The 137,499-nt window shown below is 41.1% G+C and overlaps 3 protein-coding genes and 1 long non-coding RNA gene across 13 annotated transcripts; 2 read left to right on the forward strand and 2 right to left on the reverse strand.

Moving 5' to 3' along the window:
- Positions 1 to 13,103: 13,103 nt before the first annotated feature.
- spast (spastin) lies at positions 13,104 to 61,149 on the reverse strand. 8 transcript variants are annotated; one of them, XM_062974655.1, is made up of 17 exons: positions 60,493 to 61,146; positions 54,568 to 54,651; positions 51,891 to 51,974; positions 36,794 to 36,889; positions 32,247 to 32,434; positions 30,774 to 30,907; positions 30,274 to 30,367; positions 28,459 to 28,533; positions 27,637 to 27,708; positions 21,371 to 21,446; positions 20,880 to 20,971; positions 20,376 to 20,455; positions 19,616 to 19,658; positions 17,871 to 17,950; positions 17,412 to 17,482; positions 16,214 to 16,254; positions 13,104 to 14,984 (listed from the first exon to the last, which is right to left on the reverse strand). In XM_062974655.1, exons 1-17 carry the CDS (start codon positions 60,941 to 60,943, stop codon positions 14,862 to 14,864), a joined length of 1,884 nt encoding a protein of 627 aa, XP_062830725.1. In that variant the 5' UTR covers positions 60,944 to 61,146; the 3' UTR covers positions 13,104 to 14,861. The 8 variants fall into 8 exon arrangements, with proteins under 8 accessions (XP_062830725.1, XP_062830721.1, XP_008123936.2 ...); XM_062974651.1 differs by having other exon boundaries at positions 54,568 to 54,654; XM_008125729.3 differs by lacking the exon at positions 16,214 to 16,254 and having other exon boundaries at positions 54,568 to 54,654; positions 60,493 to 61,149.
- A 2,134-nt stretch (positions 61,150 to 63,283) lies between these two features.
- Positions 63,284 to 69,001, forward strand: dpy30 (dpy-30 histone methyltransferase complex regulatory subunit). Its single transcript, XM_003215937.4, has 5 exons — positions 63,284 to 63,455; positions 65,283 to 65,349; positions 65,435 to 65,482; positions 66,971 to 67,113; positions 68,771 to 69,001. The coding sequence occupies exons 2-5, from the start codon at positions 65,314 to 65,316 to the stop codon at positions 68,841 to 68,843; spliced, it is 300 nt and encodes a 99-aa protein (XP_003215985.1). The 5' UTR covers positions 63,284 to 63,455; positions 65,283 to 65,313; the 3' UTR covers positions 68,844 to 69,001.
- Positions 67,014 to 68,774, reverse strand: LOC134297375 (uncharacterized). The gene is made up of 2 exons (XR_010004097.1): positions 68,555 to 68,774; positions 67,014 to 67,783 (listed from the first exon to the last, which is right to left on the reverse strand). It is a non-coding gene; the product is annotated as an uncharacterized LOC134297375 (long non-coding RNA).
- Positions 69,002 to 80,260: 11,259 nt separating the features above from the next.
- On the forward strand, positions 80,261 to 97,596 carry memo1 (mediator of cell motility 1). 3 transcript variants are annotated; one of them, XR_010004095.1, is made up of 10 exons: positions 80,261 to 80,393; positions 85,537 to 85,618; positions 86,645 to 86,713; positions 87,423 to 87,535; positions 88,709 to 88,820; positions 89,717 to 89,859; positions 91,349 to 91,425; positions 94,322 to 94,426; positions 96,949 to 97,164; positions 97,261 to 97,596. XR_010004095.1 is itself a non-coding variant. In XM_003215938.4 (9 exons), the coding sequence occupies exons 1-9, from the start codon at positions 80,333 to 80,335 to the stop codon at positions 97,078 to 97,080; spliced, it is 894 nt and encodes a 297-aa protein (XP_003215986.1). In that variant the 5' UTR covers positions 80,261 to 80,332; the 3' UTR covers positions 97,081 to 97,596. The 3 variants fall into 3 exon arrangements, 2 of the variants coding, with proteins under 2 accessions (XP_003215986.1, XP_062830764.1); XM_003215938.4 differs by having other exon boundaries at positions 96,949 to 97,596; XM_062974694.1 differs by lacking the exons at positions 80,261 to 80,393; positions 85,537 to 85,618; positions 89,717 to 89,859 and having other exon boundaries at positions 86,647 to 86,713; positions 96,949 to 97,596.
- Positions 97,597 to 137,499: the final 39,903 nt, after the last annotated feature.

A 137,499-nucleotide genomic window follows, 5' to 3' on the forward strand; every position in this document is an offset into this window, starting at 1 on the left:
TAGCCTATTATGACAGAGTGCTTCTGTCTCACCAAAATACAACTTGCATTAAGTTGATAATTTGAAGCCATATATATATATATATACTAGCTGTGCCCGGCCACGCGTTGCTGTGGCTTAGTCTGGTGGTGTTGGTCAGTCTACATTAGGTTGTATTTATGCTGTGACCTCCACCCTTCTTTATACTCACATTAGTAGTAGTATTTGAAGTCTGTTACCTTCTTCAATTTTTGTGTTGATTGATAATTGCTTGAGATCCCTGTTGTCTTTGGTTTGTTGTTAATCGTGATGTCTGATTCTGGTGAGTGCGGTTTACATCTTATTGTGGTACAATAGTCTTTTTTTTGTTTTGCCTGTGTAGGTGTTTATTATTGTTGTTGTTGTAGTGGTCATGAAGGCTGGATAAGTTAGATGCTACTGTATTGTTTTTTGGAGGCCCAGTGTAGCATTGACTGGCCTGTCAGCCTCAGTGCCTGGCTGCTTCTTGCCTGTGATGGTGTAGATTCTTGTTGTTGTTGTTGTCATTGTTATTATTGTAATTGTTTTTTTGGAGGCCAAGTGTGAATGTAGGGATTGGGGAGGTGGATGAGCACTGAATGGCCTTGTAGACTCAGTGCATGGCTGATTCTTGCCTGTGTAGATGTTTCTTATTAGTGATTGAGTGGATGGATAGATGAGTGGATGGATAGATAGAGTGGGTGCTCTCCTTGTTTCCTTTATTCCTGTGCTGTTCCCTTTCTCTTCTCCGATCCTGAGCTCGCTGATAAGAACACACTTGTCAGAAAAGAGGGTAAATCTAACCGGATCAATGGTCTTTCTCTCCCTTTTGCTCTTGGCCTTCCGGACAGAGAGGGAGGGCTCTTGTACTTGGCGTTCCTTCGCTTCCCTTCCCTCCCTCCTTCCTTCGTTCTATCCGTCTCAGCCTTTCCTGCCTGCGGAGCCATGGAACTGCGTCAATGGGTTGGATGGCGGGGAAAGAAAGAAGGAAGAGGCCTCTAATTGAAATGCATGGACTCCATGCCATGGGGTGCTGGAATTTGTAGTTTGCATCCAGTCCAACCCCTTTCTTTCTTTTTGTCATGGAGGAAGAACCCACCCAAACCTCTCAGACAGATGGCCATCCGGATTAGTTGTGTTATTATAGTCACAATGTGTTGTGAGTTTTTTGGGTCCGGATTGTGGTTTTGTGGTGTGGTTGTGTTCTTACAACTGGGAGGCAAGGCTTTTGCGTTGTGTTGTCAAATTTTGTATTTCTGGGGCGTTTAGTTGTGTTATTATAGTCATGATGCTTTGTTGTGAGTTTTGTGCATCCAGATTGTGGTTTTGTGGTGTGGTTGTGTTGTTACAACCAGGAGGCAAGGCTTTTGCATTGTGTTGTCAAGTTTTGTATTTCTGGGGCATTTAGTTGTGTGCCAAGTTTCATATTTCTGGGGCCTTTAGTTGTGTTGTTATAGTCACGATGCATTGTTGTGAGTTTTATGGGTCCGGATTGTGGTTTTGTGGTGTGGTTGTGTTGTTACAACCAGGAGGGAAGGCTTTTGCGTTGTGTCACCTAGTTTTGTATTTCTGGGGTGTTTAGTTGTGTTGTTATAGTCACAATGCTTTGTTGTGAGTTTTTTGGGTCCAGATTGTGGTTTTGTGGTGTGGTTGTGTTGTTGCAACCAGGAGGGAAGGCTTTTGTGTTGTGTTGCCAAGTTTCGTATTTCTGGGCCGTTTAGTTGTGTTGTTATAGTCACGATGCGTTGTTGTGAGTTTTTTGGGTCCGGATTGTGGTTTTGTGGTGTGGTTGTGTTCTTACAACTGGGAGGCAAGGCTTTTGCGTTGTGTTGTCAAATTTTGTATTTCTGGGGCGTTTAGTTGTATTGTTATAGTCATGATGCATTGTTGTGAGTTTTGTGGGTCCAGATTGTGGTTTTGTGGTTTGGTTGTGTTGTTACAACCGGGAGAAAAGGCTTTTGCGTTGTGTTGTCAAGTTTTGTATTTCTGGGGCATTTAGTTGTGTGCCAAGTTTCGTATTTCTGGGGTGTTTAGTTGTGGTGTTATAGTCACGATGCATTGTTGTGAGTTTTGTGGGTCCGGATTGTGTTTTGTGGTGTGATTGTGTTGTTACAACCGGGAGGAAAGGCTTTTGCGTTGTGTTGTCAAGTTTTGTATTTCTGGGGCATTTAGTTGTGTGCCAAGTTTCGTATTTCTGGGGTGATTAGTTGTGTTGTTATAGTCATGATGCTTTGTTGTGAGTTTTGTGCATCCGGATTGTGGTTTTGTGGTGTGGTTGTGTTGTTACAACCAGGAGGCAAGGCTTTTGCATTGTGTTGTCAAGTTTTGTATTTCTGGGGCATTTAGTTGTGTGCCAAGTTTCATATTTCTTAGGCCTTTAGTTGTGTTGTTATAGTCACGATGCATTGTTGTGAGTTTTATGGGTCCGGATTGTGGTTTTGTGGTGTGGTTGTGTTGTTACAACCGGGAGGGAAGGCTTTTGCATTGTGTCGCCAAGTTTCGTATTTCTGGGGTGTTTAGTTGTGTTGTTATAGTCACGATGCTTTGTTGTGAGTTTTGTGGGTCCAGTGTGGTTTTGTGGTGTGATTGTGTTGTTACAACCGGGAGGCAAGGCTTTTGCGTTGTGTTGCCAAGTTTTGTATTTCTAGGGCATTTAGTTGTGTTGTTATAGTCATGATGTGTTGTTGTGAGTTTTGTGGGTCGGGGTTGTGGTTTTGTGGTGTGGTTGTGTTGTTGTAACCGGGAGGCAAGGCTTTTGCATTGTGTTGCCAAGTTTCGTATTTCTGGGATGTTTAGTTTTGTTGTTATAGTCACTGCGCCCGCAACTTTATCCTTTTATATATATAGATATAGATATATATATATATACACACACATAGTTAAGTACAGAAAAAATGAGCTTTTAACTTATGTATGTGCTCGCCTAAACATTAGGAAGAACTTCCTAATGGTAAGAGCTGCTTGGCAATGAAATAATGCTGACTTGCAGGGTAAAAATAGTAAGATTTTATTTGTACCCCTGGCCTATCTCCCCGAGGGGACTCAGGGCGGTTTCCAACAAAAAGGCAAACATTTGATGCCGGAAACAGACAATGATAAACCAAAATAGTGGATGATAAAACAATCTCAAAACGCGCTCTCTCTCTCTCTCTCTCTCTCTGTATATATATATATAATTGAACTTAAATATGCATAATATAATTACTGTAAATAGTATATTTTGCTAAGCTCATTCATCACTGGTAAACATGAGCCAGCGAGAAAATTAAAAGAGAAGTCTCGACAAAAAAATAATAAAATCTTTTTTTTAAAAAAGTTTGGGGATTTTTTTGTGTTGCAGTTGAGAAATTGCAAGTAGCTTCTGGTGTGAGAGAATTGACTGTCTATATGGATATTGCCCAGGGGACGCCTGGATGTTTGATGTTTTACCATCCTTGTGGGAGGTTTTTCTCATGTCCCTGCATGGGGAGCTGGAGCTGACAGAGGGAGCTCACTCACTCCCCGGATTTGAACCGCTGACCTGTCGGTCAGCAATCCTGCTGGCACAAGGGTTTAACCCATTGCATAACCAGGGGCTCCAGAAAACAAAACAAAAACAAAAGTCCCCACTAAAGCCCAGGAGGAACAGAGTCGAAAGTTGAGTGTTGGCAGAGAAATCAGCGGCCCCAAGCCAAGCCCGGTTTCAGTACTAAGTTGATGGTCAAAGGGGAGCTGGTTGGTCAAATTCCCCAGTAATGTCGTCCTATAAGGTATCAGTGACTAGAAGTAACTTTGGGCTATGCAGTGAGGTCACGGCACAGTAGTAGTAAATGGTGGCAATGGTAGAGCGGCTCTGCTGCATCAACCTCTCCAGGTCAAAACTGGGCAGTGGGAAGGAAGGCCAAGTGGAGCACATCTCAAGGAAGCTGCCAATCGAATCACAACACTCATTTTTCTCACCAATGGTCGGGTCTATGTGAGACCATAGGTGTCCCGATGAAATCAGGCCCTCCGTCAGCTGGGTAGCCGATGGAAAAAGTCACCCCAGAGCCATTAAAGATGGCAGGAGGAGAGTGTCTGGTTGGTAGGCTGGCTCCCTCCCACTCAATGGCCAGTGGAATGGCAGTTAAAGATGGTGGGAGGATCTTTCAGCAGCTGTTGGAGAGTACCTTGCTAGTAGGCTGGCTCCCTCCCACTCAGCGGCTGGTGGAATGGCAGTTAAAGATGGCGAGAGGGCCTCTCAGTGGCTGGTGGAGAGTGTCTGGTAGGGTAGTGGAGTCTCTTCTGGAAGTTCTTAAGCAGAGGCTGGATGGCCACCTGTCGAGAGTGCTTTGAACATGCTTTTCTGCATGGCAGAATGTGGGTTGGACTGGGATAGCCCTTATGGCCTCTTCCAATTTGATTCTATATGTATTTAGCAGTCACTCGCATTATTTTCACTTTTTTATTTAGAATCTAACAATATTGATGTAATAAAAATTTTAAAAGCTTGTTTCAGCACATTGTATTTCAATCAGAACTTACATTAGAATGAAGATTTTTAGTCTCATTTCAGAGAAACCAAACTGAAATATTGTACAAAAACATCTTTCCATGATTTTATATCACATGAAAAAATGTTAAACAGCAAAAGAAAATAGGTAACAGATCTTGATGATGTGAGTCTGAACAAAGTAAGGAACACAAATCATACAGCCAGACATAAACACAAATTTCAACATTTTATGAAGGATCTAATCCTATGAAAACATTCTTCATGCTTTTATACATTTTATTTTCCCAGTATTTTTTATACTGAATAGCAATATCTAATTTTTTAAAAATCTGTAGAAGAACATTTCAGGATTTCCAGAAATAAAAAAGCAAAGTAATAAATCCATAGCTGAAATGGTGGACAATATGAAGACATTTTGTTGTGGCAGCACCTTTGTTTTACAATTTAAAAGTCATTAACATTGTGAGAACCTTCTTGAAGGATTGTAACTTCAGAAAAAAACATTTTGAAGACAGAAAAGCTGTTGTTTTTTAAGAAATAACTCTGCATAGTGCTTCTCTGCTTGTTACTCAGCATAGTTTGTTATAGTTTCTTTGCAACAGGGTAAACTGGAATGCACTAATGAATGATCTTATGTGCGGTCACACAGACATATTGCAATATGTAACTGCTCAATCCATGAATAAAGCTCATTTTTATCATGTACTAAAGGAAGCACTAATACAAGATTTTCAGTAATGCCTATATGTCAGTCTCAGTAACAACCACACATATTTTCCATCGAAGAAATATCATACAATTGATATTAAGAGATTAATTACAACTTCAGTATCCCTTATCTAAACTAGTTGGGACCAGAATTTTTTTTTTCTTGGATTTTGGAATACTGCATCTTGGGAGATGGGACCCAGGTCCAAACATGAACTAAATTTACGTTCCATATACACTTTATACACAATAGTTATAATAATGTGCATGAAACAAAGTTTGTGTATGTGATGAACCATGGGCCTTGTAGTCCTGCTCAGGACATTGTAATTCCTGATGAAGATGAAAACTTGGGTTTTTTACCTTCCCAGTCTGAACTGGATTCCTCTCAGCCAGATCTTTCCCAGGCAGATCTGGGAACCTTGCACCTGCAAGAAAGTTGTGCCCCAGAAGTATGTCAAACAACCCCAGAGCCTACTTCTCCCGTGTTCTTGCGCCGGGAGTTTTGTAAACAACAGAGAAGTTTGGATTCAGCTTCGCGCAGGAGTGCGAGGATAGCAGCTAAGAATGTTGCCAATTAACACTGGTTCTAGTGAGAATCTTTAAGGAGTTTAACATCTGGTCTCAGAGTTTAGCTTTCGTTTCTGATTTCCAGAGAACCGCTTTGGTGAGAAAGTTGGACTCTATATAGGTGTTTTGCCCGCGTAGCAACTTCGCGGAGTCAATTCGTCAGCCTACGGAGCGAGTTGTGTCTGGACAGCGCGCTCCGGTTCAAGCCTCGCTCCTGCTCAAGCCTTGCCTTGCTATCCAGCCTTCGCCTTGCTTTCCAGCCTTGTTTATCTACGGACTTTGCCTAGTTTCCCAGGATCAATCCTTGCCTTGTTCCACGGATTTATCAAGTTATTCCACGGACCTTGTTCTTGTTCTTGTTCTTAGTTACCTTGTTCCACGTTCAAGATCAAGTTATTTCCTAGCCACGCTCAAGTTTTATGGACTAAAGGACCTTGTCATCTCCCCTCACTTTGCTTGGCAAAGTGAGTGTTTCGGTTATTGGATTACAACTTTGGACCTTAATATTTCATATTGGACATTATTTCTTTGGACTAATTTTGACCTTTCTTGAAAGGTCTGCTTCTGGACTATCTTTTACATTTGCTTTTACTAACTTTATATATTTCCTTAATAAAGATATTAGATAGATTCTGGCTTCTGCGTATGGTTATTGGTGCTCTGTAGCCTGGGTCGTGACAGTTTGACTCCGCCACCCTAAGCACCAATTAACCTTGGCCAGAATGTCTACCGGAACCGTACCCGGTGGGCAGCCACTGAGCTACACCATCAGCAAGGACGAAGTGGATCGCATCCGCGACAGACTCAACGCCCAGGATGGAGAAATAAAGGGCTTGCGGGAGCGCGGAATCCGCCTCCCGGCCATGGCGTTGCCTACCAAGTTTACTGGAGAAGCTTCCAAGGTTCATGTTTTCCGTCGCCAATGTCAAGCTTATCTAGAGGCCCGTGATGCCGAGTTTCCCCAAGAAGACATCAAAGTGGCATGGGTTTACAGTCTTCTAGACGGGCCAGCGGCCAACTGGGCGACGGCACTGTTCGACCAAGCCTCTCCACACCTAAGATCCGCGCAACATTTCTTGGACCACCTCAAGGAGACTTGGGGAATCGAGGACAATTTGGAGGCAGCCGGCCACAAACTCCGTCGCCTTTTCCAAGGAGACAGACCTATGTCTCAGTATATAGCCGAGTTCCGAGTGCTGGCCCACAACACCGGCTGGAACGATGTAGCCCTCAGAGGACAATTCCGGGAGGGTCTCAACATTGAAATGCTGGAAGAAATCTCCAAGGTGGATCCTCCCCAGACCCTCGAGGCACTCATTGATCAATGTTTACGGGCTGAAGTCATGATTGCCAACAGGAAACAGTGGGTTCGAGGCCAGGGCAGTAGAGCCGGGGCAAAACCCCCCGCTCCCGCCAGCGTTCAGCCACGTCCAGTGTGGAGACCCCCACCGCCAACCCCATACCCCAGAGGAGGCGAGGAGGTGCCGATGCAGTTGGGCAATGTGCGTCCCAGACTAGATGCCGCCGAGAAGGCCCGTCGTCAACGCTTAAACCTCTGTTGGTACTGCGGGAACGGGGGCCACTTCGCCAGAGAGTGCCCAGCCAAGGGGAAGCCTGCCGCCCGGCTTGCGGCGGCGTCCTCCACGGAGACGAAGACGTCTGAGCCGACTGGCACACAGCCGGCGGGGGAAGCCAACGACCGGGTGTAGAGAGGCTCGCCAACCCGGTCAAAAAATCCATTCAAGAGCCGCCAACCGGGGTCCTGTTCCTTCTCGTGGTCACATTATGGTCAGCAAAAAGGGGACCCGTCATGATCCACGCCATGATAGACTCTGGAGCTACCAACAACTTCATTGATAGAGAGTATGCCGACTCTCTGGGATTACAATATCATGATTTCAAGAATGCCCGTGTGGTGCAAGCCATTGACGGCCGCCCCCTCAAGACGGGCCCCGTAAGTCAATGGTCGGAACCCACCAGGATGTGGATAAGAGAACATATGGAAGAGATTTCCTTCTTTGTTACCGAGGTTCCCCATTTCCCTGTGATTTTGGGAATTCCATGGCTGACTCTCCACGACCCTAACATCTCCTGGTCCAACAGAGAACTGCAGTTTGCTTCACCGTACTGCCAAAACCATTGCCTCGTAGCCAAGGTATGCCATGCCACAGACACCGAGCCCATCATCACCTTGCCAAAGAAGTACTCCGAGTATTGGGATGTATTCAATGAGAAAGAAGCCGAGAAATTACCCCCACATAGACCTTATGACTGTGCCATTGACTTGGTGGAGGGGGCCCCGATCCCGCGAGGGCATCTCTACTCCCTGACTGAACCAGAGCAAGAAGCTCTCAGGGAATTCCTAGAGACAAACCTTCGCAAGGGATTCATCAGACCCTCTCAATCCCCAGCCGCCTCTCCAGTGATGTTTGTGAAGAAGAAGTCAGGGGAACTACGATTGGTGGTGGACTACAGAGCATTGAACAATATCACCAAGCGGAACAGCTATCCCCTGCCCTTAATCTCGGATCTACTGGATCGGCTTCGAGGAGCCAAGGTTTACACCAAGCTGGATCTTCGGGGGGCTTACAACTTAGTTCGCATCAGGGAAGGGGACGAGTGGAAGACCGCCTTCCAGACCAAATTCGGATTATTCGAGTCCCGAGTTATGAATTTCGGTTTATGCGGAGCCCCCGCAACGTTCCAGCATTTTGTCAATGACATTTTTCAGGACTATCTGGACAGGTTCTTGATAATCTACCTGGACGATTTTTTGGTGTTTTCTAGATCACAATCAGAACATGAGAACCACGTCAAAATGGTGTTACAACGATTGCGGGATCATGGACTTTATGCCAAACTGGAAAAATGCGCCTTTGATCTACAAGAGGTAGATTTCCTTGGTTACCGCATCTCGCCTTTAGGGCTCTCCATGGATCCAGCCAAGGTTTCAGCAGTATTGGAATGGCGGGCGCCAACTAACAAGAAAGAGGTGCAGCGTTTCTTGGGGTTCGCGAATTATTACCGCAAGTTCATTCCAGATTTTGCCCACTGGTCTGACCCAATCACTAGCTGCATCCGTGGAAAACAGCCCTTCCGCTGGACTGATCAAGCAGAGAAAGGTTTCCAGCAACTAAAGAAATTATTCACGTCCCAGCCAATTCTACAGCACCCAGATCCTGGAACCCCTTTTGTTGTGCAAGCGGACGCCTCGGATGTGGCAATTGGGGCTGTACTCTTACAACCGGTGGGAGACCACCTTCATCCCTGTGCCTTTTACTCCCGTCAACTAACCACACCAGAGAAAAATTATACCATTTGGGAAAAAGAACTACTGGCCATAAAGGCAGCTTTTGAAACTTGGAGACATTGGCTAGAAGGGGCCAAATTTCCCATTGAAGTCCACACTGATCATCGTAATCTAGAACACCTAAGAACTGCCCGCAAACTAAACCAGAGGCAGCAACGTTGGGCTTTATTCTTTGAACGTTTCAACTTCCAGATCCATTATGTGACCCCAGCCCAAACCAAGCAAGCAGACGCCCTGTCACGTAAACCGGAATACGCTGCAGGACGCAAGGAGACCTTTGAATCCCAACTGCTACAACCCGAGAACTTTGCCACGCTCACGGTGGGGAACACCAAATCCATTCCCATTGGTTCAACTTCCCCTACTCCAGGACCCATCTGTGCTCAAGAAATCAGGGCTAGTCAGCAAGCAGATGCCTGGGCGCAGGACCAACTTCGCCAAGGTCTGCATTTTCCCTTTTCACTTAAAGATGGGCTGCTCTGCTATAGAAATCATGTTTATATCCCACCCGGACCGGGCAGGGAAAAAGCGCTTCGCCTGTGTCATGACTGCAAACCAGCAGGACACTTCGGACTATTTAAAACTATGCATTTGATCCTAAGGGATTTTTGGTGGCCCAAGATCCGCAAGGATGTAGAAAAATATGTCAACACCTGCCCAGTATGCCAGCGCTCCAAGATACGAAGGGAAAAGCCCTCAGGGCTTTTACACCCCCTTCCTACACCATCTCGCCCATGGGAAATAATTTCCGCGGATTTCATCACTGACCTACCATCTTCCTGTGGATTCACCACGATCTTAGTGGTGGTGGACCTTTTCACCAAGTTAGCCCATTTCATTCCCTGCGAAGGCCTCCCCACGGCCAAAGAAACTGCGGATCTATTTCTTCAGCATGTTTTCAGACTACATGGATTGCCCAAGAGTTTAGTCACAGACCGTGGATCTCAATTCACCTCCCGTTTTTGGAAGGCACTACAAAAACTACTGGGCATAGACTCTCGCTTATCTTCAGCTCATCATCCCCAAACAGATGGGCAAACGGAGCGCACCAATGCCACTTTGGAGCAGTATCTTCGCTGTTATGTAAACTACCAACAGGACAATTGGGCTTCTCTGTTACCACTGTCTGAGTTTGCCTACAATAATGGAGTTCAAGCTTCTACAAAAGAAACGCCGTTCTTTGCAAACTACGGCTTCCATCCACGTTTCTTTCCCCCTGTCATTGAAACTTCAGAAGTTCCCGCAGCAGAGGATTGGTTGCAGGAACTCACAGCGGTGCAACAACTTTTGCTCCAGCAACTGGACCAAGCCAAAGAGGACTATAAACGCCACGCTGACAAACACCGCCAGCCGGGCCCTGAAATCAAGGTAGGAGATCGGGTTTTTCTGTCCACTCGCTTTCTGCCCTCCCACCGCCCTTGCCGGAAGTTAGATGCCCGTTTCATCGGCCCCTATCCAGTGGTGGCGCAATTAAACCCCGTGACTTTCAAACTCCAACTTCCGCGTTCAATGCGCATCCACCCAGTGTTTCACCGTTCCCTGCTCCTTCCGGCGGATGGTGTGCGTCCTGATACAGACCAACCGGCCCCCCCTCCTGTTTTGATGAATGGGGAGGAGGAGTTCGAGGTTGAGGACATTTTGGATTCTCGCTTTCATCGCCGCCGCCTACAATATCTCATTGACTGGGTGGGTTTTGGGCCTGAGGAACGCTCTTGGGAAGACGCCTCCACAGTCCATGCTCCTGATCTAACCCGTCGCTTTCATCTGACCTATCCCACCAAACCGCGACCTCGCGCCTCGGGGAGAGGATCCCAGTTTGGGAGGGGCCCTGAGGAGGGGGATAGTGTGATGAACCATGGGCCTTGTAGTCCTGCTCAGGACATTGTAATTCCTGATGAAGATGAAAACTTGGGTTTTTTACCTTCCCAGTCTGAACTGGATTCCTCTCAGCCAGATCTTTCCCAGGCAGATCTGGGAACCTTGCACCTGCAAGAAAGTTGTGCCCCAGAAGTATGTCAAACAACCCCAGAGCCTACTTCTCCCGTGTTCTTGCGCCGGGAGTTTTGTAAACAACAGAGAAGTTTGGATTCAGCTTCGCGCAGGAGTGCGAGGATAGCAGCTAAGAATGTTGCCAATTAACACTGGTTCTAGTGAGAATCTTTAAGGAGTTTAACATCTGGTCTCAGAGTTTAGCTTTCGTTTCTGATTTCCAGAGAACCGCTTTGGTGAGAAAGTTGGACTCTATATAGGTGTTTTGCCCGCGTAGCAACTTCGCGGAGTCAATTCGTCAGCCTACGGAGCGAGTTGTGTCTGGACAGCGCGCTCCGGTTCAAGCCTCGCTCCTGCTCAAGCCTTGCCTTGCTATCCAGCCTTCGCCTTGCTTTCCAGCCTTGTTTATCTACGGACTTTGCCTAGTTTCCCAGGATCAATCCTTGCCTTGTTCCACGGATTTATCAAGTTATTCCACGGACCTTGTTCTTGTTCTTGTTCTTAGTTACCTTGTTCCACGTTCAAGATCAAGTTATTTCCTAGCCACGCTCAAGTTTTATGGACTAAAGGACCTTGTCATCTCCCCTCACTTTGCTTGGCAAAGTGAGTGTTTCGGTTATTGGATTACAACTTTGGACCTTAATATTTCATATTGGACATTATTTCTTTGGACTAATTTTGACCTTTCTTGAAAGGTCTGCTTCTGGACTATCTTTTACATTTGCTTTTACTAACTTTATATATTTCCTTAATAAAGATATTAGATAGATTCTGGCTTCTGCGTATGGTTATTGGTGCTCTGTAGCCTGGGTCGTGACAGTGTATACTGAATCATCAGAAAGCTGCAGTGTCACTATTCTCAGCTACTCATGTTTTGGATTTCAGAGCATTTCGGATTTTGAAATTCCAGATAAAGGATGTTCAATCTATATATTAAACTGATATAAGAAGACCATATACTTACCTAGCAACTACTTTTACTAAGGACACTTGGAACAAGGACTTGAATTTGAATAAACTGCATTAACCATGTCTCTGTTTACCTTAAAATAAAGCAACACTACGATTACAAAATCTGGCAACATTTTAGCAATTAATTGTCCCTTGCAGTTGTATTCTATCCCCAAATCCAAAATTTATCATTTATACAACTGAGTTTCTTTTTTAAAAAAGCTTGTTGAAAAAGACACTGTCCTTCTGTAAAGATAATATACATGAAATCCAAAGTAAATAGCTACAAATACCCATGAAACAATAAAAAGGCAGAGGACAGTTACAGATGTAACAGAGTACAAAAGGACATGAGAAAAAGTTGTATTCTGCTCAAATAAGTATCTGGAGTGTTTTCTGTACATATCTACAAAACCATTTACCCAGGTAGCCTAACGTTCTCATATAATGTTTAGCATACCTAGATGTCAAGTTCAAACCACATGGAAATGATTAGAAGCAAAATTAAGTCCCTTTGCTCTATAATACTGTGTGATTCAGTTTCAGCCAAGCATCTGAGTCCAAACAAGAGTAGATCTTCTCGAAGTAAGTTTAAAGCAAATAATCAACAAAACAGCAGGTAGCATAATCATACAGAGTTTTAAAATTTGAACTGCTTCAGTTTCTATATCAGAATTTCTACTAATTCCTCTTACTGAGTTTTCTTTCTACAACAAGATTTAGCTTCATCAGGCAAGCCATTCAAAATAGAAAAACACTAATGTTCTTGGATTAAGTAAACCTAATTTGAGAATTTAAGATAGAATGATATGGCAGGTTTTAATTAAAAAACTCTTTTGCCAAGAGTTAAAAAGAATTAGCATATGATACTCAATTTTAAGAAGCTGCAATAAGTACAACTATATCATTATTAAATAGATAATGCAATAATCACAGCTATTGCTAACATTACAATCTCTTGTAACCACACCATTTTACACGCAGTGAAAATATGTATGACTTACGTTTCTTCACTATCAGAACGGTTTCTATTAACATTCTCATAGGATATGCCTTCATAAAGGGGCATCCTTATCACTAACATATAATGAGATGGTGCAGATGTAGGAACGTGGTATTGACTTTATTTCAAACCATGACAAGTTATGAATCCAAGAATTAACAGTCCAGAGCTTAAACATACAAATTTTAGCCCGAATTGGGAGCATCTGTTGCCTTTTCATGCAAATAGAATTAGATTTTCACAAATCAGTAGAGAAACGTGGAAGGCATCCATTGTGAATACCAAGTTTTTCCAAATTTCCAGAGGAAGTGGATCACAATTCATTTACCACAAAGCTTTAGACACTATGGTAGGGAAGAGGCATGTTAACAAAACACGTTAAATCCATTTGCAAAAGCTTAGCAAATTTTGTTAAATCACAGTAGATTTTACAATATAGTTTTTCATGGTGCTGTTAGCAAGGTTTTCCCCTTCTAATGTCAACACTGATATCTAGGAACACATTAAAGGGGTTCAAGGTTCAAGATCAATCATTTTCTGCTTCACCTGCCAAAAAGATGGCTATCACATTTCAGTTCAGTAATTGGAATTAGAAGGCATAATTGTAAAAATTGAGAAAAATGTACGTTAATTTTCTTTTAGCAGATCTTCCCATATTTATTTTAAAAAGATTCCCCACAATTCTTAAATTATTTTCAAAACATTCTTATAAATTAAAAAACACCCATTTTGTAAATCAAAAACAAATCACATATCTTAAAGGGCAACTAAGTTCATCCTTCTAATATTAAATGCTATGGAATCATAAGCAGACTTCAAAGGCTATTTTGCTGTTCTCCAAATGAATACACTGGGAAGGGGAACACACATTACTCTTGCCCCCACTTTGCAGATTTCTGTCATCATCTGTGCAAAGAGGCTGACTCTATAAAGAGGAAAGCCTCTTCTATCTCAGGAGTATGTTTGTCTCCTTAATTGTCTAAGAATCTAATTTTAGAACCCTGAAGGGTTTAAATAACAATTTACAAAAATTGTATTTACTTTCAAAAAGTCAAGTGTAAACTGAAGGACACAAAAGATACTAAAGGCAATGCAATGACGTCATCACAGCCATACTAATCTGCACAGATCATATTAATATCATATTGAAGCATCTTTCAGTCACCAGAAATATGAAACTAATGGGAACACTGCATGATTTTCCTATCATAGAAATTTTATAAGTTCCTTAGAGAAACACTGCAGAAAATATATGTAAAAGCACTTGGTGCTTCAGATGGTTACGCCTGTCGTGATTTTTTTTGGTGACAGATAACTTTTTAGACTGTTCTATTAACTGATGAGTTTCATTTTAACAGAAAACAAAAGACCACCTATGCTATGTAGTAGACTTTTCAAATACCCCAATGTATACACAGGATTTTCTTTTGGCACTTTGTCAACACACAGGTAAACTAAATGAGAAACAGACTCTTACACTTAGCGATTAAGAGAAACAAAGCAAAAACAAATGTCATGAGCAAATTAAAAAACAGTATTTGCAACTGATAAAATTGTTGGAATATTTCACTCAGCAACAATATATACAAATTACATTTCCTATCATCACTGAGTTGCTAGAATTCTTCCGCTATGTCTTAATATGCTTTCTTGAAGGGTTCTTGGTGGAAATCCGGATGTTAACATTTATGATATTCTCATCCTTTTATTTTTATTTTTTCCCCTTAAATCAATCTGGTTTTTTTTATTGCAGATAGAGATCTGAGAAGTTTTGTAAACTCTGACTATAGGACATCAGTAGTATCTGTTAACTGTCTCTTCCTTGTAACCTTCTCCTTTATCTTCAGCAATACTGGGTATCAAACTGTAGTGTCTCCAAAGTCTTTGTTCCAGCGAATGTAAGCTTCCAGGGTTTGAGGACTAAGACTGCGCTTAATTTTTTTCAAAGATTCAGTAAAGTCCGACAATCTGATGTTCCTCATCTAGAAGCAATAAGATATTTTTAAAAAATTAACTTTCAAACGTGCCTGCTTCAATCTAAACTCTGAATTAAGAAATTATATTGAATTTCTAAAGGGATCATAGACACGTCAAACATTTAAAAATAAAGAAGGCAAAAAGCTACACAAAAAAGCAAAACAAAATACAATTCAATTAGTATTAACATTGTTACCTTCACTCCACTAGGTGGTGCCAATATATATCTACTGTATCTAGCAAAAATGCCAGGCAACTCCCAATTACTTCTCTGTAAAGATTTGGCTTACTAAAACCAAGGAACGGATCCAACATTAACTGGAAAACAAACAACACAATCCATCTTTCCCACCCCTGCATATTCTTGCACACCTTCTTAACATAACACAAGAGGGTCTGGGGACCTAAAAGAACACTGAGAACATGTCTTATGGGGCAGCAGTGGGGAGCGATTTGAATAAGGTGAAGTATTCTTATTCTTTAGCTAGGAGCCTCCGGTGGCCTAGGGGATAAAAGCCTTGTGACTTGAAGGTTGGGTTGCTGACCTGAAGGCTGCCAGGTTCGAATCCCACCCGGTGAGAGCGTGGATGAGCTCCCTCTATCAGCTCCAGCTCCATGCGGGAACATGAGAGAAGCCTCCCACAAGGATGGTAAAAACATCAAAACATCCGGGCATCCCCTGGGCAACATCCTTGCAGACGGCCAATTCTCTCACTCCAGAAGCAACTCAGGTTGCTCCTGACACAAAAAAAAATCTTTAGCTGCAGTGTTAAATACCAATGTCTAGGTGATTATAAATCTAAAACAATACATGAAACAGTTTTTTATTGTAATAGAAAGGATTTAGTGATTGTATTTGTGTTCTAGGTTTTAAATTAATTTAAGCCAGGATTCCATAACACAGCATTTTATCTGACTAAAATATTTTCAAGATTTTTTTTTGCTGCTATTTGATTTGGTCTGTTCTTTGTATTACATATACAAACCAAACAACTCAAGATGAGATACGCAACCCAAGGTTCTAAATACTAGAGTGCTCTCAGTAATGTTTCCCGAACTTCTAGTAAGCAGAGTGTTCCTCTATTCTATGCAGCATCCTCTTTTGCCCTAGTTTTTCATCTAAGATTTGAAAACAAACAACTATATTCTACTTCAGAAATTATGAAGGAAAAAAGACAAATGTTAACATAGAACTTTGTTTTCTGTTTGGCATATCAAGACTTAAATACGATACCTCACTAGCAGACATGTTCTTCACTTGCTCTGGTTTAAGTTCTGCAAGTTAAGGAAATCACAGTGAGCTTCTATATATATATATATATATATATATATATATATATATATATATATATATATCAGAAGTTTCAAGTATCACTATGTAAGTAAAAATCAAATTATTTAACAGATAGTCAAAACAGGCTAAGGAAATATTAGCAACAATGGATTTCATTCTTTTTCAGTTAAATTGCACTGTATTTAGTATCTTCAATTTTGATACTAGATACTACAGTAGGCCCTCTACTTTTGTAGAGGTTAGAGGTGCAGGATTCCCCAAAATGTGTGTGCCTGCCTTTGCTAGAACAGCTCCCTTCTATGTTCTTTCTGGGACTGGTGGAGACACTGAGCCATGGCGCCCTCCCCTGCCTCCCCACCTGCTCACCAGACCATAGAGGCTGCCCATGTCTGGCCATCACTACACCCCTCACCCAGGTCCTTCCCCGCCCCCAATTCTCTGTCTGGTTTTCTCTCTCCTACTGCATATAAATGACAGCCATGAAGGCTGTGGTAGAAGACCAGGGTTCCACCATTATCCTCTCATCCCGCAGCCACACTACTGGGTCTGCCACTTCAGCCTCATGTGCCCCAGCCATTGGCACTGAGAAGGAAAAGGCCCTGCTCATAACCACCACCTCATCTGCCCTGCCAATCCCGTCTGCTCAGGTAAAACAGAGAAACAAAGAGAGACTCATGCACCCTTGCTGATGTTTTTCTCTCTGTTTCACCTGGGCGGCAGCAGGAGAAAGAAGACCGGACCCCACACCCTAGCCAGCGTTTGTTACTATGTTTCGCCTGGGAAGGCTCAGGTCTGGCAAGGCAGCTGAAGCAGTGATGTACGAGGCCTGCTCTTCCTTTTCTTCCTTTTCCAGATGAAACAGAGAAACAAATGCCAACTGAGTTTCTGCAAAGCTCTCTTGACATTTTGCTTCTGTTTCTCCAGGCAAATGACAGCAGCATGACACCCTCCATGCCTTAGTTTCAAACTTCCTCTTTGCCTCTGTTTTGCCTGTCAATAGCTAGATGGCTTCATCATGGAGAAGATGTCTGACCAGCAACGATGTTTGCTACTGTGCATCACCTCCATGCAATAAACCCCTTAAAAACAATGGAGTTGTTTTACAATTTCATTTTTCTCAATAGCTAAGTATGCTTACCTCGTATAGGGCCCAATGCCGCATCTTTTGCTAACGCTGTTAAGTCACTCCCTGAGTATCCGTCTGTCATTCTTAATAAAAATGAAAAGGTGATCTTAGCATCTGAGATCTCAAGTGTACAATTGTCTAAGACGAAAACCAGCAAGTTGACAATATTTTGTTCTCTTAGCAGTGTAGTTTTGTTTAATGTAGGCTACTAATCTTACTGCAAAAGCAGCTTATAAACATTTACAAAAATATTTACAATTAAAAAATTTAACACTATTATTTTGCCTCAGTATCTATCTCTTGTTTCCTCAGCAAGTGATATCGTGATGTGGCAAGATTGAGAGAAAGCCTTCCCTCATATATCTTAGTGTTCTGGAAGGTTTATATAGGGTGATACAATATTTTAGACCTAAGTCACTCTGCTGATGAACAGTACCAGGTACATTTAGCAATGAGGCAGAAGTTACTCACCTAGCTAGCTGTGCCAATTCTTTCTGGGTTAATGGATTTCCTTGCTTGCTCAAGAGATTTTTTAATAAAAGCAGCCGTGTCTGTAAAACACAACATCCACCATTCGTGAGTATGCAAAAAGAAAAAAAACATGCAAAAGTTACGAAAGCTACCTCTGGAAGTTTTCTAAACTTTTCAGAACACTTTTTAAGGTTCAGTAAGAGATCACTTTTTTCCACTGGATTCCACTGTTATGCAAGCAGAAGTCTTGGGGTGATCTTGTCCACAAAACAATAGGTTTGCTAAATATATATATATAGAATAACTTTCATCTTATAAAAGGTGTTCACTCATCTGCTTGTATGTGTTTTATTTTTCTCACAGTGCTTCTGCACTTTTTGCAAAACAACTGTCAGAGAACTGCAAGAGGAAAGTATTCATAGATTTGAAAGCAGAAATTAGGAGTACTGTTCTGGAACCTATTAGGGCACTCTACAAACTATATGGTCAGCCATTTGTATCCTTGGATGCTTCATCCACAGGTTCTTCCCTCCACAAGTTGAAAATATTTTTCAAAATTCAAAAAGTGAAGTTTGATTTTGCCATTTTATATAAAGCAGTTTTACAATGTCACTGTACATCAGTGGTTCCCAATCTGTGGTCCGTGGACCACCAGTGGTCGCCAAGAACTAAAATATGGTCTGTTATTACATGTTGCAACAAGAGCGACTGTCTCGCAAAACCCTCTTATAGTGCCAAGGCAATGGGGATGTCGGGAGGGGAGAGGCTGACTACCCACAAAAGGCCGTGACAACAAGCCTTCTGATGCTAGTTCTCCTCCTCCTCCCTCTTCCTGAGTGAAGCCGTTCCAAATGGCACCTGGAAGCAAGGGCACCTTGATGTCTTCATTTTTAGACCTATTCCTGGGGTTATTTGAGGTGCTGATTCAGAAAATTGCATTGAATAGACTACATCAGCTCTGGATGACTAAATATGGTTTTCTGTGGGCGAGAAGATGGTGACTACTGGATGGCATATGTTCAGAAACTAGAGCTGATATGGTCTATCCAATGCCATTTTCCAAATCAGCACCCCAAATAACCAAACCAAATCTACCATTGACCAAAAACTGATTTGTAACCCTTTTGGTACTAATGTTGGAGAGTGGTCCCAGGTCAAGTGGTCCCTAGTCAAAAAAGGTTGAGAACCACTGTTGTACATAATGGGACTTGAGCATCCTTGGATTTTGGAACCCAAGGGTGATTTTGAAATCAAACCTTATCAGATGCAAAACCCAACATACTGACATGTTTGCAAGAGGTTGAGGCAAGAGAAGATGGAAAGTTGAAACAAGCTGTACTTCTGGTGGAAAAAGGCACAAAATTTAAAATGTCTTCTGTCTGAGAACAACTAAATCAATGAATATATGAATAAACTAGAATTTCTACCTCATCTATGATAACATGTGCCATTCCTAAAAAGATTTTTTTTCTTTTTGTCATTATATTCAGCAACAAATTAGTGAGATTATTAGATCTGCTTAGCATTTTTTTCTCTATATGAAAGGATATGTAGGTTTTTAAGTCACAGAAGTGGGTTTATGAAATACAAAATATTCTATACCACGTAGTATATTTTTAAATGATACATATTGAGAGCTGATCTGTATGGCAACTATTTGAAAGCATATAACCTATCTAATTTGCAATTGCTAGGAATTAGAGAGGTTCTATCTGATATTTAAAATGCAATAACAATGTACACACCTCTTCATTTGGTAAAGATACATATACTCGTTTGGTGAATCGCCTGAAAAACAAAGATATTGATACAGAAGCTGTAGTTAGGAAGGGAAGTCATGCTAAAGGGGACCTTTCTCATACCATGTCAGAATTTCAAAGAAACCACAACACATTGCTGGGTTAGAAGAACACTAAATATCAGCAGAGGGCATTAAATACTGCAAAATTTCATTCAAATGTTTTAAGAACACTTTTTTTTGCAAAAATATAGGTGGTAAAGAAACAATTTAAAAGCTTCTAGCTAAAAGTGATGTAAGTGAAAATTCAAATTTGTATTCAATAAACCCAATTTTATATTTTCGATATTGAACTTGTCTTCAATAACAAATTGAACAAACATAGTTGTATTCCTATTTGAAACATTTCAAGCAATTATGAAATATTTTCAACAATTCTCAAGTCTAATACATATTTACAGTATAGAGCATTTCTCCATTCTTCATCAAAATCCATAATGCTTTGCCCAAGTACATATAAATTATTCTCTAAAACACTGGTAAAACAGACTACTCTCCTTCTGATGCTTTAAAGAATTCCCATCTGCCCAAGGCAGCATACCAAAGACTGAGAAATTATGGAAGCCATAGTCCAAAGTATCTGGAAGATGCAAGGTTACCTGTTCCTCTCCTATGTAGCCTTTCCTATCACAATATTTAGGAAAAACAACTAAATTATATGCAGACACTCATGTATGGCATGGTAATAAATGTATTGTTTAAAGTACCTTAGAACAGCATCATCAAGTTCTTGTGGCCTATTAGTTGCTCCCATTACAAGGATTCGATCTTCCCCTGAAGACTGTACCTATTTTCATAAAATAAATGTTTGGATATTTAAAGACAAATTGCAGAATGCTATGATGAGGTATATATCCTCTAAAATCATAATATATAAAAAGCATAATTTCCTTAATACCAACTCAACAATTTAATATATGTATATAAACAAATACTACATTGCAAACATATTCTAAAAATATGAATCTTTTTATTGGTGTGGTGTAACTTCACAGTATGCTATCAACTTCACATTCCAAGTAGACTTCAGTGGGGAATACCTGGAATTTAGCAAGATAAGAAAAGACAAGTAGCAATTCATCTTTTTCTGTAATGTATTACCTGTTTCTTGTCTCTTTCCTATTGTTTATTCTAATGGTAACACAGTATGTTCAGTTTTAAAATGCCACGTAACTGACACAGACATGTATCATTGTAAGATTAATACTTACACCATCAAACTCAATCAAGAATTCTGTTTTCAAACGTCTACTAGCATCATGTTCACCTTCTCTTCTTTCACATAATAGGCTGTCCACTTCATCTAATAAACAACAGTGACAATGTTTAAACCCTTGCTAAAATAAAGGACATTGTTAAAATCATATCCTGAACAACATCTGTTACTTCAGAACTGCCATTTAAGTTACAAGCATTTGCACGGTAAACATACATGACTGAAGTTCAACAGCTGATCTAATGATCCAAGCAAGCACTTTATCTATCTGTTGGTTATTTAATACATTATTTATGCAATTTAATGCCTCTTTAAAGCATTAAAGCAATTTACAAAAAAACCCAAAATTAAAATTATAAAGAATAATATATAATTAATTGAATAAAACAGACAATATTCTTAGATTCAGTTTAATTCCATCATATTACAACTTTCAAAGTTCATGCTGCTTTATTTATCTTTTACTAAACAAATATTCATGTTTACCTATAAAAATTATAGAAGGCTGAAGTTCTCTGGCTACTGCAAAAAGAGCACGCACTAGTTTCTCTCCTTCACCAACCTGGGAGGAAAAAAAGCAAGAGAATGCTGAAATGCCCACTATAGAATTTCCCTTGACTCACAAGTAATTTCCTTATATTACAACAAGGCTAATCTAATTAAATTCCATTGCAGTTTTTAAATATGAACTCTGTCCTGGCACTCGTAACATATGATCTGCCTTCTTATACAAAACCTTGTATTACTGGTAATGTCTGAGAAAATAAGTTAAAACATCTAAATAAGGTTTATGGAAACAAAGCTTCCCATTCCTGTTTTCCCTTGCACATATACTGCCATAAAAGTCTCTCCAGAGAACTGACAGGAGCTCTTGAGAAATATGGGATAGACTATGGGGAATTTGTTGAGCAATTGAAGCCAATTACTTAATTTATTTCATAAATAAAGCCTGTATTTTGTTTTAGAAACATTTGGGATAGTTTAATAACTGAAAAAAATCAATTTGATTCAAATTTCACAGAATGGGTCAATAAAGGGGGGGGCTACAAATGCACAATAAAGAGGGGGACAATAAAACCAGCGGTAGTATTAGAAAAAGATCAACCTCAATAAGCAAGCAAAAAAAAATCCACCAGCCTACTTGTAACGGAAAGCCTTATTTTATTTGTGATTTTTATCTACGTTATTTAATGTTGATTCAGTGATAAAAGTGGGTAGGAGTTAGCTACTGCTTATTGGATGTATGTCACCATGGTAACGGAGCTGCTTCTGTAGAAATTTAACCATTTCGAAGCTAGCACGAAAGGGGCGGAGCTAGCTGGATGAAAAAGGGGGGAATGTTTTAAAAAGAGTTCAGTTATGTTCATGTTTCTAGTGAAGGAAACTAGAGGAAAGACTTGTGTGTGTCTGGGGTTCAGTTATTAAAGTTCTCTAGCCGGTGAGCTAGAAAGAAGTCTGAAAGTCAGTTATTGTAGTTCTCTAGCCGGTGAGCTAGATAGAAGATGTCTGAAGTAAGTTAAGTTTAGGTTTCCAGTGAGATAGAGCTGAGGAAAAGGAATACTGTTGAGACAAAGTTTCAGTCAAGTTGTAGATGTTAAAGAATGAAAGATATTGTCTATATTGTGTACAAATGAAACTGAAGAAGTAAAACTTTGCAACAAGTTAAGCTTTTTGGACTAAAGAAACCATAAATAAATAATTCTGTGTTTTTAATAAAGACAGGGTTTTTGAGTGTTAAATTACTCTACTTAGAGTCAGCGGAAGATTCGTCCCACATACTTTCCCTCAGTGTCACATCATCTCATACATGCACACACACAGACTCAAGTTTTATAGCTGGTAGTGGCTGGGATCCTGAAAGGAGGATTGCCCCCTGTCATAGAGGGATTTGAGAGATCCCATATTAAAAAGGCGTGGCAAAGGTGTGGGATATTATGAAAAAGATTCTCTTAGCCTAAATGTAAAAGGGGCTTTGGGCAGGGTGTCCCACATTTAATGGTGGCAGTGGTTGGGATCTTGAAAGAGAGATTTCCCCCTGTCTGTTTGAGAAGCCACACTTGTGCCTTTTTTAATGAAGTGAACCCTACAGCTTCGCAGGGGAAAAAATCTTGCATTCAGTCAATTAACAAAAAACACAATTGCCCACATGAGCCTCATAGGCACATTTTCTGGGGATGTGAGAAGGTTTTTCAGCAGCTGTTCCCACCCACAGAAATCCCTTCAAGGAAAGACTAGGCGGCTTCTCCCTTTGCTGTCTGTCCACTATCAGGCAAGAATCTTCTATTGAAAAAGAATTTTAGGTTGGGCTGCTGTGGGGGAGGTTTTCAATCAGGCATGTGCTGTTCCTCTATTTATGTGCTTTCAGTGCGGGGACATGAGAGAAGCCTCCCACAAGAATGGTAAAAACATCAAAAAACATCCGGGCGTCCTCTGGGCAACATCCTTGCAAACAGCCAATTCTCTCACACCAGAAGCGACTTGCAGTTTCTCAAGTCACTCCTGACACAAAAAAGCTCTGCTATTATAATCTGTTTTATGTTTTAATTGTATTTATCTTATTTGAATTAATCAATGGTAGTCAACTTAAGTGCCATCCCCTGTGACAAATACAGAGTATAAATCCAATAATATTTTGTTTGGGGGGGGGGTGTTATTTAAAAAAAAATTCTTTTAAAATGAAAGGCAGCAACAACAGCAGTAGCAACAGTTCAGCAGATCAGAAGCTTCTAGTCCCAAAAGGAGAGCGATTGAGCTTATGCAATTCTGGAGCAGAGTCAAGCTTTAAAAGTTATAAAACAGTTTGCTACCGTTCCATTATCCAGTACCAACATTTTATTCAAAGAACTACATATCTAGATAAGAAAGTTAACAGGGCTTAACTATCTAACTCACATCAGACATTTTATCTCTGTCCATATTCACAGGAGAAAAACAAAATAAGAACAAAATAAGAACTCAGGGGCTTGCCATGTGTCCTTGAGAAGTGTAACTCTAACAAGCAAGGTGATAGGAGGCAAGACAGGAAGACAGGCAGGCAAAGAGCCCAATGGGAAAGGGCTCTTCCCGGCCAACTAACTCACTTGCCTATCCAATTCTTTGATGAGGACTACAATCTTGTGCACGATGTGGTTGAGTTCCAGCATAATCACGCCTTCATATCCATGGAATCAACCAGCCATGGCTTGAAAATATTTCAAAAAACTTAATTCTAAAAAGCATGTTCGTATTTTATATAAGGAACACAATTTTACTACTCCATTGTATATAATGGGACTTAAGCACCCACAGATTTTGGTATTCACAGGGTATTCTGGAACACCAGTGATAACTCCACAGCAAATAATAAATAAATCAAAGCCACGTTTAATAAGGCATACTTCCTTGGACAGAGCTTTTGATTTCTTTGGTTTCCTGTTTCATTTACATCAGGAATGGAAAAAACACAGTTCTTCAGATGTTTTTAGGCCTACAAACCAAAAAAGCCCTAATCAGCATAATTAATAGTGAGGTATGAGGCCAAACAGAATCTGGAGGACCAAACTGCATTCACCTCTGATTTACAATGGAAGTGTTTAGATGGCAAAAGAACAATGGGAGGAAATGAATAAAGAAGGATTTCTAAGAAAAAACATTGCTGAGTAAAAAAAACTGGAGGAGAAAAACTACTGCAGAGTATTAAATGTGCTTTGAAGGGGATAATTACCTTGCTTAATTTTAGTAACTGGCAACTTTCTGCCCACAGACAATCCACCTCCTTGAAGGGATCATCTACAAGGTTCAAGAAGGGAAAATGTCTTGCTTCGAATACTACTTAATTATTAGATTAAGCCAGATGCTAATTCACTAGTAGAAAAAAGCCCACACAGTAAACAGTAAGAACAATTGATGGCAACAAAACCAGAATTCTGTAGCCATGGCTTGCAACTCATCATATGTGTTTTTGTTCATTCAGTCTCTTCCGACTCTTCGTGATCTCATGGACCAGCCCACGTGATCCTTCGCCTCCCCCAGCTCCTTCAAGATCAAGTCAGTCACTTTAAGGATAACATCCATCCATCTTGACCTTGGTCGGCCCCTTTTCCTTTTTACTTCCATTTTCCCCAAGATAATTCTCTTCTCCAAGCTTTCCTGTCTTCTCATTATGTGGCCAAAGTACTTTATCTTTGCCTCTAATATCCTTCCTTCCAGTGAATAATCTGGCTTTATTTCCTGGAGTATGGACTGGTTTGATCTTCTTGCAGTCCAAGGTACTCTCCGAACTTTCCTCCAACACCACAGTTCAAAAATGTCTATCTTCCTTTGCTCAGCCTTCCTTATGGTCCAGCTCTCACATCCATAAGTTACTATGGGGAATACCACTGCTTTAACTATGCAGACCTTCATTGCCAGTGTGATGTCTCTACTCTTAATTATTTTAGCAAGATTGGTCATTGCTCTCCTCCCAAGAAGTAAAGATCTTCTGATTTCCTGGCTACAATATTTGAGCCTAGAAATACAAAGTCTGTCACTGCTTCCATGTTGCCTCCCTCTATTTGCCATAATCTTGGGGCTTTTTTATGTTTAACTGCAACCCAGCTTTTGCACTTTCTTCTTTCACCTTAGTTATAAGGCTTCTCAGCTCCTCCTCGCTTTAAACCATCAAAGTGACATCATCTGCATATCTAAGATTGTTATTGTTTCTTCCAGCAATTTTATCTCCAGCCTTGGATTCTTCAAGCCATGCACGTCGCATGATGTGTTCTGCATACAAGTTGAATAGGTAGGGTGAGAGTATACAACCCTGCCGTACTCCTTTCCCAATCTTGAACCAGTCTGTTGTTCTATAGTATGTTCTTACTGTTGCTACTTGCCCATTATATAGAGTCCTCAGGAAACAAACGAAGTGACTTGGTATCTCCATACCAGCAAGTATTTGCCAAAATTTATTATCATTCACATAGTCAAAGGCTTTAGAATAGTCAATAAAACAGAAATAGATGTTTTTCTGAAACTCCCTGGCTTCCTCCATTATCCAGTGGATATTGGTAATATGGTCTCTCCTTCCTCTGCCTTTTCTAAATCCAGCTTGTACATCTGGCAACTCTCGCTCCATGTATTGCTGGAGTCTTCCTTGTAGGATCTTGAGCATTACCTTATTGGCATGTGAAATAAGTGCCACTGTATGGACATTTGAGTATTCTTTAGCATTTCCCTTTTTTGGTATGGGGATATAAGTTGATTTTTTTCCAATCTGATGGCAATTCTTGTGTTTTCCATATTTGCTGGCATATGGCATGCATCACCTTGATAGCATCATCTTTCAAGATTTTGAACAGTTCAGCTGGGATCTCGTCATCCCCTGCTGCCTTGTTATTAGGAACGCTTCTTAAGGCCCATTCAACCTCATTTCTCAGGATGTCTGGCTCTAATTCACTCACCCACCGTCAAAGCTATTCTCAATATTATTATCCTTCCTATAGAGAATATACAGAATATACTTCTGTATATTCTCGCCACCTTCTCTTGAGCTCTTCTGCTTCAGTTAGGTCCTTGCCATCTTTGTTTTTGATTATGGCCATTTTTGCCTGAAATGTACCTCCAATGTTTCTGATTTTCTGGAAGAGGTCTCTTGTTTCCCCTTCTATTGTCTTCTTCCACTTCCATGCATTGCTTGTTTTAAAATAATTCCTTATCTCTTCTGGATAACCTCTGGAATTGCGCATTTCATTGGACATATGTCCCCCTATCACTGGTTTTCTTCTTTCTTGGGCTACTCAACATACAACCATCTTACCTTCTTGGTTTTCTTTGGGATATAGTTTGTTGCCGCCTCCTCCTGAACAATGTTGCAAACTTCTCTCCAAAGTTCTTCTCGGACTCTATTAAATCTAGTCCCTTAAATCTATTCTTCACCTCCACTGCATATTCATTAGGAATATTAGTGAGATCATAGCTAACTGGTCTGTGTGTCTTCCCTATTTTCTTTAGTCTTTATTATTAATTACGAAGGCTACTCCATTTCTTTGGTGGTCCTCTTGTCCACAGTAGATCTAGTGGTCATCTGTTGTGAAGTGGCCCATTCCAGTCCATTTCAGTTCACTGACCCCCAGAATGTCTATCTTTAATCTTGACATCACACCAATAACCACGTACAATTTGCTCTGGTTCACGATCCTTTGCAGGAGCAACTCATCATACCAATAAAAAAGAGAAATTAAAGGTTCATAGTTGTTGGGTTTTTTAGCTGTTTGGGTGTGAAACACAAGTAATGGCTTGTTCCCAATAAGCCAGAGTTCAACAGAATCCAGATTTATTATTGCATTTAAATAATAGTTTCTTGTGTAAATTTTCAGTTGCAAAGAAACTGATGATTACCAACAAAACAAAGATAAACAGTATTCTAGTAAAGTTGCAAAGATCCAAGCCATATTTTTCTGTTTGCAAACTAAATATGTCCTTTCCCCCTGTATTAGCCTTGTATCTCAAGCAAATTATAGGCACTTTTATCTAAAATATTTCACTTTGGCTTAAAAATTTGTATTTCCAGGCCAAACACCTCAAATCCTCTTCACGTTCTATCCAGTCAGTTCCAACTCAGAGTTGCAGCCAGAAAGGGGCTGCAACTTTGAAGGCAAGAATAGCAAAAGTAAAGCTAACAGTAGCAATTGTTGAAGAAAAAACTGCTGTACAGAAAATGTAAAAGGGATCAGTAATGCTTCCTGATCAGAATTATGAACTCTAAGGATTCCTTAAGTACTCAAGCTGTTACTTACATATTTTGACGTTAGACTTGCAGCACTTATGTTAAAAAAGGTTGAATTCGATTCTGCAGCCACAGCTTTGGCCTAAAATGTGGGGGGAAAGGTAAAGTTAATGCAAACAATGCAGTACAGTTGCATTTACTGAAATATGTTAGACAAAAAAGTGTAACTAACACACACACAAATACTGAATTAAATGTCCATTAATACACAGCATTGCTTCACATATCTGCTACTGTAAACTGAAGCTAAAATCTTATAAAACTATCATTTAGTTTTCTTCCTTCCAAAGTACTGACCATCTAACACTAAAATGTTTTTTATTTTTAAGATACTAGGTTAAATTTTATTCCAAACATATCTAGCAAATGAAGAAAGTTAGCAAGAATTGTGTCTTTGTTAATAACATAAAATATCATCTTTCTCAAATGTTGACCCTCCAGCTGTTCTAAACTTCTGTACCCACAAGAACAAGCTAGCATGCCAAATTGTCAAAAATTCGATTAATTGAAGCCCAAAATATAAGCATGATCAACAATTGAGAACTCCTATGCAAGAAAGTCATGGCATACATCTAGGAAATAAATAATAAACAGACACTCTGGAGAATTGTGTTTACTCCCCATTTGTAAAGAACTGATATGGGTTTTTACTTCTAAGATTGTAATCCCTGCTTCTCTCAATTTTTCCTCATCAACATCTTAACTGAGAGTAACAGAAACAGTATTGTGACAAAATATAAGCCTGTGACACTGCCATTTCATCATCTCCAATATGATGTTTAACCAATATGATATAGACAAATTCACATATCTCCCAAAGCAGATTTCTTACCAGCATTGTCTTCCCATTTCCTGGTGGACCAAACAATAACAATCCACGTGCAGGAGCCCGAAGTCCTGTAAACAACTAAAAGAATAGCTGAGTGGCACAATGTTCATGATAATAAGAAACACCCATGTAGATAAAAACTAACAGCTGTGCAGCATATATTTCTGCACAGGACTAAATCCAACATTGCACTACCTTTCAACTGACATAGAATATGCATGTTTTCCCTTCTCCTGCCCTCTTCACTGTACATTCTAGAGCTAATTTTGAAAATCCCAGGGAGGCTACAAGTGGTAAAGGGAATCCCTATCTCCTTTTGGATTCTGATTTTTTAAAAGTACAAAGATTCCAACATTAAAACCAAAAATTTGACCCTCTCAACTCAGTTTTTCTCATCATATATTATCTGTAATCTGTAATATAGTAGAGTCTCACTTATCCAAGCTTCACTTATCCAATATTCTGTATTATCCAAGGCAGTCCTCCTTTTAATAGTCATTGTTTTTGTAGTAAATGTTGCAATGTTTTGGTGCTAAATTCGTAAATACAGTAATTACTACATAACATTACTGTGTATTGAACTGCTTTTTCTGTCAATTTCTTGTAAAACATGATGTTTTAGTGCTTAATTTGTAAAATCATAATGTAATCTTATGTTTAATAGGCTTTTTTCTTAATCCCTCCTTATTATCCAAGATTTTTGCTTATCCAATGTTTATCTTGGATAAGTGAGACTCTACTATATATAGATATGGAAGAAGTGGCAAAGAAACTCCATGTGGAAAAAAATTATTGGGTGTCTACCAATAATATATTTATTTCTTTTAAATGCTATGCTACAGCAGCTGCTTGTATGCTACCCACAGTTATGAACTACCCATGAAGGGAGGGTAAGCTCCCATCTACACAGCCATGCAATGCAGTTTGAAACTGCATTTTATCGTCAATATAGACTCATATAATGCTGTTTAACTGCACTGAACTGATTACTACATGATTCTACACTGATCATATAATACAGTTCCAAACTGCATTATATGGCAGTGAAAATGGGGTCTAGGTTAGCTACCTCTCCATTGTTCTTCCTCCAAGAAGTTTCTATTTAGGCAGGGCTTTGAGGTGTCTATTATTGAAGGGATTTAAACTAGTTCAGGATGCTCTTTTCACGTGATTTTTACTGTGTTTTAACTGAGTTGGTCTAATTAGTTCCATTAAGTACCACATTTTGCAGAAAGCAGGACAATAAGGATATACATTTAATTCATACATATCTGGCCTATGGTTGAACTAATTTAATGAAACATAAATAAATTTAATCACTTTCAATTTTGAAATCACCAGTTCCACACAGCGCTCAACCATTTTCCTCAGAGAGCATTCATTTCCAAACCAATTGTCACATATGGCAATTGGTTTCCATTATATTTTAGAAATAATGGGAGGGGTCATCATTTTACATTATTTTATGCATTTTTTTTAGCTTTATATATTTTAAATCTTTTAAGGTACTTTCAGTGAAATATAGATAAATAAAGCAAGCAAACCTGGTAATTCATTTCAGCTTTAATGAATACCATATGATATAGAAATGAGACAGTTTAAACAATTATTTTATGATCATAAAAGCTGTATGACACTACTCAATGAATAATCATAATTAACAAAATCATTATTTTCATTAGCAGTTTTAAGCATAGCTGTGAATATAGCAAAGCATTATAAAACAAGTCCAAAATGGTGAATGAAAAAAATATATAATATAGTAGACAAAAGCCTCAAAGGTACTACATTAGACTTGTAAGAAAACAGATTGCTCACCTCAGGTCTAAGAGAAGGAAGGATAACAATTTCTTGCAATGCCTGCTTAGCCAGCTCCTGACCAGCAATATCATCAAATTTGACAGATGGCCCACTAGTAGAGATAGAATAGCAATTAGTGAAACAATAGGCATTTCAATCTTCTGAAATGCAGCTGGCTGGATTCTCATCCATCATCTCAGCCAGCTTTAAGGAAGCATTACATGTAAGAAATTGTTCATTTATATTTGATTATATCAATTTATTGAATTAAGTCTGACCATTTCAAAAAATTGTAAAAAAATAAATACAACGATAAATATTACAATGCAGCTACAATTACGAAGTACATGTCTTTATGTTTCAACTACGCCTGGACTACTATCTAAATTTTGTTTTAGCCTGATAAACAAAACATTGTCCGCATTATTTACACTGTAAGAAAAATGCTGGACTCTTCTGAAATGACAAATCCATAAAGTAAATATAAAGTAAAGAATAAATTCTTCATTAAAGCTTACCTGTCTACAATTTCGTTGAGAATAAGATTAGCAAGATTACTATCCACATTTCTAAAAATCTTTGTATCCTTTTTTCTACGAACTGCAGTTGTAGGAGTGGAAGGCTTGTTGGCTCTATTATTTTTTGGAGTAACCTGAAGACACAATTGTTTCAAATATTTCAATATTATTTGAAAATGCAACTAGCTCCCAGTATACCTGTTAGTCAATGAAAGTGATGGATTCAACTTCCTTCTACCACACACCTTAATAAAAGGGGCAAAATTATACTTTTGATAATCTGAGGTGCTATTTTCTGCAGTTCTTTTTTACACTATCTCTTAAAACAGTTTAACCAGCAATGTGAATAATATTCCAATCTGAACCATAATTATGAAGACATAATTATATTGGCTGATTGTTTTTAGTCATTTTCTTTTACCATTCTTTCTAGAATAACTGTATTTTCACAATTGCTAAAAAGATAAATATTTTCATTGATGGTGATGTTTTACTCATTATCCAACACAATAAACACGACATCTTTCCCAGTTATTTACTTTCAACTGATATCCATTAGTATATATTTGTTTTTGCACTTATCAACCTTCAAGTTAACTCTGACTTACAGTGGCCCTATGTAAGGTTTTCTTGGCAAGATTTCTTCACACGTTTGCTATTGCCTTCCTCTGAGGCTCAGAGCAACTTGACCATGGTCACTCAGTAAATGGCTGAGTAGGGATGCAACCATTGTCTTCCAGGGCCCTAGCTGAACACTCAAGCCACTGCAAATGTTGGCTCCCTACAAAGAGGATTTTAACCTGAAAATGTAGCATACTGAATAGCCCTGACCTTATGAGGACACTCTATTTTGAGCCAGTTCTAGGAACATAAGCTAAGCAGATGAGACAAAAAACTTGATTATCAGCAAGCATAATATTTTAAGGGTATGGTGATGATAGTATTGTTAATTACATTGCTGACAAAAGTATTATTGTACTTTGCTCCTGCCGAAACAAACTCTAAAGCTGTTTGCATACTTCAAACTCATGAGGGAAAAACCTGCATGCAATCCCACCACCTGGAAAGGTATTTGAATTACAGTAGAGTCTCACTTATCCAAGCTAAACGGGCTGGCAGAAGCTTGGATAAGCGAATATCTTGGATAATAAGGAGGGATTAAGGAAACGCCTATTAAACATCAAATTATGTTATGATTTTACAAATTAAGTACCAAAACATCATGTTATACAACAAATCTGACAGAAAAAGTAGTTCAATACACAGTAATGTTATGTTGTAATTACTGTATTTACGAATTTAGCACCAAAATATCACGATATATTGAAAACATTGACTACAAAAATGGCTTGGATTATCCAGAGGCTTGGATAAGCGAGGCTTGGATAAGTGAGACTCTACTGTATAACATTTTGTTAAACGCAAGCTTGTATAGTATGTTTGACATACTATGTATGGAGTTATCCAGCTTACCTTTTGACCTGAAGTTGCAGGAGCAGGTACCTGTCTTGGTGCAGAAAAGTTGGATATCCCACTATAACTCGGCATCCTTTGATGACTTGGGAGTCCTACAGATCCAGATTTTGTAACAGATTTTGACCGAGGAAGGGAGTTACTAGCAAGAGTCAGTGGATCCTTCTTTTTTGGAACAGCTCCACTTTCTAAAAAAAAAATGGATAGATATTCAAAAAGCAACTCTGTAGGTTCAATTTAAAATTATGAATTTCATCTTGACTATAGCTACTTGCCTTCACAGCATTGCAAATGGCCTAGCCATATTGTTTATATTCTTGTTATAAGCAATGTAATTTATATTCTTATGATAAACAATGTAATTTCTCCCTACATCAAAAAATTTCCCTAGTACAAAAATCTCCTATAAGACTACAAAAATTATCACTACCAATTCCATCAGCTGTGTTAGTTTTTCCATCAACAGTTGATAAGAAAAAACACCACTGATCATCCATCTGTTGTAAAATCGTGTAAATATATTAACTCCATGGCATACAGAAACATTTAGTACTCAAGCTGCTTTATCATAATACCACTAGAGCATTCCTAATGCCCTGAAGGTGTTTTGGCCTTCAACTTTAATTATCCCTGGGAGGTTCCATGTTTGGAAAGGCTGAACCACTTCATAACAAAATAATGGAATTATCTTGTAATGTGATAAGAAATTTTGCTACTATTGGTCACATTGCAGGAGTGGCTGAGGCTGACAGAAGCTTCTAGTGAACCTAATAAACTTAATAGCCAAGGTTATATCTGAACAAGGTAGTGCCTAATTTAACGTTAAGTCTCTTGAAAACTGCACTGTTCCAGATTGAGACACAGCATGTAAAATTATCTCTATAGCATCCAAACAGTATATGTTTTTAGACTAAGAAAAAGAAACAAAGCTAAAGGTGGATACTGCAAACTCAACATGGACCTGATTATATCCTTTTAGGAAGCATTATCACGAGCAACAACCTGTACCACCTCACATGACAAAAAGTAACAATATTTATTAGACCAGAATAAAATAGATATATGGTGTGGTTTATTTTATGCTAACCTAGTCATAGTTTAATAACTTCAGATTTCAGTCTTTAAACTATCACAGAATCATAGAGTTAGTGGACTCTAAGGACCATCTAGTTTTAACTCCCAATCAGTAGAAGAATATGCCATTAAAGTACACCTGAGATGTGGGCACCTGACATCTGTTTAAAAGGTTTAATAAAGTTCTGCCCATCACCTTTCAAGAGTATAAATCTTTAAATGAAAAGATCAAAGCTGGTATTACAAAGTATTAAAGAGAAAATTACACATTTAAAAAAACAACATCAGGGCTAACCTACTTAAAAGTTTGCGTCACATTTCAGTTTTAAAAATATCAAGATGGTTGTTGAAGCCACTTAATAAAAGTAATAACTGTGTGGCCAATGCAGGCATGGACAAACTCCCCCCCCCCCCCCAAAGTGTTTTGAACTTCAACCCCCACAATTCCTAACACCCGGTAGGCTGTTAAGAATTGTGGGAATTGAAGTCCAAAACACCTGGAGGGCCGTAGTTTGCCCATGCCTGCAGTATAGCAACCAAACCTAAAATGTAAAAGACACTGTAATTTCAAAACCTTGGAAAACCAAATGTCTTTGCTAAAAGACTGCAGTGTACAAACCATGTGAACATTACTGGATTTAAGACACTGGGTGTGACAACAAAAAAGTTACCACCAGTTCTATTTTCTTCTTTATTCTAAAAAAGCACAGGCAGAATGATGTAGGACAATATAGCCTAATAAAGTCACAAGATTCTAAACAATTTTGCACTTGGAACAGCACTTTGTAAGAGCTAATGAGACTCTTTAAGCACTTGAAAGATACATTCCTAAAAACTATTCCTAGTAAGCAGCTATACTTAAAATTCTGTTTTCTGGACAATATTCAAGAAACAGCCCCATTAGAAGAGGATGAATACACATGAACATTCAGGAAAGAGTGCAAAAGGCATACAAGTCTCATTTGGTAAACGACACTCCATGTTACAGAACTGGATAACTAAATGCCCATATACCCTATCCACTTAACAATTTTCAAATCTGTGACTCCTGCATTAGCCACACCAGTCAGCATTTTGGCTAAAGATTTTGGCTTAAATTAAATTAAAATAATTAAATTAATCTTTTGGCTTAAAAATGCAATAAGCAGGGGGTTTTTTTTGGGGGGGGGGTGATATTATCTGAATAGGCAAGGATATATTTTTGTCTGAATACAGAGTAAAATGAAAAATTGTCCAAGATTTTAGGGTCTTAGAGAACCACCAGGACGGCTGTGGACCTCAAAACTGAACTGCAGGGGCTGCATGTGACTCACTGGACCAGACTTATCTCACACCTGCATTAAGGTGATCGCAAAGCCATCCAGAAAAGATTGATTACCAACAAATCATCTTCCAAGAGGATTCCAAAATTAGAAAAATTACACGTCATTTTATGCACCCTCTCACTGTCCATTATTGATTCTTAAACTGAATGTATAAGATGCAGAGTTGACTATTATCGGCATAATGGTAACCTCCAAAATTCTAGTTGATTTCACTCTAACAGTGCCACATGGATGTTCAAGAGAGAAGTGGACAAGAACCAGCCCTACAAAATTACATAAACAAGTCTCAGCATAAATACAATCTGTCTAAGCTCCAATTCATCAATATCACCTTCTGAAATCAGCTTTCTAGCTAGTTAGAACCACCATAATACTATGCTCCTAACTCTTCACTCCAGAGAAACAATGCCGTAAGATATCGTATTACTGAAGGCTGCTGAAAGATCCAGAGGAATTTAGAATATGTTTAGAGACAAATTGTACATATATATGGCTTTAACTTGTTTGTTTTTAAAGACATTGGAATGGTTTCTTTGTTTAATAAGATTATATCTTATTTCAATTGGTTATAGTTGTAAGCTAGAAGTGTTTTAACTATTGCATATTTTAACATGCAGGGAGGCATGATTTATTTATTTATTTATTTATTTACAGCATTTATATTCCGCCCTTCTCACCCCGAAGGGGACTCAGGGCGGATCACATTACACATATAGGCAAACATTCAATGCCTTTTAACATAGAACAAAGACAAACAAACATAGGCTCCGAGTGGGGCTCGAACTCATGACCTCCTGGTCAGAGTGATTCATTGCAGTTAATTGCACTGGCTTGCTCTCCCGCCTGTGCCACAGCCCGGGCCCTGTTGTCTCTCACAACATTATTAATTACAGAACTATTCTCAAGAGGTGCCTGTGTTTCCTTATTTTATAATATTTTATAATACTGTATCAATGTAGATTATTCCTTCTATGCAATTAACTGTGTAGCCTAGAACTAGAGAAATTGGTTGCTATTTGAAGATACAAAAGAAACAGGCTAATCTTTTGCAGTGAGAATCTTTGGTTCACAATTCCATGTATTCAATCTTCAAGCTCAAAACCTATAAACAAGCTGAGCATCACTATTCCTAAATGGGTAAAGTCACACACTGTATGCCATTCTCAAACATTTTGAGATACTGAGCTAAGGCTAAAAATAGAGTATTTCTGGACAAAATCTACTAAGCACACACTTAAAAAAAACTTTATTTCCATCTGTGTAAGAGCAGCAAAACAACAACAAAACCCCTAATACACCGGATTTCAAAACTAAAAATGTTTTGAAGCTAAGCTCACATTTTACCTACCAGTAAATCTGCACACTTGACAGTACATTTGCAATTAATCCAAAACATCTATTAAAAGATTATATATGTGGCTAAATAACATCTCTCTACTGGTCTAAAATAAAGAAGAGATGAAAACACCGAGGATACAGTATCTATGTAGTAATCAAGTTTAGTTAAAATAGTTAGGATATGCCTCTATCAGAGTCCTTTGTACTTTGTCATCTCAGTTATTTTCATTTTTGGTTGAACAGGTGCTAGTTAAAATTAATTCTCAAGCATACACATTGATATATCCTAAGCATACCTAGCAACAGCATCAACAACAACAAAAAATAATCACCCACTTTCTCTAATAGAAGTTATATAAAATGCTTTGCTGTTTTTATTTAGATTGGATTATCCTGAGTTTTATATCCTATCATTTAATGCCCTACACTTCACAACCATTTTTGAAATATAGTATATTGGTTCATATTTCATGATACTGCATTTTAAAAGGCTATATACACTGTTTTATTTTCAGTTCAGGAAATTATCTTTTAAAAGCATTAGAAATTTTAGAATGCATTAATGGCATGCCTTCACAAATAATTAATTTAGGGTGGAGAAAAATTTAATGTACAACAAAAGAAGTTTAGCAAAAATAGTGAGACAAATTTGAGGATCAAATGCACTTACTTATACATAAACCTTAAAAGGAAAACATTTAAAAATGGATTATCAGCACACAATTTAGCACTGCATATTTTATTTGTTTTTTTATTAGACACTGGTAGATATCCCCCTACTTATTTAGGTGCTGGTAAAACCAAACCCACCTGACTGGAGATGTCCATTGCGGCACACCAGGTTAGTACTGTCACTATACACTTCCATTTGCGGCTTGGGGATTTGCTTAACTGCCTGCATCTTCTCTATGCAACAAAACAAAGGGGAAGGACAAATAAAAAACAAAAAATGAACCAATGAGAGTTATGTACACTAATCACACCAAAATGACTTTGCCTTCAATTGACTCGACATGGATTAAAATTACAAAGCGTATGTCTAATATGTAATGAAATAACAAGTACATCTAATTAAGAAATACTGTTTCTATAAAAAAGTCATGACCTGCAGTCAATAACTGAATTAGTCAAAAGTAACAATGAATGAAGTGGTGGGGAATTTTTAAATGCAGTATATTTACAATCACCAGTCTCCATGTCAAAAAAAATCTGTACATAAATGTCTGTAACTGTTTGAGCCAGGTGATCTTTGTATTAGGCTTTTCTGGGAAATATTTCCATTAAATGACATTTGGTTTAATTAAGATTCATCATTAACCCCCGTTGACAGTTAGACACCTTCAGCTTAAGAAACTTCAGGAAACTTCAGTATATATTTGAACTTTTGAGTATTGTAATACTCAGAACTACACAATTACACAATTATTACATATGAAAGAGTAATAAAGTCTTTCTGCAATTTCACAGGTCTAGTGTGATTATGAGATTATAATCTGCAATTTCTAATTCCTCCATGCTTTGTGTTGGTTATTATTCATTATTCATCTGAAAAAGATGAATATATTTTACTAAATATTCTCTTGCACTTGACAAGTTATAACAGTCTTCACATTTAATTAATATCTTCTAGCACAATTATTTCAGAAGTGAAGCCAACATCCATTTTTTTGGACTCTTAAAATATAAACACATCTATGGTGAAAAAGCGATAGCTATTCATTGCGTATCTGTTTCATGAATTATATTCCATAATTACCGCTTTTTCACCACCCTAAACTAACAGGTCTTAAATGAAGAAGTTTACAGTATTTGTAATATGAGTTAAAACACAGATTCGTACTTAAGCCTTTCCTAAAAATTCAAAAATGCCCAAAATTTCTATTTAAATAAGTTGATGGTATTTCATTGTACTTATGCTATTTCCTAATTCTCTTTAGTGAAATGGGTGTTCCTCAAAATACCATTACATCTAAAAGAGATATACTTGCATGAAATAATAAGGATTACAATGAAGCATGTGAAAACATTTGTACTTCCATTCCTTATAATTTTCACTCTCTATCCTCCTTTAATGTAACTACATATCTATCTCCAGGCTATAAACTAACTAGAATCATTATCACTGGGGTATTAATTAGAACCAGGAAACCGGAACAGATCTGATATATGCTTTAAAAGCCCAGAAAACAAGACAAATTGCTGGTTATTCTCTTTGAAGCCATGCACAGTTTACAACCTCAACATGTATGGAAGTGTAATCTCACTCAAAAATTTCCCACATGTGCCAAAAATGTTCTTCAAAGGAACTGGGATGGATGACTATGGAATAGGTTTAGCTGTTATGCCTCACTTTATAAATCTCTCTGTCAATGAAATGTTGCCTGGTACGAACAGCAATATCATTTAGACACCAAGCAAAGACCTTTTCTTCCCACCCAAGCTTTTACTTCGAGGTGTTTTTTTTCCTGCTTTGATCATTTTAATGGCATATGTACTGTTTTTACTATGTTTTACTAGATATTGTGAACTAACATAGAAAGGCAAATGGAAATGTTTCAGTTAAATTGCTATACCTTGGTTCTCAAAAGTTTTGTATTGGTTTTGCAATATTTAATCAGGAGTGATTCCAAGAAAGCAATATATTACCATATTTCACCAAATCTAAAGTTCCACCAAATGTAAGACAGATTCCATTTTTGAAGCTCCAATTTAGGGGTGGGTGGGGGTGGGGAATAATTTTTTAGAATTTCTTTTGCACGCATTATGCCTTGTTTTTTTTCAACACCACATTGTAATGTAATCTTTCCTGTAGGGTGAAGAGGGAATGTGAAGAAACTTGGAAGTCATCATGTCTGCATCAATCTATTTTATTAACTCTATGGGCCAGTTGTGGAGGTAGCGAAGGAAGGAAGCCACACCTAGCTCAGCCAGATCTAAGCAGCCATTTGGGCTGAAGCCCCTCCTCCTCCTCGTCTCTTGGGGTGGGGGTAAGACAATTAAAAAAAAACTGGATCCATTTGGAACTGGGATCTTTTCTTTCCTGCCTCACTTGGAAGTGAGCTAGTTTAAAAAACTAAGCCATCATCAATTGTAAGGCACATTTTTGGACCTCCTTAAACAGAAAAAGATATGCCTTAGATTGAGTGAAATGTGGTATTTTGCTTGGACAGTTTTAGCAGATTTGGAGTATTCTTTTAAAAAAAAAGGAGAGAGAAAAGGAAAAATCTATTTGTATCATAGCCAATGACAATAAACCTGACCTTATCCTGCTCACTCAAATTAAAATCATATATGAATTGTTCCGTCTCAGCAGTAGAATCAGGTGTTAAAACTAAATCAGGGTTAGAAGGATGGAGTGGCCATGGGGAGCCCTCTCAGCCCAGTAGTAGCAAATTTCTATATGGAATACTTTGAAAAACAGGCCCTAGAAACAGCACCAAAAAAGCCAACTGTTTGGTTCAGATACGTAGATGACACCTTCACAATTTGGAGCCATGGAGAGGAAGAACTCAGCAAGTTCCTGGACCATCTTAACAGCATCCACCCAAACATCCAATTCACCATGGAAAAAGAAAAGGAAGGAAAACTGCCATTTCTAGATGTTCTGGTCATCCGCAAACCCAATCAACAATTGGGCCACACAGTTTACAGAAAACCTACACACACAGATAGATACCTTCATAAAAACTCCAACCATCACCCAAGTCAAAAAAGGAGCACAATCAAAGCCCTGACAGACCGTGCACAAAGAATCTGCGAACCTCACCTCCTCCAAGGTGAACTCAACCACCTAAACTGGGCTCTACAGGCCAATGGATACTCCACCACAGACATCAGAAGAGCTGCAAGGCCAAGAACAAGCCATGAGAGTCAAGACAAAGATCCACCCAGAGGAAAGGTGTTCTTACCATACATCAAGGGAACTACTGACCGCATAGGCAAATTGATGAAGAAGCACAACCTACAAACTATCTACAGACCCACAAAGAAAATCCAACAAATGCTACGGTCAGCGAAGGACAAGAGGGATCCTCTCTCCTCTGCAGGAGTCTACCGGATACCATGCAGCTGTGGACAAGTATACATAGGGACCACCAAACGCAGCGCCCAAACAAGAGTCAAAGAACATGAAAGGCACTGCAGACTTATTCAACCAGAGAAATCAGCCATAGCAGAGCATTTGATGAACCAGCCTGGACACAGGATACTATTTGAGAACACAAAAATGCTGGACCATTCTAACAACTATCATGTCAGACTACACAGAGAAGCCATTGAAATCCACAAGCATGTGGACAACTTCAACAGAAAGGAAGAAACCATGAAAATGAACAAAATATGGCTACCAGTATTACAAAACTCCAAAATCAAAACAGTAGATGGGAACCAACACAATGAGGACTTGACTGAACAAAGGATGCCCCCAGGCAAGGGACAAAACATTTCCAATGCCAATTAGGGTGATTAACTGAAACACTAATGCTGGCTCCCAGTGACAAAGAACTCTTGCCACACCTTGGACTATACACAGATATATATTCTTTCCTTTCCTTACTTAGTTTATCCATACCTCACAACCTCTGAGGATGCCTGCCATAGATGTGGGCGAAACGTCAGGAGAGAATACTTCTGGAACATGGCCACACAGCCCGAAAGACATACAACAACCCTAAATCAGGGTTACTAATGAAAGTATATCACCAACTCCAGTATTTCAGATGGTTAACTTTTAGATATTTAACAAATCACTTTAAAGCCATATTAGCAAACTCCCCAAATTATTATTATTTATAGCCCAATTTTTCTCTTCACAAAGAGACTCAAAGCAGTGTTTTACAGTTTACCAAACCATAAGGCACAACCTGTACTTTCCATGTTCTTCTTTAAAAAGCTATACACTGGCTATTACCAGCATATGATATACTACATTTGATAACTATTGTACTTCCACAGTGCTATCTTAACTACTTACAAGGTGAACTAGCTGCGCAGGGAACAGATCGGAGACAATATAGTTGAGTCAAACAAGAATTTATTAACTGACAAGAATTTTAGACTTTCTCTCCTCCTGAGTCTCACCACAAAGTCTTTATGAGGAGAGGTAAAGTTTTTGAGAGATAAGCATAGTTCTGGCTGAACAGATGCTCTTGAATCTTTATTTCTTCTTATTGTCTCCTTCTTGTATTCAACTGTATCTAAGATGGTCTCAATATTTAACTCTGACTGGACTTGAATACAGCTCCGACTGGACGTGCTATTTTGTAGACCTTCTGGCTTTCCTCTCTCTTCACCTTCCAGTCACAAAAGGCTAACTCTTCCAAGAACCAGAAGTACCTTGCCTGAGGCTCTGCTCTTGAGGGAATTCTTTAAGGGGTTGGGTGATGGAGGCTTCAAATGCAAAGGGTCTGTTTAGACTAACCCTCCAGAAACTGTACATAAAATATTAATCTCTCTAACTAAAAAGGGCTTAACTCATTCATTATTTCATTCATTCATTAGGCGATCCCTCGACGTTCGAGGACGATGGTCTTCCAACCTTGGTATCTTGGGCGTGTGTTCTTAGGTGACTGAAGAGACCGATTCTTGACCCGCATATTCTCCCGCAGTGAGGACATCGGTTTCCAGGTGGAAGGCGGTCCCGGTCGGGGTTAGCTTGACGCTCCTTCCTCTTGGCACGTTTCTCCCTTAAGCCCTCCGTTCGTGCCTCTTCAAACTCCGCAGCACTGCTGGTCACAGCTGACCTCCAATTAGAGCGCTCAAGGGCCAGGGCTTCCCAGTTCTCAGTGTCTATGCCACAGTTTTTAAGGTTGGCTTTGAGCCCATCTTTAAATCTCTTTTCCTGCCCTCCAACATTCCGTTTCCCATTCTTGAGTTCAGAGTAGAGGAGCTGCTTTGGGAGACGGTGATCGGGCATTCGGACAACGTGGCCAGTCCAACGGAGTTGATGGCGTAAGAGCATCGCTTCAATGCTGGTGGTCTTTGCTTCCTCAAGCACGCTGACATTTGTCCGCCTGTCTTCCCAAGAGATTTGCAGGATTTTCCTGAGACAACGCTGATGGAAACGCTCCAGGAGTTTGGTGTGACGTCTGTACACAGTCCACGTTTCGCAGGCATAGAGCAGGGTTGGGAGGACAATGGCTTTATAAACAAGCACCTTGGTCTCTCTACGGATGTCCCGGTCATCGAACACTCTCTGCTTCATACGGAAAAATGCTGCACTCGCAGAGCTCAGGCGGTGTTGTATTTCAGTGTCGATGTTGACTTTTGTGGAGAGGTGGCTACCAAGGTAGCGGAAATGGTCAACATTTTCTAATGTTGCACCGTTAAGCTGTATTCCTGGCTTTGCAGAGGGATTAGCTGGTGCCTGTTGGAAGAGCACTTTGGTTTTCTCGATGTTCAGTGAGAGGCCGAGCTTCTCGTATGCTTCTGCGAAGGTGTTTAGAGTGGCTTGTAGGTCTTCTTCTGAACGCGCACAGACTACGTTGTCATCAGCATATTGGAGTTCTATAACAGATGTTGTGGTGACCTTGGTTTTGGCTCTCAGTCTGCTGAGGTTAAATAGCTTGCCATCTGTCCGATAGATGATTTCCACTCCGGTGGGAAGCTTCCCATCAACAAGGTGAAGTATCATAGCGATGAAGATGGAAAATAAGGTGGGGGCAATAACACATCCCTGCTTGACACCTGATTCAACCTTAAATGGGTCACTTTGGGAGCCGTTGCTGTCCAAGACTGTTGCCATCATGTCATCATGGAGGAGCCGCAGGATGTTCACAAATTTGTCAGGGCACCCGATTTTTTGGAGGATGGTCCAGAGAGCGCTGCGATTCACTGTGTCGAATGCCTTTGCAAGGTCAATGAATGCCATGTACAGAGGTTGGTTTTGTTCCCTGCATTTTTCTTGGAGCTGTCGAGCAGTGAAGATCATGTCCACTGTTCCTCTGGAGGGGCGGAAGCCATTCTGGGATTCTGGGAGGGTGTCTTCTGAGACAGGGAGAAGGCGGTTTGCAAGGATTCTTGCGAGGATTTTCCCGGCGGAGGTTAGAAGGGAGATACCACGATAGTTCCCGCAGTCTGTTCTGTCCCCTTTCTTGAAAAGGGTGATGATGGTGGCATCCTTGAAGTCTGCTGGGATTTTCTCGGTCATCCACACCTTTTCAATAAGCTGGTGGAGTTGTTGCATCAGCTCAGGTCCACCCTCTTTGAAGATTTCAGCGGGAATCCCATCAGGTCCGCTAGCTTTGTTGTTTTTTTGTTGGCTGATGGCATTGCTGACTTCTTCCAAACTAGGCAGTGCTGCAAGCTCATCCCTGGTTTGTTGTTGCGGGATTTGTGAGAGGGTCTCTTCGGCCACATTGGAGCTGCGATTCAGCAGGTTCTGGTAGTGCTCTTTCCAACGTAGTGCAATTGATGTTTTGTCCTTCAGAATTTTGGTTCCATCTGATGAGCGTAGGGGCTGTATGCCATGGTTTCTTGGTCCATAAATGATCTTTGTGGCTTTGAAAAATCCCTGAGCGTCATGGGTATCTGCAAGGTGTTGGATTTCTTCAGCCTTCTTTGTCCACCAGATGTTCTTGAGTTCTCTGGTCCTTCTTTGGACCTCGGCTTTTGCACTGGCATAGATCTTTTTCTTGGCAGCACAGTTGGTGTCTCTCTGCCATGTTTGGAAGGCTTTCCTTTTGTTATCAATCAGCTGTTGGATCTCTTTGTCGTTATCATCAAACCAGTCTTGATGTTTCTTAGTTAGGTATCCAATGCTTTCTTCGCAGGCTGTGATGATGGAGGTCTTCAGTTTGTTCCAATGTTCCTCAACATTTTCGGGGTGTTCTGTGGGTAGATGATCTTTGAGTGTTGTTTGGAGAAGGGCTCGTTTGGAGGGCACCTGAAGGGCTTGGGTGTTCATTTTTCGCCTTGTTTTCCTTCCTTGGAGTCTGCGTTTGGGGACGATCTTGATAGCCATCGTGGATCGGATTAGCCTGTGGTCTGTCCAGCAGTCATCAGTACCTGTCATGGCTCTTGTGAGAAGCACATCGCGGCGGTCTCTGGCACGTGTGATAACATAGTCCAGGAGGTGCCAATGCTTTGACCGAGGGTGCTTCCATGATGTCTTGAGCTTGTTTTTCTGGCGGAAGAGCGTGTTGGTGATGACAAGGTTGTGCTCTCCGCATTTGGTGAGAAGCAAGATGCCATTCGAGTTGCTGTTTCCGACCCCGTCTTTTCCTATGATCCCTGGCCACAGGTCAGAGTCCCTTCCGACTCTTGCGTTAAAGTCCCCCAGGAGGATGATTTTGTCCTCCTTAGGTATCTCCGATAGGATGGTATCCAGCTGACAGTAAAATTTTTCCTTGATGTCTTCGTCAGCATCTAGAGTTGGTGCATAGGCGCATATGATGGTTGCCTGTTGGTTTTTGGCAAGGTTAATTCGGAGGGTTGAAAGTCGTTCGTTGATGCCAGTGGGTGCTTCAGTCAGGTGCTTCACCAGGTCGTTTCTGATAGCAAAGCCAACTCCGTGTATTCTTCTTCGCTCTTCTTCAGGTAGTCCCTTCCAGAAGAAGGTGTAGCCTCCCTTTTCTTCCTTCAGCTGCCCCTCTCCTGCTCTCCGGGTCTCCTGAAGGGCTGCTATGTCGATCTTGAAGCGTCCCAGCTCTCTTGCAATGAGAGCAGTCCTGCGTTCGGGGCGCTCGCTGTCAGTGTTATCTAACAATGTCCGTACGTTCCATGTTCCAAAGTTCATTTTTCTTTTTTGGCCGCAGAGTGGTGACCCCTCTGGACGCGGCAGTCCAGTCAGGGTAGGAGAGGCAGACTATGTTTAGGGCACCTTTTCTAGCCCCTTCCCCGTGTGGGGTGAGCAGAGCGGATCCTAAAAAGGGCTGCTCAGTCATGGATACAGCTGCCGGACTACTCAACTGCCTCGGTCCTTGAGGTAGAACGACTGAGTCCATATCCACCGCCCATGTGCCAGTCTGTGACTAGGGGCTTCCAGATTTCACAGTCCTGCCCCCGTCGCCACTCGCTGATCGCCATGGGACTTTTGTAGGTTTGTTTTTATTTTTGTTGGAAGACGCCTGTGCGTGATTTTTTTTAATGTGTGGAGGTCGGTGCACGGCCGGTCAACACACAGTCTTCACAGAGTGAGGTTCCAGCAGTGGTGTGGTTAACACAACGACAGTGGCTTCTCAGTCTGTTGCAGCCTTCTTCCGCCTTCACAGCCGTTGTAACATGTACCATGTTATCCTCCGCCTGCTCCGCCGTTGAGGTCTTTGGGTCTTCGGATTGTGCTTGGTCTGGAACCTCCCCTGCGGCCACTCCTGGGAGTGCATCACTCCAGTGCCCACAGGTTCATCGGAACACGCAAGCCCCCTCACCACGGCAAGGTGACAATCCATCGAGGGGGAAAGGGGGGGGGGGGCTTAACTAGGAGTAAACAGTAAGGGTCTTCATGGGGCAAGACAACTATGCTGAACTTCTATAAAAATAAAGCTGCATGGATTTTTTTTCAAAAACCAAAACAATTAATTCCAAATGCTTGCTGTAACTAAATATGGATCCAATATTTGAATACAATCCTCAATTTTAGGCCATAGACATATGTACCAATCAACTTGATACTTATTAGTTTAGAAGATTTTACTCTGAGTAGAGATGCATCATCTGTCACCATCTGCATTTCTATCTATGAACCATTGCAACAAATTTTTCCAAGACTCCACTGGATTCCTGTGGTACCTTAGACTTACTACTGCACTCTGCCATAACCAGGGCCTAAGACAACCCAAAACCCACATCTCAAGAAGGAGCCAGAATGATTAGACACCTTCATGAAAACAGCATATCTAGCAAATCTGAATCTATACTCTGAACAGGAAGAACAGCTCCCACATGTAAGTGGAGGTGCTAGCTGGCTGAAGGAGGAGACTGCCATTCAAACAGAATGCATACTACATGAAATAGTGTCTTAGGTTAGCATATATGTTTAAGTTTTCATTCTTGCCATTACCTTCTTTTAAAAAAGGTACCACATTAAATAGCTATGAAATACAAACTTACACAAAATGTAACAGAAATTCAAATACCACTTCTACTCATTACCTTCCACTTAGTTTAGCAATACTATGTAAATATTGATCTAAGCTATCTTCAACATGCAAAACAGTTGAGCACATATCTTAAAACATGGCTTTGGAAAACTGTAGATATAAGTAGGAAATCCAATTAACACTTTCCCACACCTATAGCCAAACACACACAGGACAAGATAGTGGAAAGGAATAAAATCCAACTCCTTATCATGTCAATTTTGACCCTGATTTTTCCTCAGGTGAGAACTGAAAGCTTAAGAAAACAGAGGGAACAGAAAGTAAAACCACAGACCAGATGACAGTCTATGTGCAGTTTTATCCTTGCACACACACTGTTCTCTTTGCACTTATCTGAATGTGTTTCAATTGGGATTAATCTGGGGCTTCACACAATAATAAATTATGAAAGCAAAAAGATGGAAGAGGGAAATAGCATTACTTTTTTCCCTATTCCCTCATGCATGAAGACTCCATCTCCATCAAAGCTATAGTCCACCTTTTTTACTCCCAGCTGTGAGGCCAGAGTGAGGCTTTCAAAATGTTTCTGCACTGTAATTCCCAGCACTCCTCATCATTGGATACTTTGACTAAGGCTGTGGGAAGTAACTTCCCAAGAATACCTAGAAGACTGCATTTTTTTCACACAAAATTTTGGCCTACATTTTTACAGGGAAAACAGTAAAAATCCATGGAAATACTACATAAGCTCTCACATGAAGTAATTTTACTTTCTGTAATGGGTGAAATGGTTTTTATGACAAGGTTTTACTAATTCAAGGCCCACTGCATGCCCAGTTATTGTGCTTCAAGCAAACTGACCGTGGAAGGGAAGAGGGGAGTTCCTAACGCTCTTGGCAGTTCTATCTTTTCATTTACTATTCCTTCCCTTCTTTTAGGCACTTCAAAACCAGATGAGGCTGGGCTAGAAACACACTAGTCAGCCCATCACATTTGGGAGCCTCCCTTTTTATTCGCTCCCTCCTGAACAGTACCGAGACTGACTGGCTTTAAGGGAAAACATTGCTGTGGAAACTAGACATTTCTTCAAATTTCTTCAATTGAGAAAATAAAAGTTCTTTTACAAATGGGAGAGTGCACTTCCAAAGAAAGCTCACTTCTATACACACATATGCTCCTTCCACTATTGATGTGATATAATTCAACATGTCTTTAGGCAGAATACAAAAATTCAAACTTGGGAAAAATGTATGCATTATAGCTTTATGTTTTATATAGTACCTTTACCCTCAACAGAAATTTGAAAATACTAAGTAGTGCGATGGATTGGAAATGACTAAGTCTTAATTACAGCCAGGGCCGGTCCAACAATGGAGGCCGTTTAAGCGGCCGCTTCGGGCGCACGTCAAGGGGGGCGCTGTTGAGGCTCCCTCTCTCACTCCTCGGCCCACTCGCACATCTCTCGCACTCGGCCCACTCGCGGCCCTCTCGCACTCGGCTCAATCGCGCCCCTCTCGCACTCGGCCCACTCACGCCTCTCTCACACTCGGCCCACTCACGCATCTCTCTCACTCGGCCCACTCGCGCCCCTCTCGCACTCGGCCCACTCACGCATCTCTCTCACTCGGCCCACTCATGCCCCTCTCGCACTCGGCCCACTCACGCCTCTCTCTCACTCGGCCCACTCACTCCCCTCTCGCACTTGGCCCACTCACGCATCTCTCTCACTCGGCCCACTCACGCCTCTCTCGCACTCGGCCCACTCACGCCCCTCTCGCACTCGGCCCACTCACGCATCTCTCTCACTCGGCCCACTCACGCCCCTCTCGCACTCGGCCCACTTGCGCCTCTCTCTCACTCGGCCTACTCGCGCCTCTCTCTCACTCGGCCCACTCACTCCCCTCTCGCACTCGGCCCACTCACGCATCTCTCTCACTCGGCCCACTCGCGCCCCTCTCGCACTCGGCCCACTCACGCCTCTCTCGCACTCGGCCCACTCACGCCCCTCTCGCACCCGGCCCACTCGCGCCTCTCTCGCACTCGGCCCTCTCGCCCTTGCAGCCCTCTTGCCCCTGAACAAGACCTGAGGCCAGGCCTCTGGGCCTGCTGCTCCACCTGCACCCTTCCTGGATTCCTCCCGCAACGCCCGGCAGCCCTCCGTGGCTGGAAGGAGCTCTGGCAGGTCGAGCAGGCCTGTGCCCCTGCCATGCACCTCCTTGGGGACCCTCTCAGCCATGAAGACGGGGCAGGTAGGAACCCGTCCCTGTTCCCAGCATTTCGCCAGGCATGTCTCCAGGGCAGGCCTGGGCCAACTTGGCAACTGAGGGGGGAAATGGAGAGGCCTGAGGCTGGGTTGCTGCAGGTTTTTCAGCTGCCTGGCCATGTTCCAGAAGCTGGAACATGTGGGCCTACTCCTAGGATTTATAGTTTCCTAAGGCCCCTTCTTCACAGCCATAGAAGACAGATTATCAAGGCAGATAATCCACATTTTCTGCTTTGAACCAGATTATATGCATCCACACAGCCATATAATCCAGTTCAGAGCAGATAGTCTGGATTTTATATGGCAGGGTATGGGTTCTTCTACATAACCATATAATTGAGATTATGAAGGCAGATAATCCAGGTCATATGCACTGAACCGGATTATATGCATCTACACAGCCATATAATCCAGTTCAGAGCAGATAGTCTGGATCTTATATGGCAGGGTATGGGTTCTTCTACATAACCATATAATTCAGATTATCAACGCAGATAATCCACATTATCTGCCTTGAACTGGGTTATCTGAGTCTACACTGCCATATAATCCAGTTCAAAGCAGATAACCTGCATTTTATATGGCAATACAGAAAGGGCCGAAGGGTATATTTTAGTGTATATTGTAGTGGTGTACTTCAGAGGGATGCATATATCTCACCAAAGGGCAGCTGCACTTTGGAATTAATGCAGTTTGACTCCAATTTCATTGCCATGGCTCAATGCTATGAAACCCTGGGAATTGTAGTTTTATAAGGTCTTTAAACCTTCTCTGCCAAATAGTTTAGATGCCTCACCGAACTATAACTCCCAGGATTCCATAGCATTGAGCCGTGGCAGTGAAAGTGGAGTCAAACTATGTTAATTCCACGGTGCCTCACTTCTTCCAATGGAGAAATAAAGATACAAGTGCCAGTTAAGTCCAGTGGATTTCTTTATTCATACCAGGGGTCCCCAAACTTTTTAAACAGGGGGCCAGTTCACGATCCTTCGGACCGTTGGAGGGCCAGACTATAGTTGGCCACCGAGCAATAATAAATAAATATATAAATAAATAATAATAACAATAACAATAAAAAAGAGGGTTGGAAGACACCCTTTGGGCCATTGAGTCCAATCCCCTTCTGCTTTGTGCATCGAAAGCACAAGCAAAGCACCCCTGACAGATGACCACCCAGCGTCAATGTGAAGAAGAAGAAGAAGAAGAAGAAGAAGAAAGAGGTTTGGAAGAGACCCCTTGGGCCATTTAGTCCAACCCCCTTCTGCCTGTGTGCACCAAAAGCACAAGCAAAGCATCCCTGATAGATGGCCACCCAGCCTCAATAATAATAATAATAATAATAATAATAATAATAATAATAATAATAATAATAATAATAATAGGATTGGAAGAGACCCCTTGGGCCATTTAGTTCAACCCCCTTCTGCCTGTGTGCACCAAAAGCACAAGCAAAGCATCCCTGATAGATGGCCACCCAGCCTCAATAATAACAATAATAATAATAATAATAATAATAATAATAATAATAATAATAATAATAGGATTGGAAGAGACCCCTTGGGCCATTTAGTCCAACTACCTTCTGCCTCTGTGCACCAAAAGCACAAGCAAAGCATCCCTGATAGATGGCCACCCAGCCTCAATATTAATAATAATAATAATAATAATAATAATAATAATAATAATAATGGTTGTAAGAGAAGAAGAGACCCCTTGGGTTACTTAGCCCAACCCCCTTCTGCCCTTGTGCCGTGGGGCTGGATAAATGGCTTCGATGGGCCGCATCCGGCCCCCGGGCCTTAGTTTGGGGACCCCTGATTCATACCATATGGAGAGGGGCAGATTTCTCGCCCTTTTCATGATATTGTTTAAACTTCCACTCTATGTCTAATTTTTGTTTTGTGTAAGGTAAAGGTAAAGGTTTCCCCTGACGTTAAGTCCAGTCATGTCTGACTCTGGGGGTTGGTGCTCATCTCCATTTCTAAGCCAAAGAGCCAGTGTTGTCCGTAGACACCTCCAAGGTCATGTGGCCAGCATGACTGCATGGAGCACTGTTACCTTCCCGCCGGAAGTGGTACCTATTGATCTACTCACATTGGCATGTTTTCGAACTACTAGGTTGGCAAAAGCTGGAGCTAACAGCGGGCGCTCATTTCGCTCCCGGGATTTGAACCTGGGACCTTTCGGTCTGCAAGTTCAGCAGCTCAGTGCTTTAACACACTTCGCTACCGGGGCTCCTTTTTGTTTTGTGTACTTTATGGAAATATGTTTCCATATGTATATTTTACGGAGTGTTTTTAAATTATTATGTGTTCTAGCAATGTTGTCAACCGTCTTGAGCGGGTAAGAAATAAAATTATCATTATCATTATTGAGTTGCTGTGCATTTTCTGGGCTGTCTGGCCATGCTCCAGAAGCATTCTCTCCTGACATTTCACCCACATCTATGGCAGGCATCCTCAGAGGTTGTGAGGTTGAGGCAAGTGTGAATGTTGCAGTTGGCCACCTTGATTAGCATTGAATGTCCCTCACATATTCATAGCTGGCTGCTTCCTGCCTGAGGGAATCTTTGTTGGGTGGTGTTAGCTGGCCCTGATTGTTTCATGTCTGGAATTCCCCTGTTTTTGAGTGTTCTTTTTTTACTGTCCTGATTTTATTTATTTATTTATTTATTTCCCATACTTGTGTCCCGCCCTTCTCACCCTGAAGAGGACTCAGGGTAGCCTCACAACTGCCAACAATTCGATATCCGATTGTTTTGGGGGGGGGGGGCGCCAAAATTCTGTTCGCTTACACTTGAAAATTACCTTGGGCCGGCCCTGATTACAGCCTATCACTAGCACCTCACACTACTGGAATAAATAATGTGGACTCAGAAAGAAAAGGCTTTATTATGCCTTTTCTCCATTCTCACAAATGCAAAATGATCTTCCAAAGTTTATGCTGTGTAAACTTTGTTATTCAAGCAAAAGAGGGAAGAAATATGACCCAATAGCATCAAAGAATCATGTGGGTTTAATATTAAACTCAAGTTAGCTTATCTGTTACAATACCACCTAGTTTTGGTTTGCAAGTTAATTTGGGTTGCAACTTGTGGTCTCTTTGTTTTAACACTTCTAAATTTGATGCTAGTATTCAAACCTTGCTCATCCATGAGGTCACTATGTATTTTAGAAACACATATAGTTTTAAATGAAATCCTAAGCAGATCCCAAGACAGATAAACACTCTGTTCCGTAATTTCTTACTTTTCATCAACATGCCTAATTTGTAAGTAGATTTTTAAAAAGTTTTTTAAAACTATAAAAAGCCAATTGCTTTTCTTATGCTTTCCACTACTGAATTATAACCCTTACACCATTCTCCACTAATTGTATTCCCACCTGGCAAATCTTTGAGCTGAAATTTTCACAATTTATTCTTACAGCTCTCAGTAGATACATTGTGCAGGTAAAATTAATTCTAATATGATCTTTTATAAAAGTATGTTTTTAATCTTTCAAAGTATCTAGTTCCTCTCTAATATAAATAAAAGATTCTGAAAAACAGCAAATGCATTGTGTAACTGTAAATTCTAGTCTTCTAAAACAACAATATTAAGTAGTACCTAACAGTTGCAAACGGTCCTTGGCCATTGCCAAATTTGTCATCATTTTAGACTGGAGACGGCGAGCTCGTTCATAATGATCTCCTTAAAAAGAAAGTTAAATATTCAGGTATAGTTACAACAGAAATATTGGTTCTACAACCTACTATGGGAATGTGAACAAAGTATGCAAATTACATTATGAAATGCAAACATATGTAGAAGTTACTGACACAACAAAAAGTTTCCATGATGTTTATAGGCTTACCTAACATTACAAGTCTATACATGCTTTTCTCTTTAAATACAGTTACGCACACTAAAAAAGATGCAAATGAACACAGTAACAGCACATAGAGTGTTGTTACTAAACCAATAATTGGTCAGCTCTTTATTTATATTTTGCATATTACATTTAAAGCATTAATAACAAAATTATTACTCTTTTTGAAAAATGATAATAAATCTTTAATTCAAACTAATGGTAAAATCCTAAATATGTTTTAAAGTCCAATTTATCTCAATGAAAAGAGTGAAGGCTCTACTTATCAGAAAACAATAGTATTTCAAAGTGACTATATTTGACTGGATAAAGTAATTAATTTTTAAAATCTAGTAAAATCCATAAAGAAATTATTTTTTAAAATCTAGTAAGATAACAAACATTAATTTATCAGTAATCTTTTATGAAATTTTAATGGCTTTGTTCATTGATCATGCCTTTGGTGCCTTTTGGCAACATAATTCCATATATGTTTAAAAACTTGAGCAAAAGAACTCACTGTATCTTACCCACTCACACTAATCAAAAAGAACATATATCTTCATCAGATAAAACTAATAAGATATATATGAAACATACAGACTTATTATCCACTCAAGTTAAAAATTTAAATTACTGGTCATTACATCAAACTAGAAAGCATCACGGACACATACGTCTAATACCAAGGATAATATTTTGTATTTCCTGAACACTTGTATTTTGTTCTTTTGAAGAGAGAAAAGACAACACACACAATGAAGCCTCAGTGCAATTAGTGAAAAAATACCTGTACACTGCATAGCATATCTCGCACGCTTCATTTCTTATGCCTGAGCTTCAACGTGAAGCCCTACATATACACAGCATGCAGACTATTAACAAGCAAGTTCTCTTACACATAGGCTGTTTTATGGTTGCTAGACCTAAAATATGTTATACAGGAGAATGCAATAACATTGCAATATTTCAAGCAGCTCCTATCATGATAATAAAAAACAAAAATGGAAATCCTGCGGCTTTTCAGATATTTTTAGAATTTGGGTTCCATGAAGCTTGAATATTGCTCAGGCTAATTGATGCTGATAGGAACTGTAGTTACATGTACAATGCCATATATTTCCCAAATGTTATGTAAATCATGGTTTATGGCATGCTGGAAAATATGAAGCACTTCAGATGTTTTCAGGCTACACTTCTCATCAGCCCTCTATAGCAGTGTTTCTCAAACTCTGCTCCTCCAGGTGTTTTGGACTTCAGCTCACATAAATCATAGCCAGCTTACCAGCTGTTAGGAATTGTGGGAGCTGAAGTTCAAAACATCTAGAGGAGCAGGGTTGAGAAATTCTGCTCAATAGCATGGTCAAATGAGAGGGTACTAAGAATTTAACATTTGTGAAACTGCAAAATGTTCACCTGTGCTCTAGAATCTGGATGCTGTTCAAAATTATGGTCACCTAGTCAATCAGTGAAATATTTATGTGACTCACTTCACAAATCAACTTCATTCAAAAGACAGAAACAGAATCTGTTTTGGATCCAGTGTGCCAATCAAATATCCAATATTTTAATAGGATGAAAGAGAAGCAATTCAATATAATTTAAATGATAGCTCAATCTTCACTGAAAGATGAACAAATACTTCTAGGCTTACTCTCCCTTGTCAGGGGAAAAGTAGGATTTTAAATGAACAAATAAATGAATAAATGCATAAATAAAAAGCTTCTCAGACTCTTAAATTAGCAGTGTGTTTCCACAGCAATCTATAAGTAGGCAACAGGAGACAAGAAAGCTTCACATCGTAATTTCAACACATCAAACTTCTGGTATACAGGAAGAAAAACATGCTAGGCCTACTTTTTGCATACTACTTCAAAGGAACTTGAAGTGCACATCGAAGTACAGTAGAGTCTCACTTATCCAACATAAACGGGCCGGCAGAATGTTGGATAAGCGAATATGTTGGATAATAAGGAGGCATTAAGAAAAAGCGTATTAAACATCAAATTAGGTTATGATTTTACAAATGAAGCACCAAAACATCATGTTAGACAACAAATTTGGCAGAAAAAGTAGTTCAATATGCAGTACTGCTATGTAGTAATTACTGTATTTATGAATTTAGCACCAAAATATCACGATATATTGAAAACATTGACTACAAAAATGCGTTGAATAATCCAGAACGTTGGATAAGCGAGTGTTGGATAAGTGAGACTCTACTGTAGTTTCAAATAATATTTACTTGACCCATGGCAAAATATAACAATGGGACAGATAAGAAAGTTATATTTAATACATTATTTGATTTAATTATAAAAGAAAATTTAATTTTAATACTACTGCAGTTAGATAGTTGTACTCAATTATTCTATTTTCCTATCTAGCTATTTATCAATGCGTGTTTGTTAAATTCCACTCACAAAGTCAGCTTACCTTGACCTGTAACTAGTATTGCAATTCCTTTCTCCAGTTCTTCAATCCCCTTTTTGTACCATACAACAGCTTGTTCCTTCTGTCCTACTGGAAAAAAAGTTTGTCTTATTATTTTGGTTATAGGGAAACAAAGCATTCAAGCTCCATACATACATAGTTCAATACCCATGCAAGTGTAATGCAGGATACAAACTCTGAAAGTCATTAGTCAGAGTCCTTCTAGGTACCCACACAACAAAAAGGGCTTGTGGAAGCACAGTATCTCTATAGTACTTTATTATTTTAAGTTAGGATTTTTTTCTCTTAATATCACAAGGTATTTGCAGGAAACCAAGCTACAAAGATATGCAGCCCATACAGGAGCAGAATACCAGATCTTCTACCCAGATGTTCATAGGTCAACCTCAACTTGGGTCATGCACTTGGTAAGATATATCAAATAAAACACATAGAGGAAATAGCTCCAGATAGATCATTACAACTAGCAGCTAAAGGCACCTGCATCAAAGAAAAAATGTAATTAAGCAGGGCAATCACATATACATACTTTCCCAAGTAATGAGTCAGATTCTCAACTGAGCAAGTCATAATACTTGATCTTCATATGAGACATGTAACTATATGCTACGAGAGGTGCGGGTGGGATTGATCAAGTCAAAAGCTGAGAGATCCTGTCCACAAACTTCCCAACATATGTATACTAGGAGTGTGCAATCAAGAAAAAAATGTTTCAATACTCATTACTAAATTAGGGGGGAGGGGAATAGTTTCTAAAGTGTTTCTAAAATTTTGTAAGAGTCCGTATTGTAACTATTATGACGTAAAATAATTTGTGTTACTTTTTCGTTATGTAATTGTACAAGTGGGGAAACTTTCAGGCTCCTTTCTTCCTCAACTTTAGAGCTATCGATGTTGTGGTTTGTGAAGAATCTGATGCTTCAGAGGATGAAGAAGGGGATTTTGTGGGGTCTCAGGAGGGGGTTTGGGGAGATGGACGGTGGCATGGAGAGATGTGTTAGTGAATCTCCTGGTAGTTCTTAGGATGTTAGAGAAAGCGAAATCTGTTCCCATGAAAATCTGCCAGAGTTTACTCCTGAGAGGAATCTGGAGGAGTGTGAGTTTTTCCCTAGGTCAGAGTGGCTGCAGTTACCTCAGAGTCATTTTATTATTATATTATTATTATTATTATTATTATTATTATTATTATCATCATCATGATCATTAGGTTGCTATGAACCATGAAAATGAACAAAACCAGGTTCCCAGCATTACAAAACTTTATAACCAAGACAGTAAATAAAGAAGAACACTCTGAAAACGGGGGAATACCAGATAGGAAATAACTAGAGCCAGCTAACACCTCCCAACAAAGGATACCCCCAGGGAGGAAACAACCATGCTTTGAAGCTGAAAGCCCATTCAATGCTAATCAAGGTGACTAATTACAACATTCATACAAAAACCCACTTGGAACCACACCACAGCAATGCGTGGCCGGGCATAGCTAGTTTTATTTATACCCCGCTTTATCTCTCCCAAAGGGGACTCAAAGTGGCTTGACATAAAATCATTAGTATACAATTTAAAATATACAAATATGCCAACAGTAAAACAGAATTAAACACACAGCACTAAAAATGCAATTAAAATCAATAAAAAACATTCAAAGTTTAAAACCACAGCATTTACTTTATGATTAGCAAATAACAAGCTCTTTTGTAGAAAGGTAATCTGTTCTGATCCAGTCCAACCTATTAATTCAAAATCTACAATGCGGCAATAATTTTATTCAGACCAACTATAATGTCTCAAAAGCTAGCAAAATTGCAGTTCCTAATCAACAAAAAAGCCTAAAAGTTAAGCCAAATCTTGTCAAATGCCTGCAGTTTAAACTCAGCATCAAAAGGGAGAATGTAGATTCAGCCAATTAGTTACAGTAGAGACTCACTTATCCAACGTTCTGGATTATCCAACGCATTTTTGTAGTCAATCTTTTCAAAACATAGTGATATTTTGGTGCTAAATTCGTAAACACAGTAATTACTACATAGCATTACTGCGTATTGAACTACTTTTTCTGTCAAATTTGTTGTATAACATGATGTTTTGGTGCTTAATTTGTAAAATCATAACCTAATTTGATGTTTAATAGGCTTTTCCTTAATGCCTCCTTATTATCTAACATATTCGCTTATCCAACATTCTGCCGGCCCATTTATGTTGGATGAGACTCTACTGTACTTCCATCTGTTAACTGCTATCATAACAAATGCCTTAAGAACACTGGTAAGTTCCCAGCAATTACCGTAACCTTGCTGAAATAGATATGCCATTAAAAACATATGCAATCTTTGTTCCAAAACCATAACATCCAGAAGGCTGAAATTATTCACTAGACATTGCAACTAACAAGATGCAACTTGTCCTTCTAAGTATGCTTTCATGTTCTCACAAAAGACTAGCAAGTCCTGCTTGAGTAAGTACCAAAACTGCGATCCTGGATAGTTGTGCCTCCATCATTTTACAAGTATCCAATATTCTAGGTATTGCAAGCAAAAGAAATAATTCAATATCTCAGAAAATCAAGTATAGCATGCAGCACAGACAAGATAAGAAAGCAAGGGAAGTCTGTGAGATGAAATCTCAATCCCAAAAGTACAAGCTGACAGCTGAGAACAAAGGATAGCATACAAAGTCTCTTTCAGCTTCACAGTGAAGGCAGTGAAGCAATCCTTAAAGGGACCCCGCCCACAAGGTCTTCATGTCACAAGCCCTACCACAAATAACGGATACTTGGTATTTCTGTGACAGCAGGAATACACCACCAATCCTTTCATTCTGGGAGATATTTAAATTATCCAAACCTCCATTCATTCTAGCCATCTGTAACAATAACTACAATAGTGGTACAGGATGAGCTTCTTGCTGAAATCTTGGATTTTTTATTATTTTGGAATACCTGCATTTGCATATATGTACACAAGATATCCTGGAGACAGGACATAAATCTAAACATAAAATTCATTTTTGTTTCATGTCTAATGTCAGATAAGGCCTCAAGGCTCATATAGCCACAGTTATGTTGCTCTGAATTGTTTAGTCTATGTTTTAATGTTAGGATAACCTCAGTGGCCAGAGGTGTAAAGTTTTTAAATTGACAATGATGCATATGTTTTTATGCTTATTTATATTATTGTAATTTGGGTTTATACAATGTGTGTTTTATTGTTCATATGCTGGGTTGTGGGATGAGGGGTTTTGTATTATGTATCTGTTGCGATTTTATGTACCCCACTTTGAGTCCCATTTGTGGAGAAAAGCGGGAGCAATTTTAGGCCATTTCTGAATAATTTTGTGCATGAAACAACGAACTATCAAAAAGCAAAGTTGTCACTAAATCAGCCACGCACATGAACAATTTTGGATTTCTGGATAAGGGATGATCAGCCTGTTTGTACACTGGATGACCCACAAGCATCTGCACTATAGAATCAATGCAGTTTGATACCACGTTAACTGTTGGGGCTCAATGCTATGGAAGCATGTGACTTGTAGTTTTACAAAGTCTTTAGCCTTCTTTGCCAAAGAGTGTTGGTGCCTGATCAAACTACAACTCCTACAAACACATAGCATTGAGCCATGTGGTGTCAGACTACATTAATTCTGCAGTGTAGATCAGGCCTGGGTAAACTTCGGCCCTCAGTTTAAATGGCTAAGGAGGAAAGGAAAGGGCCTGAAGCTGTTAGGAATTGTGGGAATTGAAGTCCAAAACGCCTGGAAGGTGTTGAAGATAGCAACCTTCTCAAGCCTCCTCTAGTTAATGTTTTGTCTGTTTATAATGTGTCAGTTTAGTTCCTGAATGTCTTCTTCGGTTTGCAGCTTTCTTTGCTCTATGTACTTGAGGCAGTGGTAGGTTTTGCAGACCATGTGACTGGTTCAGTGACTATTTAAAATGCAGTTTAAAAGGATGACAGTTGAGGCTTGAATCTGTTTGAGTACAGAAGCCAGTGTTAGAAGTTAGTTGAGGCTTGAGTTCTTTGAAAGTAGACTGTTATAAAGGAAAGCTGTACAGAGCAATATAGTTTTGAAGAGACTGTTAAAGACTATAAGTTAAAGATACAAGCTTAAATGTTTTAATGTTTAACCTGACAAGAAATGTACCTCTATATTTAAATCCACGAAGTTGTGAGTAAAAAAAACATGTTATTAAAGTAGTCTACTTGAATCTTTGTCTGCTGAGAGCATCGAATATAAACAAGATATTTACATGCCCAGTGATCTTCCATTACCCAATAAACCAGTGGTTCTCAACCTGTGGGTCCCCAGATATTTTGGCCTTCAACTCCCAGAAATACTAACAGCTGGTAACCTGGCTGGAATTTCTGGGAGTTGCAATAAACTAAAGGAACACTCCTGAAACTCTACTACCCAATAGGTTGTGATCCTAACAGGTCATAATCCAATAGTCCAGTGGTTCTCAACCTGGGGTCCCTAGATATTTTTGGCCTACAACTCCCAGAAATCCCTGCCAGTTTACCAGCTGTTAGGATTTCTGGGAGTTGAAGGCTAAAAACATCTGGGGACCCGAGGTTGAGAACCACTGCAATAGTGCAATGAAGTTTGTCTATGCCTAGTATAGATGCATTCTTACAAAGGGGAGGTGAATGGAGAACGCCATTGAAAGCCCAAAATACAGCTCGTGTGATTCTCACAGCATGATCTCACTGCATTCATTCTACGGTGTCGATGCAGTTTGTGTTGGATAAACTAACAATCTTGTCATGCATGTTAGAATGGTTAAACCCCCTTGCATGTTGCCTGTCTAGAATCACTAGAGTGCTTGTCAGGTTTATGGCCCCCATAAACCTTTGCATGTGGGTTGTGGGTTAAATGCCTTTTTAAAGAGAAATTACCTAAGTCAAATGGCTTGATCCTGCTTCAGCTAAGTGGCTGAGGTCTCCCATATATTAACATTTGCATAATAATTTTAACAGTTTGAGGCTCTGCTGGCTGCCAATCAGTTTCCAGTCCCAATTCAAGGTGCAGGTGATCCCCTATAAAGTCCTAAATGGCTCAGGAACTGCTTATCTTCATGAACGCATCTTCCCCTATGAACCCACATGGGCTCGAAGATCTGCTGGAGAGGCCCTCCTCTCGATCCCACCTCCATCTCAAGCGCGGTTGTTGGGGACGAGAGAGAAGGCCTTCTCGATGGGGGCCCCCAGGCTATGGAACTCCCTCCCAAAGGAGATTAGATTAGCTCCCACCCTGGATTCCTTCCAGAAGAATCTGAAAACGTGTTCACAGGTGCCTCCTCATCACTGATAATTAATTGTCCATGTGCTTTACCTAGACCTTGGCCATTCCATGCATTTTATTACATTTAGTCGCTCCCATCCCTAGCCACTGAAGAATATACACTTTCAGGTTTCCTTTCCCCTTAAAATGGCCCATGTCCTATGGTGCTTGACTACAGATTGGGATTACTGTTTATGTTTTAAATTACTTTAATTTTTATAAGATGTGTTATTATATTGTGATTTTATTGTGTTATTATTTTTATCCATGTACTGTAATGCGGTTTTGGGCTTGTCTCAGTGTATGCCACCCTGAGTCCTTCGGGAGATGGAGCAGGGTATAAATAAAGTTTTATTATTATTATTATTAAAGACTAAACAAAACAGGGGCTGGGACTCAAGCGAAGCTGCATCCCATTCATGCTGTGGAAGCACCTGCCAGGAAAAACACCTGTCAAGATAACAGGGACCGATAACAGAAAAGCCTTTTCCCCGCAGAGGCGGCAGACAGGAGGGGTTGCGTCTACATCGTACAAGGGATGCAGCTGGACAGCGCTGTAAACCTTGTAGACCTGTCCTTCCTCCCCGGGGCCTACCCCACGCCGCCTCCTCCTCACCCCTAACTTACCGGCCTCGTCTTCGTCGATGCGCAGCGCCGTGGAGATGCACTCGAAGGCGCGCTTGTGGCAGGCCCGGACCGCCTCGGGCGCGTCTCCCGCGGGCGTCCTGCCGGCGGCGGGGCTGCCTTTGGCGGCGGCCATGAGGGCTCCGCCGCGGGAGAAGCGCTCGCAGAGCCAGGCGAAGAGCAGCCCCAGCTGGAAGGCCAGGAAGCGGAGCAGCGCGAAGGCGGCGAAGAGCGGGTAGGAGAAGTAGAAGAGGTTCCGCTTGTGAGGCGAAGGCGAGAGGGGCGGAGGCGAGGGAGAGGGAGCCACCGCCGCTGCCTGTGCCTGCCGAGGGAGCCGCGGGGAGGGAGCCGGCCCGGCCGCGGGAGAAGGCGGGCGGGAGGAGACCCCGGCGCGAGTCGGGGAGCGGGAGGCGGCCAAGCCTGTCTTCTTCCCTCTCCCGCCCGGAGAATTCATTCACCACCGCCGTGGCCGCCATAACCCTCTGCCGGGGACTGACCACCACCAGCGGCGCGGGCCCGCCATCGGCCTAGGCTACGCCCCTTGCGTTCAGCCCCCCTTCAACCCGAGGCGTGCGCGCGCACAACCTCGCTTCCTGAATAAGAAAGCGCCGTAACGGTTGTTCGCCTTTAGAGCCGGCACGAGCGCTATTGTTCCTCTGCGCCTGCGCAAACCGGCCGAGGCGACAATAGGGGGCGGGGTCGACACACAACAAAAAGAGAGATAGAGAGGGCGAGAGGAGGGAGCCGACCAATCCCGTCAAGGAATTCGAGAAACAGCTGTTAGTCCGTGAAAGAGGCAGCTGTAGAATGCATAAGGGAGGGCCCACTCCTCTTTGTGTGCGCGGAAGCGACGCACTCTGGGTAATGTAGTCATTCAGTAAGAGAACGAACCCGCTGCGAAAGGGAACATATCTCCCTCTAAGATCCACCTCGGAGACCAAGATCATCGGGGAGGCTGTGTTCTCGGTCCCACGCCCTCCTCGCAAGCGCGACTGGTGGGGACGAGGGACAGGGCCTTCTCAACCTAAAAACTTGGCTCTTTAGCCAAACTATCCAATAGATATAGAGCCCAAAAGGTTCAAATTGGAGACCCATTGGTTTTCTCACTGAAAGCACTTTATATGACTGGTTGTTGTTCATTTTATGTCTATAATTACCATAACATTTTATTGATGTGTATTTTAGGGTTTATTAATTTGTTATGTATTGATGATGTGAATTATGTTTTCTTTTGATGTTGATGTATCTGTATTTATTGCACCGTATGTATTTTTTCATTATGAGTGCTTTGTAAGCTCCCCTTTAGGGAGATGGTGGCGTGGTAGAAAATAAAATTTATTATTATTATTATTAGTGGTGCCCCCTCACCTGTGGAACTCCCTCCCTAATGAAATCAGGTCACCCCCCTCCCTCCTGACCTTCAGGTAAAAACTTAAGACGTAACTGTGGGACCAAGCTTTCGAGCAATAATTGAAGCAGTGCAATAATGAGAATGAATTAATCTGATTGACAAACAGGCAGGCCTTAGACTATGACTTGAATTTGTGTGATTTTAATTGATGTTTAATAATGTTTTGATTGCTTGAATTGTAATTGTAATTGTTTATTTTTGGAGCTATATGTTGTTGGCATCAAATTGTTGCCTGTTGTAAGGCCACCCCGAGCCCCCTTCGGGGTGAGAAGGGCAGGGTACAAATGTGGGAAATAAAATAAATACATATTATCTGCAGTATTCAGTGTGATCAATTAATTCATCATGGAGGCTATAGATTCTGACTTCGTAAAAAAAGAAGTAAAATCTACTTTTGTATAGAAAAAATATACACAGGTAAGTAAGGAATTTTTCAAGGTTTGTTTCAGAAGGCAACTTGAAGACATTTAAATCCATTTACATTCAATTAAAGGATGCAGATTCCCTCTTGCTGAATACCCTTGGTGAATACCCTCTTGTGCAGGCATGAGCAAACTTCGGCCCTCCAGGTGTTTTGGACTTCAACTCCCACAGTTCCTAATGGCCTCAGGCCCCTTCCTTTTCCCCTGTAGGGGAGGGGGGAGGAAGGGGCCTGAGGCTGTTAGGAATTATGGGAGTTGAAGTCCAAAACACCTGGAGGGCGAAAGTTTGTCTATGCCTGCTCTTGCAGAATACCCTTTGTTTTACAGCTTGGCTTACTGGTCTGGAGCCCTCGGTGGTGCAGCGGATTAAACCGCTGAGCTGCTGAACTTGCTGACCGAAAGGTCAGGGGTTCGAATGTGAGGAGCAGAATGAGCTCCCGCTGTTAGCCCCAGCTTCTGCCAACCTAGCCATGCTTGCCACATGACCTTGGAGGTGTCTACGTACAATGCCAGCTCTTCGGCTTAGAAATGGAGATGAGCACCAACCCCCAGAGTAGGACACGAATGGACTTAATGGCAGGGGGAAATATTTCACTGGTTTTATTGTATGCAGAAACTTATCTCCACCTGCCTATATTTTGGATATAGAAAGAGACCATTCACGGCAGAATTGCAGCAGTCTGGCACCACTTTAACTGTCCTGGTTCCATCCTATGGAGTCCTGGGATTTGTAGTTTGTATAGGAAGGAACAGAAAGGAAGGGGGAAAGAAGGAAAGACTAAATACTTCACAAAACTCCAAGACTCAGATTCTCATAGCACTGATCCATGGGCGATAGTTTGGTGTCAAGATTCTAAAACTTTGCAGCGTGTTTACAGAAAATCCCAATGCCCTCCCTCTCCCTTTCCGGAAAAAAACAAGCCAGCACTCATTATCGCGCAGGCGCAGCAAGATCTCCGTCACTCCGGACGTTGAATTACGACAGTCTCTCTCTTTTACGGCACAAGGCTTCACGGCAACCGAGGCTGCTATCTGGCAGGGCGTTTGTTTCGCTTGTTGCTCCGCGACGGTCGCTTGCTCGTTGTGTTTGACTCCGGGGAGTTGAGGGACTCGAGAGCGGGTCTAGAGGAAAGGTAGGCCGCTGGGCGCCGGTTCTGGGGGCGGGGTGGGTGAGGCCCATCGGCCCATTCCTTCCCAGCTTGAATGCGACCGCCCCACTTTCATGAGGTTTAAGGTGTAAAACTGTACAGTATAAAATGAATGCCGTTCGACACCACGTTAACCATTCAATACAATGCAACCCTGAGGGCTGTGGTTTTACAAGGCCCTCTCTGGCCAAAGATGCTGGAGCCTCACCAAATTACCACTCCCAGAATTCCGTAGCATTGAGCTATGGCAGTTAAAGCGTTGTCCAACTGCACTAATTTTACACTGTAGATGCACCCTTAGAAAGGGAGATGAATGAAAAAGGGAGACGAATTGAAAGCTGAGCAGGGAAATAGTTTACCTTTTTGGGCTTTGGAGCAAGGGAAGCCTTGCCTCTGCTTATGTACTTGTCTGTCTTTGTCAATTGTACAAAGACATTGAATGTTCATCATATATGTACCTGTAATCCTCTGAGTCCCCTTGGGGAGATAGAACAGAATATAAATAAAGTGTTATATTATTATCTCTTCATTGCAGTGTAATAATGAATGGAACTTTTCTTAGGATACATAGACAAGGCTGCAGCCCACTTCCTTGGGAGTAAGACCTGTTGAAATAAAAGCTTCCCTAAAATAAGTTTGAAAGAGTTTCTAACAAGAACTTTACAACATTGTGTCTCCATGAATGTCTCTGCTGTTTTGCAAGATAATATCTTTTATATATATACAGTAGAGAGTCTCACTTATCCAAGCTAAACGGGCTGGCAGAAGCTTGGATAAGCGAATATCTTGGATAATAAGGAGGGATTAAGGAAAAGCCCATTAAACATCAAATTAGGTTATGATTTTACAAATTAAGCACCAAAACATCATGTTATACAACAAATTTGACAGAAAAAGTAGTTCAGTACGCAGTAATGTTATGTTGTAATTACTGTATTTACGAATTTAGCACCAAAATATCACGATATATTGAAAACATTGACTACAAAAATGGCTTGGATAATCCAGAAGCTTGGATAAGCGAAGCTTGGATAAGTGAGACTCTACTGTGTATATAACAGTTGATGACCAGCACCAAAAAATGTACCAGTGTCAGAACACAAGCATATACATTTAGGTATTAAGAAACACTGTCCAAAGTTAAAACCCAGTTTTGAATATGATAGTTAAAAAGGTATTAAACATTTATGTGCTAAGATGACAATGGTAAATACTGAAATAAATATTAAAACCTTCTAAGACTGTGCATCTTGCACCAACAAGCTATTGCTGCAGCACAAAAGCTAGGGTGTTGGTCAGCCAATAGATAATCAACATAGAACCTTACGTTTCTCCCTGGTAAATTTTATAAAATTGGATTTATAAAATGTTTCCAAAGGTCTCTGTAAAAAGAGCCGTGCAGCAAAACGTGCTCCACAATTTCCACTGCCTCAGCCTCATCTATAATATACAGTACAGCTTCTCAGAAATGATTTCTCAGGGGGATAGGGTGGGATTGAAGTAAAAAAATTTTTGGCAGGAATTCCTTGAGATCTGAAAAATTATTTCAAAGGTTCCTTCCAGGTAAAAAGGTTAGTTTAAAGGATGAGTGTGAATTGTTAAACAATTTTGTCATCTTCCTAAGGAAAACTGAATTCTAGTTTTTTCTTTGAAATTATGTAATTGTCAAGAATTCATTTAATAAGAACATTTGAAGTCATTTTATTTCCACAGTTCATAACATTTGGGATATTAGATATATTTTACATGTCAGCCTTCTAAACCACATTGCAGTATAATTGGCAATATGTTTTGATTGTTTTTCCTTCCAAGACTACTTTACCTTTGCTGAAGTCTACACATCATGGACACCGAACAGCCTATGGAGGCCCAGCCACAGGTAATGCTATATATTATATATATGCTCCTAGTTTTATTGTTTTCAATATTTGGGTTTCACTTTAAAATCCTCTGTTGTTTAATAGGTTCCTGAAAACCCTCATGCAGAGTATGGTCTAACAGAGAATGTAGAGGTAAGAATTAGTTCTTAAAATTATTTTGGCACTGCCCTGCATAATTTCCCTCAGTATCTCATGCTGCTTAGTACTTGGATGGAAGGCCACCAATGGATCCCAGGTGCTGTGGACTATATTTGGCAGGAGGAAACTAGCAAAACCACCTCTTGAGTATTCTTTGCCTTAAAAACCCTATGAAATTCATGGGGTTGCCATATGTTGAAAGGGAAAATGAAAGTATGTGTACACACACATAATGGAAATATGTGTAGTGTGAGGGGAAGTATATTGATTTATGATAGGCTGCTATTCTGTCCATGTTTTCTAGCATTTGTTGTGGGAAAAAGTATGAAATAGTGTTAAATAAGCTGGGATCCTGTGTTGAGAAGGCAGAACATAATGTACCGCATGCACAGTTCCATGTCCTGCCCACTGGTGGATTTAAGACTGCAAGGGGACCCTACTGTGACTGCTCACTGATGGTGCAGTGGAGGGAGAGGTAATAGAGGAAGCATTTCAGATCATGAATAAGCAGCTGTGTCATATCAAAAGATGGAAAGAAGCATGGATTCAGTGCATCTTCCTTTTCCTTGCTATGGGAACTTAGAACAGCCTCATCCTCATCATCTGAATTGCCTCCCTCTCTTCTTCACCAGTAAGCAACAACAGTAGTGCTCCTGGGGTTAGGCTGCTGTTGGGAGAAGGTTCTGGCTGAAACACAAAGGCTTAACCATCTCCTTGTGCTCCATCCAAAAGTGCACATGTGTCATTAAGAGTAAACCACCTAATGAATGTTAGAGTTTTGTTTCAGCTGTTCTTAAAAATAAAAGTGCGATTATGCAGACATGAGCTTACAGTGTTATATCATATACAAAAATATAGATACATGGGCTTACAGTGCTGTACAAAATTATAGAAATTTAGACAAGTTATTTATGGAGATTATTTGAAATTTTTGGGCTTTTGGATGCAAAACAACTTTGAATTCACTATTCAAAGAACTAAATATTCCACATAAAAATCCATGGTATGAATCTGTAAAGGAGAGCCATGCAGTGACACACTCTAAATATTTTATTTAGTGTTCATTTGCACTGTGGAATTAATGCACTCTTTCACCACTTTAACTGCCATGGTGCCATACTCTGGAATATGGGAGTTGTAGTTTGGTGAGGCATCAATATTGTTTGACAGAGGAGGCTATAAGCCTTGTAAAACTATAGACTCCACAACTCTATAGCATTGAGCAGCACCCATTAAAATGGTGTCAACCTCATGAATTCTACAATAAATATAAATCCACAGTGGTAAATCTTCAAGGAATGAGTAAACTTTAATTCTTGGTGCTTTGTCTGGCTTGTTACAGAACGTATACTTACTTCACTGAACTAATCACATGGATTTTTGTTCACTTTGTGGCCAGTTTAGTTCAAAAATACAGGACTTGATGTTTTTGACTATGATACTTAGGTTATTTTCATGAAGCGTATGTTTTATATTTTTAAGCGAATAGTGGAAAATGAGAAGGCAAATGCAGAGAAAACATCAAAGCAGAAAGTGGATCTTCAGGCATTGCCTACACGTGCCTACCTGGATCAGACAGTAGTGCCTATCTTACTACAAGGACTTGCGGTGCTTGCAAAGGACAGGTATGCCGGTTCTTTATAGCATTTCATTTGTAATAATCAATATGACTTATGCTTGGATAGGTTATAGAGACCTATCTCTTAAAAATTATATATGGTGGCAAATTTATCTTTGGATATATTGTTCCTAATTATACATAAAAATTCTCCTTTATATAAAACACTAACTTTCCTTGATATGCTATTTGAAGGATTTGTGGAAAGCGGAGTGAAAGAAGGTTCCTTCATATGAGCTCCTCCCCACAGTTTAAAATAATGTAGTGCATATCCAACTTTATTATTCCATTTGATTTTTCAATGATAGATGAAATTTAAAAATTAGAATTTTCCAGAGGCTTAATTCTATCTACCTGAGAGCATTTAGAATTAAACTTGTCATCAGCTTTAATTAATTAAGCACTATAACTGACTTATTAAATAGAAAAGTGAAGTCTGATTTGAAAAAACCTGAAAAACAACATTCTTTATCCTTACTTTGGTTGCATACTGTTGCTATATCACAATTTCTTCTCCTCCCTTTACTGAGAGAGTGCTGTAGGGGGGAAAGGATGGTGGTCTAATATGAAAGCTCTTAGAGCCAAGTATTCTCAGTTCACACCTTTCCTTCCTTTTGAAGTATATCCAGAAAAAGGCTAAGCAGTTTTCTCTACATTCTTCCTCCCACCTTGAGTCCCTGTGTTGGGAGAAAGGTGGGATAAAAACAAATCAAGTAAATGAATAAAAGCAGGAAAGGACTGAAATAGAAAAACTCTGTGAAAATTGAAACGCTGCTGACTGCACAACTTTGCCTAAAGGAAGTAATATCTCCTTAGAAATTCACTTTCTCCTAGTTAAAAATAATCAGATCAAATACCTTAAACAGACCAGCCATTCTTCACAATATTAAAATTTAGCCTATATAAGGATGGAAAACTATTAGCCCAGGGAAATGTGGCCGTTAGTGCCTTTCTGTCTTAGCTGCTAGCTTCCTTCTTCCAACATCCCCATTTTATATGTTTAGCAGAAAAACACGGGCTGTCAGAGGAGTAACAAATTGCTCTGTCCCTTTGTTTCTGAGTTGGCTAAACCAGGAGGAATCACAAGGAGGTTCTTCTTTTCCTTTGCAGCTGGCATGGAGGCAGAATGAGCTGCCAGCAGAGGGTCAGAGTAGCTTGTCTTTCCTCCGACAACTCCTGTGTTTCCATTCTGGCCATTGAGGAAGGGAAGCTTTTTCCTCCTTGGGCAGCAAAGAAATCAAGCAAGCTAGCAGCAGAGGGCATGGAGCATTAAAGACACAGGGTGCTATTAATGCAGAGAAAATACAGCATGCATTAATGGGGACCAGGGAGCATAAAGGATTTCAAAGAACGGCTATGGTGAGAAGTCATGGGATGCAAAGATAGAACTTGACACCACATAATGAAAGATATTAGTATTCAGGATGGTAAAAAATCAGGGCTCCCACCTGTTGCCAGCTCTGGCTTCATACAACGCCACCACTGATATAAATTCTGTCAGAAATGAGGTTCCCCTTTCTGTGAAAAAAGAGAAAGAAATATATATAAACATTATCTTTTAAAATGTAAATGCTGTCAAATAATCATATCTTGAAATAAAACACATATTGAAATAAAAACTAGTTTGTGTAAGAAATTACATCTGGTTTCTTTTTTCTTTTCAGACCACCAAATCCTATTGAATATCTGGCAGCATTTCTGCTAAAAAATAAGGCACAGTTTGAGGACCGAAATTGATTTCATCCAAAGACGACAATTTGCTTGTTCAGCATATATGCTAAATAAACATGAATCATTGATCGGTGTATAAATCCTACAGAACCAAAATTCTCATTTGCTTGTCATTCCTTGAGCCTTTTCTTGTATTATTTAATAAAGTATCTTACATTTTATAATCTTCTTTGTTTTAAGCTAGCATTCACACAGAAAATCATCCAAAGTAAAGTCAATGGAAATTCACTTAGGTAAATAGTTTATATCATTCCATGCTCACAGTCCTGTACACAGTTGCTTGAGTGTAGGTCCTTGTTTAATTTATTGTTTGATTGCCCACAACCTTCAGTTAGGCCAGTGGTTCTCAACCTGTGGGTCCCCAGGTGTTTTGGCCCACAACTCCCAGAAAAAACAGCCAGTTTACCAGCTGTTAGGATTTCTGGGAATTGAAGGCCAAAACATCTGGGAACCCACAGGTTGAGAACCACTGAGTTAGGCCTATAGGTAGGGTTGTTATGCATTATGATAGTCATCAAAACATGTCACATTAACCTTCAGCAATTTTAGCTTGTTTTAGAGAAAAATAAACAGAAGAACCTTGATTCAGGCAGTGTCAACCCAAAGAAACAAAAAAGAAAAAATCCTGTTGAATCTAATGTCAAGAGTTAGACTCAAAAGAGAGTTTGAACTTCCTATTACAGTGAAGCAATTGAGTATCTCAAAATGAGTCATGGAGCTGGAGAAGAGATATTATTTTCATCATTTCTATCCCACCCTTCTCACCCGAAGAGACTCAGGGCGGCTTACAAAACTGGCAGAATTCGATGCCAATACATAACAATACAAAAGAATAAAACATAAGCAGTTAAATACAAATTTAAAATAATACAAAATACTTGAGCCATTCATCCACAAAACCAAGCAACTCTCCGCCTGTAACTGAAGACATTTAACCAGAGCTTTCACAACTCTACCCTGGATACAGCTGCAGGCTAGTTATCCAAGAAAAGGTCTTACTCCTAAATAAGCCCTTTCTCATGAAGAGTTATTTATGTTTAGAGGTGCTTTTTAATACGGGAGCCAACCAATCATCTTTAGATACTATGACTAGATAGTAGCATAGTTTCTACCATTAAATCAAAAATGGAAATCTGGATCTTGAGATAATTGGGATGCTGTCTGTTCTGAGGCCCAGGAGCAATCTAATCTGTCTCCCAGTCTGGAAACATTTTTCAAATTGCTCAAATTGTGGTGCTTTACATCTTCTAAAGAGAATTCCTCAGAGAATAGAGGAATCCTCATCTGAACCTGGTATTTGTTGGCAGTGTCCTATACAGTCTCCTATACAGAGCTGACCTGGTTAGCTTCCAGTGTAGGATGGGATTTGATGCCTTTACTTCCTAAATTGATAACATTTTTTCAGCTGGTTAAGGCATACAAAGGACCAATTCTGAAACTGCTCTGCTGATGTAAATCTCATTAAATGTTTGTGTTTTTTTTGTTTTTTTTACCAAACATAACCTATCAGTTGAGATATGGGTATCCTTAAAGGAAATTTACTTACTTAAATGTGCTTTTGAAGCTGGAGTACCTCAAAGTATATTGACTGATCAGCTACAATAATAGATTTATTCTTTGCTTGTAAGTACAGAGACTGCCACATCCCAGCAAATAAGTAGAAAGGCTTCCATGTCATGTTTCTCGGTGGGCTTGCATTGCTGTGGCTTTTACCAGGAGCAATTAGCCCAAGATACCATATTAATCATCCTTTGGTTCCAGAACATAATGCAGCACAACTGAGAAATCTTCAGGCAGGATATAGCCTTTGAAGCCATCCCTTTGAAGTCCTCAATCTTGCCTCCAGCACCACCTTCTCCCTGCATGACAATTAGACCTTTAAAAAATCTGGTGGTCAGTCACAGGACTAGATTCTTCAGGGAATAAGTAAGATTCTTTGTTATATGAAAAAGATTCTGCAGTAGATGATGATGATGATTTATCTGAAGCAATCCACAGCAAAGTTTCCAAACTATTTCAGGGATTCTGAAATTTTAACGCATTTCAGAGAGCAAAAATCTAAATGTGCCTGCCACTCCTGAATTCAGCTGCCCTATTATCCCCAAAAGTAATCTGCCTTTTTTATCCGTGTTGCTTAGACTATGATGTGTCACCTGATACTCAGAAAAGACAGAATGAAAGGAAAACTAATTCACCCGTTATAATGTGCAAAAGGCCTTGCAAGGAACACATGTCTTCAAAGAGGGCCACGAAGCAAAAAAAGCAACATTTCTGACTAATGGAAATAAAAAGGCCAGTTCAAAAAGGGGTATGCTTTTCCAATATATGTGATGAATATTGTGCAGCTGCAATTCTACTGTGGTTTCCAATGTGAAGGGGAAATAAAGACATTGCAATACCTGATCGGAATAAGGTACAATATAATAATAATAATAATAACAACAACAACCTTGGCCTGCACTTAAACACAATTGGCGCTGACAAAATTACCATCTGCCAGCTGCAGAAGGCCACCTTACTGGGATCTGCGCACATTATTCACCGATAGATCACACAGTCCTAGACACTTGGGAAGTGTCTGACGTATGATCCAATACAACAGCCAGCAGAGTGTCTGCTGTGGACTCATCTTGTGTTTCAAATAATAATAATATTTCTACCCCGCCACCATCTCCCCGAATGAACTTGGGGTAGCCAACAAAATACAGCAAGGTGCCGCATATAGATAATACATAAATCTGAAATGATAAAAACCACAGTTACAACCACACATACATAATTACAATGTAAAACATTAAAATTCGTAAAATGCAGTTATAGCTGCAGATAAAAACAAGTCATTTCAATTAACGTAGCCCAGTGCCAACATGATGCCCACATTAAGTCCTCAGACTAACCCTTAAAAACCTATGTGATACATTAAATGCATCCAGATTTTTAGTAATGAGTAAAAGGGATTTTGCTAGGGTTCATGCAATCAACGAAGCACTTTATCCTGAAGATGTTTGAGAATGCAGTAATATCTTCTGAGTTCTGCAGACATACTTTTGCCTGAAGTGAAGCCTAAATGGTGCCTTATTTCATCAGGAATAGATTGTACAATAATACAACTGGAAGGCACCCCAAAGACCATCCAATCCTCCTGAAGTTTGCTACTCAGGACTACACAGTATCCAGTCCACTCACATTGTGGTCCAACCAACACAGAATAGAGTGAGATTATATCCCAGAATCCAATCCCAGGTTTTCTGTTTATCCTGATTATCTGGCAATGCGGACTCATATAATCCAGTTTAAAGCAGAAAACCTGGGATTAGATCCTGGGATATAGGGCCTTGTCTGGAAGGGCTCAGAGTCTTACCTCAATCTTGATGCTATACTATTTATGCAGCCTAGAATTGCATTGGCTTTTTTAACAACTGCATCACACTTTTTACTCATGTTCAACTTGTAGTCTACTAAAACTCCTAAATCCCTTTCACATGTAATTTGTCAGATATCATCCATCCTATTAATCTTATTCACAGAATACTCTCTTCTCATCCCGCCTGTTCTGCTATTTACTTCCTATGTATTTTCCTCTTCTTCCTCTTGATTCTATGCTATATTCTTGGTTTTGGTAGACCATATGTTTTGATTAGAAGTGAAAAGGAAGAAAGGATGCACCAATTAAGTTTTGTTGTGAAGCTAAAATATGCTGCACATACTTGGGAGTCATTAAAATCAGATTCAACCATCTTCATCCCAATTCACCATATAATCTTTGTACGATCCACTAACAGTGGCAGAAGATCAGTGCCTTCTACCTTAAATAAATCACTCCTTATTAACTTTTAACCAACAAGACATTGAGGAGCAAGTGAAGATTACAGTTGGTGGTGTGGAAAGAAAAGAGAGATTCAGATGAGTTATTAACTGGACATACGATGAGATCCCATGGCAGTCATGGGATACAGCCACTCCCATCTGAGCGAGATGTGTTACACTCCCAAACATTCCCAGATAAAAATCCTGTTATAGATTTTGCTGTTTATAGCCCCATCTGCACTGCATGATATGAGCCTACACTGCATGATATGAGTCTACACTGACCAGTTTCAAACTGCATTATATGGCAGTGTAGATGGGCCCTATGAGGGGGAGAATTCGAGGCAATTTTAAAAGACCAACTCAACCCCTTTGAATGAGCTGATAACAAAATATGCTTCCTTAAGGACAACAGTGACACCCCTCTATTCCACAGCATGCCCTAAATGTAGCCTATTAAATGGCAAAGGAATTTGCGATAACAAGAATGACACAATAGGTTAATGTTTATATTAGCACATTAATTTTCTATTTTCCAGTGTTTAGCATTATCAAGCTAATTTTGAAACCTAACATTCCAAGCACTGGTGTTTTTCCCTCACTACTTCTGTCTTTTGCATACATATACTCACAAAAGACAAGACGTGGAGAAGAGCATACCACGTGCTCGGCAAAGCATATTAAAACAGTTTGTTCTTTTTGGAAAAGCAGAGTACAGAGCTATCAGTGCAGGCACATCACAGCCAGGATAAGATGTGGTTAGCCCTGCCACCAACAGGCCACCTAAGGGAAAACCAGCCAGAAAGTGGAGGGGTCAGGCAAGAGCAGGGAGACAACTGTGGACAGAACTGCATCCTCTCCAGCTCCCCTAAGTTTGGCAAGGATGGCCATTAATCCTCTACTATCACACTTTCTCATCTGCTTTTAAGCTGCCAAAGAGTGCATCCAGAAGGGAATATGTTTTCTGTAACTATTGAGATTTTCCCGTTCTTTTTGTTCTGATTTTATGGGAATTGTCATGGTTTTGCATCCATTCTTCCTCTTGAAGTATTCCTGGGATGTATATACCTTGTCAAATTAATGTAGTTTGACACTACTTCAACTGCCATGACTCAGTGGAATCAGGAAAGTTATAGTTTTACAAAGATTGCTGGAGTCTTGCCAAAATACGAGTCCCATGATTCTGTACCATTGGGCAGTTAAAAATGGTGTCAAACTGAATTAATCAGATAGGGTGGATGCAAGCCTAGTTTCTCTTGTTGGAAATGGGGCAACACTAAGCACTGAACAATGCCTCACATTGGGCAGTAGTAATAGGGTAAGATCATTTCAGTGACCCAAAGTGTCCTCCTCCTATGGGTGCATCTACACTACAGAATTAATGCACTTCGACACCACTTTTAACGGCCAAATTTTAATGCTGTAGAATCCTGGGGGTTGCAATTTTACAAGAAATATAGCCTTCTTTGCCAAATAGTGCTGTTGCCTCACTAAACTGCAAGTACAAGACTCCATAGAACTAAACCTTGGCATTTAAGGTGGGGTCAATCTGCATTAATTCTAAACATAGATGCACCCTATAAGTCTACATATTCTGACCCATCTGTGATGTAAACTGATACTCTGAGGCATGTTTCTGCACTTTTTGTTCATGCAAGTCCTCTCTTAACTTTCCAAGACATAGCTAGGTCAAATCAGCATGGAGTTCCTATAATAAGGCTTAGTGTCTTTCTTCAGGCCATTGATGTGTTTGCTCCTTTAATCAAAATCTCTAACTGCTGCATTTACTCTTAACATCCCTCTCACCCTTGCTAGTGTTCTTCCTACTCTTTCCTTTCATGGATCACATGTCACATACAACTAATTACAGACACCAATTTTCAGCATTTTGACTGAAAGCTTTAAAATGTTAATTATTAATAAATAATGATTTAATTATTATAGTGATTTAACTATGTTATTCTGGTTAAGCATCAGGGTTATTTTTTTAATGCTAGCATTCCTTCCTCCCAAAACTGACTTCTGTTAAATCTGGGCCCTGGAAACAAGCACTGTGTTTCCTGGCAGTGGTCACTTCAGCCAGGCACATTGTGGTACATTTGATTTAGGAAAATCCTATGTTGATTTAAACTGACTGGGGGAATGGGAATGAAAAGTCCTTGGTAGTGTCAGTTCACAGGGAATAATTCAGAGTGGGGAAAACATCATGCAGATTTTCAAAATACAACCACTTTGTACAGGAATACGACAAAGGACTTTCAGAGATTCTCCCCCCCCCCCCCCCCCCCCAGTCTGGAGTGGCTCCTGGTTTCTCTCTCCTTCTACTTTCCTTCTTTGCCCTCAGCTTACTTTAGCTTCTTTGGACTGATTTCAAAGTGTCACGTAGTTTGCATTTAACGCGGCAGGAGGGAGAAGGCAGGCAGGATCTTGCCATACCAATTTTCTGTGCAAGGTCGAAGGGTGGCAAGATGAAATGATAAATACAGTTTAATGGATTTTGGTCATTTTACTTGCAATAGCATTTCTTGTTTCAGGATCTACAGTGCAATCCTATACATATTGACACATAAGTTACTCAAATTGCATTCAAAGGTATTTGTTCCCCTGGAAATGTACAGAGAACTATAGCTTGCAAGTATATTTATTTTACCTGCAGCTTCACTGTGTCTTTGCAGACTCCCTTTTTAAGTAGATCTAAATGGGCATTTAGCAACCTCCTCAGTTCAGATCCTTATTTAATTTTGGAACTAAGTGGGCATGGTATGATAATACTAGACAGCTTTTGAGGCTGTGGAACTGTAATCTTTATAGTTTCCTTTTTCCACTAAGTACAACCGAGAGCTATTGTGTGGTGAGGAATCAGATACTTTGGCAGAGAAGGCTATAGAACTACAACTCCCATGATTGCATAGCACTGAGCCACAGCAGTTAAAGCAGTGTTGAACTGCATTAAGTCTACAGTGCAGATGCACCTTTAAACACATGTATTACTTCTTTTGTTGAAATGGCAAGCTGTTCAACAGCCATACTCACAGTCATTAGGCATTTGTGGGCCTAGCACAATGACTACCCACAGGAGGTACAGGTAATTATGACTCAGAGCAATCAGAAAGAGAGTTTGGGTGACTAGTTGCTGCTGGCAGTCTTCTTCTTTTTCTTTCTTTTACACTGTAATGTAATAAACCTATATGAATATTGGGGGGGGGGGGGAGTGAAAAAGATGTGGTTACATGGAATATCTATTGTGCATTCCAGACACGCAATCCTTACTGTCCACACACATACTTAACACCACTTACTGTATATATTTATGGATAAGCTGACCTCATGTGCAAGTTGTGGGAAGATTTGGTGGCCAAATTTATGGATTTTGATATGATGTGTTGATAATTTTGATGTGACCCAAGCACCCCTGGCTACTGCTTCTATTTCACCACCAGCCATCTGGTACTCCCATTAGGTTGTCCTGGGACAGACTCTTGCCTTTCAATGCTCTGTATAGAAAAGGAAATTTTTTTGGATAAGAGTTAAGATACAGTACATTGACCTGTGGATAAGTCAGCTATTTTGGGAGTTGAATCTTTGGCTAAAATTTTTAGTTATACATGAGTACACAGGCTTACTTTCATCAATTAACTGAGGTGACTATAATCCAGACCAGGCATGGGCCAACTTGGGCCCTGCCTCCAGGTGTTTTGAACTCCCAAGAATTCCTAACAGCCTCAGGCCCCTTCCTTTTCCGCCTCAGCTGCTTAAGTTCAAAACACCTGAGGGCCCAAGTTTGCCCATGCCTGATTGAATGTGTACATGTGTACCAATCTCAGCATTGAACTATATATAAGATAGAATTATGAGAAACAATGATTCAAGCCGTACAAATTCACTGAGTGACCTTGGGCAGGTCACATCTTCTCCGTCTTCATGGAAAGGCGATGGCAAGCCTCCTCTGAATAAATCTTACCAACAGAACCCTATGACAATATCTCCATGAGTCAGAATTGACTTGAAGGCACATAAGAAGAAGCATGTCTTAAAATGAACACTCCAGAGCCGGTCCTTTTGCGATGTTCCTGCTTGTTGCTGAGCCTTAGGGGAAAACCACAAAGGCTTCTCTGCCTGAGCAGGTTTTTCAGTTTTATTTTCTAAGTATCCTATGCCTAACATTTAATTACTTTGTGTTGAAGCAGATTTGGAAGGTTTTCATTTTACAGAGGTCGTTATAACATTGTGCTGCAGTTTTTGTTTTTCATTCGTTGAGTCGCTTCTGACTCTTTGTGCCCTCATGGACCAGCCCATGCCAGAGCTCCCTGTCAGCCGTTGCCACCGCCAGCTCGTTCAAGGACAAGCCAGTCACTTCAAGGATACCATCCATCCATCTTGCTCTTGGTCGGCCCCTCTTCCCCTTTCCTTCCATTTTCCCCAGCATCATGATCTTTTCCAAACTTTCCTGTCTTCTCATTATGTGGACAAAGTACTTCATCTTTGCCTCTAATATCCTTCCCTCCAGTGAGCAGCCAGGTATTATTTCCTGGAATATAGACTGGCTGGATCTTCTTCCGGTACAAGGCACTCTCAGAATTTTCCTCCAACACCACAATTCAAAAACGTCTTTCTTTCTTTGCTCAGTCTTCCTTATGATCCAGCTCTTGCATCCATAGGTTACTATAGGGAATACTATTGCTTTAACTATGCGGACCTTCGTTGCCAGTGTTATGTCTCTACTCTTCATTATTTTATCGAGATAGGTCATTGCTCTCCTCCCAAAAGGTAAACGTCTTCTAATTTCCTGGTGCAGTCTGTGTCTGCAGTAATTTTCCCACCTAGAAACACAAGGTCTGGCACTCCCTCCGTTTTCTCCCTCTATTTGCCAGTTATCAGTCAGTCTGGTTGCCATAATCTTGGTTTTCTTGATGTTTAACTGAAACCTAGCTTTTGTACTTTCTTCTTTCACCTTGGTTATAAGGCTCTTCCTTGCTTTCAGCCATCAAATTAGTATCATCTGCATATCTAAATTTGTTAATGTTTCTTCCAGCAATTGTACCTCCAGCCTTGGATTTGTCAAGCCCCGCACATCGCATGTGTTCTGCATACAAGTTGAATAGGTAGGGTGAAAGTATACAGCCATGCCGTACTCCTTTCCCAATCTTGAACCAATCTGTCAAGAGTCAGACGCCAGTTACAAAACAGAGTTTATTCCGAAGATAAGCCAAAAAATAACATAAACACAGGAAATATCCTTGAAACACTTCACTTATCAGTGTTTCGAGAGTAGATTGGACAATAGTAACTCAAAAACGAGCCACGCTAATTTCTCATGCTGGCATTCAATAAAAAACTAAATAACGCTTCAATTCAGCTTTGGAAAACAAATAGAGTTAATTGCTGGAAAATAAACAAACTAGAAAAGCAGTAAAACTGCTTCCACAGTGCAGCTAAGCCGAGAGCCTCAAAGGGATGATGAATAGCCGTCGTCAGAAGAATCCAAGGTCAGGTCAGGAGGCAGCAGAAATTCCGAAAGACAAACCAGTAGTCAGAAGCCGGGAAAAGTAGTCAGTCAGAGGGCGAAGACAGAAGCCAGGTCAAATACCAATCCAGAGTCCGAAGAGGGTGCAGTCATCCAAACCAGGTCCACGAAAAGGCACAAAGATGGTATCAGCAGATCCGAATCACAGTCCAAGTCCAGTCTTCACGAAAGCACAGAGATCCCAATGGCGCCTCAGCAACACCTTGCCACACGCAAAGTGCAGTGGCCAAACATTCCCATTTTATTCCCCTTCCTCCTGGGTGACCAAACACTCACACCCAAACACCAGGTGTCCCAAATCTACTCAGAGTCTGAACTCCACACAGCTAGAGCTCGTGGATCTGGAGTACCTAGCAATTCGTCGGAGTCCCAATCATCCTGCCCACACTTAGCCCCATGAACACTTAAAGAACCATCCTCCCTTCTCCAAGCATCCCAATTGGGATCAGCTCCTGCAGAAACCCCAGGTTCAGAAGTATCCATAGACCCCAAATCCCCAATCTCCGGTGGCTGTGCCCATTCAGTGCCCGCTTCCCCAGCCACCACCTGTTCTTCAGCATCCATCTCCCCATCTGAATCTTCCTCAGAAGATCCCCCATATAATAATAATAATAATAATAATAATAATAATAATAATAATAAAACTTTATTTATACCCCGCCACCATCTCCCCAATGGGGACTCGGGGCGGCTTACATGGGGCCATGCCCAAGACAATACAATAAACCATAACATAATACAATTAAATAATACATTACATAAAATAAACAGTACAACATAAGATCAAAACAGCAATATAACAAGAGCGGGCCGCATGAACACTACATTTAAAAACTAGATTAAAAATTAAAACTCTGGGTGAGAAAGGGATCAGAATAAAACCTCGAGGGACGGGACATCAGATAGTGAGCCAGTCTAGAGGATAAATAGCTCTCTAAGTCGCTTCCTGCGCAACTCCTCCAGTGAACCCTCATCACGAGGGTTTTTTCTTCCTCTTCGAATTCCATCACCATCAACCATAATCCCCGAAGGTGCAGTCACAACACAATCTGTTGTTCCATGGTCTGTTCTTACTGTTGCCACTTGGTCGTTATACAGACCATAACATTAGGTAAAGGTAATGGTTTTCCCCTGACCGTAAGTCTAGTTGTGTCCGACTCTGGGAGTTGGTGCTCATCTCCATTTCTAAGCTGATGAGCCAGTGTTGTCCGTAGACACCTCCAAGGTCATGTGGCCGGCATGACTGCATGGAGCGTTACTCACATTTGCATGTTTTCAAACTGCTAGGTTTGCAGAAGCTGGGGCTAACAGCGGGAGCTCACTATACTCCACAGATTCGAACCACAGACTTTTTGGTCAGCGGGACTCCAACCATAACATTATTGTGCCACAAAACGAACCCCATATCCATGAGATTTGTAATTTAATGAGGCACTGGCATTCTGTGGCAAAAAAGGCTCAATGCCTTGAGCCATGACAGTTAAAGTGGTGTCAACCAGCAATAATTGTGAAATGTAAGTGCACCTAGAGGCGGACAACTGCCATGACACCAACTGCGGAAGCAGAGTTCCTTATTTGCTTGTTGAGGAGCACAGATTCCTATCATGAAAAGGATGCGCCGCCTCCAGGCCACCTTGGCCCCGCCCCTTCCTCGCCCGCTTTGGCCCCGCCCTTCCTTTTCCAGAGCCAACCTCTGCCTCCTCTCTCTCCTTCACCTCAGAGACACAACCCCGCCAATCAACGCTGCCAGAAGCCATCGCCACGGCAACTCCGCCCGACCAATCCGAAGAGGTCCCGCCCTTTCTCGCAATTCCTCCAATAGCAAGGCCGCTTTCCGGAGTTCTAACCAACGGTTGGAGCCATCGGGCGAACAGGGGGAAGCGCTGCCCAATGGGCAAGGGGGCTTTGCTCCCCGGCGCCCAATGGAAAGCCACGCTGTGTCTTGGTGCTTCTGCCACAGGAGCCGAGTTAGGCCAAACCCGGCGGCGGCCGCCTGTTCATTCCGGGGCTCTGACGGAGGCGGGCGCTGCTGCTGCTACTGCTTCTCCTCCGAGCCTCCGCCTTTGTCCCCCTCGCGGGGGCTTTGGCTCTGCCGGGGGATTGCGGCGACCCGGCTCCCTTCTTCTCCCGGCCCCGCAACACCATAGGCGGCTCCGGCGCCAAGATGTCCAACCGAGTGCTCTGCCGGGAGGCCAGCCACGCCGGAAGCTGGTACACGGCCTCAGGTAGGGAGCACTGCGTTGTATGGTCGGAGTAGACCAGGCCTGGGGAAACTTGGGCCCTCCCTCCAGGTGTTTTGGACTGCAACTCCCACCATTCCTAACAGCCTCAGGCCCCTTTCCTTTCCCCCCTCAGGGAAAGGAAGGGGCCTGAGGCTGTTAGGAATGGTGGGAGTTGCAGTCCAAAACACCTAGAAGGCCCAGGTTTCCCCAGGCCTGGTGTAAATTTAGCCAACGCTGTGGGATGCTGGGATTTGTAGTTCGGTGAGGCTCCCTCGGGCTTTGACAGGAGAAGGAAAGAGTCATGGCCTTGTCAAAGTACAAATCTCAGGATTCCATGGCAGTTACAGTGCTGTCGAAGACTTTCATGGGCTCAGTTTTCTGGGCTGTGTGGCCATGTTCCAGAAGCATTCTCCCCTGACATTTCGCCCACATTGAAATCCACAAGCATGTGGGCCATTTCAACAGAAAGGAGGAAACCATGAAAATGAACCAAATCTGGCTACCAGTATTTTTAAAAAGGTAAATAAAGAACAACACTCCAAAAACAGGGGAATTCCAGGCATGAAACAATCAGGGCCAGCTAAGACCGCCCAACAAAAGGATTCCCCCAGGCAGGAATCAGACAGACTTTGAAGGTGCAAGGATTTTCAGTGCTAATCAAGGTGATTAATTTCCACATTCACACTTGCCTCTGACAGTCAAGTGTTCTTTCTCCCACCCTGGACCTTCCACAGATATATAAACCTCACTTGCTTAGTTTCCAACAAACCTCACAATCTCTGAGGATGCCTGCCATAGGTGTGGGGAAAATGTCAGGAGAGAATGCTTCTGGAACATGGCCATACAGCCTGGAAAACTCACAGCAGCCCCGTGATTCCCGTCATGAAAGCCCTCGACAACACATAGTTACAGTACTGTCAAACTGCATTAATTCCTATAGGGTGTATTCTGTGTAGGGATTAAATCAGTGTATTCTGAGGCTGGTGGCCTTTAGGGAGCAGTGAGACTCAGCGCTGTGTGTGCTTGTGTGGCTAATCTTCCTCGCTGATGGCTGAAGAGAAAGAAGAGGGCGTTGTGAGGCAGAACTAGCTGGCCTTGTCTTCCATGGAGGCTTTGGAGGGGCCTCCATTTTGCCTCTGGTGTGACAGGAAGGGCCATAGAGGCCATCACAAGGAGTGTTCCCCTTGCTTGATCCTTTAACTGAGCCAGCGCTGTGAAATATTTTCTCTCGAAGCTCCCTTTGCTTTCTTTGCCCTCTTTCTTTCCCCTCCTCCTCCCATCCTGGGCTGCTAGGCCAGCGGAGGCTGGATTCAGGGGATTTGGAGGAAGGCTGCTGCTGCTGCATCCGGGGAAATCTCTCTCCTCTCCCCCCCTTTCTCCTTTTTATCTCTTCCCTTTGAGAAAACCTGTTAGTGCCTTTCTGTCACTTGAGGTGCCTCAGAAAAAGAGCCAATGGAAAAAGGAGGGGGGAAAATCCCCTGGTGGTTTCATGCAAAGCTAAAGAACCCACAAAGATAGGAAGTGTGTGAATGAAAGGGGGTCATTTGGGGTAATGCAAGGGAGGGGGGGGGGAAGAAATGGATTGTGGGAAAGCAAGAGTCACAACTCCCGGATGGAGCTGGTAGGCATCTTGTCTAGCCTGTCATCTTTATCTCAGCCCCAAAGGGGCAATATATCACGAGAACATATAAAACCACATAGTTATGGTCTGAGATCTAACCAAGGATTGAATCACTATTGGGGAAAATACCTTTTTTTAAAAAGCCATACACAGATAGAAAATGTTGCTGAGAGATATTACTTTTAGCTGGGCATCTAAATGCCAGTTGCTCCCCAGTGCCATCTAAAATAAGAACAGATAGGAGCTGGAGCAGTTGTCACCATATTTCTCCCCTTTTGTTTCTCCCAGTCTGCTGAGGAAGTAGTGTGCATAAATGCCCTCTGCTGGTTAGAATGGGTAATTTCTCGTAAATTGAATTGCTTCTTGTGTAAATTGAATTGAATTGCTTCAAGCGACTACAATTTTCATTTCCTCCCAAAAAGGAAGAAACAAACAAACAAACAAACAATAACCCACCTTATTGGAGAAGGGGCATAGAAGGGTGTATCAGCGTCATAGGAATAAGCAAATGTCTGAACACAGAATTCAAATGGAATAAAATGGAGAGTCCCTCTGAACTTCTATGAAACAAGCAGACCTTTTTCATGTGTCCATGCTAGCCACTGGATCCATTGTGGATGTGGAACGAGAGAAGCAAGTATGTGAAAGCAATGGGAAAATGTATTGTCCCTCTCCCAGTGGTATGACATGCCAAATCAGGGTGCATGAGCAGAACTGCTTGAGTGCTAGTTTCGCAAATCACAACCTTTGGTTGGTAGAGGAATTGGCTTGAAATTATTTCAGTGTTTCACTGTGGGCAGGTTTGCTGGATGCATTACAGAATAAATATATTCTCCACTCCTGGGAGTTGGCAGCATGACAATACTAAACACTCTGGCTAGACGGGTTTGCTGGAGCAGCCTGCTTGCTTTACAGAGAAACCTTACATGAGTTTACTTGCAAGATAATTTTAGTGGAATAACTGCTTATTAACTGCCATACTCTAAAAATGTGGAAATATGGCTTTTTGGAGAGTATTGTTTGTTGTGGCTCATGTTTTCATAAACTAGATCCCACTTCATTAGATGCATGGGGTTCAAACATAAACCAAGGGTTCACAGAATGCAAAAGGTTCGATCTGTGCGAATATACAGTTTAATTTTTTACAAGATAAAGTGACTGCTTCCTGCAACACTAATAAGTGGGTGTGAGGATTATGATACTTCAGTTTTCAGTTGAATTACATTTAAACTGTATTGAATATAATGGAGTCTTCTGAGAAAACTGCATAAGATCATACCTTTAGTATTGGTCTATTTTTATTGCAAAGTGTCCACTGACAACATAAGGGACATATGATTTTTGCCTACAAAAAGTCATAGAAAACAAGATAGAAGTTATAATCATAATTTCTGGGAGTCACCTGCTTTTCTAGCAACAAAATCCAGAAACTGAGCAAAATGAAGAGAGTGGGAAAATCAGATAAATCTTGGATGAACATTAATGCTTGGTGTTGTGCATATAAACATTTCATTAATTGTATTTTGTATCCATGTATATGTTCAAAGTAGTAGTCATGGTTAGGCCATTAAACAAGTTATCACTTCCAACATTTTGTGTTTAACTTTCCTTATTAATATTCAATGATATGTTGGATTCTCACACTTCTTACAATACTCATCACCTGCTTTTTAATTGTCTGTAATGTGTTTTAGCAAGTACTTAGAACTTAGTTTGCTAATGAAGCAGTCTTTTCTAGACTTCTTGGCAGCAGTTGCTCTTGATAAACTAGTTATAGCAGGCAACTCATTACAGTGTTGCAAAAACATTGGAGAGGGTATCATCGAAATGTAAATTCTCCCTAAGAGAAAGATGTTAAAAGTGCAGCTTGGTTGCAATATAGGTAGAAAATTTCCTTCTTACGGGCCAACTATGAATCATTGTCAAACACTCCCCAAAAGTATGGAGGAACTCACATATACTTTTACGTGCTCTGTTTTTAACCCCGATATAGAAACTGGGAATGCCCCATAGGAGGCTGCTGCTATCCTTTCTCAGCATGCTTAGGTTTGTGTTAATTCCAAGCTCCGATTTGCAATAATGCTGAACATGTTGAACAGCATGAAGCTCAGCTGGTGCTCCTTATATCCTTCAAATGGCTCAGTAACATTATATCTGCACCAGATGTTTGTCTGTTATAGTTATGCTTTCTGACTGATCAAAATTCCAAGTGTAAAATCAGATACTGTCTGATTTTGGAAGCCCAGTAGGGTCAGCTCTGGCTAATAGGTGGATGGGAAACCATCAACACATAGCAGATGCTGTAAGCTAGATGTCAGGAGGGAACTGACAAAAGCATCTCAGTCTATTTCTTGCCTAAGAAAACCTTATAAAGTGCACAGGGTCACTGTAAGTCAACAAGCTATTTGAAGGAATGTACACACAATGGGTGGTACAAATGTGAAGTCAGTCACAGTGTGAGACCCAAGATACTCTTGCCCTTCAGTATGTAAAACATGGGTTGTGTATAATTTTTACTTTAGAATGACTCATTTATTTCTGTCATGGCTCTCTGTGAATTAATATGCATGTTTGTCTTCAGAATAATTTGTATTGTTTGGCGCAGGATGGGCAAAGTGCAGCTCATATAGGTCCTTTTATGAATTCTACCATCTAGATCTCCTTCAGGATGATGGAATCCTTTCCCCATAAATAGAAATGACTTTAGTTCACTATCTTCTTGAAGAAAGGTCTCCACACAGGACAGAAAGGTCCACAAATTCCCCTATGGCTCTTTGAGGGTATGAGGACATTCCTGTTATATTTTTGTAAAGCTGAGAATGTGGGAAGATGCGCCCCTTTTATATCTGATGAAGGCCATATGTCAGCCCATACTTGGGTAGGCAGTTGCTCATACCATTTAGCGCAGGGGTTCCCAAACTTTTTAAACGGGGCCAGTTCACGGACCCTCAGACTGTTGGAGGGATGGACTATAGTTTTTTTTAAAAACTATGAAAAAATTCCTATGCAGTGCACACTGCACATCTCATTTTGAAGTAAAAAAAAACAAAACAGGAATAAATACAGCCTCAATGTTAATCATAATCATATTAAAAATAATAAAGAGGGTTGGAAGAGACCCCTTGGGCCATTTAGTCCAACCTCCTTTTGCCTTTGTGCACCAAAAGCACTAGCAAAGCACCCCTTAATAATTAATTATTAATTAAATAATAATTAAAAGACCATTATAAACAAGCAAAGCTTTGGAAGACACACACCAGGCGAGGGAAGAGATGGGAAAGGTGCCCGCCTTTCCCTCCTATCCTGTGCCACATGCACCTTCCTCGGCGGAGGAGGAGGGAGCTGCTGCTGCAGGGGCCGGATAAATTGCTTTGATGGGCCGCATGTGGCCTCTGGGCCTTAGTTTGGGGACCCCTGATTTAGAGTAATGCATTTCAAGCTATAAGGTAGCAGTAAAATGACAGATGCCATTTTGAAGGTGGATTGTTGATGTCACTATTTATTTAAATATTTTTCAATGTTTAGGACCTCAGCTGAGTGCTCAACTAGAAGGTTGGCTTTCCCAAGTACAGTCTACAAAAAGACCTGCTAGAGCCATTATTGCACCGTAAGTTCTTTATTTCTGACCCTAAAGCATGTTGAGCATTGTAAAAAGGACTGAGTTGAGAACTCACCCTCAAACATGGGGAAAGGCATTGAGACCTTCATCACAGTTCTTCTTTTCTAATTTTCCTCATCAGTTGATATTTTGGGTGCAGTTTCTTTAAACGCACTTAGTTCCATTGAAATCACTTCTCACATTTGTATGTATTCTTCCAGCAAACATTCACCTGTTCACATCCACCCAGTATCTGGGGTTTTTTTCTCCCTTCAACAGTATTTCTGTGGAAGGTGGAGATCACAAAGAATAGTAGATTAAACTTTCTACACCATTTTCACAGCCTCTGAGACCATTGTCCAGGAAAATGCTAAATTGTGACAAAGCTGAAGGCATTTTGTCAGTCCAGATTGTTTCCATGCCAGCTGATGAAGTAGGGACATGATACTCTGCCTTGCCAGTCCCATCTGGCTGAATAACACTGGCTTAGTTCTTTCTTTAGCAGGGGAGGTGGGATTCTAAAGAGAGAAATTCAAACTTTTCCATGACTTAGAATTATTATTCTATGATTCTATGACTTCTCTTTCCTCCCTGCTGCTTAACAAATAGCTAAGAGATGCAGAAATGTAAAAGGGTTGCTTTAAAATCCAGGGATTGCTTTAAGACAGTGGTTGATGAAGGAACAAACTTCCCCTACCCCTGTGGGATTCCTAAAGGACTTCAGCTTACCCATGATTTTTGAAAGGGCAAGCCTGAATATAGATGCCTGATGTGTTTGATCAGACCTGCCAGCCGCAGGTTTTCTACTAGTGATGTGCATGCATCTGCTAGCTAAAGTAGGCTGACCTGTTCCTTGATTTTCACTCTTCCATGTTGGTCATTTTGCTATTGCTTTGAGATGTTTCCAGTGTGGTTTGAATATATACAACTTGCCAATTCCTTCCTAAATAATTTGTCTGAATACATATGAATAAAGAGGCTGTCTCTATGCAGAGATACTGAAATTAATTACATTGTTCTGTCTGTTTTTGGTAGACATGCAGGTTATACTTACTGTGGGTCTTGTGCAGCTCATGCTTATAAACAAGTGGATCCTTCAATCACGTAAGTTGCATGAGAAATTGTTACACTTAGTGCCATAGAAATTTATTTCAACAGATTCTATCCCAGGCCCAGGTGCCACAAATCTTTCCTTGGTGAACCTGGGAGAGGCACCCACTCCTCCCCCTCCTCAAATGACCAAAATCTTTGTGGAAATCTTGGGAAGTTACCCAACTCTCAGTTTAATGTTTCATGGATCTTCAGTACCAAAAGCACAGCATTGCAACATGTGTGCCCCATTTCTTCTCCTGATTCTTTCTTCATTCATACATCACTTTCACTATTGTTGCCAACAAATTGTGAAATTTTATTGGATCCATATCATTCAAATAAATATGCATATGAAGAAGAATTAGGTGATTTTTATTACATAGATAGTGTTCTCCTTGTGTGAATGTGTTCAGAATTACTTTGAACTGTGCTCAACATTCTTAATTCACATGCCTGACTTTCTACCCAATTCCGTATTGATTGTCAATGACACTACAAGGTAAGGTAAAATATAGATAACACAAAGTCATCCTACTTTTAGTCCTTTTTCCTCCCACCTTTCAGGTATGAAATGTCCTTACTCAAGGCATAGGCATGTGTGTGTGTGTGTGTATTTGCACAAAAAAGTTCACATTTTTATAGTAGAGCTTTTCTCCTCTGTTTAGCTATCAAGGAAGAGAGCATTAGCTAATATTGCACTTTTTATATTAATCATTTTTAGACGGCGAATCTTCATCCTTGGGCCTTCCCATCATGTGCCCCTCTCCCGATGTGCACTTTCCAGTGTGGATATATATAGAACACCCCTATATGATCTTCGAATTGATCAAAAGGGTAATTGTATTTCTTAGGAAGCTGTTAATTCATGGCTATCTTTGTGGTCTTGCATTTTGACTGATATCCAAAGAACTGAGAAAACAACAGATCAACCCAGTCTGAATTCTCAGTCTCCATTCAAGCAATCAACTTGGGATCTGTGATTTTCCAGATTCAGCATAGTTGAATTAGTCTAGCAGAATAGGTTCTCAGAAGTCAATGAAAAACACCCTGTTTTCCAAAAAGGCCTTGTAGTTCACACTGTTAAGAGCATTGCTTAGCATTTAGTAGAAAAGCAGTTAATTGGAATGCTTCCGTCTTTTTTCTTGGGCTTCCACCAACTATTCTGAAAGCCCACACACACTGTGTAGAGCCCTAGCTTTTATCTGGGTTAAGACATTAATTTTCATGTTTCATCAAGGTCTTTATAAACAGTTGATTGGGTGGCAGCTTGCCACTCTAGAACTAAAGGAGCTTGATTTGTAAGAGTGCAGCCTTAAGCAAGAATTGAATTGACACTTCGCAATGCCAGCAACCACTACTTTCTGTAGTTACTTACAAACAACTTATAGTTAAGAATGGGGGTGAGACAACCGGAAGTGAGAGAAATCTATCCCTCTAAAGGGAAACAATCCTGTAAGAATTATCATGGTTAAAAGGTGTCTCAGCTAAAGCTTCCTTACCAATCCTTGTTTCCCCAACAAGCCATTTTTACAAAATACAGTTATCACATTGCAATAAAAATTATATGGGAAAAGATCCAGTTGTCACAGAGACAGAAATTGAGGTGAAATTTTCTGAACGGGGCACAGACAGCAAAACAAACATCACAGGGTTATTAACCCTTCCCTATGCTATCCAAAGCTAAATGATGCATATTTTGGCTGCAGTTACACTGTTCTGACTTGCATACAAATTCAACTTAAGAACAAACTTACAGAGCCTATCTGGCTTGTAACTTGGGGACTGCCTGTATCCATAGTAGGAGTTGCTATTTTCACCATAAGAAAATATTGTGTAATAGGCTTATTGTTTTGGTATTAACTTCTCTCCATTGATTAACATTGTTCTCAGTACATAAAATGATTTTTTTGCTCAAAAAAAATCTTAAAGCAAAAGCTATAATTACAATTTTCTATAATTTGCTTCTGTTTATCATTAATCAAGTCTAATATATTTGAAATGTTTCAGTTTATGCAGAACTGTGGAAAACTGGAATGTTTGAACGCATGTCTCTGCAAACAGACGAAGATGAACACAGTATTGAAATGCATTTGCCTTATACTGCTAAAGCCATGGAAAGGTATCTATTTAAAAGATGTATCATATATATAATTACATACTTGGATTTTATGCTTATAATATCTTTACAGTTTTGAACATTTGAATCTGTGTCATCATCATCATCCCCCCCTTCAATGGAAACTTTTAGAAACATAGAGAGGTTGAGGGTTAGAAGAATAGAAACGAGAAGGGTACTTCTGTTAGGACATGGAGCTTGACAGTCCACTTAGCTTTCTTACACCTGGTTAGTTTAGCCCATCAATGGCTATCCTCCCTGGAGCAATAGGCAGAAATAATGACAGTGCCTTATTTTGTTTCATAAACCATATCTCCATTACAGGGAACACAAATCTTGTAAAACTTTCTATCTTGTCAAATAGAGATTACAATAAAAATTATTTATATGTGAATGAGACAGTGAAAAATGAAATAAAAATATTTTGTTCAATGCAAATAAGGTTGTGGAAAAAGTAACCCATTAAATACAGAATATTCTGATGCTGATTCTAAATATTTTGATTGTGTTTCTACCTTCAGTGTACTGCTTTGTAATATTACACTGCTTTAAAGGTTGGAGTACCCTTTTGAAGCTCTTAGATAACCATATACACACTTTTCTGAGCACAGAGCAATGGTGCTGAGATAGAATTATTAGTATGATTGTGTAGCATTCAAAAAAGAGTTTAGTTTGCTCATGTATTTCATTATGTTTTTTAAGGTTAACATCCATACTGTTGCAAAATTTAAAAAAACTAGGTGGAGAGTATGATGGCAAATCATAGTGTTGTTTTTAAAATACCACTTGCTTAATTTTTTTGGGAACAGCACAAACAGAATGACAAGGGTAAAATTTAGCAAGGCACTATGTATGTCCCGGATCTATATAAATACCAGCTGCTTTTTCCCTTCATTAAGCCATAAGGATGAGTTTACCATTGTTCCTGTGTTGGTTGGAGCACTAAGTGAGACAAAAGAACAGGAATTTGGAAAACTCTTCAGCAAATATTTAGCAGATCCTTGTAATCTCTTTGTGGTTTCATCTGACTTCTGCCATTGGGGTAAGTTAAATCGTGTTAATAGTTACGAGCTCTGATTACATATATTTGCACATAGGTTCACAAAAATGTGTTTAAAATTAGAATATTTGTTGATTGACAAACCTGTTTAGATAAATTGAAGCTGAATTTGGTATTTCTATACATATTGACAAATAGAGCAAAGAGTACTTAAATGAGAGAGCAAATTAACACACTTTGACTTAAGAATTTATTGTCCTAAAGAAATGTGTTAACAGTATAGTAAGAATTTTTCCTTTGCAACCAGTCACTTAAGAAGGATAAAGTTCATCAAGTTTTATTCAAATTTTGAATCACAAATTTATATTGGAAAATCCTTGTCCATACTTTTCACTCTCTACTCAGGTTCAAATGGCAAAGCCAATAAAAGAATCATGCACCTGTGAACTCATTTTTTTCTGAATTCTTTCCGAGTCTTATTAGACTCGGCACTGCTGGGGTAAAGCTGGGTGGATGATATGTTTCTTTAAAATATCAGTGGCTATTGTAGTATTTTAAAAATTGAGAAAATCACGGTTCTATCTCAAACATTGTACTACTATAAAGTAACAGACTTTTAAAAAATCTCTGTTGCAATTTTTAAAAAAGATTTTCTATTTTAAAGAAGTATTTAATGTAGGGATGGAGCTTTCACGAAGCCTAGAAACAAAATTCCAATTTTGAATGAGTCTGATGTGTTGACTTCTAACAGTAGGTGGGGCTAAAGGTATGGTGCAGGGCCAAGGCAATTAAGCAGAGCCAGATGTAACTCTTGCCAGTTTGAACCTTTTCCCACCAAACACTAAGCCTAGTAGACTTCTTAGAGTGATGTTGCCATAGATAAAACCCCACTTGGGTCCACTGCCTTTATATTTTTGTGTTTTTGGTTGCAGTGAGGTTCTTAACATAAGTACAGTGATCAAGTTGTTAGCATGTTTTTATTAAGTAATAGATACAATTTTATTATATGCAACTTATTTCGCTGTAATTCCACCCTATATGCATTTGCAATTAAATTTTCTTTTATCTTATTATGCCTCTCGTAAACTGTTTTTAAGGTCAACAGACCCCTCTAATAATCTCTCATCCTCTTCTCTCTAGAAATATCTTCCTCCATACAAATACTAATTCTATCTGACACCCATCTCTACTTCCACCAATCATTTAGTATCTTTTAGGAGCTCAGTTCATCGAGCTCTCTTTTTCAGTTTTCATATATTTCCTATCCATGCTTACCACTTAATACCGAACTTATAGTACAGTATAGAAATGCTAGTGTTTTACAATTTTTTCCACATCTAGCATGCATTGACTTCCCCTGAAAAATTCAAAGCCGGGCAGGTCTGAATGAGATTTAATCTTTTTGATAGTTTAAACAGATGCCAGATATGCTATGGCCAGCATGTACCAGGAAAATGTTTGTTTGTTTATACATTTTATTTGTTGCCTAGTTATTTGATTTTTAATTTGTGTGGATTTTTTTCTGTTGAAGGCCAGAGGTTCAGATACAGTTACTATGATGAGTCTCAAGGAGAGATCTATAGATCTATTGAACACCTAGATAAAATGGTAAGTGTTACTTCTTAATGTCAGTTTCTGGTATTTTAGTGTGTCCTCTCTACTTTGAATACATTGTAACTTATATCAGAGCATAAGTCACTGTATGTTAAATGAATTCCCATTTAACACAATGTTCCATTAGTTATGAGTTCATTAAGTTGCAAGTTACCATAATTCATGGGATTGGGAAAAAACAGGCTATTATAGTGAGCAGGAACTGGTGCCATCTTGTCAACCAAGAAGTGATGCAGCTGTTTCTTAAAGTGGCAAGAAAGTAGCTGTTTTGTTCAGGTGAGAAGTAAGGTAGGCCTGTTGAATTTGGGCATCTGAAAGATGGGGGAAATATTATTTCAAATACTTCCCACAGTGAAAATTTAATCTGAAGCATCTAGAAAACCATCTAGGATCCAAAGAGAAGAAATGGGGATGGAAATTTCTTATTTAAAAAAGTGTCTTTGTAGCAAACATGCATTGTGACACATTTAGGGTTAAACTTCAATAATTTTAAAAAGAAATCACCAGATTTCATCATATAATAGTTGCCATTGCATAATAGTTGCACTCCCCTTTTTGGATCCAGGTATGGACTTTCTTAGGTAGAATAGATAAAAGGTAGATTAAATGCAAGTAGAAAGCAAAACCCAATAAAAATAGAAGGAAATATTCTCTGTCTCTCAGGAAGAGAGCAATAAAAGAGACATGCAAAATTGTTAGAATCACAACAAGCTGCTCAGAAAGGACAGTGTTCATTTCTCCTTACTATGATAGTTTTTTTTTACCTATTCTACCTATGAATACCTTTATGTGGAGCAGCCAAGGGAGGCCTCTTGGTTCTTGCCGGTAGACAAACAGGTGGCTTTGCAACTGTGGGGTTTCCATCAGCTGGCAGTTACAAAAAATTTCCTCACAAAATACTTGCACATCCCCTCCGCCCCAAGGGGATAAGAATGTGATTATGCGATGAAATATGGTAATTGTTTTTGAGTTGGAGTAATTTTGACATTCATCTCATGCCTTATTACTCTAGAAACCACAAGGGTACAAATCAGCTACTTCAGTGCCTTTTTGTTGTCTTCCCCACAACTGAATTATTACCAGAATCTAAGATTATTTCAGGACAAAATAGTTATAACTTATAGAGGTTGTCTTTTGTACATGTTCAGGTATTTCAGTCACGTCAATGTGGGTTAGAGATTATTTAATTTTCTCAGTTCAAACAACAGCAAAAAGCCTAACTTGCTGGAAGTGTCAACTCAGCTTTCTACCTTAGAGCAGAAATGCTGCTGCAGAGCTTTCTGGGATCCCAGAAAGGCCTTGTGATTATTTGAAGGGCTTTAAAAGGAATTTGAAGCTTTGAGGATTCAGCTTATTTTGGGGTCTTAACCAAAACAGTATAACCGGCTGTAATATGGTACTGACACTGTGACATTTTAAGATGCTGCCGTTGTGAAGCTTAGTTTTTCTCAGTCGCTGCCGTTATGTGTACTCCGCATTGACCTTTCCTCAAGCCCCCAGTGTGCCAGAGGACTCTGCAGAAGTGAATGATTCATGCTGTGCTAGGCTCTGAAGAGATAGATGCAATGTAGGTTCTTCACATACTACAAATTCTGTTGCAGTAGCTATGTGGGTGAGAACTTCAGTAATATAAAGGCATTTCACTTCTGAGATGTCAGCTCCCTACTGTAACAAAGACTTAAGGTATTGAAGGTGTTTGAAGATTTTGTAATGGGAAAATGGGAAATGTTTCCATAGAAGGGAATCACTTCTTATATTATGCAACTGTTTCCTCTCAGAGGGAGGATATATTTTGAGTAGGGATATTTGAGTCTTTAAACAGGGAAAATTATTATCAGTAGCATGGAGAAAGATTTGGATTAAGTACAATCATGGCATAGTAATTTTGTGGAGACAAATATCTTGCAAAAAAAATCTAACTGACTTGCAGAATTCATGGTTAAGCATTGGCATCTACAGATAAGAAGAAAAGGGGAATGGTCTCATGCAAATACTAAATTAACATCAGGAAAAAGTTTTGAAGGTACAAATCATTGTTGTGGAGATAACACTGCATTTTATCATCTGTGATAAAACAGGGAAGTTTTAGATTATGATACATAATTTAATGCAAGACATTTTGAAAGTTAAAATGCAATCAAACCCAGACCTCTTCCTGCTGGGACTTTGGCCAATGAAAAATCATTAATTTTAAACAGGATTTGCTACCATTGGTTATATTTTTAGAAACTACTGGGGGAGTCTATCAGTGTTAGGATTTGAAGAATGGTAGCTATCAATATGGATGCTGAAGTTGTTACGTTATGAAAAAAATACAGGAAGTTGGATAAGGTTCAGTTATGACAGGGTAGTTGAGAGCCATGTATTTTTCCTTTTCTCATTTTTTGTATTTTAGTTTTTAGTGTATAGTTCAATTTTGTGTAATTTAAGTATTATTTAGTAGGGCTTATGTATTTTGCTAAGTATGCAGAAGGTAAAAATGCCTTGATATCAGTTATTCTTGAATTTCTGGGAAGAGGTGGCTTTGTTACATTAGGTCTAAGACGTTCCACTTTATCTAGTTTTTTTGATTTGGCACTACATTTTAGAATAATATTTCTTAATACCTGGAAAATACCTAAAATTTCAGAGCTGCTGCCTTCCCACTAGTTCTTTAATCTGGTATCATTCTTATTCACAACTGATGTGTCACAAGGTATCAAAAGTGTTTAATACCTCTTAAGATACAGTAACACAGTTTTAACCATGAAATCTAAGAAGTTACCATCCTACACTTTAAAGATTTTATTTTTCAAAAATATACTTCATCTGGAGCCATGATAAATGTGATACAAATATGTGTGGATGAATGCAACCCTAAGAATTAACCATATCTTGATATTCTCTTTAGGGTATGAGTATTATAGAGCAGCTTGACCCTGTGTCCTTTAGCAATTACTTGAAGAAATACCATAATACGATATGTGGAAGACATCCAATTGGGGTTTTACTAAATGTAAGTACAGTTGTTAAATGGATTCAGCAACTCTGAAACTTGTAATACACAAACTGAAGTCTCTTATTGCTCTGGCCTATGGAAATATGTATGGCATAGTCATAGTCTGAGAGAGCTTGAAAAGTTTCATTTAGGAGGAAAGAATATTGTGACATGCTGTAGCCATCCATAGCTGAGCAATGGTAAGACCTCCAAGGTGTCCTCCTACCATTAACTTTTAGGGGTAGTTTCAATGTGCTATTGCATCTTTTCTTTGTTAAAGTACTTTGCAAAGATACTGTCACCCAATTTTTCGGTTCCTCATTGATTGATGTTGGCACAGTTTGGAGCAGAACTAAGTGTTATGAGGAAGCTTCCAGTCCTTTCCCATCACAATGATGGGGACAATTGGCACATGGAAGAAGACTGTTGATCCTTGCAAGTGCTACTTCTGCCAACCAAGCTCCTATATCGAAATTTATTTCTGCTCAGTAAAAACAGTCTCATGGGGGCATTTGAAAGGAGGTGCATTAGGAACTGCATTCTACTCTTAATCCTCAGTCATACGTCTCCAAAAGTGTTGTCAATATGCTTTTAAAGCAGTGGTTCTCAACCTGTATGTCCCCGGGTGTTTTGGCCTACAACTCCCAGAAATCCCAGCAAGTTTACCAGCTGTTAGGAGTTCTGGGAGTTGAAGGCCAAAACATCTGGGGACCCTCAGGTTGAGAACCACTGTGTTAGAGGATATGTCTTCTGGGAATATGTGGTTTGCTAGTTATGAACATCCTTTTTTCTGTCAAAATTGTGTCTTTTTTCTTTTCATGTATTCGTCACATAGTCTATTCTATATCTAAGTTAGTTATGTGGAGCACTGACCTTTGCCCTATACACATTGGAAATGTGTATGATTTCTCCACATGGATTTTCCTTTGCAGTGTCTGTAGACTAAAGACAGTACCAACCTTAAGGCATGTTCATTCTTTAGACTTTGATTTTAGCAGCTAGGTTGAGATCATGTATCAGTGTTTTACTTCCCTAGAATTGTGGGATATTAGATTTGCCATTTTTAATATTTTTCTGAAGTAAGTTTAATTCTGGATTAGGGTTTTAATTGTGGTGAGAAATTGAGGAGAGCCTTTGGCCATTTCTGCCTATAAATGGGGACCTTCTCACAGACCTCTTTCACACACACATACAAAAAGATGGAGATTTACAATTCTAGAAGTATCAAGTGGGCACAATTATCATATAAAACAAACCATCTCCCCCCCCCCTTTAAATGTAAACAGCACTCCCTCTTTTTGTTCAGAACAAGGTGGTCTTTTGATCACTTAGCTTTTTTTGCCAGAACGAGCAGTCATGACCAAAGAATAACTCCATGGTCTTAAAATGCTTCCCTGACTTTCCTGAGTTATTCACCCCTGCTTCAAAAAAGTTCTTTGTATGACTAAATTTTTAACTGCGATTTAAGTAGATTACTCATAAAGGACTGCAGAAACCAAATTTGTTATTAAAATTACTTTATTGACTTACAGGCCCCTGCTTCAAAAAGGACTACCGCTTGACTGTAACTTCACAATGTTTTACATTTTGCACAGTGTAATAGCTTATTTCACTATCTACAATCACTCAGTTGATACTTGAATTTAGGTTTATTGGCTATAGACACTAAAAAGGGATCTCAAGTTCCTAAGTAAAAGTAAAGGTTTCCTCTGACATGGGGGTTGGTGCTCATTTCTATGTCTAAGACGAAAAGCTGGCATTGTCCGTAGACATCTCCTAGGTCATGTGGCCAACATGACTTCATAGAGCACCATTAACTTCCCGCTGGAGTGGTACCTACTGATCTGCTCACATTTGCATGTTCTCAAGTTCCTAGACAGCTAAAAAAATACATACCAGGAAATACTCTCCTTGTAATTCTAAGGGAACAAAATACCATATTTCATCATATAGTGCCATTGCCTAATAGTTGCACACCCTTTTTTGAATCCTCATTTTGGTATTTTAAGATTCCTTTCATAATAGGCGCACCCTTGATTTACCATGATATAGTGTTCCCTTCCATGTGTCTTGCTGCCCTGTTCTAAACAGCTTTATCCTCACTGGCTCGCTCATCCACCCATTGTTTCACTCACACGCTCATAAGCCAGCACACCTGCCCGCTCACTTTCGTGCCCATCCATCGACTCGGCCACAGTGCTTTAAGTAGTGGGTGGGTCTTTGGGTAGATGGATGGACAAGCAAACGGGTTGAGTGATGTGCCCTTGCTGAAAGGGGGTGTGCAAGCAGGTAAAGCTCTTTAGGGAGTGGCAGTTTTGGTACTCCCCCCCCCCCCTCGCGTCATAGTGTCATCCTATTTTTTTCACGATTGTGTGATGAAGTAGGGGAAGGATTTTCTGCAAACAATAACACTTCTTGGTGACAGCTGAGGGAATTGCTTTAACAGTGTCCTTTGGCACTGTCCATTGCAGATGTATAAAATACCTCATATTGCTATTAGAACAATGTGAAATTTGTTTTTTTGCCTTTTCCCTCTCTAGGCCATCACGGAACTCCAAAAGAATGGCATGAACATGAGTTTCTCATTCTTGAATTACGCTCAGTCAAGCCAGTGTCGGAACTGGCAAGACAGCTCAGTGAGTTACGCAGCAGGAGCACTGATGGTCCACTGAACCTCTGGCCTCTCAGGGATGACACCTGCACACTCAATGGGGTCCCAGCCTTGCCCTTACAAAGATGCAGTTCCTGGTCTTTGGGTATACTGAAACCTCAAACTAATAGAACTCTTCTTTTTTCTAGTAGGTGTAGTCCTTCCTTAGTTACAACTCATTTTAAAATGCTTTCTTGTTTAGGACAAGGGGAAGGAAGGCTGGTGTCAAAATGTTGTGACTTCTAAAAACCAATGGCTATAAAGGTATGGTGGCAGACGGTCCTTGCAGATACAACATGTAAAGCATTTACCACATCCCCAGATTTGCACTCTGCAGACCTGAGCACATGTACTCCGCTTTCAGAATAGTTTTGCAAGTTATAAACAAAAAAAGGTTGGAAGCTTTTTAATAAAAGATGCATTTATAAAAGATCCTGTATTAGAATATAATAAAACTCCCAGTATAGTCAATTATTACCCGTGTTGTACAACAAATATCTTCTATTTTAGTTGCTAATAAAGGGCTGCACAAACCAAATTGGTGTGATGTGGATTTTTGGTGGTGTCAATTTTCTGTTTGCAAGTTTTCTTAGCTCCTCATTTCTCTATTTTTTAAAGTATTCTTTAATTTAAAATACACAACAAGAATACAAAAGGAGTACATAGACATACTTACACAGCGATTACTTAACATACATCTCTATCTATAACTCTAAAACTATCCACATATACTGTATACATTAAATTAGTTTTAAAGGTGGATTTCCAGCTTCTCTTTTGTCAGTTTTTCTATAAATCTAATTTTTTTCTTCCCCTCATTTCTGTTCAGAAGTTGCCATGTATTATTTCTTTGAAGCCAGATTGAAGAATGATTGTCTTTCTAGATATTGGACTGGAACTCATTTCTTCCCCCATCACTCACCTTTTTGACTTGATCTGTTGGAGTTCAACAACAACAAGATGGCCAATCCTATCCCTACTTTACAAACTTGGGTGTGTCTTTGTCAACATCTATAATGTTTTTAATCACATCCAGTATCTTGCCTGTTTTCATGGTGTCTAAATTGATCCTTTATTTATTTACTACATTTATTTCCCCCCTTCTTACCCCAAGGGGACTCAGAGTGGCTTACAAATAATATTTAGATACAATATATTATATTATTAGCATAGCACAATTTAAGCATGATATATTACTATATTGTACTATACCACTATTACTACTAATAGTAATATTACATGTAATATATAATATATAATTAATATTATATTTTATTAGTATTATATTGTATTACATTATAATATCAATATTATATGTATATACAATATATTATTATTTATTGTGTGTGTGTTTGTGTGTGTGTGTATATATATATATAATATTTTAGTAGCATAGCATGTTACTAGGGGAGGGGCCTCCAGCTGATGACACAGAAGACAAGATGGAACTGTCTTCCTGGCTTCCCCTCTTTGTTTTGACCCTAGAGCATCAGTTGGTGGTGGGCGGAGGTGGTGGGACTTTGTAGCCCCATCATTTGGTTGTTTTTTTTTAAAAAAAGCCAATTTATTTCAGCCTACTCTGCCACATAGAGTTTGTTATTGATTGAGATATATTTCTCTTGAAAGAAGGTTTTACCAAGTGCAAGGTTTTATCAAAAAGCAGCTGAAACTGTGCAAGACAGCTGGGCATTAACATAAAATACTTTTAGTTTGCTGTCAAATCTGCCAGTATTTGAAGCCCAAGAAAATAAAGAGCACATCTTTTCAAGCAGCACAAATGACTAGCAGTTTTAAAACAACTTTTTTTTGGAATTGCTAGTAATTGTAGCACTTTCCTTGCAGGGGCAGTATTAATCTGTTAAAGGAAAACCAGCTAATAATTTTGTGGCAATTTAAAGATGTTGCTTTTATCTGGTATAAGTCTTTGTGGACCTCTGATGCACTTGCAGTATACAAAAGATATATGTTAGGCTTTAGTATGACACCAGATTTCATGGTTTTCAGTGACTGCATCATAACAGTCCAGAAAGACACTGTACTCTTAAGAGCTCACTGTTTTCAAACTAGCAGAATTCACAATGCTGGAATGTATCAGATCCTCTATATATTGGGCTGGAGTTCCCATCAGTTCTAGATAGCAGTAAGGGAAAGTGGAACTTGCAGACAAACATTGGGAGGGCTACACTTGACCACCTCAGAAAAAAAATGTTCAGGAAATGTCTTTTACTGCATTGTGGCTCAATATCTGTAAAAAGAGTGTGGATTGGTTTGTTTAAACATATAGTTACAAATGCAGAGTGCTATATTAGCGCGAAACCTTTTATAGCTCTACAGGCATGGGCTGACCTACATTTTCAGCACTATTTGTCCAGCTTTAAACAATACATGTTAGCATCCAATTTAATAGCTTTCTGTCAGTTGCTCATTTCAGAGAAGCTACTGCATTGAAAAATATCTTGCTCAGTCACACTGTCGCTCAAATTGAGAAAAGGGAACGTGCTTTTCCTAAGTGAAACCATCTGTTCTTTGATCCTTGGTGTCCAGGTTGCTTCTGTCTTTCTTAAGGCAGATCAGTAGTGGAATACTAAGCATCAGTTTTCATGCCAGCAATGCAGAACGGTCATGTAGTATTATTCTATGTTCAAAGGTTTTAATGTCAAAAACATGTTTTTGAGCAATTATTTTCCCTTCAAAGTAAGTTTAAGTTGGGCATGCTAAAGTATTTTAGGTATTTATTTCAAATCACACTCCAAAGTTCATTTCTTTCTTCACAAAAGAACATTTTTCTTCCCTGCATCCAAGCCCAACATCAGACTTTTGTGGGGAAGGGAGGGGGTCTTATTTTTTCAGCTATACCCACCCATTCTGAGTTTCTGCCTCTGCATCTGTCTCCAGTTCCTTAAGCCATAATTGACATTCCAAATTAAAACAGTAAGTTGTTTCATCCATGATTTTGACGTTTTTCTTAGCAAACTACTGTCACTGCCATTCTGTATACTGGGATTAAATGTTGGACATAAGCATTTGATCAAATTCATTCAGTTTCACTAGGTCAAGGATATAAACCTTACTGCCCATTTTCTGCTTGATCCCCCCTTCATTTTTCTGAAAAGTTCCCCTGCAAAGTTTTCAGCTTTTCTGAGTTAGGATCCAACACCAGGGCCTGTCCCTTTGGTTATTACTAGGGGTGCCAGGTGAAATAAAGACATGGCTCCTGTCCCTATAATAGAAAAGAAGGAATTTCTGCAAGTGTTACTTTCATGTAAAAAACACTTGTTGAAATCCATTCTTCCAAATAAGTATATCTCGCCCAGCAATCCTAGCTTTTAACATAATGGCCAAGGTCTAGCATAAAGGTTCTTCAAGTGAACATCCACTATTCAAGCCTGCAGGAGTCACTGTTTTTGTTGCAATAGCCTCTCTGACTTCTATTGGCGATGCACAGGAACGAATGGGAACTAAAGAAATATCTGGCTGCCCAGCCATAAATCGATGACATTTTCCATTGAGATCTGCTGGGATTCAGTGGATGATATCCACTGTGCATGCGGCATAGTCGGATGCTTCTTTGATCCCCAGTGCACTCCATCGGGCACAGAAAGGCCATTCTGCGAAGTTGTTACAACACAACCTGAAGCAGGCTTTGGTTACTGCAGAGGATGGAGGAGAAAACCCTTATTTGTGAATTGGGAAGCTTGGTTCTTCTAGGACTGACAGATGATCCTTATTAGAGGCGATATCCCTTAACTGAGAGTTGGGAAGGTTTCTTTCAAAATATTGTCTGATGCCTCCCTCCTCCCAAAATAAGCAGATCTTCATCTACCTGCTTGTCTTTCACACTATCTGCTGGTATTTGTGTTTGTCTTGTCACTGGGTCTACATCATGTTGGTTGTTGGAATAAAATATTTTTAAGGATGATTGTCATTTTCAAATATGACCCAAATCAGGTATGAAGAACTGGAACTATGTTTATGGATTATATTATCAACATCTTGGAACCAAGGGCTTTGACCATATATTTTGTTATCTAAGAAGAATTCCAGATGCCCATAAAGGCTGGATCTCCTAAAGCATCATTCTTCAAATAGCCATGCAAGTCTTACCATAAATTTGACTTTAATCCTTTTACATACAAATTATTTTAGGAAAGGGAAACAAGACTTTTATCACAGCCCAATTAAACTTATTTTTGGCTTTACTCTTGTTCCAATTTGGTGGCCTGCATGTACAATATGCGACTTTGGCTGGCAAGCTGCTTGTGACATAGGCAAGTGTAACTCTACTTTTTGAATTACTGTGAAATTTGGACATTTTATAACAAGGAGAATATGTTTACCCTAACTACAATCAGTGCACTAACCTATGATGGCATACAGTTTTGTATGCTGTGATAAACATCCAACTTACAAATGACTAGTTACAAATGGGGATGAGACAACAGGAAGTGAGAGAAATTACCCCTCAGAAGGGAAATTCATTCCTGAAAGAGTTATCATGGGGAAAGGGTGCCTCCAATGAAGCTTTATTGTTAATTCTTGTTTCTACAACGAGCCAATTTTTTCAAAATCCCGTTATTACAAGGACAAAAAGTGAGGTGAAATCTTCTGAGCGGGAACAGATCAAAACATTCCACAAGGGTCTAACCCTTCCCTATGCTATCCACAGCTAATGCACATATTTGGCTGGAGTTACACTTAAGAGAGATACCTGCTGTGATTTGCAAAAAATAAATTAAAAAATTCAACTTAAGAACCAATCTACAGAACCTATCTTGTTTGTAGCTTGCGGACTGCCTATACTACATAGTATATTCCTTTTTCATGTCCTTCCCAAAATGCATACAGTAGGTGGAGCTGTTGGATTTGTTGAACTTGATATGTGCATGCATAACAAATAAATTGTAGCTACAGATTCAACTGGCAAAAGAGAGGGGTTATTATAACTTATTCCCCAGAAATAATAACTTCTTCTCAAGAGTGTATGTTTCCCCCTTGGTATAAATCATTTTTAAGTGATTAAATCACTAGCCTCTCCCCTCTTAGAATGGACATTAATCTCATGGCATTTTTTGCAATATTGATCTCACAATAAACTTGAGATCAGATGATGGCCATTCCAATTTACAAGAATTATGTTTGAGGCAGCTACTTGTCTTGGGCCACTACTGCATCCATGGTTATAATATTTTCAGATTTTTAAAATAGTAGTAAAACCTACAGACCTCGCAAAGTCTATACTTCCACTTGGGACTTAAAATAAACGAACATGCCATCAAAATATAATAGCTTCAGATTTTTTATTGATAAAACCTGAAGCCCCCAAAGAACATATGTGTAAACAGAAAGTCAGGTTTGTTGCTCTCAACTGATGTTGAATGAACATCCACTTATGGAGACCCAATCCATGAGAGGCCTTCAAGGCCCCTTCCACACAGCGTATAAAATCCCACATGAAAGTACCGCCTTGCATGTCATCAGTCTTCTGCAGAGAGAGTGCAGCTAAGCATAACCACTATAATTTGGCTGAGAATATTAACAGTAATAATAATAATTTTTATTCCTTGCCCACCTCTCCTCATGACTCGAGGCAGGTTACAACATTGCTAAAACACACACACATTCACCTAACAGCATTAGTTAAAATACACATATTAAAACATATTAAAATACACAAAACAGAGATTAAACCTAAGATACAAGTTTAAAATTTGTCATTAAAACTGTCTAGGTAGGTTTGTCGGAAGATATAGGTTTCACTTGTGTCTTAAATTGCAACATCTGATCTAGCTGTCGAAGCTCTTCCAGCAAGTCGTTCCATAGTCTTGGAGCAGCTGCTGAAAAGATCCTCAGGGCGACGGTTATGGCAGGCTGGAGCAGATGCCCCCCAGTGGACCTCAGTGATCGGATTGTACTGAAGAAGGTGATCCTGTAGATAACCTGGACCCAAACCATGTAGGGCTTTAAAGGTCAAAACCAATACTTTGAACTTTGGCAGTTAGTGGAGTGACTTTAGGATAGGTGTGATATGTTCATTCCTGGATATTCCCATAACTAATCTGACTGCCATATTTTGAACCAGCTGGAGTTTACGAACTTGGTACAAAGGTAGCCCAATGTAAAGCGCATTGAAGAAATCCAACCTTGAGGTTACCAGTGCATGCATTACCATCTTAAGGTCCTCCAAATTGAGAAAGTGGCACAGCTGGTGGATCAGCTGAAGTTGTAGTAAGCACTCCTACCTGGGCTGACATTTGGAGAGACGGATCTAGGAGCACTTCCAAGCTGTGAACACAGCATTTCAGGGGGAGTGTAACCCCATCCAGTACTGGTTGTCACACCTCCATTGCCAGATTAGGGAGGGCAAGCACGTCTGTTTTGTCTGGATACAGTTTGCTTTTCCTCATCTAGCCCATTTCCTCCCCCAGGCATTCATTCAGAGAAGATTTCTATCCTTAGCGGAAGCTGTTTTTGAAGGCATGGAGAAATATATTGATAACACCCCGCCACATGCCTATGGATGATCTCACCCAGCAGTTTAATGTCAATATTAAAGAGCATTGGGGATAGAATGGCATCTTGTGGGATACCACATAACCGCTCATTTTTTGGGGAGCAGTTGTCCTCAAGCACCACCATCTGGAACCTGTCTGACAGATACAACTGGAACCACTGCAGCACAGTACTTCCAATTCCCAGCCCCTCCAGGCTTTCCAGAAGGACACCATGGTTGATGCTATCAAAGGCAACTGAGAGGTCTAGAAACACCAACAGGGACACACTCCCTCTGTCAGTGTTTACACGGAGATAATCCACTAAGGTGATCATGTTGTTGTTAGGCGATCCCTCATAGATCGAGGATGATGGTCCTAAATTTCTTGGAAGACGCCTGTGCATGATTTTTTTTAATGTGTGGAGGTCAGTGCATGGCCGGTCAACACACAGTCTTCACAGATTGAGGTCCCAGCAGTGGTGTGATTAACACAACGAGAGTAGCTTCTCAGTCTGTTGCAGCCTTCTTCCGCCTTCACAGCCGTTGTAACATGTACCATGTTATCCTCCGCCTGCTCCGCCGTTGAGGGTTGTTCTTGGTCTGGATCCTCCCCTGTGGCCACTCCTGGGAGTGTGTGACTCCTGTGGTTGTGCCCGCAGGTTCATTGGAACACGCAAAGCCCCCTCACCACGTCAAGGTGAAATTTGAAATGCCAATTTGAAATGGGTCAAGGAAGTGTGTGTCATCCAAGACTGTCTGGGGTTTGAGGGCAACTGTCTTCTCAACCACCTTGCTCAAAAAAGGGAGGTTAGACACTGGTTTGTAATTATCAAGGTCCAGGGGATCCAGGAAGGGTTTGTACAGCAGTGTTCTAACTACTGCTTCTTTTAAACAGGGTGGTAAATTCCCCTCCCTGAGAGATGCATTAATAATTTGTTGTACTTGAGATCAAATTGCATCTTTGCTGAAGAAAAATCCTGCTGATTGAAAAGTTGGTAGTTCAAGCCCGGGTTGGGGTGAGCATTCATTGTTAGCTCCAGCTCCCTGCCCACCTAGCAGATCGAAAGTAGAAATGCAAGTAGATAAATAGGTACCGCATTTAGCAGGGAGGTAATAAAGGTGTCCTTAGGGACGTCAGGAGGACCTCTAAGGATGACAAACCTTCTTGGTATGGAAGATGGAGTAACAGCACCCCCCCCCCCCCTATGGTCGAAGTCAAGCACAGCCTCTAAGATGCTGGAAATAAGATGGGAAATGCCTTCACCTCTCTCTGTATTGTCTATCCCTGTTAATTTATAATGGCATTGAATGTTTGCTGTATGTGTGTTCTGTAATCCACCCTGAGTCCCCGCGGGGAGATAGAGCAGAATATAAATAAATATTGTAATTATTATTATTATATTCTTCCTGGATGACCAGCCAAGAGGGATAGGGATCAAAAAAGTAGGTTTTCCTCCTTAGTTGCCCCAGCAGCTTGTCCACATCAACAGTAATCACCAATTGAAACTGACCCTGTGTAAACTCACTCACAGAGTTACTGGACACTTCGTTGTTGGCTTCTGCTCCCATGACAGATCTAAGTGGGCTCTTATGTGAAAGATTTTATCTGCGGAATGGTTGTTAAGGTATCACAGTGAGCTACTGAAAGTTCTAATAATGGGTTCAGAGGAGAGAGCACCTGGGTTAAGTCTCTCACCACTGTGAACAGCTCAGCTGGACGTGAATTCGTAGATGTAATGTCTGCAGAGAAGAAAGCTTTCTTCACTATATTGCCACCTTATAGGTATCCTCTATATCATGTCTTGTTGCATAAAAATCAAGTTTTTCACCATTTGCACTTTAGCCATTGTTCCCATTTCATTTCTCTGAGTGTCTCTGTATACCAGTGAGCCTGATTTGTAATGGGTCAGAGAGGACATTTGGGAGCAATCATGTCAATAGTCATGTCAATAGATTTTGATTCCACTTATTGACCAACAGGATTCAACAGGAACCCTCTAAGGCTTTCTGGAATCTCAGAGGATCCATTAGCCTTTGAGGGTGAACTATTTTAATAGGTCCTCCACCCCTGCAGGGGTAGGTTGTAGCTGTGATACTAGCCCTGACCAGAAAATGATCTGTTCATGACAACGCGGAAGGATTAATTTCTCTCCGCCCACAGTTCCAAGCTGAAGATAGCTTTAACAGTTTGACCTGCTGAATGCCTTGGTCCAGAAACCAATTGGGATAGTCCCATGTTTGTCATGGAGACCATGAACCCCAGAGCTGCACCTGACAAACTGGCCTCCAGTGATATGTTTGTTGGGAAACTAACAATCTTGCATGCACATTGAAATGGTTCTCTGTCTCTGTGTTACTGTTTCTGACCGTGTTCCTGTCAGTTTTATGGTACCCCAATTAACATTGCATGGGATTTGGTGATCTTCTAGAAAAGTGGACATGCTGGAAATCACATAGTATTTTGAAGTCAGAAGGTTATAAAAGAGAGATGCTGTCACGACCCAGGCTGCAGAGCACCAATAACCATACACAGAGGCCAGAATCTATCTAATATCTTTATTGAAGGAATATATAAAGTTAATAAAAACAAGTGTAGAAAATAGTTCAGAATTAGACCTTTCAGGAAAGGTCAGAATTAGTCCAAAAAAGCAATGTCCAATAAGAAATATTAAGGTCCAAAGTTGTAATCCAATAACCGAAACACTCACTTTGCCAGGCAAAGTGAGGGGAGATGACAAGGTCCTTTAGTCCATGAAACTTGAGCGAAGCTAGGAAATAACTTGATACTTGAAACAAGGCTTGAACGTGGAACAAGGTAACTAAGAACAAGAACAAGGTCCGTGGAATAACTTGATAAATCCGTGGAACAAGGCAAGGATTGATCCTGGGAAACAAGGCAAAGTCCGTAGATAAACAAGGCTGGGAAGCAAGGCGAAGGCTGGATAGCAAGGCAAGGCTTGAGCAGGAGCGAGGCTTGAATCGGAGCGCGCTGTCCAGACACAACTCGCTCCGAAGGCTGACGAATTGACTCCGCGAAGTTACTACGCGGGTAAAACACCTAAATAGAGTCTAGCTTTCCCGCCGAAGCAGTTCTCTGGGAATCAGAACCGAAAGCTAACTCTGAGACCAGATGTGAGACTCCCCAAAGATTCTCACGAGAAGCAGTCTTAATTGGCCACATTCTTAGCTGCAATCCTCGCACTCCTGCGCGAAGCTGAATCCAAACTTCTCTGTTGTTTACAAAACTCCCGGCGCAAGAATACGGGAGAAGTAGGCTCTGGGCTTGTTTGACATACTTCTGGGAGACAACTTTCTTGCAGGTGCAAGGTTCCCAGATCTGCCTGGGAAAGATCTGGCTGAGAGGAATCCAGTTCAGACTGGGAAGGTAAAAAACCCAAGTTTTCATCTTCATCAGGAATTACAATGTCCTGAGCAGGACTACAAGGCCCATGGGTCATCACACTATCCCCCTCCTCAAGGCCCCTCCCAAACTGGGGCCCTCTCCCCGAGGCGCGAGGTCGTGGTTTGGTGGGATAGGTCTGATGAAAGCGACGGGTTAGATCAGGAGCATGGACTGTGGAGGCGTCTTCCCAAGAGCGTTCCTCAGGGCCAAAACCCACCCAGTCAATGAGATATTGTAGGCGGCGGCGGTGAAAGCGAGAATCCAAAATGTCCTCAACCTCGAACTCCTCCTCCCCATTCATCAAAACAGGAGGGGGGGCCGGTTGGTCTGTATCAGGTCGCACACCATCCGCCGGAAGGAGCAGGGAACGGTGAAACACTGGGTGAATGCGCATTGAACGCGGAAGTTGGAGTTTGAAAGTCACGGGGTTTAATTGCGCCACCACTGGATAGGGACCAATGAAACGGGCATCTAACTTCCGGCAAGGGCGGTGGGAGGGCAGAAAGCGAGTGGACAGGAAAACCCGATCTCCTACCTTGATTTCGGGGCCCGGCTGGCGATGTTTGTCAGCGTGGCGTTTATAGTCCTCCTTGGCTTGATCCAGTTGCTGGAGCAAAAGTTGTTGCACCGCTGTGAGTTCCTGCAGCCAATCCTCTGCTGCGGGAACCTCTGAAGTTTCAATGACAGGGGGGAAGAAACGTGGATGGAAGCCGTAGTTTGCAAAGAACGGCGTTTCTTTTGTAGAAGCTTGAACTCCATTGTTGTAGGCAAACTCAGACAGTGGTAACAGAGAAGCCCAATTGTCCTGTTGATAGTTTACATAACAGCGAAGATACTGCTCCAAAGTGGCATTGGTGCGCTCCGTTTGCCCATCTGTTTGGGGATGATGAGCTGAAGATAAGCGAGAGTCTATGCCCAATAGTTTTTGTAGTGCCTTCCAAAAACGAGAGGTGAATTGAGATCCACGGTCTGTGACTAAACTCTTGGGCAATCCATGTAGTCTGAAAACATGTTGAAGAAATAGATCCGCAGTTTCCTTGGCCGTGGGGAGGCCTTCGCAGGGAATGAAATGGGCTAACTTGGTGAATAGGTCCACCACCACTAAGATCGTGGTGAATCCACAGGAAGGTGGTAGGTCAGTGATGAAATCCGCGGAAATTATTTCCCATGGGCGAGATGGGGTAGGAAGGGGGTGTAAAAGCCCTGAGGGCTTCTCCCTTCGTATCTTGGAGCGCTGGCATACTGGGCAGGTGTTGACATATTTTTCCACATCCTTGCGGATCTTGGGCCACCAAAAATCCCTTAGGATCAAATGCATAGTTTTAAATAGTCCGAAGTGTCCTGCTGGTTTGCAGTCATGACACAGACGAAGCGCTTTTTCCCTGCCCGGTCCGGGTGGGATATAAACATGATTTCTATAGCAGAGCAGCCCATCTTTAAGCGAAAAGGGGAAATGCAGACCTTGGCGAAGTTGGTCCTGCGCCCAGGCATCTGCTTGCTGACTAGCCCTGATTTCTTGAGCACAGATGGGTCCTGGAGTAGGGGAAGTTGAACCAATGGGAATGGATTTGGTGTTCCCCACCGTGAGCGTGGCAAAGTTCTCAGGTTGTAGCAGTTGGGATTCAAAGGTCTCCTTGCGTCCTGCAGCGTATTCCGGTTTACGTGACAGGGCGTCTGCTTGCTTGGTTTGGGCTGGGGTCACATAATGGATCTGGAAGTTGAAACGTTCAAAGAATAAAGCCCAACGTTGCTGCCTCTGATTTAGTTTGCGGGCAGTTCTTAGATGTTCTAGATTACGATGATCAGTGTGGACTTCAATGGGAAATTTGGCCCCTTCTAGCCAATGTCTCCAAGTTTCAAAGGCTGCCTTTATGGCCAGTAGTTCTTTTTCCCAAATGGTGTAATTCCTCTCTGGTGTGGTTAGTTGACGAGAATAAAAGGCACAGGGGTGGAGGTGATCTCCCACCGGTTGTAAGAGTACAGCCCCAATTGCCACATCAGAGGCGTCCGCTTGCACCACAAAAGGGGTTCCAGGATTTGGGTGCTGTAGAATTGGCTGGGAGGTGAATAGTTTCTTTAGTTGCTGGAACCCTTTCTCTGCTTGATCAGTCCAGCGGAAAGGCTGCTTTCCACGGATGCAGCTAGTGATGGGGTCGGACCAGCGGGCAAAATCTGGAATGAACTTGCGGTAGTAGTTCGCGAACCCCAAGAAACGCTGCACCTCTTTCTTGTTAGTTGGCGCCCGCCATTCCAATACTGCTGAAACTTTGGCTGGATCCATGGAAAGCCCTAGAGGCGAGATGCGGTAACCAAGGAAATCTACCTCTTGTAGATCAAAAGCGCATTTTTCCAGCTTGGCATAAAGTCCATGATCCCGCAATCGTTGTAACACCATTTTGACGTGGTTCTCATGTTCTGATTGTGATCTGGAAAACACCAAAAAATCGTCCAGGTAGATTATCAAGAACCTGTCTAGATAGTCCTGAAAAATGTCATTGACAAAATGCTGGAACGTTGCGGGGGCTCCGCATAAACCGAAATTCATAACTCGGGACTCAAATAATCCGAATTTGGTCTGGAAGGCGGTCTTCCACTCGTCCCCTTCCCTGATGCGAACTAAGTTGTAAGCCCCCCGAAGATCCAGCTTGGTGTAAACCTTGGCTCCTCGAAGCCGATCCAGTAGATCCGAGATTAAGGGCAGGGGATAGCTGTTCCGCTTGGTGATATTGTTCAATGCTCTGTAGTCCACCACCAAGCGTAGTTCCCCTGACTTCTTCTTCACAAACATCACTGGGGAGGCGGCTGGGGATTGAGAGGGTCTGATGAATCCCTTGCGAAGGTTTGTCTCTAGGAATTCCCTGAGAGCTTCTTGCTCTGGTTCAGTCAGGGAGTAGAGATGCCCTCGCGGGATCGGGGCCCCCTCCACCAAGTCAATGGCACAGTCATAAGGTCTATGTGGGGGTAATTTTTCGGCTTCTTTCTCATTGAATACATCCCAATACTCGGAGTACTTCTTTGGCAAGGTGATGATGGGCTCGGTGTCTGTGGCATGGCATACCTTGGCTACGAGGCAATGGTTTTGGCAATACGGTGAAGCAAACTGCAGTTCTCTGTTGGACCAGGAGATGTTAGGGTCGTGGAGAGTCAGCCATGGAATTCCCAAAATCACAGGGAAATGGGGGACCTCGGTAACAAAGAAGGAAATCTCTTCCATATGTTCCCTTATCCACATCCTGGTGGGTTCCGACCACTGACTTACGGGGCCCGTCTTGAGGGGACGGCCGTCTATGGCTTGCACCACACGGGCATTCTTGAAATCATGATATTGTAATCCCAGAGAGTCGGCATACTCTCTATCGATGAAATTGTTGGTAGCTCCAGAGTCTATCATGGCGTGGATCATGACGGGTCCCCTTTTTGCTGACCATAATGTGACCACGAGAAGGAACAGGACCCCGGTTGGCGGCTCTTGGATGGATTTTTTGACCGGGTTGGCGAGCCTCTCTACACCCGGTCGTTGGCTTCCCCCGCCGGCTGTGTGCCAGTCGGCTCAGACGCCTTCGTCTCCGTGGAGGACGCCGCCGCAAGACGGGCGGCAGGCTTCCCTTTGGCTGGGCACTCTCTGGCGAAGTGGCCCCCGTTCCCGCAGTACCAGCAGAGGTTTAAGCGTTGACGACGGGCCTTCTCGGCGGCATCTAGTCTGGGACGCACATTGCCCAACTGCATCGGCACCTCCTCGCCTCCTCTGGGGTATGGGGTTGGCGGTGGGGGTCTCCACACCGGACGTGGCTGAACGCTGGCGGGAGCGGGGGGTTTTGCCCCGGCTCTACTGCCCTGGCCTCGAACCCACTGTTTCCTGTTGGCAATCATGACTTCAGCCCGTAAACATTGATCAATGAGTGCCTCGAGGGTCTGGGGAGGATCCACCTTGGAGATTTCTTCCAGCATTTCAATGTTGAGACCCTCCCGGAATTGTCCCCTGAGGGCTACATCGTTCCAGCCGGTGTTGTGGGCCAGCACTCGGAACTCGGCTATATACTGAGACATAGGTCTGTCTCCTTGGAAAAGGCGACGGAGTTTGTGACCGGCTGCCTCCAAATTGTCCTCGATTCCCCAAGTCTCCTTGAGGTGGTCCAAGAAGTGTTGCGCTGATCTTAGGTGTGGAGAGGCTTGGTCGAACAGTGCCGTCGCCCAGCTGGCCGCTGGCCCGTCTAGAAGACTGTAAACCCATGCCACTTTGATGTCTTCTTGGGGAAACTCGGCAGCACGGGCCTCCAGATAAGCTTGACATTGGCGACGGAAGACATGAACCTTAGAAGCTTCTCCAGTAAACTTGGTTGGCAACGCCATGGCCGGAAGACGAACTCCGCGTTCCTTCAAACCCCTTATTTCTCCATCCTGTGCATTGAGCTTATCACGGATTCGGTCCACCTCTTCCTTGTCGATGGTGTAGGTAATCGGCTGGCCGCTCGGCCCAGGTACGACTCCGGTAGACATTCTGGCCGAGGTTAATTGGTGCTTAGGGTGGCGGAGTCAAACTGTCACGACCCAGGCTGCAGAGCACCAATAACCATACACAGAGGCCAGAATCTATCTAATATCTTTATTGAAGGAATATATAAAGTTAATAAAAACAAGTGTAGAAAATAGTTCAGAATTAGACCTTTCAGGAAAGGTCAGAATTAGTCCAAAAAAGCAATGTCCAATAAGAAATATTAAGGTCCAAAGTTGTAATCCAATAACCGAAACACTCACTTTGCCAGGCAAAGTGAGGGGAGATGACAAGGTCCTTTAGTCCATGAAACTTGAGCGAAGCTAGGAAATAACTTGATACTTGAAACAAGGCTTGAACGTGGAACAAGGTAACTAAGAACAAGAACAAGGTCCGTGGAATAACTTGATAAATCCGTGGAACAAGGCAAGGATTGATCCTGGGAAACAAGGCAAAGTCCGTAGATAAACAAGGCTGGGAAGCAAGGCGAAGGCTGGATAGCAAGGCAAGGCTTGAGCAGGAGCGAGGCTTGAATCGGAGCGCGCTGTCCAGACACAACTCGCTCCGAAGGCTGACGAATTGACTCCGCGAAGTTACTACGCGGGTAAAACACCTAAATAGAGTCTAGCTTTCCCGCCGAAGCAGTTCTCTGGGAATCAGAACCGAAAGCTAACTCTGAGACCAGATGTGAGACTCCCCAAAGATTCTCACGAGAAGCAGTCTTAATTGGCCACATTCTTAGCTGCAATCCTCGCACTCCTGCGCGAAGCTGAATCCAAACTTCTCTGTTGTTTACAAAACTCCCGGCGCAAGAATACGGGAGAAGTAGGCTCTGGGCTTGTTTGACATACTTCTGGGAGACAACTTTCTTGCAGGTGCAAGGTTCCCAGATCTGCCTGGGAAAGATCTGGCTGAGAGGAATCCAGTTCAGACTGGGAAGGTAAAAAACCCAAGTTTTCATCTTCATCAGGAATTACAATGTCCTGAGCAGGACTACAAGGCCCATGGGTCATCACAGATGCTCCCTTTGTCTCCTTCTTCTTCTGCTTCCTCTGTTGTTCGGATTTTACTCTTAGAAGAGTGACTGTCATCCCGTTCCAGCATGTAGATTGCATGTCCATATGGCCTGATCCTTTGTTAGGCCTACGTGCAAGAGAAATCTATTCTTTTACTATCTATTTTGGATTATACCTTTTTGATGATCTTCACTGAAGTTAAGCTGTACCCTTTTATACAAGTTTTTTTGTGAGTAAACTGTTTTAATTACATCAATCAGTTGATGTGTCTTTTGTTTTCTGGCGCACTGAATGTGTTTTCCTTTGCATGTTTTAAAAGGAGGGGCTGTGATCAATCAGTTAAGATAAGCTTTCTTGGCCCTGCCTGTGTCTTTTTAAATGCATGCTATCTTTTACCTCGGCCATCTGTTGTGTTTTACTCTGCCAATGTTATGCTTTAAAAGGGAAGGTTAAACTTCTTCAAGTAGATTAGTTGCCTCTAGTCAAACGTCCTGAGCCCTTCCACATCATAGATATCCTACAGTGTTGAAGTCACCCAGAAACAAAAGTCTGGGTGATTCCAACAACCTCTCCAAGAGCAGTTCTATAAGCTAGGCAGTACACTAACAGAATCCCCAGTCTATCCCTGGTTTTCAGACTCAGGTACACAGACTCAATATGATTCAACTCCCTAATAGGTACTCTGACTAGGTGAAGGTGGTCTTTATAGGTCACAGCTACCCCAACCCCACCTACTTTCCATTACCTGCTCACTGACACAGTACCTGGCTGGGAGGGCCTGGGGCCCAAGTTGGAGCATTATCATCTCCCAGCCAAGTTTCAGTGAAGTATGGCAGGTCAGCTCCCACATCTTTGAGGCGATCATAGATGATATGAGTCTTATTTTTCACTCACTTGGCATTATTTGAGCAAGGTGAGCTTTTGTGGGAAGTCTGGCTCACTCCCCAAATTCCTCAGGCTGGAAGCATGACTAGAAGGTGAGATGGGTATTAAACACCTTTCTCTCCTTCCTCTATAAGGGCACGTGACCCTACCATTGCCATATCTTCCTCTGTCCTGTATGACTTGTATTGCTGCCCCAGTTTCTAAATACATTAAATTAAAAACAAACAATAAAGAGCTAGGGAGACAAACAAAAATAAAAAGACAACTTACAAGACATTAATACAACAACACTTAACGCATTGTCAATGGTGTATTTCCAATCGACCAGGCTGATTAGCTGGCCAGTCCGGCAGCACCCTACTCCCACCAGGGGACCGCATTGTAACCAACTAGATGGTTCTGGGTAGCCCTCTCCCTACTACCCAGTCCTTCAGTTGGCTCTCTTACCACCAGCTGGTATAACCATTCCAGAGCAATCAGTATCCACCCGATGTACTGTTTATACCACAAACAATATACAGTACAACAATAATTATAATCCAACTCTTTCTTCCTCTATCTGTCACTGACTCCTACAACAACACCAAAAAAAAATCAGTCTCCTACTAAGGGACTCCTGAGCACTGTTATGATGAAGAATAGCAGAAGCATCAGGTTAGACCACCAGAGAGATCACAACATGGGGTCTAGATCTCTCAACTTTTAACTGCTGCATCTGGTCCATCCAAGATAACTAGGCGAAAGATTGCTCCTGCTGACATCAGCACTTCCTACAAACTTCCCAGGCACTATCATAATATGATAAACAGAACATTCACAATTTCTACCAGACACCGTCTGAGAAGACAAGGAGGGGGGAGGTCTGTAATTAAGTATTTATCTTGTAAGCTGCCTTGTGAGGGCGATGTGCCCTGACCGGCAAGTTAAAAGAAGACTTTTAAATAAATAAAGATCCTGCCAAATCCAACTAAAAAACTCCCAGGAAGCAAAAACGGTCCACTGAACACTGAAAAGAGGAAACTATCAACATTGATCATTGTAATTAGATGTGAGGGACACATTTATCTCAAAATGACATTTGAAGCATTCTCAGCAGCTCAAAGTTCCCTTTTAGCTCCAGAAAGAACATGCTCAACCCCTCTTTCCATACAGCAAGAAAAAGATTGGCCATGTCCTAGACCAGACATAGGAATCGTAGTACCCCCAGATGTTTTTGGATTGCAAATTCTAGCATTCTTCATCACCTGCTATACTAACAAAAACTACTAGCACAGATCAACATCATCTGGAGGGCAGCATAATTTCCATTTCTGCCTTAGAGTATTCATAGAATCATAGTTAGAAGAGATCATCCACACCTATGAGGCAACATATTCACTTAAGCATTTTTAAGAGATTGCTATTTAATCTCTCTTTAAGGAAAGTCCAGCATCTCCAAGAAAGTTCATTCTACCACTATCTCTTACTGTAAGGAAAATTGTGAAGTTTTTCTTTATAACTTTAATCCATTGGTTCATGCCCTGGTCTCTAGAACAGCTTGTAATATCTGCTATAAGACATCCCTTCAGATATTTTAAGATGGGCCTCACATCATCTCTTAACCATATTTTCTAACCTCAACATTGCCAGTTCGCAAAGCCATTCCCCATAGAACTTAGTTTCCAGACAGTTACCATCTTGGTCATCCTCAACATTCACATGATGTCAGTTTTGCTCTCTCTCTCTCTCTCTCTCTCTCTCTCTCTCTCATGCACACAGCACAGTGACTTCTCTTTGTAGAGAGATATCAACAAGATATATCGATGGTTCCAATGTAACTTTTTATGTGCATTCAACTGCATATTGACAGCCCACACAATAAGATCTGAAAATTCATCTTGTTTTAGGATGACCACAAGACTCTTTTGCATAAAAACCTTCTAATTTCCAGTTAGGACATTTCTAAAGAGTGGAAAGGTTTTTTTAAAAAATAAAGAGAAAATCATATATCTTGCTTGAAATTTTTTAAATGCCTAAAATAATTATGGAAGGGCTGCTGTGACACGACAACAAGAGTGGTGCTGAACACGGCTACCCTGAATATGTTTCTAGCTATTAAAAACTTTGTGTTCTTCCTAAACGCCAAAAGTTTGTGATTTTACTAAATGTGTGCTAATACAGTCATACATTTCTCTATATAATTAACACATTGCTCAGATTATGAAATTACATGATGCACACATTTCTAAATTCATGAAACACTCACACCCAGAAATACAGGTTTTTTGGCATTCCATTCAGTCTATGAGCCATATAAAGTCGTATAAAACACAAGCCTTCCAACCTCAAATAAATGACACATATAACAATAAGGGACTTTCAGAAGAGTGAGGTTTGTGCCTAGAGGCTTGGTCCAAATTAGCAAGACAAGCAAGGAATCAGAAAAAAAAGTTTAGTTCTGCAAAGAAATAGATAATCAAGTTGAAACAATTTTTTTAAAATCAGAGTTTCTGTTATATGCTTTTTACAATGAGGCAGTGGGCAATGTCCTTGGAGAGAGTCACATGATGGCTCCTCAGCACTGGGAACTATGGCCTGTTTGTGGAGGCTGGAGGCTGTCTGTGTGAGCGGACACCTGTGCCACATACACACATACAGATTTTCACTTTTATTATGTGTACAGATAGTTTTTTAAAGTAATTTTTTCACTACCATTTTGCTTACAGAGGCTGCCAAAACAACATACAATACAACAGCAATATAAAAACAAAACAGAAAGAAAATATTACTTAAAGAAACTGACTAAAATGTGTTTTAAAAGCCAAAGGCACATGAAGACAATTGGGAGTCATAAACCCTTGCCCACTGAGTACAAAACTGCAAATCATTTATAGATCTACTAGTATCCTAGTCTCCGTTCTGGCACCCCTGCCCCAGGACAAGAGATTTCACTATGGGAACATCTCTTTCATATTGAATACTTGTTTTTATATGGCAATCAAGCTTGCAACCTGTTCTATCCAAACAACACAGGCTGTTCCACAAGTTCAGTAAATTTTAAGTGGCTGAATACGGTCTTCAGATCGGTAGCCCACCCAACTGGGCTCTCCAGCAAATAAACAAGGCAAGCCTTGCTTGAAGGGTTATATAAGTTTCCTACATTTGCATACATTGCTCTTAAATTATTTTTGAAAAAGTTGGGAAGGAAACAAATAAAGAAAAATCCCAAAAGGACTAACATCAAGACCACCACTTGAAAAATACATAGAATAAGCTGAAGAAAGAGAGTAGGACAGAGGTGAACAGGGGTGATTCTAAATCAAAGCCTCTAAGACATATAGTGCTGACAGTGGAATATGTGTAGGAGAGACAATAAAAACACAGCTGGAGACAAGGCTTCATGCTCGATAACAAAAAGCAGCAGTTCTGCCTTTTATGAGGTTGTTTTGTCCATGTTGGCAATAGCAGTCCAAGTATGTACATGTTCCCAGTTCCCATTTTGATTAACATCTGAAGTTTTTTCATGGTTTGAGTATCCTCAACTCCCTGAAACAAATTAGAATGTCTGAGACAAATCTCAGATTATGTCCATTCTGAATCCAGAAAACATTGGATCCTTTTGGGCTGCACAATTACAGTGCTATATCCCATTGTAATTGCCTTAGCTGTTTCCTATAAAATCCAGGGATCTGCCTTTTAGTGAGAGGTATTTACAATTCTCAGGTAAGTAGTTCTAATGCCTCTACAAGATACAAACCCCAGGATTCGTGGGATGGAGTCACGGCAGATAAAGTGAAATCAAAGTGTTCTAATCATGCAGTCTGAAAAGACCCGTTCAGTCAGAAAGGGAGAGATTAATGATGGACAGAGTAAAGGAAAAAGAGGAGTGGCCTCTGTTTGTCCAGGAAAAAGTTCAAAAGTTCTGTTTCCTAGAAGAGATTATGATATGATTTCCACATTACATTTGCAAGTTGTTCTTCCTCTAGTTATTCTCGCTGGTGATGTAGATTTGTTTCTGAAAGATCTCATTTTTGTTGCTCTGTAGATTTTAACTGTTAGTTTAGGTTCAGCTCTGGATTTGCAATTTTTGTCAACAGCAAAAATCAGTTCCAATATTTGTTTGATTACCGAGAGTTACATGTCAGGTAATCATACCACTACATTACTGATTTAGAGTACTTTTACATTTGCTGCAAAAAAATTCAGGTGTGTCAGAAGAAGTTTTAAAGTTTTCAAAATATTAATGACACAGGGGAAAAATATTTTTCTCATTTTTTCTTCCAAAAGTTTTTTTTAAAGAATATGAAAACTGCAATATCAACATTCTTTTCATATTGGAAGTCACTTTGTTATGTTATCAATATAAAATACATTGACTGGCATCCTGTACAACAGTTACGATATTGTAAAATGGACTAGTAATATCATAACATGCCTTTGAAGCCTGGTAGCACCTCAACCTTAGTATTTCTGAAGTGTTGGAGATTGGACACTAGGAAATAATATTTGCAGGATGCTCTGGGTTTTTAAAAAAATCTAAAACATATTTAGCACAATACTTTTATTTGTAGACCGCCCTATCTCCCTGAGTACAATAATCCTTTCTTTTTATACAGCTATTGTGATTTGTCTTCCTTCTACCCTTATCTATGTATGTATGTATGTATGTATTTAATATCCAGCCCTTCTCACCCCGAAGGGGACTCAGGGTGGCTTGCAACAAAGGCACAATTTAATGCCTTGAAACACATATCAATATAAACAACATATACTTTATAATCACATTATTAAAATGTGTCAATTAAAAGAATTGCTTAAAATCACACAGTCCGAAAACATATATCAGCAGCCATTCCACTTATCCGTAATTGTTCATTATTGCACTGAGATATCAATTGTTGCACTAGGAATCACTGTGCAAACACTTGGTCCCACAACCAGGATTTAACTTCCTTCCTGAAAGTCAGGAGGGAGGGGGCTGATCCAATTCCCTGGGGAGGGAGTTCCATAGCCGAGGAGCCACCACCGAGAAGGCCCTGTCTCTCGTCCTCACCAGTTGCGCCTGCAAAGGGGTGGGCTCAAGAGCAGGACCTCCCCAAATGATCTTAATCTCCCTCCTACCCTTCCCTCCAAGCTTTCGTTCCCCAACTCACAAAGACATAGAGCCAATCATATAAATTGTCTTCTGAATAATTACATGCTGTATATATGTTGATCACAACTCTTTTGATCCAGGGGAGGTTTATGTTCCATATTGCTTTAAATAAGTAATAAATTGTTTCCAAATATTCTTAAACATATTTTATGGCCCCTCTTACTAAGCTTACACAATGACTTTTTTTCTGAAAGAGTGATGGACCATACTCTGTCCAGCCAGTTTTATATAGAAAGATTCTCAAATGTTTTCCATGTTTTCCAAATTTCTAATTTTGCAGTGCTTAACCTAAGAACTATGAGATCCTTATCTGGCAGCATTTCAGCTTCAGTTTCAAATATGGGAATTAGCAAATTAAATGAACTTTTCTAACCAACATTTGAATTAACCACCTTAATACATCCTCCCAATATTTACAAAATGTTGGACAAAGTTAACCACATCTCATACTTTATCATGTTTTTGCTAACATAAATTTTGCTAACATATCATTTATGATGATACTGAGTTTAATTGGGTAGTAATACCAATTGTGAATAATTGAAATTAAAGGCTCCCTTCATCTGCAACATGCTCCCACTAGTGGGGTGCCTTGGACAAGCAGTTATAGCAGCACACTGGTGTCGAGGACTCCCAACCCCACTCCTAACAAAAAGAAGTCATAGTTCAGCCTCCGTGGAAATTATAGTTTCCCAAGGATAGAAGGCCAGATGAACTGGAAGTGGCCTCTGTCCCCACAATCCCCCTCGAGCCTCCATAAAACCAGCGGCAGCCCACACCCTATAGCCCCCAAGTTGGTGCACATGGGCACACACCCCTGGCTCAGCTGTTCAACTTGAGCCGGTCCACCCCAGTGAATCTCCACAGTCGCAATGGGGATCACCCAACTTATCCCCTTGCTTCCTCCAGCTCAAGATACAAGCTGAACAGCTAAAATGTATCCAAAGCATCTCAATTTCCAAACCCCTGCTACCATGTGTCTCTTTATATTTCTTCCATTTTTTAATTCTTTTTTCCTATGTGAATGTGCGCACGAGTGGAGGGGATAAAATATAAATGAATACAGTAAATGACCTTTTCTTATTTACTGTATTCATTTATATTTTATCCCCTCCACTCGTGCACACATTCACATAGGAAAAAAGAATTACTCCCCTCTTCCCTATCTATAAACTTATACCAAGCACCATGCAAACTCTCCTTTATATTTTTTTATTTGTATTATTATTATTGAACCCTATAACATGAAGGCAAATGTCCATAAACCTATGAACTCCAGAAACCTCTCTTGAGTAATTCCAGATACCCATTCCATGCCCTGTGTGAGAGCCAGAGATGGGACATAATCTATGGGACAAAGGACCTTGCGGGATCTTAGTGGGAGCCCATCTGCCTGCTGCCTAGCAGTTCCTCTTTAAGTATCTCAGCCATCTGCAGGACAAAGGTCCAGGATGAAACTTTGATTATGATCCCATTAACAAATATACATCTTCGGGACTCTTTCTTTGGCTCCCCAGCATGGGAAGGTGTCTGGGACAACAACCTCCATGGTCTTCTCTGGCAGGGTCCAGTATCTGCATAATCCTGTCAAATCATCTTTTGGACTTTTCTCTGTCTCCAGCATGCCATTGTTACACACCTAGGCTTTGGCTTGACCCCCAGGGACCCTACCACCCCTGAGACTGCCTCCACCAGCCCATTGGAAGCCCCAGGTCCTTTCTGCTCAGCTGGGAGGAGATCCCAAGCTACGTCATCACCGCCTCCTCCAATCATGGCACACACCAGCTAAGACCTCTTCCTTACCAATTGAGGCCTGGGAGATGCCAGCCGGCTTCTCAGCACTGGCCAATCAAGGGAAAGGGAGGGAGTCTTCAAAACATAGCAATGTTAATGTATGAGAATTATTGTGTATAAAAAGTCTGCTTATGATTATGCGTTTACACTTGTATCCTTCGAGCATCCTTGCTGTACAAGTGTCCCTTTTGCACAAATTGAAAATGCTCTGTGGTTTGCCTTCAACCTTGTGAGATTCCTGGTTCTTGATTCCTGATTTGTGCCATCCGCGGTTAGTGAAGCTTGCCAGGCGTCCCTCAGCTATCCACAGGATTTAGAAAAACTCCAAATTTCCAGCATCAACACCAAAGAGCCCTCTCAAGGCACATCACTACTGAGAGTGTACTGAAGACATTATTGCCCAGCACTTCAGAAACTCTATGGTCAGGGGATTGGCAAACTGTGAAAGTAGGCTGGTGGGATGTGGAAATCATAGATCATAAATATTATCATGGATTTACGTTATTGGAGAATAATAATGATGCAGAATTTCGACCAGAACTTTTTAAAATTGGTTTGGCATAACATAATTGGACAGCATCTTTTCAATGTTTGTAATGATGGAAGCTAGACCTACAACCTCATAAAGTTAGCTGGTCATGTTTACAGTTCTGGCATCATTGCCCCGAAGGCAATTGCCCACTACATAGCCATCCTTTAAGGCCAGGCAGCCACACCAGCCAAGGAATTCTGAGGTGCGGGTAAGCGAGGCACTAAAGAATTATATGTCAAGACCCTTCCTACCACTAAGTCTTGGTACAAAGAGCGGTACACACCACAGGATCCTGTTGTAGCTGTTCATCACACTGTGGCTGGAGGGAGGGAGCCGGGTACATCATTCTATAGCACCCCACTCTTCAGTGCCTCAGAATTCATTGGCTGGTCTAGCTGCCTGGTTTTTCAGGTGGGTTTGGGAGGTTGGATCAAGGCAACCAGTATGTGGTCTAGTTTGATACATCTCTACATAGATATTGAGTATTTCAATGCAGCAACCTCAAAGCTGAATTGTATATATGGCAGCAGAGGCAAAACAGAGAGTGTGTGCAATGACTACTTCCACAAGGTCAGTACCATAATCCATACATCATATAAAGATTTGCTAAAGACACATTATTAGCTCAAACTTTTACTGCCATTTTTCCTCATTAAAAAATTGTGTTGGTTGGAGATTGCAATAAAAACATTTTACAAGCACTACTTTGTAAAATACCACCCACAATGTAATTTTAACCAGAATTAAAAAAATTGCCAGAATTCTGGTCTGTAAACCAACTTATGAGGCTATAAACCAACTTATTGGGTAGTAAATTAACTCAGAATTGGGTGGTTTAGAATTGCGGCATCTAAAAAGTTGCATTTACAATAAGCAAATGTAGCTGTGCCATCAGGACCATTGTGCAAGTAGAATGAGCAATATGGCTGCTGTTCAGTGGTCATAATGTGCAACAATGCAACACTTTTCAGGACAGTGAAAAGTGTTAAGGAGAGTGAAATATCCCACAACAGAGCCATGGAGACTGATAATCCAGAATGAAGGTCAGTGAAAAATCTTGAGTGCCCTGCATGTGACTGTATCAATGTTCTTACCTTTTGTGGGGCCGTTGTGGAGTTGCGGGGGAAACAGGGGATGGGATACTTACATTGAGACGTTTCGTGTGGTAACCCATTCGCAATTCTTTAACATACCCACGTATCGTGTCAACAATGTAGTTTTTTCATCATAAAATAACACATCACAACCTACGATGCAGGATTGTGACCAATCCAATAGTGTGTAGTGAGGTTTAATGTGAGTAAATTGTTTAAATTAATTATGTGGATCAAATCCACATTTCAAGTAACATAGACACATTGAACTGTATAAACTTTTATTGGCTTTTATAATTTTCTATAAAACGGGTCTTCATGATTATTATCATATGGCTCAGAACTTTCTGCTCTCGTTCATTTTTAGTAGTTTAATAGTTTTTTCTATTGAAGGCAGTGAGATATAAAAAGAGTCTTTGGCTTGACTGTGCCTGTTACAAAAGACACTCACTTCCATTTTATGCTTGGTCATTGTAGTAGTCCTTTCACACTGATAGGTAGCGTCCTGAGAGTAGTGACAGGAAACTGTAATAGAGTTTTTCATGCTGGACTCTTAGATGAGTTAGAATTTCAGCATTACATTTCAGGTAGGATTTCAGCACTTCTTCTTGTTCAATCACACAGTTGTTTCCGACTCTTTGTGACCTCATAGACCAGTCCACGCCAGAGCTCCCTGTCAGCCGCCCCCACCCCCAGTTCCTTCAGGGTCAAGCCAGTCACTTCAAGGATACCATCCATTCATCTTGCCCTTGGTCGGCCTCTCTTCCTTTTTCCTTCCATTTTCCTGGCCATCATGATCTTTTCCAAGCTTTCCTGTCTTCTCATGATGTGGCCAAAATACTTCATCTTTGCCTCTAATATCCTTCCCTCCAGTGAGCACCCAGGCATTATTTCCTGGAGGATGGACTGGTTGGATCTTACCGCGGTCCAAGACACCCTCAGGACTCTCCAAAGCTCAAAAGCATCTATCTTCCCTCGCCCAGTCTTCCCCATGGTCCAGCTCTCACATCCATAGGCCACTACGGGGAATACCATTGCTTCCACCATGCGGACCTTTGTTGCCAGTGTGATGTCTCTGCTTTTCACTATTTTATTGAGGTTGGCCATTGCTCTCCTCCCAAGAAGCAGACATCCCCCTGATCTCCTGGCCACAGTCTGCATCTGCAGCAATCTTCGCGCCTTGAAACACAAAGTCTGTCACTGCCTCCATGTTCTCTCCCTCTATCTGCCAGTCATCAATCAGCCTGGCCGCCATAATCTTGGTCCTCTTGATGTTCAACCGCAACCCAGCTCCTGCACCCTCTTCTTTCACCTTGGTGACAAGGCTCCTCAGTTCCTCCTTGCTTCCAGCCATCAGAGTGGTATCATCTGCACACCTAAGGTTGTTAATGTTTCTTCCAGCAATCTTAACGCCAGCCCCGGATTTGTCAATCCCTGCACATTGCACAATGTGCTTTGCGTACAAGCCGAATAGGTAGGGTGAAAGTATACAGCCCTGCTGTACTCCTTTCCCAATCTTGAACCAGTCTGCCGTTCCGTGGTCTGTTCTTACTGTGGCTACTTGGTCTTTATACAGATTTCTCAGGAGACAGACAAGGTGACTTGGTATCCCCATACCGCCAAGAACATGCCACAGTTTATTATGATCCACACAGTCGAAGGCTTTAGAATAGTCAATAAAGCAGAAATAGATGTTTTTCTGGAACTCCCTGGCCTCCTCCATTACCCAGCGGATATTGGCAATTTGGTCTCTCATTCCTCTGCCTTTTCTGAACCCAGCTAGGACATCTGGCAACTCTCGCTCCATGTATTGCTGGAGTTTGCCTTGCAGGATCTTGGCATTACCTTACTGGCATGGGAAATAAGTGCCACTGTAGGGAAGTTTGAGCATTCTTTAGCATTTCCCTTTTTTGGTATGGGGATATAGATTGATTTTTTCCAATCTGATGGCCATTCTTGTGTTGCTGGCATATGGCATGCATCACCTTGATGCATCTTTCAAGGTTTTAAACAACTCAGCTGGGATCCCATCATCTCCTCCAGACTCCAGCAATACAGTCCTATCTTCCGGTGGTATACCGATATTTCTCTGATTGTACTGATCCATTTAGTTTTCATGGCAAGAATACTGGGGTGGGTTGCCATTACCTTCCCCAGGGATCGTATTTAGTCTGACCTCTCTGCCATGACCTTCCTGTCTTGGGTGCCCCTTCACGGTTTAGCTCATAGCATCATCGAGGCGCGCAAGCCCCAGCACCACGTCAAGGTAACGATCCTTTGCACGGGGTTTTCAGCACTAGAATTATAGATTTCTGAGATCAAGAATTTATTTGGAAGCACATTTCTGTTTACTCTGAATCTATCTTTGTTTCATTACCAGAAAAAGTGTTTAAGATATATAAAGGATACAGGCAGGCAGCCCCTGAGTTACAGACATTCAATTTATATTTGATTTCTGCTGCCTCATCACACTAGAACATTGGTTCTCAACCTGTGGGCTATGGCCCAGCCATGGCCAGCAGGAACGAAAATCCAGTCTGCAAACCTCCCTCCTCTTAATTTATTTATTTTATTTTATTTCCGTTCCTTTCTGCAGAGCTGACCATTGCATTGGACAGACCACATCAGCTCTAGATTATTAAATATGGTTTTCTGTGGGAGAGCAGATTGGAACTACTGGATGGCATATGTTCTGTATCAGAAACTAGAACTGATGTGGTCTATCCAATGCAAATTTCTGAATCAGGACCCCTAATCACCAAATCAAATTTAAAATTGACCAAAAACTGATTTGTAACCCTTTTGGTATTAATGTTGGAGTGGTCCCCGGTCAAAGTGGTCCCCGGTCAAGTGGTCCCTGGTCAAAATGGTTCCTGTTCAAGTGGTCCCTGATGTAGTGGTCCCTGGTCAAAGTGGTCCCTGTTCAAGTGGTACCTGGTGAAGTGGACCCTGGTCAAAGTGGGCCCTGGTCAAATAAAGGTTGGAAACTACTGCTTACTTACTTAGGCGATCCCTCGTAGGCTGAGGATGATGGTCCTCCATTTCTGGTGTCTTCGGGGTGGGTTCGTAGATAGCTGAAGAGACCTATTCTTGATCCGCATGTTCTCCCGCAGTGAGGACATCGGTTTCCAGGTGGAAGGTGGTCCCGGTCAGGGTTGGCTTGACACTCCTTTCTCTTGGCACGTTTCTCCCTTAAGCCCATTTGTGCCTCTTCGAACTCCTCAGCACTGCTGTTCACAGCTGACCTCCAGTTAGACCGTTCAAGGGCCAAGGCTTCCCAGTTCTCAGTGTCTATGCCACAGTTTTGAAGGTTGTCTTTAAGACCATCTTTAAATCTCTTTTCCTGCCCACCAACATTCAGTTTTCCATTCTTGAGTTGGGAGTAGAGTAACTGCTTTGGGAGACGGTGATCGGGCATTCAGACAATGTGGCCAGTCCAGCGGAATTGATGACATAGGAGCATTGCTTCAATGCTGGTGGTCTTTGCTTCTTCCAGCACGCTGACATTTGTCTGTCTGTCTTCCCAAGAGATTTGCAGGATTTTTCTGAGGCAACGCTGATGGAAACGCTCCAGGAATTGAGTATGATGTCTGTAGACCGTCTACGTTTCACAGGTATAGAGCAAGGTTGGGAGGACAATAGCTTTATAAACAAGCAGTTTGGTATCTCTACAGATGTCCCGATCATCAAACACTCTCTGCTTCATTCGGAAAAATGCTGCACTCGCAGAGCTCAAGCAGTGTTGTATTTCAGTGTCGATGTTGACTTTTATGGAGAGGTGGCTGCCAAAATAGTGGAAATGGTCAACGTTTTCTAATGTGACACCATTAAGCTGTATTCCTGGCATTTCCAATGTAGTGCAATTGATGTTTTGTCCTTCAGAAGTTTGGTTCCATCTGATGAGTGTAGAGGCTGTATGGCATGGGTTCTTGGTCCGTAGATTATCTTTGTGGCTTTGAAAAATCCCTGAGCATCATGGATATCTGCAAAATGTTGGATTTCTTCAGACTTCTTTGTCCACCAGATATACTTGAGTTCTCTGATCCTTCTTTGGACCTCAGCTTTTGCACTAACATAGATCTTTTTCTTAGCAGCACAGTTGGTGTCTCTCTGCCATGTTTGGAAGGCCTTCCTTTTGTTATCAATTAACTGTTGGATCTCTTTGTCATTATTGTCAAACCAGTCTTGATGTTTCTTTGTTTGGTATCCAATGGTTTCTTTGCAGGCTGTGATGATGGAGGTCTTCAGTTTGTTCCAATGTTCCTCAACATTTTCAGGGTGTCTGTGGGTAGATGATCCTTGAGTGTTGTTTGGAGAAGTGCTTGTTTGGAGGGCTCCTGAAGGGCTTGGTGTTCATTTTAAGCCTGGTTTTTCTTCCTTGGAGTCTGGGTTTGGGGACGATCTTGATAGCCATCGTGGTTTGGAGCAGTCATCGGCACCTGTCATGGCTCTTGTGAGAAGCACATCGCGGCGGTCTCTGGCACATGTAATAACATAGTCCAAGAGGTGCCAATGCTTTGACCGGGTGTACTTCCATGATGTCTTCAGTTTGTCTTTCTGGCGGAAGAGCGTGTTGGTGATGACAAGGTTGTGCTCTCTACATTTGAATAGGGTCGGAAACAGCAACTCGAATGAACCACTGCACTAGAGCATGAATCCACTTTAAATTCAGTTTCTTCCTTCTGCAGAATTCTGGGGTTTGTAGTTTGGTGAGACGCAGGAACTGTCTGGCTGAGTTGTTTAATCCCTAAAGTGGTTTTAAAGTGGATTTAAAGTTATAAAAAGGGGTGAGAGAACAGGAGGTGAGAGGAAATCTATCTCTAGGAAGGGTAAGTTGCACCTTGAAGGTGTCTCCACTGAAGCTTTATCACCAGGAGTCTGTAATGATACCATTCATGTGGACAAAAAAATCATGAAAATGTTGCTCTTAAAGTGGAAATGCAGCAAGAATACAATAAAGAGCATCAACAATCAGCTATATTCTCACAAGATTGGCTGGATCAAATTTCTAATGTAAAAATATCTCATAAAGGAATGATGTGATAAGGCCCTCCATCTCTATCTACATGTTGCTTGTACCAGTGCTTATCAGGCTGATGTGGAGACCTGCAGTTATTTTTTTTCCAGATGCCAGGAATTTGCACTACATACATGCCCATAATGTGCAGTTGTTTCTTTCTTTCCTGGAAACTTGCTGGAGATTTTGAATGAGCTTAGATGGTAAAGGTAAAGGTTTTCCCCTGACATTAAATCTAGTTGAGTCCGACTCTGGGGGTTGGTGCTCATTGCCATTGCTAAGACGAAGAGCCGGCGTTGTCTTTAGACACCTCCAAGGTCATGTGGCTGGCATGACTGCACGGAGCGCCGTTACCTTCCCTCCAAGGTCATGTGGCTGGCATGAGACTGCACGGAGCGCCGTTACCGATCCTGTAAGAGCAGGGTATCTGAATCTTTGTGATTTTACTGTATATACACACAAGGAAGCATGGTTAAAACATAATTTTGGAAACACCCTTGCCTTTGAAGATAGGCAAAGGTAAAGGTTTTCCCCTGACATTAAGACTAGTTGTGTCCAACTCTGTGGGTTGGTGCTCATCTCGATTTCTAAGCTGAAGAGCCGACGTCGTCCATAGACACCTCCAAGGTTATGTGACCGGCATGACTGCATGGAGTTCCATTATCTTCCTGCCGGAGCAGTACCTATTGATTTACTCACATTTGCATGTTTTCAAACTGCTAGGTTGGCAGAAGCTGGAGCTAACAGTGGGAGCTCACCTCACTCTCTGGATTTGAACTGCCGACCTTTCAGTCAGCAAGTTCAGCAGCTCAGTGGTTTAACCCACTGTGCCACCAGGGGCTTAGATGGTATACATATCTTTTTCTCTTTTTGTTTGTTGACTAAATACCTTTGAAACAATGTCTATTATCATAATGATAAAAAGGTGTAGGTTTTTCCAGACAATATCTTCAGCGAAAGCACAGGGACCACTGGAAAGAATACATTGTGAAGTTCACAATATTGAACCAATTAATTATAAAGTTGAACAATACCAAGGAAAGTGGCCAGACATTTTCTTCATTATGAGATAATTGCCTTCAAATAACATAAAATCTACACTTAGCATTGTTTGCCATTTTAATGAAGTGTGTTCTTCAAAGGCTATTTCTATTAATTGATAGGTAAAATGGGCAGATGAAAATGAGACTGGACTTAACCATGTGAATGATTTCCCCACCAAATCAAGTTCCAATATTTTCAGTTGCATAGCAATCTTGATAAACTTTTCGGGAAAGAAGGACATGGTTTTTCACACACTTTATCTCCATGTAGGCTTCCTAGTCTTGGAGTTTTCTTTCACGCACTTAAGACATCACTTTGGCTTCTTAATTAAATAAATAACTTTATTTATATTCCGCACTATCTCCTCGAGGGGACCCATGTGAACATGTTGACCCCACCACAGAAAAGACAAATCCTACGTAAATGGGATTCTGTTCACTGACGTTGGCATAGTCACACTCACAAATGTCTTTCTCATCCTCATTCTGCATACATCTACAAATATTTTTCATCAGCAATTCTTCTTAAAGGCCACAGATCCAGGCAGAAGTAATTTAAGGGAATATTCTGGAAAAACTCAAATGTTTTTTATGTAGGTTTTGATGGAAAGAAAGATTTTTAGCTCAATGAAGGGGCGACATGGAGAGAATCGTTGCTGTGGGACTAGATGAAATTGTCCACAAGGTTTGTTTCTGCCAGGACACAGTGTTCTTTTAGGCTGGGGGTCTTGTTATTTGTTTTAATCAACAAAAACATATCCAGGGCACGTGTTTTCTCCAAATTCTCTCAGCCTGTTGACGCAAAACCTTATCTTAACTAAAATACAAACACACAGGAGCGTTGTGTCTGTATGAATAAGAAACCAAGTGATAGACCCAGCAAACTGTTACACATAGTTACAATGCTGTGGACAAAGTGTGAAAACCTTGTGTTGTAGGCTGCCAAGTCTAGGATTGTCACTTCCCTCCACATAATAACGGCCTGATAAATGCCAACAGTGGGCAGCATTATAAGGTGACTGTGTTGTGTATGGTTCAGGAACTTCCAGTAATCCGGCAACCTTGTACTACAGAATCAAATCCTTTCTTTAATTAATGTTACCGAAATCGGCTATCTGCCACCAGGGGGCAGTGTAGGTTCATTGCCCGGCATGCCATATTACTTTGAAAGCCAGGAAAATGTGGCCAAGTTTGAAGGCAGAAACAGAGGTTTTATTCAACTGACCAGATGGATGTTAGAACACTATAAATGACAAAAGAACTTTCATAACATATACAATTTCAAAGCCTTTTATCCCCTTTGAAAACCATTTAAAAGATCCACTCTCTACCCTGATTGGCTCAAGAATGGTGCCTCCTAGGATCTTCCTTCTCATTGGCTGATACTTCTTCCAGATGTCACAGATCAAGGCAGTGAGGAAGAAGAAACAGCTGGAATTTGTGGGGTTCAAATTTAAAGCTCTGTTGCTTTGCCCACCTCTAAGCGGGGTGGGCTCCATAGTATCCAAAGATACTGATGGACTTTCTAAGCTTGGAATAATCTCTATACAAAGGAGGACCAGGAAACCAGAAAGTCAATCAAATGGGTAAACAAACTCCTTGATGCATCGCAAGGGTTGCTGGCAACCAGTCTCTCAGCAGGGAGTCCACTGGAAGAATCTGTGTTGTTTCTCAAGACAGCCACATAGTCCAAAGTCACATAAGCACTACATAATATAAGTTATGATATTTTATAACCTTTAGTCTTGTGCTGATCGGCTGTACAACAGGGGCTAAGTTGTAGAAACAGAATGGTAACATATTGGAGCTGGCTGTTCAATTGGGAAAAGTTTTGCCACAGTAAAGAAGTTAGAAAGGAGAAAAGGAAAGAGACAGTCCCAGTGGACCCAGCAGAGAGAAAGAGCCAGGTCTGTTTTGTTAATTAAAGAATCCTTTAATTAACAAAATTGTGTGTGTGTGTGTGTGTGTGTGTGTGTGAAGGTGTTTCTTGGGGCGATGGGGTTAAGGGAATTTTATCTTTTTTTTATTTATCTTGTGGCTGAGAGGGTGGGGACTCGGTGAGGGAAAGGTCCATCCTGAAGTGTTGGAGTCACAGCCTGATCTTGGTTCTAGGGGTGTCCTCAGAATCACAAAGGGACAGTTGATCAGATATAGGTGTTAGGGCTTCCTGAATGTACAACGCCCCAACAGTTTCCCAAGCTCATATATTATATCAAGTTTATTTGGGTACCCGGGAATATATCTGTGGTTGCACCCCCGTTTTTGTGTATATATGTGAGTCTTCTTCCCCCTCTGTTTATTAATAAAGCATAAACCTAATTCTAGACACAGGAGTTCCAAAGTATTTTGTCAAGGCAAATCTCTATAAGGGGTGTGGTGTCACTGGATGACCATTGCCTATGGCCTAATGGGTTTCTGCCAGACAAATTTTAGACTTGGTAAAATGATTAATTTTCCCAGGAATGTTTGGGGCTGGGCTGGGGGCTGAGACTCCACTAAGATCTATTTTAAAATGTTACAAATTTATAGCTATTATCACTAGAGGAGAGAGGGGGAATCAATTTTTTTTATTACATTAAGAGCACAGCATATTATGACAATGCCCCTAGAAACAAAGCACCAATACAGTTTGAACTGTTTCTACTTGTACTTATACATATGGTCCATCTCTTAACTGGATTTACTTATTATTTTAGGGAAACTGGATGATAACTTACATAATATGTGAAATTAATGCTGTTTGACACCCCTTAACTGCCATGGCTCAATGCTATGGAATCCTGAGATTTGCAGTTTGGTGAAGGTTCTTTGGCATAAAAGGCAAAAAATGTTATAAAACTACAACTCTCATGATTCTATGGCAGTTCAAGGCCCTAATTACATTGATGCTATAATGCAGCTTTGAAGAGGTTTGGAGGAACCAGTTTCAATGTGCAAGTGATTAGATTGGCATGTCTGAACTGGTTTGAGGCCAGGAAAGTAATTATATTAACCCCAGAACCTGTCCACAAACAGTTGTTTTGCCCCAATTGACAGAGGAGATGCGCATTAGCACACCAGGAGCATACAGGTGGGTGAGGGACGGAAAGGGAAAGTGACAGTTAAGAGCAGGGATGATTGATTACCTCTCCCAGGGGATCAGTTAACCCTCTGCTGCTCAGCCATGGTCTTGGAATATTGTTCAGCAATCCCATTCTGTATCCTATAATGTGCTTCAGCAGGGGCAAGAATCTACAATGCATTCTGCATTTTGCAGAGCCATTGCCACCCTGGATCTAAGATATATTGGGATTTGCTGCAGCACGTTATAAAGCTTCTTTCAGACTTTCCTGGAACTTTTTAAAAATAAGTTGCATTCCCTGTAATGCACACTGCAGTTTTGTGGCTGCTGCAGTTTCAAGTCAGCTTGGAGCTTCAAAAAATGGTCAGTGCAGATGGGCCCCAAATGGTGTCAAGATGCATTATTTCAACAGGGTAGGTGCACCCCGGGAGACACAGCTCTGCAGCAACAACATCAATTATGTTTGGCTTACAAATGCCTGCAAAAGTTCTCTAGGGGCCATGGATCATTTTCATCATGTTTTTAGGTCCACTGGGGCATTTTACCCTCAAGAGAATCCATTTGAAACAGTGACTTCCAGTCACTTTGTATCCACTTTCTGTATTAAAAAAAGACCTTTCCTGGGTTTACATTTGTCTGAGGAGGCAAATAAGTGGCAAAAATGTTCCATGCCACCTGGAAGGTATTTGGGGACAAAGATTTAACCCCTTGAGGGCTTCATGGGCCACAAAAATGGCCCTGGGGACTGCTTGTGGCATGTGAGCACATTTTGCCCAACCCTGTTCAATACTGAATACCACCATAGTACCAAATATAAGAAATTGTGAATGTTAATATCTGTGGTTTCACCGTGCAATGTGCAATGCTCAATGTGTATTGCCACATCATTCTGGGTACATTACTGTACTTCATCAATAGTTCTGCATGTGCCAACTGGATACATCCATTCCACATGGTTCAAAATAGTCACTCTGCATACATAGCATAATTTACACCTACATATGTCATCAAACTATCCTGGCAGAATGGCTTACAATACAAGCAACTCTAACATAATAATAATAATAATAATAATAATAATAATAATAATAATAATAATAATAATAATTGTGCCGTCCGCCGGACAATAAAAAACTATAAAACTGAAACGTGCTGTCCTTTATCCGGGCGAACTGCAAATCCCTATAAGCTGTCCTATAGATATTGAACGACTGAGTCTGGATAACTTCAAAAAAGGATGTTTATTCATACAAGGTTGTAAACCTGGCACAGATCTTAAAGTTGCAGAAAATGAAACAAATTTCTATAGGTTTTAGGTACAGAATTATCCCTGGTTCCAGAAAGCAAAGGTGATTATAAAACCACTATACCCTAATCACGCTGCCTATATTAGAAGGAGAAACTCTTTCCTTCCCTATCTTTACAGCAAAGATTAGTTCTAGAAGCGACAGAATAACCCTGCTCCTATAACTAGATTTCCTATTCCAGATCAATATAATTCAATACTTATCTAATTTGGATAGGCTTAGATTGGCCTGGTTTTGAGGATGATTTGTCCCAGTTAGCCTTGCACAGCTCCAGCACGTTGGAAGACTATAGCCAGAATGAAGCTCCAAAATGGAGACTAGACCCTGGTAAAAAGGGCGGTCCTAAGATGTTGCATTCTTTGACCAATCACTGCAAAGAAAACTGCAGCCAGCTCTTGCAGACTCCAAGCCATTTTTCCTAGGCTTTTGCAGCCAGAGGCTCAAACAAAATGTAAAGGAGGGAAAACAAACAAACGACCAATAGGTAAGGCAAACCATCGTCCTGGGGGACGGAACACTCCCCGCTTAAATTCCCAGGATGTGGGAATTTACCACTCAAAAACATACAAACACCTTTGCACATATGACAATACAAACACTAGAACTTTAAACATCTCCAATAAGCAACACGAGGTCACTAATTGGTCTGTCCAAAATGGACACTTTGTCTCTGTTGCAAGTCTTTAATTGAACTTTCCTGACCTTACCGTCCGGGCAAGGAAAGGTCTTTAATACAATGCCCATGGGCCATGCATGGCGGGGCAAGTCTTTGTCCTTTAACAACACAACGTTGTTAACCTCAATGTTGTCCTGTGGGCTTTGCCAGATTCTTCTAGCTTGAAGCTGGCTTAAGTACTCAGCTTTCCACCTTTTCCAAAAGTGGTTGGCCAAGGACTGCACCTGTTTCCACAGGGCACGGTGAGTTCCGTCCGGAACTGGCAACATGATGTCCTTCCATCCTGGCACCTTTTGTGTCAAAATAAGTGCAGGAGTCAGTGGTTGTAAGTTCTCAGGGTCACTGGTAAGGGGAACCAGCGGCCGGTTGTTGATAATTGCGGTAACTTCCGCCATAAGTGTCACCAAAACATCATGCGTCAATGACCTATGACTCAAAAGCATGGCATTAAGGATTTTGCGACTAATACCAATCATCCTCTCCCAAACACCACCCATGTGGGAGGCGTGAGGAACATTGAAAGTCCACATAATTTGTTCAGTATTCGTAAAGTTCTGAACCTTTGGGTCTCTCCCAAACCTAGACACACAATTGAGTTCTTTGGTCGCACCTACAAAATTGGTGCCACAGTCCGACCGAATTGACTTAATTGGCCCTCTGAGGGCTATGAACCTTTTTAATGCGTTTAAAAATGATGAAGTGTCCATCCCTTCTATGACTTCTATATGGACAGCTCGTATTACTAAACAAGTAAACAAAACTGCCCACCTCTTGTTATTTACAACACCACCCCTGGTTTTCCTAGTGACAACCTCCCAAGGACCAAACACATCGATTCCCACATGGGAAAAGGGTGGGTCTGTCAAAGTCCTATCCTGAGGTAGTTCTGCCATCAACTGACTTTGACAGTTTCGCCTAAGGCGCCTGCATTTAACACATTTGAAAATACAACTGTTGACCAACCTTTTGGCATTAACTACCCACAGACCTTCATTTCTAAGGGCTGCCTCAGTTAGAGTTCTACCCTGATGATGGATCCTTTCATGGTGATGCCGAACGAGCAGCAATGCAGTGTGACTATTAGGGGGTATGATGATGGGGTTTTTTATGCACGCCTTGAGTTTAGCTTTGGCTAACCTTCCTCCAACTCTCAAAATACCCTCCTTGTCTAGAAATGGGTTTAACTCATTTAGAAGACTTTGATTAGGGATGTTGAGCCCTTGCTCTAGCTTAGCTATTTCCTGCTTGAAAGCAGATCTCTGTACTGACTTGAATATGACGCTCTTAGCCTTTATCATATCCTGGACCTGTAAAGGCTCACTATCTTTGCAAGCTAAACGATGTATAAGCCTAGCAACTGCTCTAAGAAGACTGTGCCACTCCGAAAAACATTCAAAACGGTGTGGTTCCAGGCAAGATCTTTGGCCCATCTTGATTTCTGTGGTCATCTTGCAAACTTTCACCTCTGGAACGGACTCGGGCAATTCTGTATTATCGGTGGGAGAAAAGGCTGATGGAAAATTGACTTCGGTCAAGCATCTGGGGCCTGTCAGCCAACTTGAACTTAACACTCGTTGAGTTGAAGCTCCTCTGGAAGCGATGTCAGCTGGGTTGTCGCTGGTGGCGACATGGTGCCACTGGCTAGGCGTAGAACTGGATAGAATGTTGTTGATTCTATTAGCCACATACACCTTAAATTTCTTGGTCATGTTGTTTGGCAAAGTGGGTTTTTCTGCTTTAAAAGGCAGAGGGGCTATCCAATTTCCCTCGGGACTCCGGGAAACTTGAGAGTTCATGATCTCTAAAAACCTCTGTTCATCTTTGGAAAGCGCTGTAGATTCATCCCTTTCGGAGACTTCAAAGATGGAAGAATACTCTGGTGTTATCCCCTGACAATAGACCGAGATATGACTCAAACAGCTATGCATTAGTGTGGGGCGACTGCCTTGAAGCACGTGCGCTTGACGAGTGCCCACCGACGATGGAGGGTGCATCCTATTTATGCACACTGGGCCTGTAACTGTCCAGCCTAGTGGTAGCAGCTGAGCAATGGGCGCCCCTGGAGGTCCCTTAACTTGGTCGTTCACATAGAACAAGTTCGGACAGTCCGCACCAAGCAGAAGGGCAATGTCCACATCTGGACGGAAAGCAGGTAAGGCGTTCTTCAGCTTTCGCAAGTGAGGATGGGCTTCCACGACTTCTCTGGTGACAATCTGCCTTTTGTTCCGGGGAATAGAGGAACACTCAATGAGGTCTGGTAACTCGAACAGTCTCTTCTGGTCACAAGAGGAGACAACAAAGCCGGATGCTATGCGACCCTGCAACTTCTTCTTCCCTACACAGGTGGACATGGTGTAGTCGACCGTCTGGGTTTTTATGTCAAACAGTTGGAAAAACTCTGGAGTCGCCAGGGAGGCGTCGCTTTGTGAATCCAAACCCACGTAAAGTCTCTTTTTAAGCCAAGGTCTTCTGGCTGGATATACATCTGCTAGGCAGATGGGATGGCAGACTCTGAACTGGTGCACGTCAGAGCATAGTTCAGTACAGGCGACCGATGGAGCATCCTCCTGCATCCGTGACGCGGTCTGCATGTTGGTGGCTTCAGTAGATGACCCTTCTTTGGAAGACGTGTCCCCTTTGGCGCGGGAGACAGCGTCAGAGTTGTGCATCGCGGTGCAATGCTTAAGGCTGTTACACCTTGCGCATTTGACGTCCTCTTTGCAGTTGGATGCAAAGTGAGGAGTTGCTCCACAGCACCTAAAACATATGCCCAGCTTCTGTACAATCTGTTGTCTTTCTTTATAAGGCTTCTTGCCAAATTCCCGGCAGTTGGCCAAACTGTGAGGCTTTTGGTGAATGGGGCAGAGCACCTCCTTCACCTCTGACTTGGATTCGTTGGCCCTGTGCTGAGTTTCAACAGCCTTAACACTAACCGGTCTTTTGGCCTCTCTGGATGGTTTTTTCTCCACTTTAGGTGCCTTCTCTGGCTGGGTCCCTTGGTATAAGGTGGGGAGGCCCGTCTGCGGATCATTCCTTTCTCTGGCCGCCCTGGTGATGAACTGGACCAAATGAGAAAATGGAGGGTATGCCTGGGAGTGGGCCTCCTTGTAGTTGAAGACCTCCTGTCCCCAGCGTTCTTGCAAAGTGAAGGGCAGCTTGGTCAAGATCTGCCTCTGGGACAGGTGCTGATCGAGGCACTTCAAACCGGGCAGTTCTGGATTCTCCTTGGCCGACTCTAATTCCGTAAGGAGATCGCTGAGGTCCCACAAGAGTTTGAAGTCTTTGAGTTTCAAAGCTGGGAACCTTTGGAGCTTGTCCATAAGAGATGCTTCAATCTCTGTGCTGGCCCCATACCTCTGCTGCAACCTGGCCCAGGCCTTTTCCAGGGCTTTGTCGGGATCGGCTACGTGGGCTGCGTAGATCTTCTTAACTTGTGAGGATGAGGCTGGGCCCAACCATGCAGCCAGAAGAGTCAGTTCTTCCTCAGGCAATAACTTTAAGTCTCTGATTGCTCTCTGGAAGGTGGCCTTCCAGAGAAGAAATTCCTCAGGCTTGTCCGAAAACTTTTCGACACCCTTGTCCTTAAGATCTCTTCTGGGGCTTCTGATGATGGAGACAAGCTGGGACTCTGGCGTCGAAGGGAACAATTGAGGAGTTTGCTGTTGTGGAGTGGACTCCCACCGTGTACCTTGCGTCAACCTTTGGTCTCTTGGAGGGATGACATCGACCACTGACGAATCGATGGTTCCCTGTGCAGCTGTCTGTAGGGGCCAACTAGCACTTGGCCTTGAGGCCCTGATTGACTGACCTAGGGATTTAGCAGGAGGCACAGGTAGCTCGAGCAAGGGTGAGCTCCCCGCTATGACGCTCTGCTCTGCAGGAAACTCAAAAGTGACCTTGGGGCCCTGCTCTGGGTAAGGAGAGAAGTCTCCCTGTTCCTCATCCGAAAACTGGCTGTTTAAGCTATTAAGATGCACAAGCACCTTGGAAGAAGGGTCCTGCTTCGGCAACTGACTTACATTTTCTTCTGTGAGTGGCTCAATTAGGGCCTTGGCCAAAGTCTCAGCCCTTACCTTTTTGGCAGTAGCATCCATCCTTATTCTAAGCATTTCTATTTCACCTTGCCTTTGGGCCTGTTCCATTTGCATTTCGCTTTGTCTACGGGCCTGTTCTATTTGCAGTCGTTGCTCTTCTTCTTTAAAGGGAAGGGTGAGATCAGCTGCCTTAGCATCAGCCTCCGCCCCCGCTACCTTGCTCTTTAGCTCCAGACGTGCAGCCTCCTTAATGTGCAAGGCAGCTAGGGAAGAGATGGCACTCCCAGCAGCAGAAGACTTGCTAGAGTGGCTATGTTTAGATGATGCACACTCCCTTAGTTTAGATACCTGGCTAGAGCGGTTGGACTTAAGACTAAGTGCCACAGCAGGTGATTTTAAAAGATTGGTCTCATGGCTGCATAAGGAAGACTGATTTCCTTTTGGCTCAGACCTTAGATTAACA

This window comes from Anolis carolinensis, chromosome 1 (assembly GCF_035594765.1).
Source record: "Anolis carolinensis isolate JA03-04 chromosome 1, rAnoCar3.1.pri, whole genome shotgun sequence".
In the NCBI taxonomy this organism is placed as follows: domain Eukaryota; kingdom Metazoa; phylum Chordata; class Lepidosauria; order Squamata; family Dactyloidae; genus Anolis; species Anolis carolinensis.

Bases quoted from the DNA above. Each gene is read 5' to 3' on its own strand.
- spast (XM_062974651.1), bottom strand. From the start codon at position 60,943: ATGAATTCTCCGGGCGGGAGAGGGAAGAAGACAGGCTTGGCCGCCTCC. The intron at 20,972-21,370 runs GTAAACATGAAT...GTTGTTTATTAG, and splicing joins GCCTTCTATAATTTTTATAG to ATGAAGTGGACAGCCTATTA. The intron at 17,483-17,870 runs GTGAGTAACTTC...ATTTTTATTAAG, and splicing joins GAATTGGCACAGCTAGCTAG to AATGACAGACGGATACTCAG.
- dpy30 (XM_003215937.4), top strand. From the start codon at position 65,314: ATGGACACCGAACAGCCTATGGAGGCCCAGCCACAG. The intron at 65,350-65,434 runs GTAATGCTATAT...GTTGTTTAATAG, and splicing joins CTATGGAGGCCCAGCCACAG to GTTCCTGAAAACCCTCATGC. The intron at 67,114-68,770 runs GTATGCCGGTTC...TTTTCTTTTCAG, and splicing joins GCGGTGCTTGCAAAGGACAG to ACCACCAAATCCTATTGAAT.
- memo1 (XM_003215938.4), top strand. From the start codon at position 80,333: ATGTCCAACCGAGTGCTCTGCCGGGAGGCCAGCCACGCCGGAAGCTGG. The intron at 88,821-89,716 runs GTATCTATTTAA...CCCTTCATTAAG, and splicing joins ACTGCTAAAGCCATGGAAAG to CCATAAGGATGAGTTTACCA. The intron at 91,426-94,321 runs GTAAGTGTTACT...TATTCTCTTTAG, and splicing joins TTGAACACCTAGATAAAATG to GGTATGAGTATTATAGAGCA.